The following is a 144,179-nucleotide window of genomic DNA, read 5'->3' as shown; positions in this document are numbered from 1 at the left end:
ACCTCAAAAAGGTTTCCTAAACCTTTTAACATTTTTGTTGCTCTCCCTTGGACTCTCTCTAATTTGTCCACCCCTTTCCTAAAGTGTAGCCACAAAAATTGGACACAGTACTCCAGGTGAGGCCTCACTAGTGCCTAATAGAGCAGGATAATTGCCTCCCCTGCCTTAAATATGGCATGCCTGTTAATACACTTACTTTGCACTTCACTGACTTTCATCTTGTTGATTTCAGACCAGTTCTCCAATTTGTCAAGCTGTACAAGTTAAAAAAAAAAAAAGTGTCAAAAGGGCTTAGGTGAGCATCAGTAGCCTCAGGGTCAGCAATGTGGCGTTTGGAAAATCTTCCTGGTAGGCCAGTCTGAGATGAGCAGCCATTTAGTAGATGTGCGCTGTCCTCAGCCACAGCGCAGCCGCACACCTCACCACCCTATCGTAATCCTGTATAATCATCATCATTCCACACGACCATCAGTACATTTTTAGTAAATCCAACTAATATCCTGTATTCCCCACTTAAGTATTAAATCCCTCTTCTTTCTTTCAACACATGCTAGACTCATGCTGTGTGTCCTCTCTGCGTCTCCCTGTTAAGAATCTCTCCTCTCTTCTCCTGCACAAGTCCATATAGCCTCAACAGCTGAGCATTTCAAAATTGTCACTTATGACTTCAGGGGGAGGTCTCCGGGGGCACTTGGGTTCCTCCTGCTTGTATCTGGGGCAAAGGAGGGAGCAACACTGAAAATATACATCGTGTAAGTGTTTAGAAATAACACTGGTATTGATCAAAAAGCTCAGGATGTTTCAATTATTTGTATAGTGTTTTAAAAGTATAAAAATAAATCGTACGGTGACCGCATCAAGAATAAAGCATTGTGAGGATGTGTCCGAGATCTGTATTTGGATAACTTCTAAATGATCTGTACTTATTTTCTTTATAGCGCTACAATTAAACCTAAAGTGCCACCTCCTTTACCACCAAAGGTAAGCAGGTTTTTCCACTGTATTACATAAGGGGAGAAATATGCTAAAAATATTTATATTTAATTTTTTTCCCAAAAATTCGTAAGTGTCTAAATGACTTAAGAGTCTCATTGACTTAAGCACGTTTGAAAACTTTACTCAAAACTTCTATTGGCCCCAAATTTATCAAGGTGAGATTTGACCTTTCAATTATTTGTGTACATCTCTAATTTGGGGAAATGTGTATAATAGAATCTGTGGTATTCAGCAATTTGGAAATGGTGTTTGAGTGTACCATTAATATTTAGGGAGGGATTAGTTTAGGTATTTGAAGGATTTGGGAGAGGCAGGAATTCCCACCAAAGGGCCACCACAGCAAGAGTCTTGACTACTAACTTCAGCTGCAATGATGCGACTTAAATGGTTGTGTGTACAGATCAGATCTCAAATACTAACACTGTTGATCTACACTTTCATTGTACATTCAAAGTAAATTAAAAGGTGCAAAAAAACCCCTATATCTTATTCTGAGTGTGTCCATTCACCAACGCTGGGTGGGTTAACCATGCCTGCTTTTAGCTGTGCAGACAGGCCTAGAGGAATTCTGGGTTTTGGCATCAAAATGTTGCCCTTTAAGAGTCTGTTAGATGTCGCCTTGCCCAGTCTCTTGCAACCAGTCTGTACTTGAGCTGTCAGCCTCTGCTGGTTTCTGCTTTACAGGCTTTTTTCCTTTCATGCTCTTCCAACGGATCTCATTTTTATTTCCTCAGTCTGCAGATTCTGGCCCTAGAGTAGCATGCACATCAGCCCTCTCCTTGGGTTGGATGAAGTCACAGGCCCCCAGAGCCTAGTGTTTCTCTGCCCCACTGGCCCAGCCAGTTCTTCAGCTCAGTGGGCCCATGGGGTTCCTGGCTCCAGTGGATTCTAGCCTAATGAATCTGCTGTTACGTTTGTGATTGCTCCCTTCCTCGGCAGGGAGTGCTGTAGCTTTCCATTTTACAACTGGGACCTTTGAGAGCCTTGCAACTTCCACAACCTGACCTTGCCAATTATGGCTACCTCCATGTGCTGTAGATATTCATTAACCATGAGTCTTCCACTTCTCATAATTGACCACAGAACAGCAGACACAAACTCTTGTGAAATGTCCTATGGATGGCACTGTAGGGCAAGAAAGTAAAGGCAGCACACAAGAAAGGACTTCCATCTCCAGTTGGTGCTGCGCATGCTGAGGTAATGAGCAAGAGTGATGGACAAACTTGGGTTCTTAAGGTTCCAAGAGTAGGACAGTCAATAGCAATAACCAAAATGCAGAACAGACAAATCAGTTGCTTTATAGTGCTGAAGCCATAAATGGGAACAATGTTTATTTAAAAAAAAAAAATTGCTTCAATGTCTTTTGCCTGCTGTGGAAGAGCAATATGAAAGCCAGCAAGTTCTAGGGATGTGAGGCAAGCATTGAAGAGTTCTCACTTTTTTAATCTGGGGTCTTACTCTGACTTACTCTATGTTGGGGGAAACCAACTTCCCTGTGTGTCTATTTCCCGATCTATAAAATGGAAATTATATGTGTATCTGTTTAGGCATTTGTACCATGCTTAGCCCTGTTATCCAAGCACCTGACATGGTGAGGGTTAAGTAATGTTTGGGTAGCATTTCAGAAAATACAAAACACTGCTGTGTAAGTCCATTATGTGTTTATTAGAACTCAGACTCAAATGCAGAGTGGCATTCTGTTATTTGTTATAACAAGGTATGGTAGAAAAGAGCTAGAGCGCAAGGAGAGACACATGCCTGATGCCTAAGAAAACTTGTTTGTACTTAATGCATTGGAAAAAAGGACAAAAGAAAAGGGATTAGTGGGGCAGGAGAACTGAGGTCACTGCTACTCCGATCTGCCTGTATACAGGAGGGAAACAACTACGCGAAAAGGCACAGACTGGGTTTAAGAACTGTCGATGATTGGCACCAACTCGGCTTCGGGTGGATGACTGGGAGGGAGCTAGCAACAGTTTTAGTGCCATCAGTGTGTGTCTGCTTGACCCTGCCCTCTGTAGCCATGTACTGATTTGGGGTCCTCCCAAAAGCATAGGGCTCTGTAGCCATGTTTCACAGATCCCAAAGGCCAGCCTCCATTCTGATAATTCAGCTCTATACTTTATCTTAAATGCCTCTGATTTGATTACCTGTTGGACATAAACTGTGGGCCAAACCCACAGCTAGCTTACTCACTTGCCATGCCTCACCCCTCGGGGTCCCCCCCTGGATCTCTGCTTTTGACCCTGTGACCCTCAGCCCTGTTGCTGTTTTTTCATTCTTCCCCATACTTTCTTGATGCCTGAGTCCAGTGGCTCCTCCTGTTAGGCTGGGGGGGCATGACCTTTAGATCCCCCAGAGCCTCAATAGGTGCCATGACTCACTCCTCCAACAGAGCCTGCTGCGAGTCTTATAGGTCAGGCATGTTGCAGCAACTAAGCTGCACTAATTCATCCCATAAGCAGAGCCTGCAGTGACGCAGTCCTCAAGAATGCTGCAGCAGCCTATTCCTGAACAGGGACCAGTCAGATGACCCCCCAGGCACAGATGACCCTGTCAGAGCTGCAAGTTAGTCTGTGCACCAGCACTACTTGTCCAGGAACCCGTCTGCTTCCTCGCAGTCTTAGACTCCTTAGGCTTCCGGCCTGCTCTTGATCCAGTTCCTGTTTCTGCCTTAGCCTTGCCTGAGCCTTGTTCCAGCCCGCTCGAGCCTTGTCTGTGCCCTGCCCTGTTCTGCACCCGCCTCCTGACCCTCAGACTGACTCCAGCCTGGCTTTGATTGTTGGCCTGTTTCTAACTGTGATCATGATTTTGCTTGTCCACAGACTCTGACCCCAGGTCTGACCCACGGCCTGTCCTCAGACCATGGTATCCGTGATACCCTTGGCCTGGCCTTGAACCTATGTCTGGCTATGGCCACTGCTCTAGCCACCAGGCCTGACTACCTAGAATGCAGAACCTGACATGAGTAGTGACGTTTCAGCAGGCCAATCATGATTTCAGTGCACTACTTAATTTGAGTTTTCTTGTTTTATTGCTAAGCATTTTTCTGCAGTAAACGTTGTTTTGCTTAATGAAGCATACAGTTTTCTTTATCAGTACACTCATGGGATACGTATAACGCGGAGCTCTGGTACAGTATTACCATGATGAGTGTGGTATAAATGCCTAGATAGATTACTTTGTTTGTATCGTTCATTAATATCGTTATATTTATTTTTCAGCCTAAATCCATCTGCATACCACAGGAAGGTCATTCTTCTGAAGATGATAATCAAGGAACGATCAAGAGATGCCCTGTTTCAGACAGTCCAGCAAAGTTAACATCACAAGTTCCACCTAGACCACCCCCTCCTCGGTTGCCTCCCCCGAAGCCTAATCCTATAGGTAATACAAGTGACACCAAGCAGTGTGTGGGGATTAGACAGTTGTACACATGACTCATCCTGTGGTAATGTGTACTTCTGTGGGCAAGTAGCAAAAATAGTACAGGAAAACCAGCTGCAGTAAAAATGTACACTATAACTTACCTGGGCCAAATACACCTCCCATTGTAGTCATTGACAAAATTCCTCTTGATGTCAGTGAGGACAGGATTGGATCCTTAAGCAACATACTCAAGGTGAAATATGCTGAAACTGTGTAACAGTGGGCAGCATTGTATGTTTTCATAGACTTAAGTGTCAAATTCTGTTCTGCTGCGCAAGCTCTCATTTAAGTCAATTGGAGTTGTGTGGACATACCTGAGAGTAGAACTGGGCTTCAAAGGTTCACAGATAAACAAATGAATTGATTTCAGTAATTATATAGCAGTTAATTGTGCTTCCTGCCTATTGGTTTGTAAGCATTTCTCTGGTGTTTGATATGATCTGACTCTATGCCAATATCTAAGTCGTTAATGAAGATACTGAACAGAACCGGTCCCAAAACAGACCCCTGCGGAACCCCACTTGTTATGCCTTTCCAGCAGGATTGGGAACCATTAATAACAACTCTCTGAGTACGGTTATCCAGCCAGTTATGCACCCACCGTATAGTAGCCCCATCTAAATTGTATTTGCCTAGTTTATCGATAATATAATGCGAGACCGTATCAAATGCCTTACTAAAGTCTAGGTATACCACATCCACAGCCTGTCCCTTATCCACAAGACTCGTTATCCTATCGAAGAAAGCTATCAGATTGGTTTGACACGATTTGTTCTTTACAAATCCATGCTGGCTATTCTTCTGAAAACCTTCAGAAGTTTTATTGATCCTCGTTTAGGGTCTTGAAAGGATTGAAATGATTACAACCCCTTTTCCTGTTATAATGGGCTAATTTTTTTGCTGGTGTAACTCCATTGAAGACAATGGCGTTAATGCCCACAGAGAATTTGACCCATCAGATTCATGTCTGTAAATGATTACATTATAAGTTGAATGTAGAGAAAATGTATTTGTAACTTTAAACGTTTCTTTTGAAGGTAATGGAGTGAGTTCTTTACATTTAAATGGTGACAGAGAGGGATCTCCACATCAACAGTCAAATGAAAATAGAGACACTAATTTTTCAAGGAAAGAAAAGAAGGAAATACTGGTAGGTAATGATTTCAAATCTACTTTTATACTTTTTTTTTTTTTAACTCCTTAAATTGAGTTGCACGTGTTTTTATTGAAGACCAAGGACAGGATAGGCCCATTACACAATGAGGAGGGAAAGACCATAACAGAAAATGCAGCAGTGGCAGAAGTGTTAAATACCTTTTTTGTTTCAGTTTTCACCAAAAAAGTTAGCAGTGACTGGACGACTAACAGCAAACATCAGTGTAAATGGGGTAGGATCTGAGGCTAAAGTAGGAAAAGAACAGGTTAAGAATTATTTAGACAAGTTAGATGTCTTCAAGTCAGCAGGGTCTGATGAAATACATCCTAGAGTACTTAAGGAACTGGCTGAAGAGATCTCTGAGCCATTAGCAGTTATCTTTGAGAACTTGTGGAGGATGGAAGAGATCCCAGAGGACCGAAAGGGGCTAATATAGTACCTATCTATAAAAAGGGGAATAGGGACAAACCAGGGAATTATAGAACAGTCGGCTTAACTTCGGAACCCGGAAAGATAGCGGAGCAAATAATCAAACATTCTATTTTGTTAGCACCCAGAAGAAAACAAGGTAATAACAGGCAATATGAATTTGTCAAGAAGTAATCATGTCAAACCAACCTAATATCTTTCTTTGACAGGGTAACAAGCCTTGTGGATGGGGGGGGAAGCAATAGATGTGATGTATCTCGACTTTAGTAAGGCTTTTGATACTGTCTCACATGACCACCTCATAAACAAACTAGAGAAATGTAGCCTAGACAAACCTCCAATAACGTGGGTGCGCAACTGGCTAGAAAACCATTCTCAGAGAGTGGTTATTAATGGTTCACAATCAAGCTGGAAGGGCACATCAAGTGGGTTCCCACAGGGATGTGTCCTGGGTCCGGTTCCATTCAGTATCTTCATAAATTATTTGGATAGTGCCATAGTAGAGAGTATGCTCATAAAATCTGTGGACAATACCAAGCTGGGAGGGGTTGCAAGCACTTCGGAAGACAGAATTTAGAATTCAGCAGGATCTTGACAAACTGGAGAAATGGTCTGAATGAATAGGATGAAATTCTATAAGAACAAATGCAAAATACTACACTTAGGAAGGAATAATCAATTGCACAAATACAAAATGGGAAATTACTGCCTAGGAAGGAGTACTGTAGAAAAAGATCAAAGGGTTATAGTGGATCACAAACTAAATATGGATCAATAATATAGTACTGATGCAAAAAAAGCAAACATCATTCTGCAGTGTATTAGCAGGAGTCTTGTAAGCAAAATGCGAGAAATAATTCTTCCACTCTACTCAGCACTGATAAGGTCTCAACTGAAGTACTGTGTCTAGTTCTGGGCACCACATTTCAGGAAAGATGTGGACAAATTGGAGAAAGACCAGAGGAAAGCAATAAAAATAATTAAAGGGCTAGAAAACCTGACCTATGAGAAAAGATTGGAAAAAAATGGGTTTGTTTACTCTGGAGAAGAGAAGACTGAGGGGGAACGTAACAGTCTTCAAGTATAAAAAAGGTTGTTATAAAGAGGAGGGTGATAAATTGTTCTCTTTAACCACTGAGGACAGGACAAGAAGTAATGGGCTTTAATGACACCAAGGGAGATTTAGGTGTTAGACATCAGAAAAAACTTCCTGTCAGTATAGTTAAGCACTGAAACAAATTTACCTAGGGAGGTTTTTAAGAACAGGTTAGACAAACACGTCAGGGATGGTCTAGGTAATACTTAGTCCTGCTTCAGTGTAGGTGACTGGACTAGATGACCTATCAAGGTCCCTTCCAGTCCTACATTTCTGTGATTCTATGATTATTGATTTGTTTCATATATTCAGGTTTTGATATCTGTTGAATGGATTTTGTCTTACAAGTTTAAAACATTTTGGCTAAACTGTTTAATCATGCTACAGTTTTTATCTAAATTTAAGCAGTCAACATTAATACCAATTTTATTTTTAAATGCTACTAGGAGCTGTCATTTATTACAAGTAATAAATATTGTGCATTCAAGATTTGTGTGTCTGTGTGAAACCTTAGTGATGTGTCCTGTCTATACAGTACAGTAGAACCTCAATAATTCATATTAATGATGAGAGATCAGATAGATTAATGAATTTTGCTGACTAGTGGGTATGAAAACAAAAAAATTGGGAAACCAAGGAAAATGTAACGCAAAATGTAGTTTAATTTACATTGATGATTGCAATTTGGGCTTTAATCATTTGATACTTAATAATGTGTAAAAATAATAATTTGAGGAATTTAACATTTCACTGCAACACAGTCTCGTATAAAATCTTTGCTGCGAGATGGGGAGTTTTTTGTGTGGATTATAAAATGATGTGGATTAGCAAGGTTCTGTTGTACTTTCTGAAAGACTGCCTGCTAGAAGCAGATTTCATTGCAGCGTAGCAGATATGGGTTTCTGAATACATGCAAATCCTTAATTCTGTCTTCCTATCAATGTGCCAAGGATTGCCTTGAGTAATTTCTACATGTAATGTGTATATCTAGGGCTATATATAAACTGTGTTAGAGTTAAGAAGAAATATCTGCATAAATCCTCTGCAGTTTGCGGGGGCTATTGAGGATCATATTGCGCAATTAAGGTCATATACAGTCATAGCATTTTTCTCCCCAGACTAGTTAGCTTTGGATTGAAGTTTAACTGCTGCTTGGCAATGGAGAGAATCGTTCTTAACAGGGATATAATCAAGCCACTTCTACAGTAAATTAAATGGATCTTCTGGGGAAAAGGTTAAAATCAAAGTGTCTGTTTACTGAGGCTAAACTGATAATATGTGACACTTCAGTATCAGCAGTTATTCAGCACAAGAGAAGTGGCAGCACCAGATCCAGCAGAGAAGGCAGTTTAGGGTGGGGAAGTTGACTTGGCCGTACTGGGGATGGAGTTAAAGAAGGAACTGAAAGAGGGTCCAGAAGGATTCCACAGTAGGTGGGGAGAGAATGTGGAGATATGCAGGAGTTACCAGTGAGGAATCAGGATGGGAGGGTGAGCTGGAGCTCTTGAGGTTTTTTTATTGTTGCTGACAGATTTTTAGTCCTAAATTTTAAAGGGTTTGTCTTCACTGCAGGTTATCAGTACTCCATTTACTCCTCGCAAGGTAGCCTAGCTCAAGTGAGAGTGGCCACAGTGCAAAATAACACAGTAGATCAGGGATCAGCAACCTTTCAGAAGTGCTGTGCCAAGTCTTCATTTATTCACTCTAATGTAAGGTTTGGCGTGCCAGTAATACATGTTAACGTTTTTAGAAGGTCTCTCTCTAGAAGTCTATAATATAGAACTAAACTATTGTTGTATGTAAAATAAATAAGGTATTTAAAATGTTTAAGAAGCTTCATTTAAAATGAAATTAAAATGCAGAGCCCCCTGGACCGGTGGCCAGGACCCGGGCAGTGTGAGTGTCACTGAAAATCAGCTCGCATGCTGCCTTCGACACATGTGCCAAAGGTTCCCTACCCCTACAGTAGATGCTGTGTCCATACTGGCCCTGCAATTGCTTGTTCCGGGGAAATTCGCAGGGTTCTTTGGTCAGCAGTAAGCTGAGCTGCTGTGTTAATTGTTTCCCAGCATATTGTGGAAGAACTTGTTTGTCCTTTCTGGGCCCAGGGGAGGAATTGCAGGAAGGCATTGGAGGACTAGCAGCATGCAAGTAGAGCTAATCTCTGTCCATGCTGCAGAGTGGTTCTGTTAGCAGCTGACGAGTTTTGCTAACTCCAGCTTTATTCTATACCCCTGGTGGGCCTGCCAGCTCCAGTTAAAAGCACCACCACACCTGAGTTAAGGGTGTTTGTACATGGACAGGACTCTAATTATAACTTGAGGTAACAGTAGTGAAGACAAAAATCTAGAGTGATGTTAGAAAACACGTATGTTTTTAAAAACTTGTTTAAACAATATGATTTTTAAGTTGTGTGCCTTTATGTATTTTGGCATACTTGGACCAAATTCCATTTTGAAAGCTTCTATCTATAACCGTGTGATTTTACGCCTTAGCAATTAATGAACTTCTGAGGCTCTCAGGCCTACAGAATAAAATCTTAAATTACAAACTACAAAACTGATGTCCAGCAAGAACTCAGTAACACAATGTATTTAGCTGTTTATAAATATACCATTCAAATTAAAATACTGTATATGCACAGCTTTTATATTATTGACATGTATGCCCTAGTTCTCTTAGCATCCTGTTTGCTTTCAGGAAACTGTTCATTTTGACTTAAGTCCTGTGTGGTTTGGACTCCAGCTTACTGAGACCCCTTCTCTCCCTTTGAGCCACGACAGCAGCCTAGTGTCAACTGTCACAGATATTCTGTGTTTTCCAAGGATTTTTAGACAAATGGACCCAGGATTTGTCCATGGGAACCACCTTGTATTGATTCTACTGCTCTGTCCATGCAGCTCACAGCAAGTGAGTCTGTTGTTCAACACTTTGCTTGTATTCAGAGTGTTTACCAGCACAAAATAAACACCTAGCAGTTGACACTGGTGTGTGCCTAGTGCTGTCATTGGGAGAAAAAGAACCTGAAAGCTTCCTCCGCACCCACACAGAGATGGTCACTATGGGATATGGACTCACTTAAATAAGACGGTAAAAATTTCACTCCTCAGCCGTCCATCCCTTTTTCTAGTCCCCTTATAATGGTGTTCTGAGCTTCTGCTTTTTTCCTTGCCTGCCCAGGTCCTTTTCCGGCACTGGCAGCCTTTATCACCCCAAATTGCCACTAGAGAGGGAACCAAGCTAGTGAGCAGTGTTGTAGCAGCTGCTGAGTGGCCTTGCATGGGAACTTCTTGGTCTTTTCCTAGATTTCCCCTCTTGCTGTGGGAGAAAAGGGACGAGGCATGGGGGATGTGGAAGAAGAGACATAGGAGAAGCAGAGTTACGAGGAGCAGGGCCAGGAGAAAGCAAACATCGGAGACAAGAGAAAGAGTGATGGTGGATGAGGACAGCAGAAGAGGGGAAATTTGTGGAAAGAAGTCTGGGAGGAAAAATACTTCTTTTTTAGTTTGCTGTCATTGTGCATTTTGACACCTTTTGGTGTGTAATAATCCATTTAATTATTTCTCCTATGTAGTCATTTAGATCAAAATTTTTAGAATTTTCACTGATTTTTGGGGGTGTCAGTTTCTGCATCCCAACTTGAAACCTTGGGCTTGATTTTCAGACTGGCTCAGTACCCAGTTCTGCCTCCAGTTGAAGCTAATGGGAGATGAGTGTTCAACATTTTTGAAAGTCAGGTTCAAGATGTCTCAGTTTGTGCCCTAAAATCGGGCTGCTTCTGTAAAATGTTGCCATTAGTCAGGGTTTTTTGGGGGGGAGGGGGGAGGGAGGAGAGGAGTTATCAGAACAATAAGGAGTGGGGGGAGAACATATTTTAAAGAGTTAAAATCTGATTTTAAAACCATAAATATTGGTGGGGAAACTCAGATAAGTACAGCTCCCGAAACTACTTGGAACTCATCTTTTGAAATCATCTAGACTTACAGCTGACTGTGTCCCTTTCAAGTTTTGTGGTTGAAGCAGCTTACAGTTTTAAAAAGGAGATAATTGTCTGTTGAAATATCTCTGCACTGAAAGAAATAAGTATTCTTGATGCTTATGAAATGGTTTTGGTATAAAATAAACCATGTGTGGAATGCTGAAACATAATTTAATAAAGCAGGGTTTACATTAAGCAACTGTTTGGAATGTTGAACAGCTAATTATAATACTAAGGCTCATAAGCTTTGTAATAATGGATGACGACACTCTAGTGTTTTTTCACATCTCTAATTTGAAATTTTTATTATATAAGAAATTATATAGAAGTTAAATTATGGGATATTGAGATTAAGAAATCATAATAGATGAATTTCACTAGAACAGTAATTCCTCTGTAGGAGGTGGGGGAGTTGGCAGCATCAACAGACAAGGAAGGTTAGCAAGTTCACATACCAAATTCTATAAAAACTGGCTTCAGAGTAGCAGCCGTGTTAGTCTGTATCCGCAAAAAGAACAGGAGTACTTGTGGCACCTTAGAGACTAACAAATTTATTAGAGCATACATGGGCTACTGCCCACTTCTTCGGATGCATATAGAGTGGAACATACATTGAGGAGATACATGTTCCACTCTATATGCATCCGAAGAAGTGGGCAGTAGCCCANATTATAATACTAAGGCTCATAAGCTTTGTAATAATGGATGACGACACTCTAGTGTTTTTTCACATCTCTAATTTGAAATTTTTATTATATAAGAAATTATATAGAAGTTAAATTATGGGATATTGAGATTAAGAAATCATAATAGATGAATTTCACTAGAACAGTAATTCCTCTGTAGGAGGTGGGGGAGTTGGCAGCATCAACAGACAAGGAAGGTTAGCAAGTTCACATACCAAATTCTATAAAAACTGGCTTCAGAGTAGCAGCCGTGTTAGTCTGTATCCGCAAAAAGAACAGGAGTACTTGTGGCACCTTAGAGACTAACAAATTTATTAGAGCATACATGGGCTACTGCCCACTTCTTCGGATGCATATAGAGTGGAACATACATTGAGGAGATACATGTTCCACTCTATATGCATCCGAAGAAGTGGGCAGTAGCCCATGTATGCTCTAATAAATTTGTTAGTCTCTAAGGTGCCACAAGTACTCCTGTTCTTTTTATAAAAATGGGGGTATTCCTGTAGTTATTTAGTGCATCTCATTAAATGAGTGCAGTATTAAACTTGAAAATGTACAGCATGTCTCTATTTATTGTGTTTAACAATTTGCATGGAGTTTGCCACTGGTGGGTGTCTTTTATGCAGATAAATGAATAAATATTGGCTTGTCAGTTTCATCTAATATAGTTATACTCACAATTACTAAGTTACTTATGCACTGTGTCTGACTGTTGAGAAAAGATATTTTAATGTTTAATCTGTACACTAATTTTGTTTTTAGTGAAATGTGTATAGCTATTAAAAGAATAATCTAAGCTTACAATATTTTTTCTAGAAACCAATTAGTAATGGCCTTCCACCGACACCTAAAGTCCATGTAAGTATATAATATTGGACCAGCCAAACTAATTTTGAATATAGTATAGAAATGTTTTTTTGTATTAAAAAAAAATCAAATTTGAATATTCAGTGAAGTTCTATGTCTGTTAAAAAAACGTCCAATTGAACAATTGGTTTAGATAGTTGTCACAACAGTTTTTTTTAAAGTAAAATATTTGAAAGCCAATATCATTAACCATACCTATCGTTTAAGATTTGCATTTCAGAACAGATTGAGTTTTAAGAAAGTTCTTGAAATAAAAATGTGAGTGGTGATTTATGCAACAACTGATGACATTTCAAATTTGTAAAATATTTCAGAAATAAGAGAGCACTCTTGAGACTACTTTGATTTTTATCATACTCCCATATTTCACACAGAGCCTTTTTCAGTTTCCTCTCATGCTGCAATAAATAGACATTGTTATAATCAGTTACCAGAACTGGCAGGTCTTGAAGTATGTTAATTCAGAAATATATGAGAGGCAAAGAAACTGTGACTGGCTTTATTTAAAAAAAAATAAGCTTCCCTTTCTCTGGCATGTTTTATGGGGATGAAATCACTCCGATAGAAACAATTAAATAAACTGGTCCCTAACTCTTTTACCCCTTCAATAAGGCAAAAACTGTGCCATTGGAAATACATAATTAGAATTTTTCCTAATACCTGTTGATGTAAAGTATCAAATTCACTGTTCTAAATGGCTTATATTTTACTTTCACAGATGGGTGCGTGCTTTTCAAAGGTTTTCAATGGGTGCCCATTAAAAATTCATTGTGCAACATCATGGATTAATCCAGATACAAGAGGTAGTACATTATGTATTTTCATCCTATTTATTCTCTCCTGAAGGTTTTAAGAACATGATCTATTCAGTTTAGATATCAAGAGAATTCTTTATAAAAGTGTCACTGTGTATATAGGAATTTTCTCTTTATTGGATTGCTTAAACTCAAATCAACCATTGATTAAAAAAAAAAAGGTAAATTCCCTTTTACTTTTAGGTCCGTGATGTAGATTGCAGCTTTTTAGTTCCATAAAATAAGTTTACCATACAGATGAAAGTGAGGTACATGTATTCTTCTTTTTGGTTGAGGTGTAAAACACACTCTGCTTCTGGGAATCAAAAATCCCAGGTTTGGAGATAATGCTGTTACCCCTAGTGTCCTGGTCAAACAGCCACATCCTGACTTCCTCAGTTCCCCCTGTAGTTTCATTGGCTATATTATTGTTCACTTAACTTCTCAAATCTGTTGTGGGCAGAGAGAGAGGCTGCCACCATTACCATCATAGGTAAATATATTTCAGTGTGGGATGAAGTGATCTATGCTACAGGAGTCAGACTATAGGGGAGGGGCGAATTGGTGATATGAGACTCAAGTTTTGCCTGAAATTTTAGCAAGCTGCTACTACTAAAATGACCAGCAACAAAATACTTTTCTGAAATTTAAGTGATCAAAATCAGTCTTTGAAGTTGACAGCTCATTTAGATGAGACAATTCCAACTTCTCAGCAAACAATGGTTTTAACTCTCTTGGAAACTCTTTGGAAACTCAGAAGGAGACTGCAGTGGTGGCCAATATTCAGAAGGTTACCTTTGTAACCACGAGGGATAGATGTGGAATTATCTTAAATTTTGCAGAAGCCGATGGGGCCCCCAAAGAAGAGCTGCTCTAACATGTCAGTCAGTACCATCATTGATAAACACCCTATGAAATGGTTATGAGTCCTGCAGAAAGACTTATAGAACTGTTAAGTAATGTATATTAATGTGAGTTAAACTTCATCTTTATAGCAGGAACTTAAATAAACTATATTGTTCATATAGGTTCTTCCAGCAGTAATTCTTATGGCCAGTATTTTGAACTAAAATAAGAGGAATCCCTCTGCTTCTTGTTTTGTTTTTTTGAATTTAAGCTACTGCTACTTCCTACTATTTCCTGATCTAAGGAAATTTAAACAAAGTAGATTGCCTGCTTTTGATGAATGTGAGTGCCTCTGTTAACGATGGTGAAACACTGCTTTGCTAAACCAGCTCCATGTTCATATTATTTTCACTTTCCTTAACCCCAGATTTGTTAATTTTAATTTCTCTCTCCCTTTACAGATCAATACTTGATATTTGGTGCAGAGGAAGGTATTTACACCCTGAATCTCAATGAACTTCATGAAACATCAATGGAACAGGTATGTTTGGTTTTGAATTTTGAAAATAAAGTCCTTGTCATTTTTCAGCAATTAAGGCTAGTGCTGCATAACGTAATATCTCCTTTGCTTTAATGCATCTATACATGCTGCAGCTGCACTTAAGGTTACCTGTTTCAGTGCTAAAGAGTCGCTTTCAGTTACTTATAACCTTGTCAGACTTTCACCTTTCAGGCTGATAGTTTTTCAGGTGTAAATTGTTTCATTTGGTTTCTATACTACCTACAACCCAGTGTTGGTCTAACACTTAAAGTCAAGCACAGAGTCACAACGGAGAATATACTTACACAATTATAGAAAATTAATAAAACTACTTGTGAACTGAATTAAAGTAAAGCTGATCTTTCATATGCCTTACTGACTAGAAATTTGAAGCAAAGATAAAGAGAAGCTAACCTCTCTGATTATACTTTGCCATTAACTCCAATGGACAAAACAGAGATCAGAAATATATAACTTTCCAGGAGTTAATAGAGAGCCTTATTTAAAATTAGACAAATTAGAGGATTGGGCCAAAAGAAAACTGATAAGGTTCAACAAGGACAAGTGCAGAGTCCTGCACTTAGGACGGAAGAATCCCATGCACTGTTACAGACTAGGGTTCGAATGGCTAGGAAGCAGTTCTGCAGAAAAGGACCTAGGGGTTACAGTGGACGAGAAGCTGGATATGAGTCAAAAGTGTGCCCTTGTTGCCAAGAAGGCTAACGGCATTTTGAGCTGTATAAGTAGGGGCATTGCCAGCAGATCGAGGGACGTGATCATTCCCCTCTATTCGACATTGGTGAGGCCTCATCTGGAGTACTGTGTCCAGTTTTGGGCCCCACACTACAAGAAGGATGTGGAAAAATTGGAAAGAGTCCAGCGGAGGGCAACAAAAATGATTAGGGGGCTGGAGCACATGACTTATGAGGAGAGGTTGAGGGAACTGGGATTGTTTAATCTGCAGAAGAGAAGAATGAGGGGGGATTTGATAGCTGCTTTCAACTACCTGAAAGGGGGTTCCAAAGAGGATGGATCTAGACTGTTCTTAGTGGTACCTGATGACAGAACAAGGAGTAATGGTCTCAAGTTGCAGTTGGGGAGGTTTATGTTGGATATTAGGAAAAACTTTTTCACTGGGAGGGGGTGAAGCACTGGAATGGGTTACCTAGGGAGGTGGTGGAATCTCCTTCCTTGGAGGTTTTTAAGGCCCAGCTTGACAAAGCCCTGGCTGAGATGATTTAGTTGGGAATTGGTCCTGCTTTGAGCAGGGGGTTGGACTAGATGACCTCCTAAGGTCCCTTCCAACCCTGATATTCTATGAAAATACCCTGAGAAGAATCTGTCTACTCTTCTAGGATAAAACCCGGGTCAGGGGAAAGTATGCATATACTATACATTTGTGTGTGTGTAAAATATAAAGTTTGTATGTATTATGACTTTATCCTGTGCATTAACTCTAAAATCAGTGAAAATACTATGTTTAACTTATCTAAGGCCAATTTCTACTACAGAAATCATAGCAGTGTTAATTCTGTTGTATTGCCTATCCAGATACTAACTTATAAATTGATTTATTGTACTGCACATTTTGTGTTCAGTAAATTTTTTTTCTTTATCAGCTATTTCCCCGAAGATGTACGTGGTTGTATGTAATGAACAATTGCTTATTATCAATATCTGGTAAGTCTTTCTGCTATTTTTAATGTAAATGCTTGAGAATCGTAAGTTTTGTGCATTAAGCTTTATTCTGTTTTTTAATTTCCAGGTAAAGCTTCTCAGCTTTATTCCCATAATTTACCAGGGCTCTTTGATTATGCAAGGCAAATGCAAAAGTTGCCTGTATCTATTCCAACACACAAGCTTCCTGACAGAATACTCCCCAGGTAAATATATATTAATCAAATGTATTAGCAGTATTCTGTAGATCTTGTTTCTGAGAATCCAGGACCCTCTCCTGAATGGGGACCCCTAATAATTTGGAGGTTTTGGAACGTATAGTCTCATCTCCATGAATAACTTCTGCTAGCCTTAATTAGAGTTCAGGCACTTAAATTCACATGAATCAAGATGAGAATATACACTCTGAAAGGAAAACTCCAATTGTACACATTTCACTTTCTTCTCAGGATAGACTGGGTTTGAATCTGATCTCTCACCAGGTTTATACTGATCTAATTCCATTTTACTTCACTTGAATTATTCTTCAGTTACTGAGCACAAGTCAGACTGCTTGTTCCTTGAGGGAAGTTCTGGTGGTCTCTGTTGTAAACCAAATCCCAGGATTAGGCTCACGCATATTTATCTAAGAACCAGAGGAGAGATGGAAGCCTAAAATAAACTGTTCCTATCAGCTCAAAGAATGAGGGTAGAGAAATACTTATTCAGAATGAGAACATGGGGCTCTGGAGGCTATGAACGTATTATCCAAGGTGTGTCCACAGCAAATTCTGTATGCAATCCCACCAAATATATTTATCACCAAGGATCCTACAAAATATGCGAGATCAGAAGTAATACTATATTTGTTGCTACCCAAGCCGTAGGAGACAGGTTCTTAAAAATAGTCTGGGCGTCAGACTCAGTACCAGATAACTTGCTGATTGCACCAAATCTGCTATAGCAGGGGCTATAGGACTATTTTGTCCTCCATGAGCCATAGTACCCTTGCTGCTCCAAAGCAAATACTTGAAAATAGAAGTGTTCTGGACATGTAATTAATGTTGCTAGCATCAGAGAGAAATGGTAATAGTAAGAAATCTGAGGATTCAGTGTGGAGTCAACATTTAGTGCATAGAAGGCAGAATGAATCACCAGAACACTTCACAATACATAACTTCCTAAAGAACAACCTTATCAGTGGGCCTGATTCTTAGCTACCTTGAGGTACAATCAACAGCCATAGCTTTATTCATTATATGATGCAGGAAAGGCTTCGGTGCAGTCATCTGCATGCATGGCTGTGTTACACCCACCGGACACTGTGATCGCCTTGGAATCGAAATATGGTCTTACAAGATCTAGCACAGCCATCTTTCAAACCATTACACTCTATATCCCTATGCAGTTTGTCTGTTCCTAGCCTCATTTGTAACTTTGGCCGGCACACTCTGTGAGTTGGAGACACAATCAGCAGAGGACCAATACTGTAAATTTCACAAGGTCGGGGTTGCTATGAAAATTCCAAAATACATCAAGCCTGGGATGACATCTCATATACACTCCAGAGGGCCAGGAGACTTCCTGCCAAGTCCCATCACATCCCAAGGAAAATGTTAAACAACCTGAACGTGCAAAGAAGGGCGAGCAGAACATATATCGGCAGGACAGAATCATTTACATATTCCACATTTCTCTCTGCTGCCTTCTTCTCTTTGTGTGACAGGCATCAGAAGGACACAGTAGCCAGGAGGATTACTAGATGCATATCTAAAGTATATAAATAGCAAGATAAATTCTTTCCACCAGACCTCAAATCATGTTCTTCAAGAAGTTCTTGAATACCATGATGGATGAGTGCAATATAAAAATTAATGTAAAATTAAAGCAGAATTCTCTTCAGAGAAAAGTTCATGCACCAGCAGAAAAAATGGAAAGCAAAGAAAAATTCAAAGCAGCTACAGGAGCGTCAGTACATAAATTTGCAAAACATTATGTGCTTGATTTGGGACTTAGTTGACACAGCATTCGGTAGCAGAGCCCTACAATCTATGGAAGTCATGATCTCCAGTCCGTTTCTGCCATGTGAACTCCACTGAAGCAGTCCTTGACAATGTCTCTAATAAACCTTTTCCTGGAACAACTTGGAACAAGTACTCCATTCTCCTTCTCAACTTGTCAGTCACCTTTGGAACTCTCAATCACATGCTTATTGATTATCTTATCCTCTGTTGACTTTCTTAACTCAGTCCTTTCTTGCATGTCCTCCTATCTCTAATTGCTCCTTCAGTGAGTCATTCTGAGGATCCTCCTAATTCTCCGTCCCCCCTTCTGTGGAGGTTCCTCAGGGCTCCCTCTTTGGCAGAGGCTCTGCACCCACTGGCAGCCAAGCTCCCCCCCCCCGCCCCACCTCCTCTCCCCCTGAGCGCGCTGGGTCCCCACTCCTCTGCCTACCTCCCAGCACTTCCCGCCAGGCCACTGCCAAACAGCTGTTTGCATGCTCGGGGGCGGGAGGGAGAAACAGGAACATAGCACACTCGGGAGGAGGCGGGGCCGTGGTGGGGATTTGGGGAAGGAGTTGGAATAGGGGCAGAGTTGGGCGGGGACTCTGGGGAAGGGGTTGGAATGGGGATGGGGAAGGGGTGGGAAGAGGTGGGTCAGAGGCAGGGCCTCATGGAAGGGGTGGAGTGGTGGCGGGACCGGGGGCAGAGCAGAGGGTCGACCACCCACAGAAAGAGGGGAAGTCGGCACCTATGCTCTTTGGTCTCCTTCTCTTCTCCTTCCACAGCTTCTCTGTGGGTAATCTCCTCTGCAAACACAAATTGAACTACCATTTCTATGTGAATGATTAACAGATTTCTCTCTCTACTATGGACCTGTCTCCTTCTGTCCAAACTAAAATCTCAGCTTGTCTTTGATATCTCAATGAGGATACCCAGCCATCAGCTTACGTTCAACATGGCCTGAATTTTCCCCTTACATCCTCCCTTATCCCTTCTTTCTCAAGCACTGTGGACAACACCAACATCCTGTCTGTCTCTCAGGCTCATAACCTGGGCATCATCTTTAGTTCTGCTCTCTCTCTTCAGATCCTCACATCCTGGCTGTGTCTAAATCTTGCTAATTCTTTTTAAATGTTTCCTAACATCCATACACCTTAAACTCTTGTCCAGGCTCTCATCATCTTACTTCTCTATCACTGTAACATAATTTTCTCTGGCTTTGACAAAAGCAGTCTTCCCCCCACGTAGCCATACAAAATACTGCTGAGAGAGTTCCTGTTTAGGAAAACCAGTTCTTGCTGTGCCTTTACAACTACACCTCTACCTCGATATAACATGAATTTGGATATAACGCGGTAAAGCAGCGCTCCAGGGGAGGCGGGGCTGCACACTCCGGTGGATCAAAGCACGATCGATATAACGCGGTTTCACATATAACGCAGTAAGATTTTTTGGCTCCCGAGGACAGCGTTATATCGGGGTAGAGGTGTATTTGAGTAAAATATTCTGAGGGGCAGTTGTTAGTAGGTCTGCTTGCTGTAAATCAAATTGAACTATATCTGAACCTTAATGGGGAAGACCCACCTAATGTATGTCTAGGTGCCAAACATACTGTTTTGAGGAATATAAATGTACAGTGAAGTACAATAGTTCTCTTATTTTAGTTTTTTCGGTGAATATCATTCCCTTATTAAAAGTCCTTATAAGAAGCAGATTGATTCAGTCTGTTTTATTGAATTAATAATTCTGTATTTATATTCTTTAGGAAGTTTGCAGTGTCTACAAAAATTCCAGAAACCAAATGGTGTCAGAAGTGTTGCGTTGGTAAGTAAAGTGGTACAGTGGAAATGTCAGTAAGAGGAATAAATGGCTACAGTGTTGAGATATTTGTAACGAGTCACTACCTGGGGAGGAACAAAGGAGAGAAGAATGTTTATCAGGCTGTCACGTTTCTCCTGTCATCAGAAATAAGCTGTAGACATCTACAGGTAGTAAACTCAACCAGATTAGCCCTCACATTTATAGGAAGTGAAAACTTCCTCTTTTCCCCCTCATAATTATTCACATTTCACAACAAATTCAGAACAGCAGAATGCATGTCCGGTTTCTTGAGAAACCTCAGTCTCTCCGGGGGAGTGACATACAGGAACCATCAGGCCATGGACCATGACTTCTAATACTGGCCATTGTGAGCCCACTGCAGTTCATGTTATTATTGACCGATACCGTGGGGCTTTGTTTTAAATTCTCTTGGGGTGCTAGAAAGATCTATGAGGGCGGCATTGGTTCTCTAAAAATAGTACCATACAAAAGTACATTAAGGGTCCAGTGGACCAACCACTGAGTCAACACTGCAGTATAAGAGAGATACAAACAGTGAAAAGTTACTGGTCAATAAATGTGCATAAAAGGCAGGAAAATTATTTGCTGCATGAGATCTCCACGCAAGCTGTAGTGTGTGGAGGTAGAGTGGGGTCTTCTTGAATCACTAACTGCAGCACGTAGGTCCCTGTTGTATAGAACACAGGGTGAAACATTTTCAATTTCTCTGACATAAGTAATCACTTGTTTCTCTCATCTACCTGTTACATCTTGTCGCTTAGGTTGTAAACTCTTTAGGGTAGGGACCGTCATTTACTATGTGTGTACAGTGCTTAGCATGAAGGGGCCTTGACCTGATTGAGACCTCAATATAATGTTAAAAAACAATATACTGAACCACTGAAAGGTATAGTTTCTGACCTGCTGGCAGAAGAATAGTAGGGAAAAAAATCAGAGTAGATATGAAACTCTATAGGCTCTTCATGAATATAAATGTAACTTTCAGCCTGATAGATTTTACAAGATTTCTCTTCCAGTGCTGAACAGAGAAGGTGCTAGCCTGCTGCACTGTAATCATGTGGTGGCCATGTTAACCCTCTCTAGTTTGTCAGAAGGGTGCATGCACCACACAGCAGATAGCTAGCATGGGGCTTTGCTGCTTTCTGCAGCGCTCAAAGAGCTTTATCACCACCAAATGGATTAATAAAAGTCTAAAAATTACTAGACCCTAGAGAACCTCCCATGTGGTAGGAACAGATCCTGTGATGGGACACGGGTGTTGTACCCTTTGGCCTAGCGGAAGCAGCACTGAAGTGGCAGTCCAAAAGAGACTGAATTCTAATCTCATCTTTTCCACATACTGGTGTTAGTACAGTTCGCATTACTGAGTTGAACCTTACTTTAACAGGCAAGTATCCTTGTCCTCACTTGACAAATGGGGTTAACTGAGATGTTGCACAAGGGACCAGATTTATAATGGTATTTTTAGGTGCCTAAAGATGCAAATCGGCGCCTAGTGGAATTTCAAGAGAGGAGGGTGGTCCGAGTGGATTTCATCCATTTAGCCACGTTAAAAGTCAGTGAGCGTCAGGCAGTTCTGTAAACTGCAGTGGGCACCTTTCTGTGTCTTTGGGCCCCTAAATGCCTTTGTAAATCTAGCCCTAGATCACATCAGTTAGCTTAGACCCTTAGATTGTACGTTCTTTGGGACAGAGACTGTATCATTTTATGTCTTGTACAGCTCTAATCATATGGTTGATGATTTAATAATGTGATAATGTAATTAGTCTGTAATGTAATGAATTTGCAGAGTTCAGGCAGTGCACGCAATTTATTGCATTTCCTGATTTTTCAGCGCCTAGCAGTCCACCTTCTTGTTCTCTTTTTAAATAAAGATTTTTTTAAATAATTAGTGATAAAAGCTATAAGAAGAGCAGTTTTAATGAAAACTGTGATGACTGATATCCTTCCTATTTCATTTCAGTCAAGGTGTAAGATTAAGTAATGTGTTAATTGAATTTTAGGTACTAGTGCAAAATATACTGAGTGTTACATTTTTAGGCCAACTTTGTAATTAAAATTCAGCTTCCTGGGAAACGGGATAGCTCAAAGAATCGACAGTGGATATAGGGAGCCTTTCATTTCTGATCACTTGCTGGAACCTGGTTTAGAACACTAATGACTGAAAGGCTACTGAGCGACTCTCAGTTGGTAATGACTGGTAAATTGTTAAATGATTGCTGGCCTCTGTTCAGTTCATGTTGGAGAAGTGTCACTGTCATAAGAACAGCCATTATAATGGGCACCTTTCTTCAAAGTCTTAACACTAGAGGAGGTTCCTCATGATAATTAAAAAATAGTTGGGGCACACCAACATTCTGAAATGGGAAGCTTTGACTGTCAGTGTCCGTGCTATACCTATCCTGTAGGCAGCCCTAAAGTATTAAGTCCTGTTTATCAGTCAAAAACCTTCAGTCAGTTGTATTAAAACCAGCTGGGTATATAAAATATGGTTTTATTATGATGTTTGTGATAGCCCCTACTAAATGCTGTGTTTTCCAAACTCTTAAGACATTCCTAGGAACCCAAAATCTAAGGGTTGTATGTAATTTGAAAACTTGACTTTTCAGAGTCCCTTTTCAGATCTGGCACTTTCAGAATTGCAAAGGCTGTGTTAAATTAGATGTGAAATGTTTATGCTAAGCAACTAACTTTACTTTTTCTTTCTTTGCAGTGAGGAATCCTTACACAGGCCACAAATACCTTTGCGGAGCACTACAGTCTAGCATTGTCTTGTTAGAATGGGTTGAATTGATGCAGAAGTTTATGTTAATTAAGGTAAACCTTACAATAAGATGTCCACAAGCAGATGTCCTACCTTCCCTTTAGGACTCAACCTCTTAATACAAAATGTTGATTTTTCGGATGTTTTTATCTTGGAAAAAATTAGTTGAGTAACCAAAATGTAAATAATTTCTTATGTCCCTATAAGATTTTCTGTTCATTTCTGCTTAACTCATTTTGAAAAATAAAATTTATCTTACATCATTTGAAAAATACCAGTTTAAAATGTCCCAAACATTTGCTAGATGTTAACTAAACATTATTTAGAGCCTTTTTCCCTGCACATATCCAGTCTAAAGGTTGATTTTTTTTTTTTCAATCTGTAAGTGTTGTTTTATAGTTATACAGTCAGAATGTTCTGGCTAATCAATGGGCAGAGCCTTGGGAGAATTGAGGGGAGAACATTGATAGTTCTCTCTTGATGCCAAATCTAAAGGGAGAAGATGACTCATTTGTTTTGAACTGCATGACTCTTTGGGTGCCCCAAAATCAAATAGTTGTTGTTCCCAGCTGACATCAGCTGGCCTGAGGCCACAGTGCTTCATGTTTCTTGGATAGGCAGCACCCAAAGTCTGGTGAGCTAGGGGAAACAAAAGTTTTAAACCTCCCCAACTGGTGATGTCACTCAGAGGATCTGGGCTCTCTCCTGCAAGCAGCCATAAGAAAAATGATGGTGAACGTTCAGATTCTGGATATTAATAACCAAATCCTCATGAAGAACCTAAATCTTCATAAATCAGATTTTCCCGCATCTGCCAAGTACTAGGATCCCAGGAAATGAGCTTGATGTTACATAAGCGTGCTAACGATGAATGGCAAAACGACTTTATCCAACTTACCATGCTGTTGAGATGACTAATCGTGATGTGTACTAAATTGTTTGCTTTGTAACTTGTTTGCCTTTATGTAACCGTTTTTTTGTTTCTTAATCTAGCACATAGATTTCCCTGTACCTTGTCCACTGAGATTGTTTGAAATGCTGGTAGTACCTGAACAAGAATTCCCCTTAGTTTGTGTTGGTGTCAGTAGAGGGAGAGACTTCAACCAGGTGGTGAAGTTTGAGACTGTCAACCCAAATTCTACCTCTTCATGGTTTACAGAAACAGGTTTGTGCATTATGATTGGATTCCCAAATTATTTGCTATCTTACTTTATTATAATTAGAGCACTAGTAACGGCTAGGTTCCATAGTTTCCATTATGGAAATGACACAATGTCCCATAATTAGTTACAGGGTTTTCCACGTAAAGTGGACTCCCAGTTGTCCATAACTCTCTCTGACTTTCACCTTCCAGGCTAAAATTTTTGACGGAGTGAGTTTTTTTTTTTAATGTTTGAGTGTAACGCACAGGGGACAGAATAAAAGTTGCTTGTGTTTCCATAAGTTAGGCCTTTCTTGAATTGTGCACTTCACTTTGTAACTTCATTGTTCTCTTGACATAGTGTTTTTAATGGATTTTAATAGAATTTCAGGCTGACCGCCTTCTTCTCAGCTGTTGGTATGAGATGTTGTGGGCCAAATGCAGGGAGCAGGTTTCAAGATGGCAGTTACCTTACTGTTGCTGAGAAGGAAGTACTTGCCCCTTCCTCTTCCCATGAAGATCGGGAGGAGGGAAGGCATATGTGCCCTGTAGTCTGCATCCAGAAGCCACCACTTATTTTTGATCCTCATGGCTGGCGTGAGTGCCATTTGGATGAGGAGCTAGTACACAGAGACAGCAGCAGAAACTCTTAAGATGAAAATTGGGTGGTGGAGAGAGACACCTTTCTGGATTGCTTCTCCCCCCGCCCCTCTTGAAAACCGGTCCCAGCCCCACAATGCAGAAGCAATAAGTAGCTGTCTCAGGGCTTTAGTCATTCCTGTGGCCAGAGCAGAAGGTAATATGGTGCACTCCCATTGATCTGTGGTGAGCTTGTAAGTTGCCATCCCTCAGTACTTTTGCACAAACCTCACTGATACGATCCTGTGGAGCTCACTAAAAAATACTATTTTCACTAGAAAGATTTCTGCTGATTTTCTTGCTGCTTAAATGAATATCTGAAAAACTTCTGATGTATATAGAAGTGCAACTACACAAATGACTGTTAGTGGTAGTACTGCAGTGTATGGCCAGTTAATACTGTAATACTTGTGTGTGTGAACTTTGAGGTCCGTTTTCAGATTGGTACATGGGGTTATGTAGCTCCTAATATAGTTGATGAAAGTAGAACACTGAAAAGCAGCTCTTTAAAAATGTACCCTTTGTATTCAGTCTTATTTCAATATTGTCTGCATCAATGATATGTCTCTGTAAATGTAAAATCTTTATTCCCTTCTTAGTACTCTTTGTTTTTTAACTTTAACACTTCTCTGAATTACTGCACCTATCCTTGTTAGAATTCTTTTTTAGTCATTTGTATGTCCTTCTGATGCATCTGTATTGTTGGCAGGTCGTCTTTCCTTATTATATTGGCAGTACTTTAAACCACATGGTTAAATCAGTCTCCCCTGTCCTCTGCTGACAGGACATTGAGAACACAGTCAAAAACTCTCTTTGAGAAGAGAGAAAAGTATACAGTATGTGGCAGTTAAATAGCTTACACCAAATGATTATTATTTTATATATTTGGCATTTGTTTGGAAATGTTTAAATGATATGCTACAAAATAATTGTCTTTGCTCCATTTGTGTGATGATCATGAGTCAGAAAATGCATACACTTTCTTGTGACTGACAGGCCAAATTATTGGCTCTGAAAATGCATTTTTCTCCAGAGACAATTATGCCTGATGGTGTGTGAGTGAGACTCCCACATGACATATTGCTTCACTGTGTGTGGTCTTAGGCAGAGCCAACTCAATTCCTATGAAATGGCAAAGAACACACACCCGGGGAGTGGTGGTGAAGAGGTAGCTCTTTTAATTTCTTTCCCCCATCCCTCTGGTTCTGGCAGCTCAGTCACAGGGAGAATGGTATGTATTACGTTTTCAGTAGCTCTCAGTTCTGCTCTCCGCACTCTCAAGTAAGAGTACCCAGTGCCTGACCAGCACCGAGAACACAGCAGCCTCTCAGCCTACCATGTTCCCTACATGGGTAGAAGGCAAAGAATGGAGTTCTTTGTCCAAAAAATTAGAGAGGATTATTTCCTGCCTCTGCCCCTCTCATCATCAAGGGGGCAAAGGCAGGAAATAGAAAATGAAGTTCCCAGCCTCCTCCAACACTGACATCAAAGACAGTACCACGGTGGGTTCTGGTTATCGTGTCATCCCAGGCTTGTTGCCACGAAAGGCTGTGATGCACTGTTATGTATTTTCCCCATTTTTCATTAGATGTGAGAATGCTTTAGATGAAAAAAATCTTTAGAAATATGAAAGAATAGATTTTAATATTGTTGAACTGGTACTCTTTTGCTCTCTATTCCATAACTAGAAAAATTGCCCATGAAAATACTCTCATACTTTGAACTGCACATTTCTTTCCACCATTTAATTTGATTTTACACAGATATTATTACTGTTTTAAAATCTTTTTTGGCCATTTCTACACTAAAGGGAAAAGTCGATCTAAACTATGCAATTTGAGTTACATGAACAGCGTAACTCAAATCGACATAGTTTAGATCTACTTTCCGCGGGGTCCACACTACGCAACGTTGACAGGAGACCCTCTCCCGTCGATTCCCCTTACTCTTCTCAATCAGGTGGAGTACAGGAGTTGACAGGAGAGCGATTGGCGGTCGATTTAACGAGTCTTCACTAGACCCACGAAATCGACCGCCAATGCATCAATCGCCGCAGCGTGATCCTCAGGTAAGTGTAGACAAGCCCTTGGTCTAGGCTGAATCATTAATGGTTTAACTCGGGGTAGGCAAGCGAGCTGATTTTCAGTGGCACTCACAGTGCCCAGGTCCTGGCCACCGCTCTGGGGGGCTCTGCATTTTAATTTAATTTTAAATGAAGCTTCTTAAGCATTTTAAAAACCTTATTTACTTTACATACAACAATAGTTTAGTTATATATTATAGACTTATAGAAAGAGACCTTCTAAAAATGTTAATGTGTTACTGGCACACGAAACCTTAAATCAGAGTGAATAAATGAAGACTCGGCACACCACTTCTGAAAGGTTGCCGATCCCTGGTTTAACTCATGTGCAGGGATGAATTCCAGGCCTCACAGAAGCGGATAATGGGGGGGAGGTGGATAATGTCTTGACTCGCTTTAGTGACTCCTTCAGCTGTTTAAGGGTGACTGCAGTTCACTGGAGGAGAAGTCACGGCTCACCCAGCCGAAGGGACAGTTGCTTTGATGAGACTTTTGCAGGTGGAGTGTTAATACAAAAATAGGGGAGTATCCTTTGGGATCAGAGTACAATTTGTCTGTACAAGAGTAAAAGAGGAAAGTATTTACAATAAAATTGTATTGTGCTTCTCAACTATATAGGAGCTAAATATTACCAATTATTAATAATACTGAAAATAATGGGCCCCGATCCCAGAATCCAAGAGTGAGTCAGAGAGCCAGGCTGAGGGGATAGAAATGGCAGAAATATTCTAAGACCCGTTTTTCACCACTTTGGTTCAGATGCCGATCCAGATTGCAGTGAAAGTTGTGATAAAAATCTAAATCTCAAATTTGAACTCAAAAGTAACCAGGTCAGGAGACTGCCTCAGTGAGCACATTTCTACTGCCCCATATGTGGAGTTCTTTCATTTTTTTTATCTTATGCAGGACCAAGGATTTGACTTATTTTTTTTTTAAATGGGGCTAAAATGTTCTTAATTACGAGTGATTTGTAGCTGCTTTTAGTGTTTTATGTAACATGTTTTAATTTCTCATCTTTAATAGAAACTGAATTAGTTTCTCACTTGGTTGTATGAAAGGTTCCTAGAATGCTGTGGTATAGATACCAAATTAGCAAGAGTTGCTTTTTATCATATCTTGCTAAAAGAAATTATATTTTGTCTTTTGAGTTGGCATGTCCACTGATCTGAGGTTGTGGGTCAGATCTCCCCCATTTGCTGTGATGGAGACCACTGCAGCTCTAATGTGGAAGAAAGGTTACTCTCTCACTCCTTTGTTCAAACTGTCTTCATTAACAATTTGTAAATAGCATATACAATCTGAAGATGAAGGAGAAGTTGCAAACAGTAGCAAGGACTGAGAACAGTCCAAAAGTCCTAGCAAGATTTAGAAACAATGGCAGAAAAATTAGAACAGGATTCCAGTTGGAAAAATGCAAACCAACACATTTGGAGGAAATAATCTGAAACACGTATATTTTATGGAAAGCAAAAATACTGAAAGACAAAGAGGTGACGGTGGACAGCAATTTAAACACAAGTTTCCTTTGTAATATTAATACTTTAATATTACAGCTTCATTTGCCTCCATCACAGCCAACAAGTTGGGTAAGTGGACATGCCTTTTTAAGAGAAGAGAAATTTCACTGGTAAGAAAATCTTTCTGTAGTTGAAAATACAACAGTTCCTTAAATCCTTTTGAACTTCAGAATCTCCACATTCAAATGTGATGGTAATTTGTGTTGTATATAAATTAACTGTAATTATTTTTGTTATAGACACTACGCAGGCGAGCGTTGTACATTTAACACAGCTGGAAAGAGATACCATTTTAGTGTGTCTGGATTGTAAGTTTTAGTTATGAACCAAATATACATATTCAAATTAGGTCACTTGTTTGAGAGCAATGGCTAAGTGACACCTCTTGTTTATTCTCTAGGCTGTATAAAAATAGTAAATCTACAAGGCAGATTAAAATCTAGCCGAAAACTGTCATCAGAGCTCACGTTTGATTTCCAGATTGAATCAATAGGTGAGTGTGGTTTTGGACTCAACTTGGTGTAGCTCGTTTAATTTGGCACTCAATGCTAAAGATAGTAATTTTCAAGACTTTGCTGACATGAAGTGTATCAATTCCTATGTTTTATTGTGTGGTGACGAGTTGGGCTGAGCATTCAATGGACTGATAGGCTTCCAAAAGAGGGACCAGAATGGAAGAGTAACCTCAGAATTCCCTCCGATTAGGCTAAATGTTATGACCCTCTGTCTCTACAGAAAGTCTGTACTCAGGCCACTCAAACACGTTGTGAATTATTCCTGTTGCTAATTCGTTCTTTTCATTTATGCATGGAGTTCATTTGTTTACTTCAGTCTCAACACTGCAAATGCAGGAAGTGTGAACTAAAATTCATTGCTAACTAGCCTCTATTTTCTTACGAAATTTGTAAATCCCTTGTTAAATGTATATGGCACATCACTGTCTCATGAAAATAAATTTAACTCCTTAGTTGAAGGCAGGGTGGCCTAGTGTATTGGACTGAGACTCCGGAGATTAGGGTTCTTGGTGACCTTGGGCAAGTCACTTCACCGCTTTGTGCCTCAGTTAACCCATCTTTAATGGGGATAATGATACTCTCCTATGTAAAGTGCAATGAGATCTATGGATGAAAGCCGCTATATAAGACCTAGATATTATTAGTATAGTTATGGCATAGTGGAGTAGTGCAACTTCATCACTTCTCTGCATCATCCTCTCCCTTTTCTGTTCCCAAATGGTGTTCATGAAAGCACTGTACCATTTTTTTTTCCTGTTTCTATCAAAAGCCTACAGTGGTAACACACAGATAAAATGTGTACCCCTTGGAAGATCTCTGGGGATTTTTATTGAGACCACATGTTGTGCCATGTCTGCCACAAATCATTTTGGTGACACGTAGATGATATGTTGCCTGGCAATAATGCTACCATCAGTCTCTCTTATAATTAGTTCTATCAGATTCCGGCAGAATTTAATCAAGGAGAGTCACGTAGAATTTGTTCCACAATAGCTTGACAATTTGGAATTCTTCTACTCTCATAATGGATGCACTGATTTTACACACTTCATTTCCCACCCTTGGGAACTGAAAATCCACTTCACATTATTGTGGTATTCTGTTCATGACGCTCAGAACTACAAGCCACTGTGTTACCTCTCTGCTTCAGCAAGAGTGAGCTTTGCTAGAGATTAGACCAGATGTCAGCTTCCTGCCACACCTGTCTTTCTAACTCACCGGCAAACTCCTCAAGGCTCTATGGGTATGTCTACACTGGAAGAGAAAACCCATGGCACAGAGTCCCAGAGCCTGGGCCAATTGACTCGGGATCATGGGGTTCAGGCTGCAGACTAAAAAGGTACTGGAGATGCTCAGGCTCAGACTGGAGCCCGGCTTGGAGACCCATCCCACCTGTTAGGTTAGCTGAAGACTCTCGCGTCAGTTTAATACACAGCACTGAGATGGTTTTGTAATAAAACAAGAATACATATATTAATAAAGAACAAAGATTTAAGTGATACTAAGCAAGAGGGAAAAAAAGATAGGTATGGTTACAAACAAAATAAAACACACTTTCTAGTATCTGAATCTTAATAGATTACAGTCTTGGTCTCAGTCAATTTCTATTGCTTATAGTCAGTTCCCAGAGACTTCAAACCCCCCCCCCCCTTGTTCAAGGATCCACCTTTCACAGATTCCAAGAGCTCTGGCCTGTTTTGTCCCTTAAATGATTGATAAATAAGGCCTGTTCTACACTAGAAAATTAGGTTGGTTTAAGTACATCGGTCAGGGGTCTCGGGGGGTGGATTATCTTTGCTGGTGTTGGCGTAGGTAGCGCCTATCCTTGTAGCATTTTAAGTGTAGACAGGGCCTAAGTGCCTTTTTCCTCCCCTTATATTACTTAGGGCTGGTCCCCACTTAGTCCGGACTTCGGACTAAGGTACGCAAATTCAGCTACGTTAATAACGTAGCTGAATTCGAAGTACCTTAGTCCGAACTTACCGCGGTCCAGACGCGGCCGGAAGTCTCCCCCCGTCGACGCCGCGTACTCCTCTCGGCGAGCTGGAGTACCGAAGCCGACTGTGAGCACTTCCGGGATCGATCCCAGAACATCGATGGCGTGCCGCCGGACCAGCCGGTAAGTGAAGGCTAGGCCTTAGAGTCCATTGTCTTTGCTTCCAGAACTAGGAAGACTTCCTGGATTTGCAGACTCTGTCTCTGGAGTGCTTTCTACACTGTTTCCTCCCTTGCTTGTTAGCGTCATTGCGTTGTTTACCTTGTATGTAAATGTACTTTTATTGTCCTATGCCTGTAATCAAGCCAGTTAGACAAGGGAATCCACATTTCTTTGTCTGACAGGCTTGATTTATACACTGCCTCCAAAACTCATTTTAAGAACATATTTCCAGCGCACACTCAATTCTTTATACACAACCAGTGCATACATTGCACAGTGATATTCATGACTGGCATTTTACCCGTTTACATATGATATCTTACAAGATACCTTTTGGATCCATATTATTACCACAGTGTATTGGAATTAGTGAGTGTGTCAGGCCTGATATGAGTTACATGATAGTGGCCCTCTGTCAGTGAGCATTGAGTGGCTGTTAAGGTAAAAAAGAAAGTCATTCTGTCTCTAGAAAATGAATTTTAAATCCTTAATATACTATTACCCAGTAGATTTATACAACTCTCTTTTAAAAAGCTACTTTGCTGCTTCTGTAATTAGCATTTAATGTAATTTAAAAGGCAGTTGGGACCTATGATATAACTGCCTTTTTTTAAGACAATAAAGAAAATGGGGGGAGGGGATGGGAAGAGGAGGGTAAAAATAAAAAGGTTTTAATTGTAGACTATTTTCAGCTGTTTTCTTGAATTTGGGAGGAAAAGGTAGAATGCAAGTTTTTGTAAAGTTCCAATGCCTGGAAATCTTGCACATTTTCTAAAGATTTAAACTCTTTGAGAAAATGAATTAATATTTTACAAATAACACAGGGCTCATATTAACGAACAGTGTTTGTAAAGCCCTTTTTTGACCAGCTTGAGGTGGGTTAAGTCATTCTGGTGAAACGTTTTGGGATCTTTTGTGAGGGAATTGGTGTAATTATAAAATGTCTACAGACAGAATGTAAAATTGCCATGATAGGAAGGTAATAAATATTTTTTGCCTTGAAAGAATAAATTGGGGTTGTCCCCAAAATTAACTCAAGTGTTCTTTTCCTTCTAGTTTGCCTACAAGACAGTGTTTTAGCTTTCTGGAAGCATGGAATGCAAGGAAGGAGTTTTAGGTCAAATGAGGTGAGTGCAATATCTTCCCCACAATTTTTTTTGCTCCTAATTCAGTTAGAATGCAACAAGAATAAGAGTAAATGAATATTGCTTTATTGAACTGAATAAATTTAAATAGGATTCTTTGTTGGACAGAACAGCTAGATATTTTAAGCATTGTTTCAACAATATCTAAATTTCAGGGTAAACCAGAAGAATTCAGCTTGTCATCCCAAGACTAACCTTTAAATGTTGAAACCCCTCACAGAAAACAAATGGACCTTAGTTTACTGTTTCAAAGAACAGAAATGCCAAGGCGCAGATTCATCCCTAGTGGAATATTGTGGAATCTACATTAGGTATATCGGTGGCCTTACGTTCTGGTGTGGTAGTGTTATACACTCACAAGTGTAAATGGCCATGTGGGGAGAAAAGCAGTGGAGAATCCGGTCCAAAAAGATGAATTAGCACAGACCAGGAATTCACCTCTGTTAAATGAGCTGTGCATGCTTTGAAAAGGCAGCGAAACCTATACACCTCCAGCCTTGAAAAGAAAAGCTGCATGGCCTGGGGAGAATAGTGCCTTCTCGCCTCTCTCAATCATGAAAAGAGACAGCTGAGTTCACATGCTACAGGTCCCAGGAGCTGACACCACCCGTCTTGTTCCTAACATAAGAAGAGGCAGAAAAGAATAACAAAGTTAACCATGCTGCTGCAGCAAAATATAAGGAGTACACAATGCTACTGACTTGAGTATTCCGTTTGGAATGGATACTGGGGAAACGTTTAGCCAAAATCATCTGAATATCTATTCCAAAAATCACTTCAATACCCCTAGTTATTAACACCAGCAGCTGGGATTTCCCAACAACTGGGTGCTCATGCGTTCAACTTTAGCATTAAGTGTTAGGAAATTCAGGTTCCTATTACCAAATAGTAAACATCAGTGGAGAGAGTGAGCAAGTCACCTTTAAATACAGTTAATCATCTATATACTTAAATCATATCAAACTTAGATCTTCCATTTCATTAGTCACATTATTTATGTAGAATATCCAATGAGTGACCATGCTGAAAAAATGCTGTTACTTTTTTGACTGATGTTTTGGTTTGTCTTTGTGAGCTGCCAAACATGTATTCTGTACAATTCATCAGACTCTTTTTAATTCTTTGAGTGCCTTCTGCATATTTTTACTCCTGGATTGTGCTGGCCTCTGCAGCCTATATGCTGGAACTCTCTCCAAAGAGTGTCCATAGGAGTGTTCATGCACCCCATCCTGTATCTCTCATCAGCGTTCCCTAACCTTCTGAGGGCATGGCTATAAAAGGGAGCATGGTACTATCTGCCTACCTCAGTTCCTTCCAACCACCGCATCAGATGGAAGCAACCCTTTTCGGATCTCTTTGATCTTGAGCTTTTCTCCTAAAAGTGCAATTGATAATGATTAGTGTAGTTTATTATATTGGATTATTATAATTATGTATTAATGATAATTAATTTTTTAGCTGAGTTAGTGTTAGTCATGGATCTGACGAACAGAAGATTGGGCTTTAAAAGATGTGCTTCTTTTCTGGCAGTGTTTCTTGCATTGTACTTCCATGTAAGATGTCTGGCATGTCTTGGTGAGGGACATTCTTTATCCAGATGCTCTGTCTGCAGTACGTTAATTCCTACAGCATGTAAGGACAGACCTGTTGGATATGAGGTATCCCAGAGCTCAGAACATAAGGCAAAAAACAAGTCAGCTCCAAGTTCAATGGCTGCTAAATCTAAGGTGCTTATGAAGACTCAGAATTGGCACTGAAATTCTCATGTGCCTACAGCACATTTGGTGCTCGGGACATAGGATTAATTGACAAAAACCTGCAAGGTGCCATCGGCACTGGCCTCTGAGACAAAGGCTACGCCATGAGAAAAGCCATCTGATCCATCTGTAGTGGTTTTGAAGACTATGACTAGAGAGAAGATGACCACTGTTAGCAGGCCAGATCCCATATGGGTTATTCGACATTGGGTCTGTCAGACTGGGATTTGTCTACTTTGGTTCCCAGACTAAAAATGAAAGCAGTCCAAAGAGAGGGATCTAAACGGAGATCTCAATTTGTGGATCCGTTAATTCTGCTGGATCCAAAGACAGTGTTGAAGACGCAGCCATTATCGGAACTGCAAAATATGGATACAGTAGTAGCAGAAATTCATCCCATTGGAATGGACAATGGTCTGGATCCCTGGGAAAGACCCTCTATGGAAAGGAAAAAAGATTATGTCAAATGTCTTCACTAAGGTTCCTACATCTGAAGAGAGATAGTATGGAAGGTAATACCTCATTTAGCTCAGGAATCTTCCCTTCCTTTCAGGCTCTCTGAGTAAAACTACCTTTGTTTGTGATGCTTCACTGGCTGGTTCCAGGGATATTGCTGATCATATCAGTAACATATTTGAGGTTGTATTAACAACCAGAGGGCCAGGATAGAGCTAGACAACCATAGGCCTTGTCTAGGTTTCAGCCTCCTACAGCAGGATTTACTCCTGAATATGGAACCTTTAGACCAGTGGTGGGCAACCTGCAGACCGCGGGCCGCATGCGGCCCATCAGGGTAATCTGATTGCGGGCCTGGTTGGCAGTAAATTACAGCCCTGGTATGGACGATATGTACAAAACTCACTATGTTCTTTGACTTTGTGGTCTCAGAGGACAAATGTTTTAAGAGGAATGTTATTCAGTCATCCAGCCCTGTCATTGACATTCACTTTGGGTGCATCCCATCTAAACTACGTTGTGCTTCAGGGGACATTGGAACTCCCAGGAAAGGAGACTACAGCTATACATATTGGAGCTGAATGTGATTCATCTGGTTCTCGGATCTTTTCTTCCTCATATCGAAGGGAAGGTAGTTCAGGTGGTAATGGACAATATAACTGTCATGTGTTCTGTCAACAAGCAGGGAGGGGCTTATTCATCATAATTATGCAATGAAGCAATCAGGCTCTGGGATTGGTGCCTACAGCACAATGTTTATCCAGTAGCCCTGCGACTATCCGCAAAGGACAACTGGACAGACTAACTGAGCAGAGACACACAATACAGTTACATGAGTGGTTGGTAAAAGAGGAAGTGATACACAAGGTCTTCAGCAATTGAGGATATCCTGTCACAACACAGAGTCGTCAGTTCTGGACAAGGGCAGAAAAGGATGTGCAGTCCATATTGGACTCATTTATACTGAATTGGGGAAAGGTTCCCCCCTTTCCATTGATACAGAAAGTAGTGAAGGAAATAATACAGGTTAGGGCAAAAATGGCTTTAGTTGCTCTGGTGTGGCTCAGACAGGAGTGGTACATGAACCTACTTGGGATTTTACACGATGCTCCCAGTATTACTGGCTCTAGTGTTGCAGTAGCAGACAAGATCATTCTTCCAGATCCCCTATCTCTGCCCCTGCCAGCATGGGCTGTTGGACTTTAATGGACCTTGAAAGAGCTTATCCTTTAGATGTGTCTCAAGTGCTCATTAACTCTAGAAAACAATTGACCAGAAGATGAAACCAATTTAAATTATCGTGGTTTGTGAGTTGGATACAGAACAAACCTGAAGGTTCGGAACTGGCTTTGGTGTATTTTGGAATACTTACTGCATTTAAAGACTGAAGGTATTTCAGATTCTTTGCTGAAGGTTGATTTAGCAGCTATATCAGCATATCATGTGCTGAGAGATAATAAATCAGTATTTCCACATACAGTAGTATGGTCAAAAAATCACAAAAGGATTTTCAAATCTTTAACCATCTGTAAAGGACCCACTTCTGGGATGGGACCTCAATTTAGTTTTAGCGCAACTCATAAAGCCACCCTTTGAGCCCTTGGCAGAGTGTTCTTTATTTCATGACTGTAAATATGCCTTTATAATATGTTATAACTTCAGTCAGGCGAGTTAATGAATTATGCACTCTGATGAAAACTTGCTGCCTTTGCTTCTTTCTTTCTACCCTCGGGGTAAGTTGGTCTGCAAATTTGGGGTCTGTTTGACTTTTCACTGCTGTTAGATACCCAAATAGCCACAGTCATTAAAAATTTTAATCTGCAGCTGCCCAGAACACTACACCTGATCCTATCAGACACCGACCTTGGCCATGTTGATCCATACATTCGTTACCTTCTAGTGATACTTACAGATCGTATCTAGGAATGAACCCACATACCATGACAAAGCTCTAACTGGTGCAAAACATAGCAAGCCCATCTGCTTAGCAACACAGGTCACTCTGAACACGTCATCAGCTCAAGTTCTCTGCTCTGACATTTGAATCTCAGAATGGGATTGTTTTTAGCTACTTAAAAAGTCACCATAGCCATGACCTCTCATCATTGCTGCCTTCTAGTGGAGCAGTAAAACTGTTGACTAATAGGGAGAGATGTGTGAGTTGAGGAGACAGAACTTTCACAGGAACTTGACCTACATTTTGGGTTTACTGCTACAATGGGCAAGAATGACTGTTAGAACTAAATGCAGAATTTACTACTTTGAATTAACTTTCTCCCAATAAGTCCTAAATGCAAATAAATAAATTAACCTTCAAAAACTATTCAAGCTGCTACTCCTTGAGGCCGAGAAAGAAGCTAGGGAAGAATTGTTTCTATTCCCAGAAGTAGGTAGAAATTTGTAAATGACACACACAGGCTGAACTAGAATCAGAATGGTGAATTTGGGAGTATATTTTGACTTTTTTTTTTTTCCAGTTAACCTCATAGACTGATGCACCAGCAGTTTTATGCAGTGCCCTGGTGCTCACCTAAATAAAAGCTTATTACAATAGTACGATTTCTCTGCAACACAAAAAAATCTATTTGTAAGTGTTGGCACCCTGTAAAGCAAATACATATTGGACTATTACATTTTCTGTTTACCGTGGTTATCTATTTAACAGATTTTATTGTACTCCCATCATTTGTTTTTGAAATAGCAGTATGGTTTTGTTTAATAGTGCTGTTGTCCAGTACATGTTTTCCATGCTTTCTGTTCTCTCTTTGCACTGTTTTGGTTAGCGGTATTGGTCTTGCTCTCCACGGCATAATGAGCCTTAGCGAAAGCTGCCTGAAATCATTGGAAAGATCTACATTGACTTCAGTGGGCTTTGGATCAGGCTCTGTAGGCATAGCTCTATTCCCTACAATCCATCTGAATCCCTGTGGCAAACCTCAGACTTCAAAATGACATTCTTGCCACAAGGTAGTGTCGTACCACTAGCTAGGAAGGCAGGCTTACCGTTCCCTCTGTGAATACGCGTTGTGACAGGTTGGATCACAGAAACCCCCTGGGAGCTGCCACCCGATGTGCCAAGACTATTTCTACCCCTGCCAGCTCAGGGCCCCAGCACCCTGTCCTGCTGAGCCAGACACTCCCGTCTGCTCCAACACAGGGTCTGAATTACTTGCCCCAAAGCTGCAGGTTTACCTGAAAGCAGCTAACAGAAGTGTTCCTGTCTTTAACACTCAGATGCCCAACTCCCAATGGGGTCTAAACTCACATTTATGAGTTTACCCCCCCCCCCAGCTGGCAGGGAAGGTGGGGGTAGAAGTAGTCTTGGCACATCGGGTGGCAGCTCCCAGGGGGTTTCTGTGATCCAACCTGTCACACGCGTGTACTCCAACTGGGGGTGTAATTTCCAGGGTGGATAGACATACCCATGCTAGCTTTGATTGAGTTTGTGTGCTGAAAATAGCAGTGTAGACGCAGCTACGTGAGCGGTGTTTTGGGCTAGCTGCCCAAATACCTACCCAGGGGTGGGCGAGAGTGTACTTGGGCCATTAGCCACTGCAGCTGCATTGCCATTTTTGGCATGCTAGCATGGTCAGAGCTAGCGCAAGTCCGTCTACCTGAGGAAAAAGTTACTGGCATCTGCAGTCCTCACATGCCCTTCCAGTCTGAGCACTGTTTGCCGATCACCCGTGTGTGGAATAAATACAGGGACCACCACTCATAGAAGAAATGGAGGTTACGTACTGTGACTGGACATTCTTCCAGAGGTGTGGTCCCTGTCTGTATTTCACTACCCACCCTCTATCCCCTCTCCTTTCGATCTCGTTGAATCTGTGGTAAGAAAAGGAACTGAGGGGGTGTTGACCCAAGAGGGCCTCTTATACCCTCACTCAGGAGCACGAGGAGATCTGCTGTTTGTGTGTGGTCCCATAGATACAGCTTGTTAGAATCTCTGCACATGGGCTTTCGTTCGAGCCTGTTCACATGTGTACCCTCCTGTGGAATGCAGACAGGGACCACACATCTCGAAGAACCTCCAGTTAAAGTGACTAAGGCTAGGTCTACACTACGGGAGCGGGGGGGTCGACCTAAGATACGCAACTTCAGCTACGTGAATAGCGTAGCTGAAGTTGCGTATTTTAGGTCGACTTACCTGGCTGTGAGGACGGCGGCGAGTCGACCGCTGCCGCGCCGCCGTCAACTCCGCTTCCACCTCTTGCCGCGGTGGATTTCCGGAGTCGACGGCAGAGCCATCGGAGATCGATTTTATCGCATCTTCACTAGACGCGATAAGTCGATCCCCAATAGATCGATTGCTACCCGCCGATCCAGCGGGTAGTGAAGACGTGCCCTCAGCTTCATATTTTGCATAATCTGGCAGAAAGTTCTGGAAAATGGTCCTTTCTTTTGGCCCTTGTTTAAAGAGACAGATTTAAAGAATTCTCAGATTCTGACCAACTTAGACTGGCAATTACTCTAAATTGGTTAATTCAGTGAGCATTAATTCCTTTCTCTAGCTACAATAAATTTTATGATACATTGGTCAAAAATAACTGCACTTGCTACATGAATAATTATTGTATGTTTTCATTAAATAGATCACACAGGAAATTTCTGACAGTACGAGAATATTCAGGCTTCTTGGATCTGACAGGTATGAACGGTACCAGACATGGTCTGTTAAAATAAAAGAGTAATATATATGTTTTCTTCCTCTTATTTCTTAAGGGTATTTTCTCACTAGTACTTCATCCTTCTGTGATTCTTTTTTGGCTTCTTTTAGTCTCCTTATTTTTTCCCCTTAGCCCTTTCCTTGCATATGTTCTTTGTCTCTCTTTCCTGAGGAGTAATAAAACTTTGTTTCTGAGTTTACCAGTATTTTCTCTCAGGATAAGCTTATATTTCACAGGTGCTCATATAGCTCCAAAACTTTTCTCTTTTTGGGTTCTAACATATAAGAACATAAGAATTGCCAGACTGGGTCAGACCAAAGATCCATCTAGCCCAGTGTCCTGTCTTCTGACAGTGGCCAATGCCTGGTGCCCCAGAGGGAGTGACCAGAACAGGCAGTCATCGAGTGATCCATCCCCTGTTGTCCACTCCCAGCTTCAGGCAGTCAGAGGTTTAGGGACACTCAATCGTGGGATTGCATCCCTGGTCATCTTGGTTAATAGCCATCAATGGCCATATCCTCCATGAACTTACTTTAATAGATTTCAGGTTTTGCGTTCAGTTGTGCTATGCTGTATTAGATCCTGGGATCTGCACCTCAAAACAAATTCAAAATATTAAAAACATACAAATTTCAATACATTACAAAAGCAGGGGGATCTGCCTGTTGTTCTGCCAACATCCACAGCCCAGGAGCTGTTTTCTGAGCCCCACAAGGTCCTCCGCTTCTGTTGCTTTTTGCAGCCTGCTTTGCATGGCCCCAAATCTCTCTGCGTCTCCCTGTCCTGCAGGACTAAATAGTGAAGTAGGATGCTCAGCTCCTCCAACCAGTAACTGTCCTGCAAGGTTTTGGAGCTTCACAGGGACCAACACCTTTCTACTTTCTCTGCCCTGCTTTGGAGTGCTGCAGTTTTATGAAGGCATTAATGAAGTAAATGTTGTATGTTTTAGGTAATATATACTGACAGCAGAATTTCACCCTTTGCATGATACATGTACTGTGCAAAGTTAAACCTTAGTTTTCCTTTGAGAACTGCCTATGTCTGTCTCCACTTGTGGGAATTTCACCCTGGCACTGCATCTCAGAACTATCAAAAAGAGCAATATCTACTGGGACCTTGTAAGCACCCAATCACAGGTCTGAATTTGCAAACATGTCGATCCCACAACCACCCATAGTTCTTCTAACAACAATGATTTACAGGTGAACTATTGCACTGTGCCTTCACAAGCTACATTGTAGCTGTCTTTTGGACAGAGTTCCTTTAGTTTATAATTGTCATTTTTTGGCTTACTAGTGGGTAGCTGTTTAGCAATTGCACAGCTTCCTTTTAAGAGGGTGTTTTACTCCCTCATTCCTATCGGGGTGTTTAGTGCAGTTCAGTGTTAGTTAGTCCAGTCATTTCTCACAGTTATTGAGAGTCAGCACAATCAGGTTTTAAAATAAATAAATCTGGTTTTAAGACGAGAGCATCATACTGCTCAAAGATCAGCATGCCCATTGCATCAAGAAATATCCTATCCCCAATTGCTGTTCCTTCTGAATTGGGTTTATGCCAGCACCCTAATGGATCTGAGACAACAGCGCAAAGACTTTGCATTGCAAAAAATAAAAACCTGAGCTTGTCAGATGTGGTTTTATTTCAAGTCTCTCGAGTGAGTTCTTTAGATTTAAAACCTTCCTCAATAGTGCTTGTCATTTCCAAGTCAGTTTTGATCTGAAGTTATTGTCAGTTCTGTGACCTTCCACAGACTTGAAGGCTTCTGAAAGGTAAATCATTCTAAAGCACTGTGTTATGCCTAGACTGCCTGAGTATTGACTACAGTAGAATCTTTTCTGAACACCAATCTTACAAACAACCAGTTATATGAATCATTTTTCCCATGGGGAAGGCAGAGGAATGACTGAGGGGAAGTGATGTTTATGAAGAGCAGGTCAACATTCCTTCACATTCCAATGCCTTCAGTGCATTGGAAATTGTTTGCAGTAGTCTGAAGGGTAAGAAGAAAGCCATGTAATGCAACTTCTGCACCTACTGTAATTGAGATATTCTGTTTTATGAACTCAATTCTCAGTTTAGGGGTTCTGCTGTATCTGATTCAGATAGGGCAAACATTCTCTCACACGTTTAGCAGCCTCCTTTAGCTGCTCTCAAGAGAAAAGAATTTTCTCAGCATTAGGCCTTGGAGCTGTGACTAAGAAACCAAAGAACTGGTACCAGTCCAAGGAGGATTTGATTGTGGGGGACTCCCTCTGATATGAACATTTCACAAGTGCTTGATTGCCCTTTCCTGAGGGTGCCAAGTAGACTGGGCAGACTGCCCCGTGGGTGTCAGGTCTGAAGCCTGCACCCGTTACTCTGCCCGATTGAATTCAGGATATTTGGATAAGCTTAAATGGGTCCAATTCCCCTGCAAAATCTGCCTTATTTCTCAGATGTTGGTGGGAAGTCTCTGTCCTGAAGCCTAGAAAGAACCAAGAGCTGTCTGGGTTAGCATCTGTAGCTGCAACAGATGGATCAAAGAGCTAGTTAGCTTCTTCCATAAACTGAGAAGCTTAGAGGCTCATTTGGCACAATTCTCCATTCTGTGAAATCCCTTCTACTTCTAGGGGTACAGGAACATTTTGAGATTAGTTATGAGTCATCACATGGGCTTTCCCTACATTCTGGTGTCCTTGTGGCCAGAACCCTTTTTTGTGTAGGACTTTTAATCCTTGACCTGTGTGGCCATTCTTTCAACAACTTTACATAGCTTTGTTCGTGCTGTTAGCAAGATTCACGATGCTCTCTGACAGTGATGAGAATGTTGAGGGATGAACACTCTGATCACCCTAATTCTTCCATATTTCCCAGTGAACATCATAGTCCATTGTATCTCCTCTCCAATGACAGTAACTAGGCATTGCTTTCTATGTGGAACACTAGGCCTAAATTTAAGCAGTACAGACCCCAGATTTATGCATTTAGTGTCCGTGGATTGGAAGGCAGCAGGCCAGTGAGGAGAGGGTAGTCATTTAAAATTTAAACCAATTTGGCAACCAGGAAGAATTACCATTAAAACCTATTTAACAAACTGAAAACTTTATGTACTAGACATTTTCAACTAGGAAAACACCTAGCTTTAATTGTAACTGCTCTTGGCTGCCAACCTGGTTTAAATTTTAATGTTTGCCTAGCCACCCTAAGCTCCTCCGTTCCCTGACTGGCCCTCCATGCATATACCCGCTTCTCACAGACCTTTGCTCTCCTGTCACAAGTCTCCTGTAATTTTTGCAGATACTTTGGGCTCTTAATCCACAACCCCCAACACCACAGACCCATATGCAGCCTTCTGCTTAGCAGAGTTGCTGAGCTTCATAAAAACAGATAAAAGTGACAGGTGCTGAAGCAATGACAACAAAACAGTGGAGTTGTGTGTCAGGAACAGGAAATTTTTAGCTGCATAATGGCATAGCAACCAGCACCCAGACTACCAAAGCATCTAGGAGGTAGTGGGAGAAATGTTTGACTCTTTAGATCTGGAGATAACCAAGTTACCTGAGAAGACTTGCTGTTTTTTCAGTACCATTGATTTGAAACACAGAAGCGGTATCATTTTGGGAATCGCTGAAGGGCTCCTCAGAACTTCAGAAGAGGGCTAGTTATCCACAGCTACAACTCCTGCTGTGTCCAGAGAAGCTGATCAGCTATTTCAAGTGCAAGAGCAGGGCTTTGAATTCCTCCCAACCCCCCCATATTGGGTTCATTATTTATATCCGCTGCAGTAGATAGATCAAAAGACTAGTTAGTTCATCTCCATCAGATAAACATGAGCTAAACTGACGACATGGAACATATTGTATACTTCTTAATCGGGTTGGCAGTCAGAATAGTCAGCTAACAGACAATTATGTCACCATAGCAATTCCATCTTAAGGATTGTCTGCTGCTTGTACTTGAACACCCACCTATTAAAAAGGCAATTCAAGAGGACCGAGCAGTTGGAGGTTGAAGGTCAAAGTGTGTCTCAGTGACACTGTCCAGGTTTGCACAGGAAGCCTGTGGCAGAGCTGAAATGACTCTGGTGCTGCATTAACCACACGGCCGTTCCTCCTCCTTGTGAGTGAAGAGCCAGTAGAGTTGTTTGAGGATGGGGTCAAGTGGATGTGCTGCTTGTATGTGTGGAAAAACTGAGCAGCAGCGTTTTGCACTGACTGGTGTCTGAGGAGCAGGAGGATTTGGGGAAAGTAAAGCGGAGAGGTGCAGTAGCCCAGGCAGGAGGGGAGGAAAGCGTGAGTGAGGAGTTCAGTAGTGAAGTTGACTCATTGGTGAGAGCCAAATTTACACACGAGCCATGAAGGAAAGTGAGAGTAGAGGATGACTGAGTTTACAGACAGGGAATTTGAAATTGTATTTGTTATAATTGTTCATTAGATTATTTAACTGTTTTTAATTCTAGGGTTGTGGTATTGGAGAGTAGGCCAACAGATCATCCTATGGCCAACAGCAATTTATACATCCTGGCAGGGCACGAAAACAGTTACTGAGAATCATACCTGGCAGTTAACCATGACGAGAAAACACTACTGCTGCAACATTGATGGATGATTGAAATTGCACAAAAACGGCAGTCACCTGACTTCAGTTACTTTGTAATTTATTGTGGCATGAGAGAAAAGAGGATAATTTAGTTTAAGTGGTATGGACACACTTAGCATATTATACCACGGAAGTGCTTAATAATTCACTGTTATGTAATCTTTGTACATATATGCAGTATTTTTCAGTGAAACACATTGCTGAAGACCTACACTGACTTAATGTAGATAGTGATCCTTCAGTTATGTACAAGTGTCTTACCTGTACAGATGTAAAGGTTGCTGAGGAAGCAGAAATTCAGTTGGGGTACTATTTTAAGGACTTCTCACGTGTAGTTCTTATAAAATGGGATGTTAGCAATGAACACAGTGCATTTAACATCACTATTGTATTTTATTATATGTAATTTACTAATACAAATAAATCAACTTTTAGAAATTGTAACCAAGGCTGTAATCCTATTACAATCTTGTTTTTAATTTTCATGCAACTACACTGGTGTGATTGTTTGTTTTGCACAAAGTATTTATCTGTGATGTATTTAGTCACAAAGGTAAGCTGTGACTTTGTGGATATGACTTGGGCGTCAGAGTACCTTTTTTTAGTTTATTTGGGTAGTTTTATTGTGAAACAAACCAATTAAACACCTGTATTTTTATATTTAAGTAAAATTCTGTAAAGATTACTTCTCTATGCTTGAAAACAATATCTTCTGGAATGGATATGAATCCCAGAATTTGGTACCTTAATGTAACACTGCAATAGTTGTCTGAATTACTAGTGTGTGCAATGGGAAAATTAGCATTATTATAAGTCGTCACTAAATGGTTTTATTCGTATCATGAACTACAACATTCCACACCGTGGAAATGGTTCAAAGATCTTGTCATGTTTTGACTTTTTTTGGCCTTATGACCATTTTCTTGATTTAGGGTGTTAACACATGGCCAAAATAATTTAGTTACTACCTCATACAAACAATGTAGTGGTTACTTCATATTGCAGGAACATAGTTCTGATCAAAATTATTTTTGATTGCTATTTTCCAATGGAGTATGTAAATGCCAAGTTTTAGCAAAGTGCACACATTTGGCTCTGTTTTGTATATGTTCTTTATATTTTATTATGATAATATACACTAAGAACAAACTAAATTTAAAGTGATTTATGGTCTAAGTTATTGTGATTGGTAATGCTTTTGAATATGTTCCCTTATGTATATAATGTAAAATAAACTTTTTTTAACATGTTGTTGTACAGATAGCTTACCACCTGCACTAATTTCCACATAAGACTAAAAAATTGCTGATGGAAAACATCCATTTTTGAATTGCTATTAAATGTTTATGTACCCTAATATATAAACTGGGCATTCTGAATGTATGAATGGTCAGGCTGCTAGGAATGTAATTTTGCCTACATTTGACCTAACACCTGGATTTTGTGGGATATGTATCTTCACAGAATCATTGAATCCTAGAAATGTAGGTCTGGAAGGAACTTTGAGATGTCAAGTCCAGCCCTTTGTGCTGAGGCAGGACCAAGTATACCTCCTTAGACCATCCCTGGCAGGGGTTTGCCCAGTCTTTACTTAAAATCTCCCAATGATGAGGATTCCATTGGAGGTTTTTAAGAACACGTTGGACAAACACCTGTCAGGGATAGTCTAGGTTTATCTGGTCCTGCCTCACTGCACGGGGCTGGACTTGATTTCTCAAGGTCCCTTCCTGCCCCACATTTCTCTGATTCTGTAAAGATCAATACATTATATCCTTAAATATTTATCAATAATATACTCAACTATATATCAATACATATTACTTCCATGATCTACTCAAACAAGCCTACAGGACTTTATCTCTAAGGATCAACATGTTAGTTTGAAGTCACTATTTCTTAAACTTCTGTCCACTAGATATACATCAGACAGGTATGTCCACTGGTGACAGAATTCACACTGGCCCTAACACGTCCTTATTCAACTTGTATGGGACAGGCTCTACTACAGAGGAAGATGATATTGGTAAGTGTGTCACGCTCTTTCAGGGCTGGTCTAAGACAACTGGTCACTTTACTGGCTGGCCAATAGCTTCCTGGATTCTTCAGGACTTCCCTTCATCCCCTGATTTTCCTAGGGCACATATTTTAGCTTCAGCTAAATTCCTTTGCAGCAAGGGCTGTCTCTGTATGTGGAGCTGAAGTAGGTGCCCTTTTCTGGCTGCAGTTCCTCTGTTGCCTGGGTCGACACTGAGCTTCACCACCGAACAGCGTCCTCCCATGCTCCCCTTCAGGGCTAGATGCGGAAAGAGGGAGACCCTCAGCTCCTGATTCCTCTCTGGGACTGGCAAAGAACCATCAGCTTCCTCCTGAAAGCAGCAGAGAAGACAGACAGGCACCCTCTCTGTTCCCTAGCTGTCCAGGGATTCCTGCCTGCTTTCCCACCTTGGTCTAAGGGCAGATTACTGTTAAGAACACGTCTGGAAGAATGAGTGAAGAGGTGTGTCTATGAGATTTGGAGATGGGAGGGGAATTTAAAAAAAACCTGGTGAAGGATGGAGAGAACACAAATGAGCATAGAGGAAACAGGATGTTGCCAAAATATGCAATAGACTGGGATGGAGATGGGGGATAAAATCAATATGACCATAGAGCGTCATATTATCGGGGTCATTCTGCAGCTCTTACAATTAAATATATGCAAACTGGATTTTTTTTCATAGTAATTAAGGGGGATTGAGCTCTCCCTGCTTCTGGTGGAAGTCATTCCCCTCTGTGGCTAATGCTAACAGAGCACTTCATAGCATTTAGAATGCACTAGAATAGGTGCATTAAATACATATTCAAAATTATTCTTCTGGAGGAGAGAGGGAGGATATGCCTGAACTTCTGGGAAAGGCTTCAGTTGATTTCCAGCTATTGCTCAATAATTTGTTGGAGAGACAAAAGGCTGCACCCTTTCACTTGTCACTATTCCTTATTCTCTTCGCTCTGGTGAGGATAGTGCTTGGAGGCACCTAGAAATTTCCCTGCCTTTGTAATTTGTTCTCCAGCACTGCTGCTAATCTCAGGAGGTAAGAATAGGTAAGAGTGAAGGTATGGGTTTTTTTTTAAAGGAATTGGGGAATCTTCCTTTGCTGAAAGTTCTGTCATGCTCTTTAACCAGTATTAGGTCTTGTCTTCACTAGCTCAAAGTATAATTTGAGTTTTGCCTTTAACCTCTCGTCCGCACACAGAAATCTCCAGCTTGAATTAAATGGTGCTTTAAGATTGAGCTAGCTAGACTGGGGGTGATGGGGGAGATTTGAAGCTGGAGCATCGCTGATGCTTGAGCTAGTGGGGGACACAGCAGCTGGAGTTACAATTTATCAGATGCTAATCCTACCATTGTAGCCCAAGTAGTTTGTGATGTGGACACTGCTCTCGCTCACCAGGCTAACTTGAGTGGAATAACTCAAGGGTACTAATTTGAGCTAACTGTTGCAGTGAAGATGAGCCCCTAAGTGCATGTGTGAGCCCTTCACATACAGAACATTTCATGCTAATAGGGTTGGGGAAGAGAGAGAACATCTCCCTTTCAAATGAAGCAGGTTCAGATGTATCCATTAGGTTAGGGACTTGCTCGTATTAATGGTTGCCTTTTTGTTGCCACAAAAATAGTGGATAATTAATTTGAGGTTCCAGGGATTTTGGCCTATTTATTACAAGCAGCCAAACACAAAGTTGTTTTGAATGTATTGGGCACAAGAGAAAATTACTTAAAATATCTGAAAAACAAAAATGAACATTCTAGAAAATGTCTCTAAGTTGGGCCTGTGGTTACAACTGCATTCTCATTAAAACTGCATTAGTTGGGGAACCGTTCACTTACCCAGGAGGGGGCTAGTCAATAATTTCATAGTGGAAGACAATTATTAACTAGTTTGGGGGTATATTATTGGAGTGCTTCATTAGGAGCAGCCAATGAGTGGTTGGGAGAGGCATTGGTTAACTTACACTTGCTGATTTGGTCCTGTCTGTGGTTGATGGCACTTTTCCCCAGGTGAAAGTTGTATGTGACTATTGGTGGTTGCTGGTGAAAGGTGACAGCTGCTGACAGTTGGCGGCAGGTGGTAGCAGCTGGAGAACGTGGCAGGCAGTGAGAGATCAGTCAGTTTGGTAGCAGAGGGCATTGTGAGGAGAGAGTTGATGGCAACTGAAGTAAGTTCATGGCCACTGCTGTCAGTGGTGGCAGTTGGCCCAAATCCATTACTCTTTTGTGGAGACTGGTGGCAGTTGTTGACACTAGTTCCTGCCAGGTGCTGGCAAAGGATGGCAGGGAATAAGAGTTTCAAGCTGTTAATGTCAGTTCCAGTCAGTTGGTGATGACCATGATCAATTACACTTGGTGGATGTGTCATAGAGTTTAAGGCCCGAAGGGACCATCAGATGATCTAGTCCAACATCCTGTACGGCACAGGCCTCCTATATATCTCAGCACCTGCACGCTAAACCTAACAACTGGAGTTAGACCAGGCTATTACAGACTAGACTATTGGGTACCACAAGCAGAGACTAGGAGGGACTGAGGTGCCACCAATGGCTGAGGCTTCTGCAATGGCAGGGAAACAATTAAAGAGATTTACCTGGATTGTCCTGTCAAGTGACCTGCCTGAAACCCCCCAAGGTCCCTGCCAATCTGACCTGGGGGAAATTCTTTCCCAAACTCACACATGGCAAACAGACCAGGGGTGTCTAACCTGAGCCTGAGAAGGAGCCAGAATTTGCCAATATACATTGCCAAAGAGCCACAGTAATATGTCAGCAGCCCCCTGTCAGCTTCCGTCCCTCCCCAGCACCTTCCGCCTACCGGCAGCCCCACCGATCAGCACCTCCCGATCAGCTGTTTCATGGCGTGCAGGAGGCTCTGAGGGGGAGGAGCAAGGGCATGGCAGGGGAGGGGGCAGGAAGGAGTGGATTGGGGGCTGGGCCTGTGGCAGAATCAGGGGTGGAGCAGTGAGCACCCCCCGGCCCATTGGAAAGTTGGCGCCTGTAGCTCCAGCCCCGGAGTCGGCGCCTGTACAAGGTGCCGCATATTAACTTCTGAAGAGCCGCATGTGGTTCCGGAGCCACAGGTTGGCCACCCCTGTGTTAGACCCTAGGCCAAGCACCACCCAGCCAAGCACCTAAGAGACAGAATGCTCCACCTCGGAGCCCTGGCCCTGCCCATCCAATGTCCCATCTCCAGATGTGGCCATCCCTGAAGCTTCAGAAGAAGGAGGTTACCAAAAAAAAAAATCCTCTCTGAATATCCTGGGGGCTGGGAGAAATCCCTTCCTGACCCCTGCAGGTCATCAGCTGAAGCTCTGAGACATGAGTTTTTAGGAACATAAGATATAAACCAGAAGTGAACCCTGCCCCCTACCATCACAAACAACCTCATCATAGAAGTGGGTATTCACCCACGAAAGCTCATGCTCCAAAACGTCTGTTAGTCTATAAGGTGCCATAGGACACTCTGCTGCTTTTACAGATCCAGACTACCATGGCTACCCCTTTTGATACCTCCTCATAAAATTTCATATTCTATAGTATGAGACAATATATTCATGTAAGAAAAGTTTTGTAAATGAGTTCCAGTAGTTCATGGATTAGGGACCCAATTTTATGGGTTTCCAGGGGCTTCTGTATAGATTATTTAGGTTAATCTTTCTATCTACCCAATGGGACTCAGTGCTAAGTCTAGAACAGTGGTTCTCAAACCGGGGTTCACGAAATGTTACAGGGGGTTCTCGGGGAAAAAATTCCCTAATGGTGGACAGAGCTGTCGCTAGGGACCCCAGGCAGCACAGGGCCAGCAGCCTGGAGCCCCTGGACTTCCAAGAGCTAAGCAGCTCAAAGCAAGCATCTCATCACGCTGAGGAGATTTAAACTTCAAGACTCCTTATAAGAAATGGAAAGGGAGGTGGATATTTTTTGCTGTTTTTTAAATTAAATAGGCAGCTAGTATTGTTTTTAAAATTATGAAGAACAAGTTTAAGTTTTGTTGTAACATGCATTGCTTTCCTGGACTACTCAAGACCTGTATGCTTGTGTAGGAGGAACTTTTGAGTTGGCTTCTTAAATACCTTCATGCTGTTTCACATCTGATACTCCGTGATGAAACATAGAAGCCTTGTTTTATAACAGGCTTATTCAAAGTGATACAAGCTACAAAAGTGAGATCTTGGAAGAGTGTTGCCATTTTCATAATGTAATAAAAATACTGTAATGATAAATAGTAATTAATAATAAATAGTGTGTAATAAGCATGTCATAAAAACAAATTTTATATTTCCAAGATCACTGCTTTTCTAATTTAGACTCAGGCAAAGGAGAAAATCCCTGGGAATATTCATTTTTAGGAGGGGGTTTGTGAGACTTGACATTTTAGTGAAAGGGGTTCACAGGTTGTTAAAGTTTGGGAACCACTGGTCTAGAAGATACCATCAGAAATGCTTAGTTTTGCAGCTCTCAAACTGTGGATTTGTGTCTCCAGAGGTAACATGCTTGTTAAGAGCAACAGTGTTTTTAAATAAATAATATATAGAGGTGAAAAATAACAGACCTCACTCAACCCTATTGTCCCTCTGCAAATTTGTGTATACGGTCTCTAAAAGTGCAAAGTTTCAAAAAGTTCAGTGAATAGAAGATTGGTGGGAGTGGAATAGATCTGGAAAGGAGAAGAAGTCTGGAGATAAATATGAGACGGGAGGGACAGGCAGTAGAAACAAAAGTGAAACTGTTTGAGCAGCATATTCCAGAAGTCTTGAGGTCTTTCAGAGTGTAGCTGTCATTGATTTGAGATCTACCATACCATTCCCTAACTAGAAGGGAAAACCTATAATGGCAGCAGTCCATAAAAGAGACCCAGTTTGGGTCTCATCTATCTCTTGAGTTATGACGAATATGTATTAAGGTTATAATAACCAACAAGAATGCACTTTTATGTAAAAATCCATGATTAAACTGAGTCTTCCTGACTAGTGATTTAAATCAAATCCACCCTGATTTAGATACTACACTATTTATCCTCACGATTATGCCAGGGAGGTAGGCCAGTGCTATTACTCAATTTTACAGACATGTCGCTTTTAAATATAATTAGTATTAACTAGGGTTACCATATGTCCTTATTTCCCCGGACATGTCCGGCTTTTTAGTTGTTAATTGCCCTCCGGGAGGATATTTTAAATATATAAAAACGTCCGGAAAATACGGACATATGATAACCCTACCCACTGCCCCCTCTCCTCTTGGGGTGTCAGCTCGCTCAGCCTGCGGATTGCAACCCCCCCATGCTGCTGCAACCCTGCGCCCCATGGCTAGGAGCGGTGGTGTCTCTGCAGCCAGCTGCTGGTGCGGGGGACCCGCGGCCACTTCTCCCTCCTCCGAGCATCCCCCGTGGCTCTGGCAGATCCTCAGTCTCCCCCCTCCATCCTGGCCGTGCAAGGAGCCCCCTGCCAGCGGTCCGTGCAGCCGGGGCTGCCTCCCCCCTGGCGGAGCTGCTGCCCGGGGGCGGGTCCCGGCGCAGGGGAAAGTTTCTCAGCGCGTGGCGGCGGCTCCCGGGAGCCCGAGCTCCCCCACCCGAGAAGGGCCCGCGCTGCAGCGCCTCCCGCAGCCTGAGCTGCCTCGCCAGGTCTGGCTGGGAGCGGGGTGGAGGCTCCCCTGAGGGAGGTGAAGGGTGGGGGGGATTCTGAGGCTAGGGGGCTATGGGCGGCTTTGAGGCAGGGGCTGTGGAGAGGGGGTGGGTTATGGGAGGAGGTGGGGAAATGAAGGGTAGGGGTTATGGAGGGAGGTGAAGAGGAGGACTGAGGTGGGGGGCGCTATGGAAGGTGGGGGCTATGGGAGGGGGCTGTGGAGAGTGGGGGAGCTGCGGAGGGCAGGCTCTCAGGAGAGGGGGCACTGAGGCAGGAGAAGGCTGAGGATGGCCCTGTGGAGAGCGAGTAGCTCTGGGGTGAGGCCTGGGGGGTCGGGCGGGAGGAAGCAGCTCTGGGGTGAGGGCTAGGGTTACCATACGTCCGGATTTTCCCAGACATGTCCGGCTTTTTGGTCCTCAAATCCTCGTCCGGGAGGAATTTCCAAAAAGCCCGACATGTCCGGGAAAACAGGGAGGCATGGTAAAGAGACCGCCTCCTCCCCGGGCTCCAACTTTCCCGGCTCCCGCCGCTCTCCACCGCAGCGGGGGCCGAAGCAACTTCCCCAGCACAGCAGCAGCTGGGGGGCGGGAGGGAGGAGGGGGAATGTGGGGTGCTCAGGGGAGGGGGCGGAGTTGGGACGGGGACTTTGGGGAAGGGGCGGAATTGGGGCGGGGCCAGGGCCCCGAGTGTCCTCTTTTTGCAGTATTGAAATATGGTAACCCTATGCTAACCCTGTTTATGATACTGCCTAAGGGCCACCAATAATGGGGTCCCATTGTGCTAGGTGCTGTAGAAACAGTACCAGGTAGTCCTGGCCCCAAAAACCTTACAACCTAGACAGACCCCAAACAAGGGGATGGCAGCAAGTGGCCTGTTTGTGCCCCTATTTGTTTTCTTGGGAGGGGATCACCTAAATGGAAAGCAAAAGGGTGAGGCATGGAGAAGAGGGTAAGCTGTGGTGAAGAGACTGAGGATGGGGGTTGGAGCAAAGAGCCAATCTGCACTGGGCTGAGACCATCCAGTCAAAACGGTAGGAAGTTCTCTCACTGTCCTGGTTTTGGCTGCTCCTGGTGGAGCGGGAGTCGCTGGCTGGCACCTCTCTGCAATTGCCCCCCCTTCCCCCCAAGGCCATGTGGTTTGGGGGGGTGCCCCCCTTGGGTACTAGTACCCCCAGACTGGGGGGGTCTCCCCTGCTTTGATTTTGCAAAGGTCCGTTCCATTGACCCTGCTCTATAGGTGGGGAAACTGAGGCACGGAGCAGGGGTGCAACTGGCCTGAGGGGACAGGGTGGCGTCTGCCCCTTCCCCCCCGCCCCAGCAGGGTCAGCGGGTTGTCATGGGCGGGGGCTGGGATAAAGAGCGAGGTGCTGTGCGCCCTCCCTACCTGTGAGGGGCGCTGTCTGAGGAAGCGCTCCTCCGCCAGCCCAGCGAGGCACTCGGCACTCGGCTGAGCTCCCTGACGCCTCCGGCTGACCCGCGCTTCCGCCCTGGCGCAGGGCGAGTGGGCGGGGGGGCATACGCCTCGCGCCTGCGCGTGTCGGCCGACCCTCACGGCGCACGCGCCCTCGGGAGTAACCGCCAGGGCGAGGAAAAAGCCCCGAGAATTCCACCCGCGCTCGAGCTCCCGGCGCAGACCCCGCCCCCCACCCCTCCGGGGCATGTGAGGCGGCGCGTGACCTTCCGCCCTGCAGCGCGAGCGGGCCGGCCTGTCCGCGCGGTTCCGTGGGGCCGGGCCGGGCATGCCCGTGCGGCTGGCGGGGCAGGGTGGCCGCTCGCCCGCCTCCCCGCCGAGCGCTCTCCGGCCGCGGGGCCCGGCCTGAGGAGAGACCCGGGGGGTGCTGGGATGCCGCCGCCCCCCGGCGCTGAGTCCTGCCGCTGGCGGGTGCTGCCGCTGCCCTCCGGCTGTCCGCGGCCGCCGCGCCGGGCCGCCCACTGATCCCGCGCCGGGCCCTGCCGGGAGCCCGCCGGTGGCAGGATGCAGGCGCCGCCGCTGCTCTACGAGTTCTTCAGCGAGGAGAACGCGCCCAAGTGGCGGGGGCTGCTGGTGCCGGCCCTCAAGAAGGTGAGGGGGGCGGGGCGGGTCCGGTCCGGTCCGACGAGCCGAGGGACTGACGGGGTCGGGGGGGCACGTGGACGCTCCTCACAGCTCTGCGTGGGGCAGGGGCTGTGGCCAGAGCGGGAGGGCTGGGGCTGGGGCGCTCCACCTTTCCCGAGCCTGAGTGGCTTGGTGTCAGCCCGGGTAGTAAGAAGAACAGGCGTCCTTGGGGCACCCTAGAGGCTGACACATGGATTGGAGCATCAGCTTTCGTGCGCGACAGCCCACTTCATCGGATGCATCGACTGGAGCACGGAGAAGGAAGCTCTGTCTACACCTACAGAACGTGGAAAGGTGGAAGTAGCCCTGCCACGGCTAAGAGGCTAATTAATTAAGCTGAGGTGTTAGCAGGAGGGAAAAAAAACGTTTGTCATGGTAATCGAGATGGCCCATTTTAGACAGTTGACAAGAAGGTGTGAGGATATTTAAGGTGGGGAAATAGATTCAATTGGTGTAATGACCCAGCCACTCCCAGTCTCTATTCCAACCCAAGTGAATGGTATCGAGTTTGCATCTTAATTCAAGCTCAACAGTTCCTGGTTGGAGTCTGTTTCTGAAGCTTTTCTGCTGCAAAATTGCCTCCTTGAAGTCTGTTCCTGAGTGACCAGAGAGGTCACTTGCTTGAGTACCCCCCAGTTTCATCTCACTTAAAAACTACTTGCTTACAAAATCGGACCTAGAAATACAAAAGTGTCAGTCATACAATTACTGTAAAGGGCTTATTTTTTAATGTTTACCCTAGAATTATAAAATAAATCAGTTGGAATATAAATACTGTACTTACATTTCAATGGATAGTATATAGAGCAGTATAATCAAGTCATTGGCTGTGTGAAATTTTAGTTTGTCTAGTGCTTTTTCTGTAGCCTGTTGTAAAACTAGGCAAATAGTTAGATGAGTTGATGTAACCCCTGGAAGACCTCTGCGTACCCAGAGGGGTATGTGTACCCCTGGATGAGAACCACTGGTCTAGTTGCTGTTTGAAAGAAATAAGCCCTGTGTAAAGGATTCTCTAGGCTTTGTCAGTAGAGTCAGAGCAAGAGTGGAGGAAATATATCACACTGGTTCCTATCAAACTGGAGAGCATTTTGCTAACTTCTGGTTAGTGTGTTGGTGCTTCTCTTGTGTTGAACTGGTGGTATGACAGCCTAATTTATAGCCAGAGTGTGAGCAATTTGGGGCATGTCTATGACTGTAGCAGTGGTGACTTCTTTTTTTTTTCTTTTTTCTTTTCAACAGTATGGCTTCATTTATCTGCACTAATGACTGATCTATCACATGGTATCAAATATTGCAAACACACTTCAAAAATTAACCCTTTGATATCTCTAGTTTTATTTTATTTATGATACTTCATATCCTAGTGAATGTACTTCAATAAATGTTATGATCTCAGTAATGTGAGACGTCACTGTGCAACACTGTGCTATTAAACCTTTGCTGAGGCCTGGGGGGAGATCCTGACAGATTTTTCTTTGGTTGCTATGTTTGCAGATGATAAAGTGAATTTGGTTAAGTTTTCGTGTGTTATTGTGGATCATTGTTTCTATTATGTTTATCCTTTTTCAGTCTCACTTGGTCTTACATTACCAAGGAGATCAGGCTCATAATTTGCTAGTGAAACCTTATTCTTGGACATATTTCCTTTGTGTTCCAGTTTGGCTCAGAAATTCATTGTTTTTGTTTATAACTTTTTATGGGACTCTTTCTTCTCCCAGTTCATTAGTTCCAGAAGTGATCTTTTCAGCCTAGTCAAGGTAGCTTGTTGTCAATCTCCTTTTTTAATGATGTATAATGGTTTACTTGGACAAGTATATGTGCAGTTTAAAACATAAGTGTAACCGCTGTTTTAAACAATATCCGTTTAAAGGAACTTGAGCTCTAACTTTTTAAATTATAATGAAAAATTTGTTTATCCCCCTCCATTTTTGTGCATATGAAATAGTATGGCTGAAATTGAAATTTCTCAGCTGTGAGTCACACAAGTTAACCTGTCTTTTAAAAATAACATTCAGCTCTTTATGAAAGGGGAAAAAATATAGTATTGACTTAGGTTAGAACTTAGATTTTTTACTTGTACGTTCTACAAGAGCTTATGTGGCGGGGTGGGGGGAGACTTTAGTGAAAGTATTTTACTTAATTGGAACTGTGATTTAGTGACTTTACTTTAGTTTTAGTATTTTGTAAGAATGCTTTTTGCTAAGGATTCATTAGGAATGAGGGAACAGTAAGACTCACTCTTATGTGTTCATTAGAATTTGTGTGTGTTGGAAAAATGGAATATGGGGAAAATGGTCAGGCTGTCTTATGATCCACTTCTGAACTTTGTCCATAGAAAGCAAGACAAAAGGGGTTCAAGAAACCATTGCTTGGAATGGATTCAGACTGCGAAACTTACTCAACACCTTATTTCACATACAGCAGACATTCTCGGCATTTTACAGGTGTATTGGTTTTAACAGTTAACTGGAACTTCTGAGTGAAACACTCGCTCTCAGTTCTGGCTGAACTGATGCACTTCCCACTGTGGACTAGAAGTCACAAGTGTTTCAGCTGTATCGATTCAGCCTGTCTTTCTGACTTCATCTCACAATGCATTTGCCTCATGTTCCAGAGTGAGCATGTTTTCCCAAGGTCTCTGGCACTCTGTGCTGTTCTGCTTGTGGTAACAGAGTCTTATCTGTCTATTCTCCAAAGCATTTGCTGCTGCAATACACACACGATCACTAAACTTCTGGGCTAGCTACCCATATCTTTGCGTCTTGCCATACGTCTAAACATTTGAGTAGCAAGCTGAACTAAGGTTTCCTGGGATCTGGAGTAGCAAGGTGCAGGATGTCTCAGGCTTGGTCTACACTACCCCCCTAATTCGAACTTACCTTGGTCCACACGCGGCAGGCAGGCTCCCCCGTCGACTCCGCGGTACTCCTCTCGGCGAGCTGGAGTACCGCAGTCGACGGCGAGCACTTCCGGGTTCGACTTATCACGTCCAGACTAGACGCGATAAGTCGAACCCAGAAGTTCGATTTCCAGCCGTCGAACTACCGGGTAAGTGTAGCCAAGGCCTCAGTTGTTCACAAAATGGGGCACTAAGCACAGTGCCAAGCAATCCTGGGCAAGATCAAGGAGACTAGTAGGAGCTCCAACAATAACCATTCTTTTGGGACCACTCAGGTCACTTGCTGCTTCTGTGAAGTGTTTGTTTATATCTTGGTGAGCAAGCCAGCCAATGAGTTGGCCTTGATTATCAGTGTTTGCTGGAGAAACTCTCATGAGGGTGTACTTGCTGAGGACCAGCAAGAAAGGAGTCCTGGAGTTTGAGGCCAACTGTCAGAAGAAGTTGATGAAAGTAAACTGCCAGGGATGATGAGAAACCTGCCATACTAGGTAGCATTCCTTTTGGTTTCTATGTATTGCATTTATTCTGGTTCACTGTGTATATCTGGGGAGTGAGAGGCAGACTTACTTGGAATTGGGAAATATTGGGGGTGAGTGAGTTCTGAAGCTTCCCCCTCCCTGCATTAATTTGCAGTGATGTAACAAATCTTAACTGCTCCATTGTTCTTGAGACCACTGTCTGCTTCATATCTTCATTCTAGATACTGCCTACCATGCTCTAGAATCCTAGGTTACAGCTGCTACCATTATTTGTTATAAAGGTAGAAATGGAAACTTTTGCCCTTAACCAGCATCCATTTTAGTAAAATCCCATTGGGAATGGGCCAGAGATAAGCAGCTGAATACAACGGAGAACATTTAAACATTCAAGCTCCTGGAAAAGTTAAACTTGTATATATTGCTAAATTCTACAGGCACAAATGCGGTGGGGGAGAATCCCCCAGAAGAAAGCCATGGGTCTATCAGAACTGGTGGACAAAATTGATACTATGAAAATAAGTTCACCGTGGAACTAATTTTTATCAATGCATCAAATATTTCAGCAATGCAATCGTTCGGCTTCGCAACTAGTATGCATCTGGTAAAAGTTTCACACTCTACTGGCCGGAGGGCTAAACCTATAGCCAGAGGCCAGTATGTAGGATTGGTGGAGCTGGAGATGGTGGCAGCTGGGGAGATCTAGAGAGAGCACCCTGGAGACAGTGTCCAGTGCTCTGAATCCAAGCAGTTCATGAATCTTCCCATAATGTCCCTGGGCATATCTACAGTGTTTTGGAGCCCATGGGAGTGAGCCGTCCAGCCCATGTCGACAGACTCAAGCTCAAGGACGCTGGCACTAGTGCTCTAAAGAAAGCACTGTCTACGTTGCAATATGGGCTGGAGTTTGGGCTCTGAAGCTATGCTGCAATTTCAGTTCTGTCTACATATCTCTTTTTAGAGCCCCTCTAGCCGGAGTCTGTTGACCTGAGCTGAGAGGCTCATTCCCGTGGGCTCCAAAACTCTATATAGATGTACCCTGTCTGTCAATAGGTGCCATATACATCTGAAGCTTGCACACACCAACTGATTGCTAGAAGGAAGAGAGAGCTTTCTCTTTCCTACTCCTTTCCCAGTCACCTTGCCAGATTTTAATACCCTTACTCATATTGATGGGCGCATCCCGAAGGACATCCTCTATGGCGAATTGCGATCTGGAAAAAGACCCAAAGGACACCCAAAATTGCATTTCAAGGATGCGTGCAAGTGAGACCTCAAAGAAATGGACATGGATGTGGACAAATGGGAAGATCACACTCAAGACCGCAGCCTTTGGAAATAAGAGCTTAACAAAGGTCTCCAGAGTTATGAGAGGAAGCAGTCCAGCTTAGCAGAGAAAAGAGCTCGCAGAAGGCAGAGCCCAAAACATTGAAACATCACCTTTAAATTTGACATACGGCAGAGATTCTCTCTCTCTCGCTCTCTCTAGTGGGTTTCTTCAGCCATGTTCGCAGCTGTCTTAAAACCAACTGAGTATATGCTTTACCTCTCGGGCGCATACCTGTGGTCTTTCGAGACTGAAGGATGCCTACATACCCAGGTTGGTTAGCACGTCTGACTTTAATGGGACTGTGTATGAGGTCCGGACTCACCCCTGCGGCGCCTCCTGCTGGTTGTCCAGGGAATTAGCTCACCAGCCTCTGGAGCGCCCTCTGCAGGGCGGTGATCCGACTTGTCCTCTGCACTGGCCCCGTGTCCCTCCCAGGACCCCAGTGCCCCTTGCTCTGGGTGCTGCCCCCTGGCAATACCCACACACGCTGGGTCTCCCCTCCCTGGGGAACCCCCACCCACTAACCCCACCTCACCTCAGGATAAGGCCACTGCCAGTCACCAACTAGCCCCCACTCTTTGGGGCAGACTGCAGTATAGGCCACTCATCATCGGCAAGGTTGGGTTTGGACCTGCTGCCTTGGCCTAGCCTTGGGCTGCCCTCTGCAACCCCCACTACCCTTTGGCCTATTACCAGGCCACAGCCTGGGGCTATCCAGGCTGGAGCTCCCCACCTCCTCAGCCTTTCCCCAGCCCTGCTCCACTACAGGTACCCTGTCTAGCTCCCTGCAGCCAGGCCCTTCTCTCTCTGAAGGCAGAGAGAGAGACTTGAGCTCCTGGCTCCCAGCCTCTTATATAGAGCCAGCTGAGGCCTGATTGGGGCGTGGCCCAGCTGCAGCTGCTTCCCCAATCAGCCCAGCTTAGCAGCTCCCAGCCACCAGCCTTCTGCAGGGCTTTTCCAACCCCTCTGGGCAGGAGCGGGTTTCCACCCAGCTATAGACTGTTTGGAGAGTAACATACTATATAATGTACAAGAAAGCATCCTTTTTCTGTGTCCAATTAAAATTTTTCATGCCATGATATGATGGGGAAAGCATCATCATCAAACACATGTAGTTTTTTGAGGATTGTTGTACTAGCTAGACTGACCATGGTTGATTGGCGTCACACCAAACATCACATAGTGAAGTTCCCCAATCTGGCTCAATCCTGTGAATCTACAAATCTGTGGGGCAGTCCTGTGGGTGGTGCCAGGTAGGTTCAGGACATGCACCCTTTTCTGCGTTGATGGAGAGTTTAAGAGTATGATGTGCTGAGGTGTTCTTTCACCATCCTGGTGACATGGCAGAAGAGCATGCAAATGTCGCTATTGAATATAATGAGCAATTGGAGGAATGCCAGATCTCTGAGAGCTGGATGTTTTGCACAAAGTCAGAGCACTTTATTCTCAGGATTTGGAGCTGACAGCACATATGGAATGTATCTAGCTGCTTCAAGTCTGCCTGTAAGAGGGTCCAGGTTTCTGACCTGTTTAGTGATACAGGTTTAGGGGAAGGGCATGGTGTGTATTCTTGGGTGCAATATTCCCAGCCAGTGAGGAAAGCAACATACAGTAGTGGAATATTCATCATTATGATGTCTATGAATGGCCTGTCGTTACCCTCTTGCTACATTTGGTTGGCATCTAACAAGGAATATTTAAAGGCCCCAAATGACACATTCTTATCCTTGCCTGAGACACTTGAAATAATAAGGAATAAAATAATTCCTTAAGGTAAATATACTTCAAGAATTCCTCAATTCCTAGTTTTTAGGGTATTTTGTCAAACTTAAGATATATTGTTCTAAATCTCCCCCATCTTTGCTGCACAGCTGCATTCCAAACTTCCAGTGCTTACACAGTTCAAATGATAATGTGACCTTAACTTGTTTCTTCTGATCCTCCACTAGAACAGATATAGAGTCCAATAAGACAGATATAAACTGCAATGCACTGAATAAGGAAGATGTTGATGTGCACTCTGAGATGCTTCCTTACCTGATCAGTGGTATTTTGAAGGAGAAAAAGCAGAGGAACACAAAGCCCTCCAATAACTCAAGGAAGATATTGACAAAGGACAAAATATTCCTAGCACTCCACCAAGATAAGAAAGCAAGGAATAGGAGCCAGCATGGGGTTTGAGAAGCTACAGCTGCAGAGGCAGCAAGATGATAGGACTACAGACAGAAGCTGAGTCTGAGGTTGAAGAGAAACTGGAACATGAGATCTCTTAGGTGACTGGGGATGATCGAAATCTGTTATTTTATTGCTGCTTGGAAACAGACACTAAGGATGTAGCTAGACATCATCAATCAGTGCCTTCCAGCAACTTCAGTCAAGATTCTTCCAATCTAGTGAATTTACACTGTCTTCAAGAGACTGTGCCTGGTTATGAACCTTCCCCCCGGCCTACACCACCTTTCCATACATTATACTACTCTGGTTCAGACAGTAGAGATCTTTCATGCATACCTAGAACCTGCTTCTCTCCTGAACCTTAGTTTTTGTGATAAAAAGGGTGGCAGTTGAGGAATATCTTAAATGTTTTATATCAGAGGGGTAGCCGTGTTAGTCTGAATCTGTAAAAGCAGCAAAGAGGCCTGTGGCACCTTATAGACTAACAGACGTATTGGAGCATGAGCTTTCGTGGGTGAATACCCACTTCGTTGGATGCTCCAATACATCTGTTAGTCTAGAAGGTGCCACAGGACTCTTTGCTGCTTAAATGTTTTAGTGATCCTCAAAAGAAGTAAATCAAAAGAACTGATTATCTTTCCATAAAAATGTTCCACAGTTTCACATTCACATCAGTACAGAATATAATGAAATAATTGAGCTTTATTCATAACAAGGCAGCTGGTACTGGCACTCAGTTTAAGAGACACTATGAAAAGTCACACTTGTTTGAAATTATTTTACCAAAGTTGACAGAGCTCAGGGAAAAATATTTTTCTTTATTTACAATTTACTATAATGAAAATAACCACACACAGAATGCTTCCGGAGGTACAGTAACTCCTCTATTGTCAGCTTCCTATGTCTAGGTCTTTTAAAGAGTAATGGTGGGGAAAAACAACTTTTGAAAAAGTGATTGTAAAACTATGCAAATTGGCTGGGGCACGCATGCTATGCCTGCTTATGAAACTGTTTTAACACCTCTTTTTAACTGACTTCATTTCAAATGGTTTCACTACAATCCATTGCTCGACTTGTTGCTCACAGTAACACTGGATGTCATTAGTTTCTCGTCTCTACTGCATTACCTATATAGGACATTCCTTATATTAACTTACGTGACACAGTTGTTCTGAACTCCTGTTACCCCTGCAGATTGTGGAAGATAAAATTGAGTAGCTGCCCCACCTCCTTCCAATTCTTGCTGTAAACCTCTCACTTAGTAACAACTTGTTACCAGATGTGTAAAACCACCCCCTGGGTATACTGAAGATGTGGTTAACTAAATCTGCATCTCTGTTAGTCTTTCATAGCCACACAGAGTTGCTGAAGTTGGTGACTGGAAAAAATACAGGTACTTGGTGTAATTTGAAGATAGCAAAACTTGGGCTGGATCACAAAGTATCAAGAGGAATAGATAACGATTCAACATGTATGGGTTTGTGTACAGAGTCCAGGTATTCTTTTTTTTATTTTAACCAGGAGGGATAACTGTTCATTTTATTCAACTAGCTGTGCAATTCACCATGGCCTGTTTCACTATGTTGCTTTTAGACCTGCAGGTAATAAGCAAGTGAGAGCTATCAGTAGTTCTATAGCCTCTGGGGGAAGTCTCGCTCACAGACAATCTCTTGTTATCTCAGGGAAATTTCTTATAAAAATTCTAATGTAATTACAGTACAGAAAATTCCAATTCTGTGGTCTCCCCTGCCCATAACATTTCCACAAATAAACCATCATACAAACTGCATTTGCAAAGTGTCATTATTTTCCAGTTCTGCATCTTTAGCATTTTCAATCTTCAATGTATAGTCCAATCTTTCTATTTCAGGTAGGCTAACATCAACTTCTGTGGTTTGACAAAGATCCAAAAGCCACTCCTTCCAGTCATTATTGAAAATTAAATTGATATTCAGAAATGTGGATTCTTTACTTTGGCAGCAGGAGATTGTTCTGTATCCAAGTAAATGATGAAAGGAAACCAAATTTCTAAATATTTTTCATTTGCTTCTTCAGTGGAGATGTCAATCTTTCCATTACAACTATTTCCCCAATTTTATAATTCAGTGCTGTGGGGGGCAGTGAAGGTGTGTTCTTCCAGAGCTCTGCTACAAGCATTCTGGCTGTGTCATGAGTCATCTCTGAGTTACTGCTGAGCCTGCTTAAGCCATCCCTGAGCCTGAGGTGAGTCATCAGAGGCAATTACCTGCAGGTCTTGTGATAGGCCCCACTCCATCCAACCAGGGTTCAGCCAATGCACAGGCAAGGACCCATATGATCCCTTAGAACCCTATATACCTGCCTTGGGAAATAGTTTCTCTAGTCTGCTGAGCAGTGTCCAGTCATTACTTGGCCAGGAGCACTCCCATTGCTTAGTAGTTGTGACAAACTGCCCGTGCCCCTGCACTTCTGCTCCAGCCTCTGCCTGTTCTTGGTCCAGCTGGGCCTTGCTTCTGCTCCACACTCTCTGCCTGTTTCCATGTGAGCCAGTATCTGCTCCTGCCTCATCTATCCGCCCTGCAATTCAGATAGTTTGAGCAGATTCCCCTCTTTGTGCTCAGTCCGGCAGCTGAGATGGAAACCTCCTGAACATCTATTACTGAGATGTTGGAGTTAGTTCAGTGCCTTCAGAGCCAAGTTGCCCAGCTGCAATTGAAGAATTCCTCTGTCCATTTACAGATCCTGGCAGCCTGAGTACTTCCAGTGAATCTAGCTGCAGTATCCATAAAACGAGCCCCGAAGGTCCTGCTGCCAGAGAGGCTTATCAGATTACTAAGGCTATGTCTACGCTACAGACCTTACAGCGGCGCAACTACAGCAATACAGCTGTGCTGCTGTCAGGTTTGTAGCTGCGCCGCTGTAAGGTCTCCCGTGTAGCTGCTCTGTGCCGACGGGAGAAAGCTCTCCTGTCGGCATAATTAAACCACCCCCAACGAACGGTGGTAGATATGTCAGTGGGAGAGTGTCTCCAGCCAATATAGTGCTGTCCACACCAGTGCTTTTGTCGATGAAACTTTTGTTGGTCAGGGGTGTGAAAAAAACCAGCCCTAACTGACATAAGTTTTACTGACAATAGTACTTGTGTAGATATAGCCTTACTGGTGACTCCTTAGACTGGGTATCACTTCTAGAACAGGCAAGTCCGAACCTTGGCCATTTTGACCTGTTCATTTGTCCCTTTTCACTCCTTAGATTACCTGAACCGTACTTGTATTGCTGAAGCCACCTGCAGTTTTTTAAACAAGGCTATTGGTCCATCTCAGCATATGCTGCCTGCTTTCAACATCTGCTCACTGATGTAGAGTAGAACAAGGCACCACAGGTCTATCACTTCCACGAGGGACTAGACGATAACATAAATGATGAGTTGAGCTAAGTTGACCCATACACACGCTGTGCTGAGCTCAGACATTGAATTATACATATGGCTTGACCATTGATTGTCTGGTACATGTCCAGTCCCAGTCTAGCCCAGTCCCATTCCCATCTGCCTCCAAAGGCAGTCCCAGGGCCAGAACCTGGGCAGATTGGCACAATGCGAAGACACCTCACTGAGCGGCAGATGGTGTACTGGCAGTTGAACAGTCTTTGCCTGTACTGTGGTGGGTGAGGCCACTTTGCCACTAAATACTCCATCAAATTCAGACCTGTGCAGATCCAGGAAATGACCATGTCCTTCCCCAAACAGACCCCTCTTCTGCGAACATGCATTTTTAACAGTTGTGAACTGTTGCCATCCCCAGCTGCAAGTCTTTCTCTGTGTCTGCATCCCGTCTATACCTGAGGTGAGCTTCACACAGCTTGTGCTTGTGGATTAGGGGGTCTTCAGCAATTTTGGTTAGCCTTAATGAATTCTGCATCCACAAGTTTTGGTACAAAGAAAGCTTGCTCCAGACTTAGTGGAGTTGATTGATGGTACCATGCTGTACTTAGGTCCTGTCACCCACAAAATTGCACACTTTCTCATCAAAATCCAAGACCACAAAGAAACTCTCCAATTTAACTTATTTAAATCCCCCCTCTTCCCAGTCTTGCTCTGCATCCCCTTGTTCTCAGTCCATGATCCAAATATCTCCTGGAAGATGCAGGAGATATGGCGTGAGTCTGGCTACTGCCAGCAATGGTGACTAGGCACCAAGAAAATGAAGAACGCCATGGAGAAGACCACTGTCTTCTGTAATTCAAGGAGATAATGGCTCACCAATCCCTGCATAATATTGAGATTTTGCTAATGTTTGATTTAAAAAAAAAAATAAAAAAAAGCTGATGTCCTGTCCCTGTGTAAGTGTTATGGCTGTCCCATCAACCTCCAGCCGTGGGCTTAAATTCCATTTGAATTAATTTATCCCTTGTTGGAACCAGAATTCAGGGCCCTACAGCAGTGGCTTTCAATCTGTGGTTTGCAGATCCCTGAGGGTCCAAAGACTATGTCTAAGGTTTCCAAAGGGGTCTGCACCTCCATTTGAAATTTTTTAGGGGCCCACAAATGAAAAAAAGGTTGAAAACCACTGCCCTACAGGAATACTTCAATGAGAATCTGGCAAAAAACATTATCTGTCAGTTTACATCCACTGCTGGGGCTCCAATTCCGATTGCCCCAAAAGAACAGCTCTTTGTATCTTCCATTTGGCTTTCTAGGCTATATCACTTCGTCCAGTGGGATAAATATGGATCCCAGAGAGGTGTGGACTGGGCAGAGCTGAGACAGGTCCGCAATGTCCAGTGCTTCCTGTAGTTTGCCGACTTCTACCAGTGGTTCATCCGTGAGGTTTTCAAAGGTAATGACCCCAATTACCCAGCTGCTGCCAAAGGACACTGCTTTTGGGCTTCCTGTGTCCAAACAATCTGCTTTTGATCAACTGAAAGAAACATTTACATCAGCACCCATCTTAATTCACCTGGAGCTGACTAAACTCTTTATTGTCAAAGCAGATACTCCTATTATGTGATCAGAGCAGTGCTATCATAGCAAATAGGTCCCTGAGTGTTCTCCATCTCTGTGCTTTCCACTCCTGAAAGCTGATGCCTGTGAAACAAAATTACAAGGTCTGTGACAAACTGATGGTCATCAAAGCTGTCTTTAGGACTGGTGTCATCACTTGGAAGGCGCACGTTTTCTTGTTTAGGTATATTCACGGATCAAAACATTGAATATTTGCAAACTGCAAATGCTCTCAATCAACACCAGATCTGTTGGTCCCTTTTCTCCCCCTCCTGATTTGATTTTTACCCTGACCTATTGCCCTGGTACCCGAAATGCGAAGTCTGGCATATTATCTTACAAGAGCGAGTATCTAGACAAGGGGAATAGACCCCCCCCCCATAGCTTGCCACAGTCTTGAAGTCCTGTCATCTTATCAGTGTACTAGCAAACAACGATTTGCTGTCTTTTCAGGTCTTCCTTGCCTCATGGTCCATTTGCGGTAAAATTGAGGCCAGCCATCACAGATCTGGCCCCCTGACTCAAACTTCTCGGTCAAGAATGAGATTTTCTTGTTCAAAGATCAGATCTGTGTCACCTATAGTCTACCACATCTAACCATGCTCCAGCTATATCATGACTCATCCCGACAGGCCATTTCAGTCACTAGAAAATTTATTGAAACTGATTTCTCGATTTCCGGTGGCCAAACCTATGCTGATGTATAATGTTGAACATTGCAAGTGTTTATGTATGTGCTTGGACAGCCTCTTGCTTTCTCCTCCACCTCTTTTCTCCCTCCATCCCCCCAACACACACACACACACATACATCCTGCCAAACCACTGGGTGCTTTGGTTCCCTTGCCAACTCCATCTCAGTCCTGGTTATCTATTTCTATGGACTTTCTCATTGACCTCCTGAATTTCCAGGGCCACCCAGCCATACTAATTATCGTCCGCCTTCTCACAAAGATGTCTCATTTCATATGTTGCTGGAAAATTCCTACTACAGAGGTGACAGATATGATTAAACGATCTTAAAGCTTCATGATTTACCATCTGACATTGTTTGACTGAGGATTTCAGTTCATTTTTTTTTTTTTTTTTAGGAATTATTTAAGATCTGAAATGTTAATCTGTGAGTTTCCTCTGCCTATCATCTGCAGACTGATGGGCAGATGGCGCAAGTGAACCAAATTTTGTAGCAGTATGTTAGTTGCTTTATCAACTACCTCAGAATGGCGGGTGCAGCTTTGCTGAGTTCATGTATGACACTTCCGATCCGACCACAGATCAGTCTGCCAAAGTCCTTTTTATGCCAACTATGGCTTCCACCCTTGTTTTCACCTGTCCGTATTGCCAGCTTCCCACATTCCCACATAGCCTCTAACCTGTGTAAGCACCTGCACCATGTCCATTAAGAATTGAAAACCCACCTAGAATCAGCCAAAAGGGATTACAAAAGATACACTGACCTCCTTTGGCAGGACACCCCTTACATCACAGTCGGTGGTAAGGTATGGCTCGATGCAGTGCATGGACACACAGCCTGGCCCTCAAGGAAACCTGACTACCGATATCTCGGCCCATTCCAGGTAATCCAGCTGATTAACCTGGTGGCCTTCAAACTTTGGCTACCGAATAGATCAAGGTGCATCCGGTGTTCCATTATTTCCCTGCTGGAAAAAGTACATCAACTTCTTTCCTGGACAGATACAGCCACCTCCCCCCTCTGTTACGGTTCAGGGGTCAGAAGAATACCTGGTGAGGCAGATCTTGGACTTCAAAGTTCTCCAAGGGAAGTTCTTGTATCTCATCAATTGGGAGAGCTTGGTGCAAATCATCCTACCAGGTTTCAGTAAGACCAACTAGATCAAATTTATATTGAGAAATGAGCAATTACAATTCCTTGTTTGCTACTCAGGCTCCTAACATTGCTGTCTGTATGGTGCTTTTTGTTTAATCCCATCGGTCAGCTCAGCAGCAATGATGGGGCCGAATGAAGTCTTTCTACCACTTTCTATCTTGTATCTGCTTCATGGTGTCGTTCATCTTTAAACCTTCTTGTTTGATGTCATTCTTTACCATGTCTATCCAATGCCTTCTCTTCTTGCCTTCCAATTGCCATCTTTTTTGTCTTCTCCATACTGATCTTCAGTCTGAATTTTCTGCCTTTCCAGTCTACCTTGTCAAGTAATCTCTGTAGATCCAACTTGGTCAGTGCCATAGAGATCAATATCACCTGTGACTCTAAAGTTATGCACTGTCCGCTCACATACCATGACTTGTCTTGTTTCATTTGTCTGTGCTACAGCCATTACCATTCATTTGTCTGTGCTACAGCTTCCAAATCTGGCAATAGTGTGTATCCTTGTCTCACTTCTATGGTCATCCCCAAACCATTTCGTCAGCTTCATGTCACTCTCACCACGCTCATCGACTTTCTTTAGATGTTTTCTGTCTGCTTGATTAATTTCCAAAGGATGCCATTACATTCTTAAAATTCGCCATAACCCTTTCTGCCAAATGCTATAAAAAGGCAGTTTGAAGTCTATAAAGTTGTTGTAACAGGTTTGGTTATGTTCTTTTCACAAATAGCTAACCTATTGTACTTCCTCATGGTTTAAATTCCGCCTGTCCCTCTGCAAGTGCCTCTTCCACGTACCTCTTCATTTTCCTCTTCGATATCTTGGTGAATGCTTTTCCTGGCACACTCAGTAAGCTGATTTCTCTGTAGTTCTTGTACTTGCTCTTATCTCCTTTTTATGGGTAGATACTGTTATCTCTCTTGTCTGTAAAGCTTGAGTAGCTTGTGCATCACGTTTACCAGATGTTCCTCACTGGCTTGCAGCAACTCTGTGGTTATGTTGTCATTTATGAGCACCATTTTCTTTTTCAAAATAGCACTGGTGGATAGATAATTAAGTAACTTCTTCTCTTCATGTCCTTTGCCTCCTTGATTATTCTTAGCATCTCGATTTTGTGCTAAATAAGTGGTCATCTCTGTTGTTAAAAGCCCTCCTGAGTACTCTGACCAGGAGTCCATGGCACCTTAAAGACTAACAGATTTATTTGGGCATAAACTTTCATGGGTAAAAAACCTCACTTCTTCAGATGCATGCTTCAGAGTTCCCTGAAGTAATCTATTATCTGTAAAATATTCTGCAAGGCAATGTCATTAGTGCGGATATGAACTATCACCAATCAATCCTTGTCTGTTGACTACAGAAGCCTATCCAATCTTAGTGACACCTCACATCTTGGCTTTGGGAAGGTAGCACACCATCCTGTTGTCCACCTGTCCCTAGCAGCTAAGTACTGAATCCCCAACATAGTTCAGTTCAGTCTTTATTTGAACTATTTTGTGACTGGCCTATAAATATTTAAAGTTGGCATGTCTAGGAATAAGCTTTTAGGTATGGTAAAGCCAAACAATCCTTGTTCTTTTGTATGTTGCCATGTTTGCTCTGTCTTACGTTTTATGAATGTATTATGTATGTATTGTAACTTATGATTTAAAGTTATAAAAAGATATGAAAGAATACTAATTTTGACAAATTATCTGCCTAGTTGAGAATGTGTCCATTCAACTTTCTCTTATCTGTGTAGAAATAGTCTCTTATGATATAATTCCATAATTTGAAGCTCAGACACCTTATAACAGCAATCACATGCCTCTGCACTACCTCACTGCTATATATATCTATAACCTGACAGCCATAACCATAAACTTGTCCACCTCAAATGTATGCACCAAGTTGTACTCCCAGATTTGTAGCCAGACAGCACAAAATACCTGTTCGCTTTTCTGCTGCATACAACACTCTTGTGAGTAGATTTATTCTAAAACAAAGTATGAACAATTTTTCAGCTCACCCCAATCTTTATCTTGCATTAGAAATCCAGGGCTTATCTGCCTTGAAGACTATGATTAAAGAACTAGTAAAGTGGTAACTTCACAAGATGGGAGTGAAAGGTGAGCAACTGAGAGGGAGAGGGATTTGTAGTTGGTTTAAAACTTCTAAAATGTCATGGAAGTTTCACATGCTAGTTTAGCACTCTCTGAAGCCTTTGTAAAAGATTTAAGCAGTTGTTTTAAGTCTCCCTTATCTCATCCAGATAAGCATTTCAGAACAAACAAGTTTGCGTCATTTCAGGGTGTGGTCAAGTGTTCAGATAAATAGTGATCTTTGGTACTGGAGTGTGATGTTTGGCTATTTATATGAACTCAGTAAACAGACCATTAACTTCATCTTCTGAGTTCATGTATTTATTAGCATGTGTGGGGGTCAGCTTTCTGATTCAGAAAATTGAGGAAACAAGTAGGGGGTCATCCATTTTGGATCGGGTTTTGATCAACAGGGATGAATTACTTGTGAATGTGAAGGTGATTGGGAATTTGGGAGGAAGTGATCATGAGCTGATAAAATTCAAGCTCCCATGGAAATAGGGTAACCAGACAGCAAGTGTGAAAAATCGGGACAGGGGGTGGGGTGTAATAGGAGCCTATATAAGAAAAAGACCCAAAAATCGGGACTGTCCCTATGAAATCAGGACATCTGGTCACCCTGCATGGAAAGGATGGTGTGAGAACAGCAAAAACAAGGACACTTGACTTCAGAAAGGCAGATTTCAACTCAGAGAAATAGTATGCAAGTTCCCATGGAAAGACCAATTAGAAAGAAAAGGAGTCGAAGGGGTCTGGCATTTCTTAAGATAGAATTCTAGAGGCCCAACATCAAGCTATTCCGATGCAGAGGAAAGATAAGAAGAGCCACAGGAAGCCAATGTGGGTGCACAAGGAGCTTTTTAGCTCTCTAAAAACCAAAAGGGATACAAAATAGGAGGGGCATGTCACCAAGGAAGTCTACATGGGAATAGTGCAAGCATGTAGGGACAAAATCAGGAAAGCTAAGGCAACAAGTGAGTTACTGCTGGCAAGAAATGTTCAAGACAACAGGATGAGGTTCTTCAAATATGTCAGACAAAAAAAGAAAGATCAATGATGGTGTGGGTCCGCTGCTCAATGGAGAAGGTCAATTGGCAATGGAAGATGATAGGAAGGCAGAGCTCCTCTATACCAACTTTTGCTTCAGTCTTCTCATAAAAAATATGTGACCGGGCAACTAATGAAGTAGCCATAGACAATAAAGGGGAAGGGATAGAAATTGGGATAAATAAAGAACATGTCAGAGATCTTCTGACTAATCTGAATGAATTCAAATCAATGGGCCCCGGATGCTTTTCATCCGATTAAAAACTTAATTAACTTTTTTTGTTCTACAAATAAAAGTACACAACTCATTTTAATATTAGTAGTCTTGCCTTTCTAATGCGATGGATGTGCCCTCTCTCCCCTGCTACGACAGCCCCCGAGCTGGAGCTGTGAAGGAGGGGGTCTCTCCCCTACCACAGCAGCCACAAAGCTGAGGCTGGAAAGGGGGGCTGTCTCTCCCCGACAGCCACAGCTCTGGAGCTGGGGAAAGTCACTTCTTTCTCTGGCCGCCGCAGCCCTGCACATCCCAAATTCCCCCCATCCCCTCTTCTCACCCCACTGTCCCCTCCCATCTACTCCCTATTCCCCCCCCAAGGCCACCACCTCACCTTACATGTGCGTCTTTTCCAGGGTCCAGGCCCCTAATTAGTGGAGCCACACCTGTGCGGCTCCACTAGTTAGGTGGATGGCCCTTCATTCTCTTGTGTGAGGCCGCCCAGACGCACACCTTAGAGGGAACTATCGGCGGACCACCTGAATGTCCGGGGACCACCGTTTGAGAACCTCTGATTTAGACCATCCATGAGGGGTGTTTGTCTAATCAGCTCTTAAAAATCTCCAATGATGGAGATTTCACAGCCTCCCTAGGCAATTTATTCCAGTGCTTAACCACCCTGGCAGTTAGGAAGTTTTTCCTAATGTCCAACCTGAACCTCCCATTGCTTTTTGTCCTGTCCTCAGAGGTTAAGAACAACAATTTTTCTCCCTCCTCCTTGTAACACCCTTTTACATACTTGAAAACTGTTATCATGTCCCCCCTCAGTCTTCTCTTTTCCAGACTAAACAAACCCAGTTTTTTCAATCTTCTCTCATAGGTCATGTTTTCTAGACCTTTAATCATTTTTGTTGCTCTTCTCTGGATTCTCTCCAATTTGTCCACATCCTTCCTGAAATGTGGTGCCCAGAACTGGACACAGTACTCCAGTTGAGGCCTAATCAACGCGGTGTAAAGCGGAAGGATTACTTCTTGTGTCTTGCTTACAACACTCCTGCTAATACATCCCAGAATGATGTTTGCTTTTTTTGCAACAGCGTTACACTGTTGACTCATTTAGCTTGTGGTCCACTGTGACCCTCAGATCCCTTTCTGCAGCACTTCTTCCTAGGCAGTTATTTCCCATTTTGTATGTGTGTAACTGATTGTTCCTTTCTAAGTGGAGTACTTTGCATTTATCCTTATTGAATTTCATCCTATTGACTTCAGACCATTTCTCCAGGATGTCCAGACCATTTTGAATTTTAATTTTATCCTCCAAAGCACTTGCAACCCCTCCCAGCTTGGTATCATCTGCAAATTTTTTAAGTGTACTCTCTAGCCCATTATCTAAATCATTGATGAAGATATTGAACAGAACTGGACCCAGAACTGATCCCTGCGGGATTCCACTCATGTCCTTCCAGCATGACTGTGAACCACTGATAACTATTCTCTGGGAACGGTTTTCCAACCAGTTTTGCACCCACCTTATAGTAGCTCCATCTAGGTTGCATTTTCCTAATTTGTTTATGAGAAGGTCATGTGAGACAGTATCAAAAGCTTTACTATTTAACAAGTCTTGAAATCATGTGCCAGCCTGCGTTAATGCATATTCTCATTGCTGCTTTCCTTATCTTCCCTCGCTAAACCTATATTTTTGCTTTATCCACTGTTGCATCCTAAATTAGATTGTGAGCTCTTTAGGACAGGGACTGTCCTACTCAATTTGTACAGCAGCTACTACGGTGGTGCTCTAATCCCAGTTGGAAGGTTTAGGTTCTAGGTAATGCAAATACTAACAACATATGATACTATAATCACAGAGTGCAGTAAACTGAGCTGTCCCCGATTTTTTGCCTGATAGGCTAGTAGCTTTCCTGCTGTTTCACAAGCGCCACCAAAACCATATCATACAAGCTGTTCAGAATGAGGTGCTGGGCAAAAATCAAATTTGCTTCAGATCCAGAATAAAGGCTCTGGTCAGTCAGTTGGCACAGAGATTTGTTTTTCAAGAGTTGCCAGGGATTTTAAGGTAAAAAGCAATGACTCCTAGAGGTGCTTTAAGACCCACTAAGTGTGGACATAATTTGTCAAACTAAACCAACTCTCATTAAAGTTTTAGCAAACTAAACAAATTCAAAGGCAGGATCTATAACAAAGAACAGTACCCAAACATGAAGCCTCCTGGGGTGCTTCAGTAGGCTTCTGCTTCTGAGGCAGAATGATGAATGCACGTTTTATGCTTTTTTTTCCTCATAAGATTTAATTCTGCTGTAAGTGCAAATATAAATGCAGCCTTAACTATGGAGCTACTAATGATGCCTCCATAATTTAATCATTTACTGAATGTTGGCATGTTGGGTTGATATTCGGATTAGATAGATTGATGGTTTATGATTTTAGGGAAGGTAGCTTAGGGGTTTGTGGTGATTGGGGTGACTGACAGTGGGTTTTGGAGTTTGGGTTGTGGCGGGATAGTAAATTTGATGGTTTTGCTACTTAGGTAACAACCTTCATAGTCCTACCATCAGCTTCCTTTTGGCACAAATACTTTAACAGTTGTGGTGAATACCCCTAAGAACAATGTTCTTAGGTGTTTTTAAATATATTACTTCTAAGGGTATGTCTGCACTGGCAAACTTACAGCACAGCCGCGGCAGCACTGTGACATGGCAGCGTAGACGCGCTTTATCGCTGGGGAAGAGCTCTCCCAGCAATATATTAAAAAACAAAAACGAGCAGTGGTAGCTTTATCACCAGCAGCGCGTCTCCCAGCGATAAAGTACTGTCTATAATGGCGCTTTTCAGCGCTAAAACTTTTGTCATTCAGGGAGGTGTTTTTTCATACCCCTGAAGGACCAGAGTTTTAGCGCTGAAAGTGGTAATGTAGACACAGCCTAAGACTTTGTACTTTGTGTGCACCTAAACTGTTAAAACCAAGCTATTTGTTAGCTACAGGGGTAGGAAGCAAACATTACATTGCAGTCATGTTTCAGGTAGTACTTTTTAATTACTAAACAGGTATTCCAGAAAATGAAATCTGTAATTTAGCAGGTGGGAGGGGAGTGCAACTTCACTATATTTAGCCACTGGGAATTTATTCCCAGCTATAACTGCAAATCTAAATTTTACCTTTACTGTGTAACATTCACATTTGTAAAATTTGAAGCATTACCAAGTGCAGAGCCGATGAAGTAAAATATTGTAAATATTTTTATTTGGAGATTGGTTCAGAATAATTAAGTATTCAAAACAGTGCAACTGGCATTTAAGGTAGTTTAACTTCAGACAACACTAAAGGAAACTTACTTTCGGTGAAAGCCAAACTCTTTAGGCAAATTGATTAAATTAAGCTTCAAGATTGCTAAATTTTCCTAAAAAGGTGAAACTATTTAAATATAGTGCCTGTACCTTAAAAATTATTTTAATATTTGCATTATGGTAGCTTGCATTGTGTACACACACACACACACACACACACACACACACACACACACACTTCCAGCCTAAAGAGTTTAATCTGCAAGCAATAGATGAAGGGAGGGGGAGAAAAAAATATGCAATGTTTATTTTAAAAAAATATGTATATGCATAGCTGTGTCACAGCCCACTCACTATCAGACAATATCTTGTAGACATTGCAGTAGAACTAAGTCAGCATCAAATGTTGCGTATTGCAAAATGTGTTCACTTAAGTACTGTGGGTTAGATTTGGCACAAATTGGTATAGTTTCTTTGACTTCAATCTGTGAGCTATGCTGATTTATGCCGCATAAAATTCTGGCTCTCTTAGTTTTTAGGTCTGTGGTGTCATGCTCCTGAAATTCTTTTAACTGTAAGTTAACTTCTGTGGAAATAAAAGCATGGAGTCCTCGGGGAAAGTGTGTGAGGTTTAAATCAATTTTCTGTTCAATGTAGGTTCAGGTGCAAGTCCATCCTAAACTTTCCTCAGCTGAAGATGCTTTACAATATGTTGAGGAGTTAATTCTGCAGTTGTTGAATATGCTGTGCCAAGCCCAGCCGAGAAGCTTTCTGGATGTAGAGGTACAGAGAATGTTTATCTGTTCTGTATTTTGGAGCTTTAATTTGGGATGCTGTGGATGAATAGTTTGTTTAATTAGCACTTTAAAATGTCATGAGAAATACATGTATGCAGTGTTGTTGTAGATCTGTTAGTCCCAGGATATTAGAGAGACATGGTGGGTGAAGCAGTATCTTTTATTGGACCAACTTCTGTTAATATGAGAGAGAAGTTTTCATGCTTACAAGTGTCTCTCTAATGAGGGATACAGTAGAACCTCAGAGTTACAAACACCTCAAGAATGAAGATTGTTCATAACTCTGAAATGTTCCATAACATTTTGTTCAGAGTTATGATCTTTCAAAATTTTACAACTGAACATTGACTTAATACAGTTTTGAAACTTTACTATGCAGAAAAAAATGCAGCCTTTAACTATCTTAATTGAAATGAAACAAGCACAGAAACAGTTTCCTTATCTTGTCAAATCTTTTTTATTAAACTTGCCCTTTGTTTTTAGTAGTTTAACACAGTTCTGTACGGTATTTACTTTTGTTGTTGTTGTTGTTGTTGTTGTTGTCTCTGCTGCCTGATTGTGTACATCTGTTTCCAAATGAGATGTGTGATAGGCTGGTCAGGTTGTAACTCTGGTGTTCATAACTCTGAGATTCTACTGTGCATGGCATTATGGAAGTGAAGTGCATGGGAGAAATATGGTACTTATGTGTCTGTCAGTGGCAGACCAAAAGCTGGTTTTATGTCCCAGGTCCTTCCTAACATATCTAGTATTTTAATATCTAGTGTCAGTTTTGTGTGCCAGAGTAATACTGTATGTTGTATAGTGTGTATATCTGAATAAAATGTGTACACACCGTACACTGACTTTATTTCCCTGTTGGAATCATTATTGAGCTCACCCATTGAGCCATGAAATACCATCACTAGCCCTTGCAGGAAGATATCACATGACATTTATAAAGCTGATACAGTAGCCTTTGACAGGTTTCAGAGTGGTAGCCGTGTTAGTCTGTATCAACAAAAACAACAAGGGAGTCCTTGTGGCGCTTTATAGACTAACAAATTTATTTGGGCATATGCTTTTGTGGGCTAAAACCCACTTCATTAGATGCATGGAGTGGAAAATACAGAGGCAGGTATAATAAATACATAGCACATGAAAAAATGAGAGTTGCCTCAGTGGGGGATCAGTGCTGACAAGCCAATTCAATTTAGGTGGAAGTGGGCTCTTCTCAACAGTTGTCAAGAAGTTGTGAATAGTCCCTATGTGCAACCATTAAAGGGCACTCACCTAAGGAATCCTGAGTTCTATTCCAGGTTCTGATTCTGAACATTCCTCTGTTGTCACCAAACAGCTGAGAGCCCCACTGGCAAAAATGTGTCTCATCTCTCCCTTGAGTGGCTGGCCTACATAGAGATTGACTTCTGCTGCTTGCAGTCTCTTCGCTCAAGTGGCAAAAGTCTGTGGTGTAGATCTAACCTTATTGAACCCTGTTGGAGTTGATAAAGTTTGACATGAAGAAATTTCTGATTTTTAGTTTGCTTTTTTAAAAACCTAGAAAATTATACATAAAAAACCTATGTTAATAGGACATTAAGGTTGCAAAGTCAACCACTCAACAATTTGGAAACACCAGACTTAAGCTTGCCCATGAATCTTAATTTGGCTCCCTAGTTGTGTGTGTATAATTATGGTCTTTAATTAAATGATGACAAACTATTTTTTTCCACAGGACCACTGCCTTACTCAGTGCACAGGATGGACTGTGCTCACAGAAAGAACAGCTACTCAGTATTTTATTTTAACCTTTTATTATGCAACGTGTGGCTCCGTGTCTTAGTCACTGCACACTATTCAAACCCTGCTTTGAAGACAGAATTATTAATTTCCTTGAGATCTTTTCTATGGCACTCATCACTGTAGCATCTGAGGGCTTCACATACATTAATAAACTTAACTTCACAACACACCTGTGAGTGTTTCCTAATTGAGTGCTTAAGTTTGCAACCTTAATGTTCTTTGAGTTTAGTTTTTTGTATGCAACATATATTTAGTGTACAACATTTAGGGTATGTATCGCTGTACAGTTTTTAGTATAACTTTAGTTTCTATCTGTACATTAAAACATGGTTGCATCAAAATAAATTATTCCTTTTTAAGGAATTGCTTTTAATCTGCAACAGTGAAGTCTCTATCTAAACAAGAATAATACTTGCTGAATACATTCAGATTATTCACTGAGCCCTTAGTGCTTGTTTTCTGTCTCCTAAGGATCGTGTTCAAAAAAGTTTTCCCCATCCTATTGATAAGTGGGCAATAGCTGATGCCCAGTCTGCTATTGAAAAGAGGAAACGAAGAAATCCATTATCTCTCCCAGTAGAAAAAATCCATCCTTTGTTAAAAGTAAGTATTGAAATCATAATTGATTACCTTGCTACTTAAAATTAGGCAAACCTATCTTTTACAGAACTATATAATGTTAAGGTTGACATTTTCATTCATTGTCTGTATATTGCCTGAAACGTAACCTAAAAGGAATAAAACAAATCTTATAAAGTATCTGGATTTTAGTGTATGTCATGTATCATCATCATTGTAATATTTCTATTTCAGTTAATTGTATGCTTGTTGAATACATTTGGGACTATGATTATACTTCCCAGAAGTTTAAGTTCTTCGAGTGATTCTATATGTGTATTCCACCGGAAATTTCCCCCCCAATGATACCCATCTGGGCAGCTCAAACCGCTGGCACCAGTATAAAGGGCCTAGCCAACCCCGATTTCCCTTAGTTCCTCCTTATCTTACCTTCTGTGACAGTCGCTGGAATGGCTCTTCTTGCTTTTGCAAATACTCACAAGAGAACACAGACTACTAAATTTTATTGTAAATAGTTTAGTGTTTGTTCACTTAGGATTTTACCCCATCTGAGGGTTTCAGTTAATTCCCGATGCCAAGGGATGCCTCAGTCACCAGGCTTCAAGCCCTGTGCTTCCTGAAATAAGGCTATTCCTGTGAGCGACCCACACTCAAGTTGCTTTGAGTGCCTTGGGGAAGCTCTTATTGGGGAGCGTTGCCAAATTTGCAGGGACTTTAAGCCTCGCACGAAGAAAGTGTGAAGCCAGGCTAAATTTTTTTACCATGGTTTTCCTAATTGTATTTATACCCCATCCAAGTTTTCTGTTCATGGCTGTAGTGGCCAGAATTAAAGCTCTTTCAGTCTCTTCACAAAGAATTTCATCTTGGATAACTGTGAGCATCTGTGTTTGTTATCCTCTGACGGGTGTTTCACCACCGGGCAAGCTTCACAAGAACTCAGGCATCCTCAGTGGCATTCCTAGCACAGATCCCCATGCTGGACATTTGTAAAGCAGCAACCTAGTTATCGGTGCACACTTTCTCCTCCCATTACACCATCACCCAGTAGTTTAGAAATTATGCCAAATTTGGGTGAGATGTACTGCAGTCTATGGGTACATAAACTCTGATCCCTCCACCTATTTAACTGCTTGACACTCACCAAGAATGAAATGCACATGGGCAGTCACTCAAAAGAAAAAAGACAGTTATTAACTTTTTTGTAACTCTTGTTCTATGAGATGTGTTGCACATGTCCGTTCTACAACTTGCCCTCCTACCCCTCTACATCGGATTTTCTGGATAGAAGGAACTGAGGGGGCTGAGGGTCAGCTGGGGCCCTTTACTGGCGCCAGCAGAGGGTGCTCATGCCCCACCAAATGAGTACCACTGAGGGGAAAAGTATCAGGGGGTAGCCGTGTTAGTCTGTATCTACAAAAACAACAAAGAGTCTGGTGGCACCTTAAAGACTAACAGATTTATTTGGGCATAAGCTTTCGTGAGTAAAAACCTCACTTCTTCGGATGGTTTTTACTCACGAAAGCTTATGCCCAAATAAATCTGTTAGTCTTTAAGGTGCCACCAGACTCTTTGTTGTTTTTACTGAGGGGAAAATGTCTGGTGTTCTGCCTGGGGTGCACACACATCAAGAGAGGAATGTACATGTGCAACACATCTTGAAAGGTTAGTAACAGTTTTTGAAAAAAAGAAACCCCTAAATACTTGTCTGCCAAAAATTGCAATAGTTTTATTCCAGCTGAGTAATAAAGAGAATTCAGTGCTTTTAGATTGTGTCAATTAGAACTGTACTGCATGTTATGACAACTCTACCAAGCATTTAACATTTCAAAGTCAGTATGAACCATGCAGTGTTACCTGTGATATCACTGGTTTCAGAGTAGCAGCCGTGTTAGTCTGTATCCGCAAAAAGAACAGGAGTACTTGTGGCACCTTAGAGACTAACAAATTTATTAGAGCATAAGCTTTCGTGGGCTACAGCATCCGAAGAAGTGGGCTGTAGCCCACAAAAGCTTATGCTCTAATAAATTTGCTAGTCTCTAAGATGCCACAAGTACTCCTGTTCTTTTTGTGATATCACTGTTATTCCTGTTATACACATAGAGAGAGAGATGTATTTTAGTATTGCTAGTACTAATGGTGGATAGATGTTGACTGTCTAATGACTGTTGCACTAAACATATGATTTCATAGGTTTATTCTAAAATACATAAATTAGTTATTTGACTGGTTGTATAACACATTTAATGATGCACTTTTTTTTTTTTTTTTTTTTTAGGAAGTTTTAGGTTATAAAATTGACCACCAAGTATCTGTTTACATAGTAGCAGTATTAGAATACATTTCTGCAGATATCTTAAAGCTGGTTGGGAATTACGTACGAAATATAAGACATTATGAAATTACAAAACAAGACATTAAAGTGGCAATGTGTGCTGATAAGGTAGGTGGCATAGTTCATAAGTGTCAAAGGAATGGATTTGGGGGGGGGGGGGCAGTATTAATTTTTTAACCAGATCTTGAATAGTGTCTCAAAATCTCCATGTTGAATATTATTCTTAGTTCTTAAATGTATAGTAATGTAGTATTTTGATATGCATCTTCCTATAGAAACCCCCCAGCAGTACATGAACTTCTAAAATTATTGCTATTTTGAGGCTAACAGTGATTTCAATGTAAAGCATTCCTAGGGATGGATTGGTGCAGAGTTTTATTTGGGACACTTCATGCAACCTCAGCATTCCCCAGTGCTCCAGAACACTGTCTTTCTGACTGTGGTCGATGAGCCAAATTCCTTTGGCTTGTTCTCAAGCATTGCTGCATTCTAGCTGCCTTGGACACCTAGTCTCAATCTTTTGACACATTAGAGGGCAAACAATCTGTATTTTTTCCCTTTCAAAAAAGCAAAACAAAAAAGCCCACACAACTTGGAATCAGTCCCTCAAGAGAGGTCAGAGCCTCTAGTTTCATTGAAGTCCACGGAACCTTTTCTTGTGTCCCCTTCTCATTGTTTGCCCTGTCTGTTATTGGCATTACTTGTGTTAATCAGCTCATTGGGGGGTTTTGTTTCTTGTTGCTCCAGTGAATAGTCCCCTGTCTTGCTTCAGCCTTGTATTGACTGCGCCCTCTTCGCTTTCCTTTTAAGGCTAAGGAAGAAACAGATGGGGGAAGTACCTTGTGAGACCTTACTGACCGTTAAGACGCTTAGGGCATGTCATACTACAAGCTTAAGTTGACCTATGTTAGGTTGACTTACAACCACTGCAGTAAGTCCCCGGGGGGACAGCCAGGCTCTAGCTGGAGCCCCCCATCCTACCTGGAGTGACAGCCCAAGCTATGAACGCTTTCTTGTCAATTTCACAGCTCCAGCATGGAGCCCTGACATTGATAAGAATGACAGCCAGTGTAAGTAACCTGCAGTGTTTACACAGACATTGCTTCGCCCTAACTACACCAACATAAGCCCTGTGCCTCTCATGGGGGTGGAGTTATTATCTCGGGGTAGTAGAGCACTTACGTCGGGACAAGGCTGTAGTGTGTACGCTGACATAATTAGGTCAACATACGCTGTCTTATGTTGACCTTATTCTGGAGTGTAGACCAGAGCTTGGTAGTATAGGGCAGCTGTCTCCATCACCGCTGCTTGTAGATACACGTCTGTATGTGGATATTCAGCAGAAGTTTGGGTACCTGCCATATGATTGTGGTAATGATGCTGATTCCTTCGGTTCTTTCTCCTAATCTTCTGCCTCCTTCAGCTGTTGGTGGGACTAGCAAAATGCATTGGCCAAGAAACCGGCCTTAACAGGGTTTGGATTTAAGGGTGCCTCGTACACTACAGTCACACTTCTGAAGAGTTGCAACAACCCCATGCATAAACAGCAGAAACCTCCCAGGTTTCTTAAAGGCTCTGAAGCAAACATCCAACCTCCTGGTATTTGCTCTGAAGGAACAACCTACTAGAGGGGGACTTCTGTGGCTTTGCCTTACTCACCACATCAAACGCAGACATGGCCCATACAGTGTTTCCAGACTTAGCCCAGCCTTATCAGTTAACTCTGAGACATTATAAAGCTGTCAACACTTGCCTATGCTCTGTCATAGGTATGCATTAGTCCAGTATTCCCTCAAGTACCTTCACATTCCTTGTAGGCTGTCCCTTTATGTAATGTAATCCTTACCTTCTGTCCATAAGCATCTTAAGTATGATCAGTCTCAAATAATATAAGCTATATTTCCTTCTTTCTGCTTCCTCCGAACCCCATATGGAGGACAGACAAATTAACCAAATTGCATATTTCCAAGCATTTGTCCACGTGGATCCCACTTGTAGGTGTGTGCACCTCATGTGCATGAACCTGGCCCCCTTCTTCCGTATGGGATACCAAGTGTAAAACAACCAAAACTGCCAGTCAGTTCTTTCTTGTAGCTCTGAGTTAGAATTAGGATGATACATAATTAGTTTTTTGAATTGCTGCTTCTTAATTCAATTTTCTTTTTACCAAATATATTTAACCAATCTTAAGACAACATACAAAGCCTCCCATTAATAGTATTCAACTAGATCTTTTATAACAACTTATTTCCCCTCCCGTCAGTAACTTTTGTATCTAATTTTTGTGTATATTTAAGGAAACCGCTAACTTTCTCCGATTTCATTTACACAGGTGTTGATGGATATGTTCCATCAAGATGTAGAAGATATAAGTGCACTAACTTTATCTGATGAGGAACCCTCCACCTCAGGGGAACAAACCTATTATGATCTAGTCAAGTCATTTATGGCAGAGGTTCGACAGTACATAAGGGAACTAAATCTCATTATAAAAGTTTTTAGAGAGCCTTTTGTCTCCAACTCCAAATTGTTTTCAGCTCATGTAAGTATTATATAGATGTTACAACTGATGCATATCAAACTTATGTTTGCATTAATATAGGTGAGAATTTCTGGGGCCTAACTTTTGTCTAGTGTAACATTCCTATAGTATAGGAAGAACTATCAGAAAGCCATCTGTTTCTCAACACTTGTTGCTCCAGCCCAGAACTGTTGGTGAACAAACAAAATACAGTAGCAGATGTTCTTATTTTGATGCTGCCTCTCACCTACAAAGGCAGCTCTGAAAGAACAGGCTGAGAAAAGGGGTGTGTGCATGCACACATGGTGTAAGGATTGAAATGTAGATAAGAAAGGAGAGGCAGCATAGGAACGTATTATAGCTCATCCTGTAATAAATGATAAGGCATTAGGAGGATGTTTTCCTCCCTCCCAGCCCAGAAGTCTAGAACCCAGAATATAGAATTGTAGAGCAGGGTGGGCTGAGTGTCCTATACCATGCCTCATTATATTCCCCTTGCACTTCTCTGGCATCCTAGAAAGCCAATTTAGTGCATTGGGAACTATTGTACTGACATGGGGGTTGAAGGAAGTTTCTCCTGTACCATTTCTCAACCCACTTGTACTGCTATAGACTGCATTTTAAAAAGCAAAAACAACAACATTGAAATGCATATTAAGACCTATCACTATGTAGGTGCTGAAGTGCCTTGAAAATATAAACAGGGGCAGTATTGTGGAGATATTCAAGGACTTAAAATTGGGACCCCGGGTCACTTACTCTGCCACTGGGTTGTGTGACGTTCTGCAAGTAACTTAACCTTTGTTCCTCAGGTTCCTTTTATATTTATATATATTTTTTAAGTGTGTGGGAAAGAATAAAAATATTTATTGATCTTTGTAAGTAGAAGGGGAAAGTGTTTGTTTGTAAAACACTTAAGAGCCTCTTATGAAAGATTCTACATAAATGCAAAGATTTAAGACCGTTGAGGATGATCAAAACTTATGCTTCAGGTCATAAACTGACCATGTTTGAGGAACCAGAAGAATATTCTTCCTCTTTGTTTGGCATTGCATAATTAAATAAAATTGCATCATTGGCTAAATGCATTACTGGGTAGAAGTTTGAGGTGTGCAGAGTTTGCAATTTTTTTGGACAGCAAGTGCTGCCTGTTTTTGCAATTTTGTATTACATAGGCCAGTAGTCTGTCCTGGTATGGGAATTGGAATTTCTGTTTTCCTGTCAGTGCCATGCACTTTCTTAGCTACATGAGATCTCTCTCTGCATGCTAGAGCTTTATGTAGTTGAACTGTATTTCTGCTTCCACTAAATCTTTCCTCCACCCATTCTTTCTATAAGGGTACTGAGCTGTAGGGTGAAATTCTGACTCCACTGAAGTCAGTGGCAGTTCTGCCATTGACTTCATTGGGGCCAGGATTTTACTCATAGTGTACAAAGTTGGGTATGTGCAGTAGATCCTGAGCTGCTGAAAACTGGATTACTTAAGAGTAAAAAAGCTGAAAAGTTTGGGTCACCTCTCCCCAGGTTCATCTTTATTCTCTGCTAGACTTTGGGTTTCACCAGTGGGTTCAGAACACAAATTGGGCAATTGCATGGTATTATGATTTGTGTGTAATACTGTGTATGCTGCATAGCGCAGGTTAACATGTGGGTCATTACTATTCTTAATTCAAATTTTGAAATGGAAACCAAAAGGCAACACTTGTGGGGAAACACTGAAGAGTTTGATTCTATGAAAGAAATAGCCCTATTTGCTAACTTCAGGTTAAGATGAGTAACTTAAGTTCTCTGTTTCATGTTTGGAAGAAAAATAATGGGAGAAGAGTCAGTAATTAATCACCTGTCCGTTACCTACAATATTTATAACCTTGCTTTAGCTGAGAAACTAATCAGTGTTTGTTCAATATTATAACTGATTAAGTAGCTTGCTTTGTGTGCCATATATTTTGTCTTACGGATTTAATTTCTCTTTCTTATTCACCATTGATATTTATTGTCTGATGGTTCCATTTCTTCCTTCAGGATGTGGAAAATATATTTAGTCGTATATCAGATATTCACGAACTTAGTGTGAAGCTATTGGGCCACATTGAAGACACCGTAGAAATGACGGATGAAGGCAGTCCCCACCCTTTAGTAGGCAGTTGTTTTGAAGACCTAGCAGAGGTAAGTAAGAACAGTAAAGTTTGTTTTTATAATATATATTTTATTTTTGTTATACACCTTGTATGTCCTAAATAACTGGAATAATTGGGGAAAAAATGTTTTTTGGTAGTTCAGTATGTCTTTGTTTCAACTGTCTTGGCTGCCTACATTGACATCTACTTTCTTCAAAGAAACAGTCATCACAGGGCAGATTTTCCCAGGCGCTCAAGATTTAACCTGCTGACCTACCCTTGATTCTGAGACTGCAGACTAGTTTGTGTCACAGAAAGGCTGTGGGACCAGTTTCTTCCACTCATAATTCCAAAGTGTGTGTTGGCAGTTTTTGGAGGGGGGGGTTCCCTGCTAAGGGATTTGCCCCTTGGTTGCACAGGTCTTTGGGACATTTTTGAAGGGCTTTGACCATTTGAGCTGCATGAGCATCCCCTCATGCCACCATATTTTCAGGCCCAGAGACTATATAAGGGAAGAGTGGCACCCAACTATCCGAATTCCTCCTTATTGCCAGTGCATGCAGGTGGAGGGACAAGGTGCTGGCAGAAATGAAATGAACAAGAGCTTTAAGGTTTAGAAGTATCAAACTTGGCCTTTAGAGACTGAAATCAAAATGGGTTTGTCTGAGACCCTGTTTCTGCAAAGACTTGAGCATGAGTTTAACTTTACACACTGATAACTAAATGCATGAGGTTAAGCATGTGCCTAAATCTTCTCAGGATTTGGGCCTAAATTTTTATAAATTGCTTACTGATAAAATTATAGGTAAAGTTTTCTCCTGTGTAATATACTTCATATTTTTACCAATAACATGAAGCTTTGATACTAACCTATTTTAAAAATTTACTTTGTATTTCTTCTTAGGAACTGGCATTTGATCCATATGAATCATACGCTCAAGATATTTTGCGACCTGCTTTTCATGATCACTTTCTTAGTCAGTTATCAAAGCCTGGAGCAGCATTCTATTTACAGGTACAATATCTTTTTTAATGTTTTTAAGAATATACCATTGTGTTACAACAACACATCTATTGTTTTAAGATTAAGACCATTTTTGTTTCCAGTCAATAGGAGAAGGTTTTAAAGAAGCTGTTCAATATGTTCTACCGAGGCTGCTGCTTGCTCCCGTTTATCACTGTCTTCACTATTTTGAACTTTTAAAGGTAAGTAAAAAATGATATTGCTCATCTAAAATGTTTGGTTTCATATTAATATTTCTCAATTTTAGTTATATCAGAACTATCTATGTTCTCAGTAAGGCATCTTAGTAGACTAACAGAATTTTTTAATAATAGAAATGGAATGATGAATCTGGTGTAATGAAATGTAAATTCTGTGCCATTGTAGATTTGTGTATGTAACGAATACGAGTCCATATTTTTATCTATATTGTGTAGCAACGAACATCTGGGGGGGTTTTTTGTATTGAGTAATATTGTAATGATATTCTTTTGGTGTATTGAAAATGGATCCCTCAAATAGAAAAAGGAATTTTACTTCCTAGTTTATTTTGTTTTTATATTTTAGGAATAAAGCTAAGCCTGGGTGAACAGTGTAAGACAGGGTAATGATCAGTGAAAATGTGGCTGCATTTCTTAACTGGAAAACCTGAAAAAAAATACATGTATATCTGGAGTTTTCTAAAGTTGATGAGAGTTTTTTTTTTGTTTGTTTGTTTTTTTTTTTTTGTTTTTTTTTTAAGTAATTGTAACACTGGTTTCTGGGTGAGAACAGAACTCCAGTGAAATTCTCTTTCAACGTTAACTTTTTTTGCTCCTTTGAGTAGCCTCTGCACATTCTCACTCATGGTATGTACTGATGATGCAGCTTGGATCCTGAGGTGTATTGTCAGTGCATCCAGACTGCATTGTTGGTGTATCCCATAAGTGGGAATGTGCAGCATTCATCTTGTAGAATTTAGTTTACAGGTGAGTCATCTTCATTAATCAGGTTTTTTCCTGGGTGTTTTGTGTGATGTGATGGACTATCAGTGGTTGAATTGTAAAGATCTTATAATTTTAAAGTACTGTAACTGAACAGTCCAAAGTAAAGGGGCCAAGTCTTTTGATTTAACAAATCAGACATCTTTATTAAACAATAATCTTTAACAAATAGAATACTTTGCTTAAGTTGTTTCTCCCAAAATTAAATTTTACTTTAGAGGGAATTTTTAGAGCTGGGGGGGGGGGGGGGGGAATTGCTCTCTCAGAAAAAAAAATATGACATCCTGGAGAAATTCAAATGAGAATGGAAAAAATCCTCTGTCTCTTGGTTGGCAACAACATATTGTGTTCTGGAAGCTCAGTGTCAAAAGATTTGAGTTGCTTATAATTTTGGTTATACATGACAATATTTTAACTCAAATTTTTATGGGGGGTTGGGGGAGGTCACATCAAATAGTTTCTTTATTAAAACATGAAACCGAATGAAGACCCAGCATTTTTATATACACTTAACTGTAAAGAACACTGAATTATCTGAAATATAAAAGATTATATTACACGAATTAGAGTCCAGGATTGCAATGGTTGCAGACAAATTAGTCTCAGTAACGAAAAGTCTGATTGCCACAAATAGTGTTTCATGTTCATATCTTCTTTTAGCCACAGATGTCAACTAGTACAAGTGATACTTTACATAATGAACAACATTTATTTTTCATAATTCTCATAGAGCATTTAAGCAAATTGCACTAGCAATGTCTTGAGGCTATATTGCATCTTTTATGGAATACCTGTGCTTTGGTTTTAAACATCCATCTGCGAGTTTGACTTCTGTGTGATTTGAAGATAGCTGTTGAAAAGAATCTCTTGCAATTTCTTGTTGAATATATAGATGAGCAAAAAAAAAAACATAACTTGTACACAGTGACAGTTATAGTTCAAAGCACAGGTGCATTACAGTTATCACATTTAAAAAAAACTGAAGAGAATTGAAATCTGATGGACAGTACATCAGGAATATACAAATATTATCCATTCTTCTTCAAGTGATTGCTCATGTCATTCAACTTAGGCGTGTGTGCTCGTCACATGCACTGGTGCTGGAAGTTTTCCCCTCAGCAGTATCTATAGGGGACCGACTGCGGCGCCCTCTGGAGTGGTGCGTACATGCCGCAATATATAGGACACTGCCGGTTCTCTCTCCTCTCTCTCTCCCCCTCCACCACACACACACACACACACACACACACACACACACACACACACACACACACACCCCTACCTACCTCTCGGTCCTTCTTGCCGCCAGTGATGGTGCTGGAACTGATGCTGCTTCAGTTAGAGCTGTAGCTGCTCGTTCATACAAACTAGTTATTTCCTGTTTATACTGTATATAGTTTTTTTTAATGTTTATAAATCCCTTAGCTATAGTTAGAGACTTTGTAGGTTCCGAACGGGACTTTGTCTCAGGACGGGGCATGCCCCGATCCCCGGGCTTTAAGCTCTGTGATCGCTGCAAGAGGCCCATGCCCATTAGTGATCTACATAGCAGTTATCTGTGTTGCTTGGGCAAAGGATGTATTAGTGAGAAGTGCAAAATTTGCAAGTCCTTCAAGCCAAGAACTAAGAAGGAGCGTGATATCCATTTAAGAGCGCTTCTTATGGAGTCGACCAGCACCCCGGCACTGGAGCAATGCTCTGACTTGGCACCGAGTATCGTGACCTTGCTGCGTAGCACCCCACCGGGACCGTCCACTAGCCAGTACCAGTCCCCATCCATGGCTCCCACCACGAAGCCCAAGAAGTCGGGACGAGGCTGGTCTCCATCCTCCCGCAAGGGAAAGGATAAGACTGGGTGTGAGCAGTCTTCACCCACATTGGGATCTTGGGTCCAAGCTCTGGGGGAGCGATGTAGCAGGCTCACAAGCCCGCCCTTTGAGCCTTTGCTCTCGTATTCCCTGTCTCACCATCATGGAAGGTAGCTTTTCTAGTGGCAGTGACATCGGCAAGGCAAGCCGCCAAGCTGCAAGGGGAGTTGTGGGTGTGTGGGAAAGGTACAAGAATCAATTGTTTGTGAAGAATTCCTGTTTGCTGTAAGTAGTTAATATAAAATTAAAGGAGACCGAGTTGGCTTGTATTCATGTGAATGGTGCTATAAAAGGTGGAGCTGCATAATACTGTCCATAAACAGTTCTGTCATGTTGTCAAAAGAAACGGTTTATAAGATTTATAGATGTAGGGTACCATATCGCTGTCTTGGTTAGGGTAGATGCATAATACTTTTGTACTGCTAGTTGTCTTTTTGTAAAATAACTTTTAGGAAAACTCACCTGAAAATTTCCTTTTGCTTAGAGCAATTTGCAAATCTTCCCTGCACAGAAGACCACAATATGTGAAAGAGTAGTATGTATAGTCTCTGAGATAAGTATCTTCTCTATCATGCATTCTAAAGCTTCAGTAACTTCAATTGGTTTAAGTTCCAATGTATATAATACTGCAAGTGTTCTGATACAGGGAGTGCAATATTGGACATTCCTTGCCTGAAAAAAAATCTTGCTAATCTCTATTAGTAATGTGTGTAAACTTAAGTTTTGTGACTTGATGGGAATTGCTGTGTTTTCGCAAATATCTGTAGTTGTTGGAATTTTACATGTACCTGTGTAATTGGTTGATTGTCCGGTATACTCTCAATTCACAATCACTTCAGTTGATCTCTTCTAGTATCACTAGAAATGAAGGACAGATCCCAAAGATCCATTCCCAAAGCCTTGTTTAATATCTGAATTTCATCTTAAAATGATTCTCCAGTCTTTGCAGAGTTGTAACTTAGTTTTTAGTCAATGTGGAAACATCATCTTAATTTCAAATAATTTTTCCTGAATCTCTTGCACTGTCTTAAGTCGTGTTTAAATCCTTGTGATGCAACAAGGGCATCAAAGGTAGGAATGTTACTTTTTTCCTTTTCCAGAATGAAAGTATTAAATTTATTACATGCTGCTGGAGCTCTGCTGGCATACAACTATGGAATTGTATCAGTTACACTATTTGTATATTTATGCTGCGCCCATACAACTATCTGTTATATAGGGAAGGGAATGATTCTGGTTTTAATTTGGAAATGGCTGAGGAATCAATGCTGACAATCGGTGCTGAAAAATTTTACAGAATTCTGTCTCTCTAGATCATCATTTTAATGGTCGTGACATTGTGATGAAAGTTTGTCCATAAGCTCTTGCATTCAATATAACACTGTCATTGTTAGGTCATTAGTTTGTAAGGAGGTAGAAGCTACGATAGTGTTTGTTGCCTCTTTTAAATAAATATGTCAAGGCTTCATGCCTAATTCTCATGATTTATGTACAACATATTTCTTGAAACTTGTTGCTGGGGTTTTCTTTACATCAGGTAATTTATATCGTCTATCTTGCTGCTTTCTGTATGTTTATAGGCTCTTACGCATATTATTATATTTCAAAATAAAAATACTTAGATGACATTTTTATATACACACACGTAATATAAAAATACTTAAATACTAATTGGAGGGGAGAATGGATTTCCACTTACTACCTATTAATAAGAGAATGGAGTAAAGAAGTAAAATAACTAACTATACAACAGACACAGGATAGTCTGTCAGGAAATAAAGAGCGGATATATCAGGAAATAAAGTATATGCAGTGGATGTACTTCGGTATTGGCTTTGAATGTTATTAGATCAGTGTAAATTTGTTGTTGTGAATTGAAGTAATATGCCTTCAATGATTATTGCAATAATCCAATAATTCTCTTGATTAAAATGTAATCTATTTAATATTTAATCTGAAACTGACAGTTCACGTTAACTTTCTATATTGAAATTCAACTTTCTATCTCTGTAGAGCAGGGGTGGCCAACCTCCGAAGGCACATGCGGCTCTTCAGAAGTTAATATGTGGCTCCTTGTATAGGCACCAACTCTGGGGCTGGAGCTACAGGTGCCAATTTTCCAATGGGCCATGGGGTTTTCACTGCTCAACCCCTGGCTCTGCCCCAGGCCCTGCCCCCCCCCCCCCCCCCCCCCCCCCCCAAAGCCTGCTGTGCCCTCCCTCTCCCTCCCAGAGTCTCCTGTATGCCACAAAACAGCTGGAGGTGCGGGGATGAAGGGGGAGGTGCTGATCGGCGGCTCTTTGGCAATGCACATTGGTAAATTCTGGCTCCTTCTCAGGCTCAGGTTGGCCACCCTGATATAGAGTCTACTATACTCACTGGTAAGAGTACAGGGGAGTCGCATCTTACGCTGGGGTTAGGTTCTGAAGTCAGTGTGTAAGGTGAAAATCGCGTATAATCAAATGCTCATCGAGTGGAATGGCAGGCGGAATCGCCCGCACTACAGGTACAGTATTAAAATTGTTAATTTTCTCTCTTTTGTTTTGTTTTGTTTTGCTGAGTGTGTATAGTTAAAACGGCGCAAGTTAAATGCACCTATGATGCGACTCCACTGTACAAAGGACATTGTTTCAGAGAGCATTTGTAACATGTCCTTTTGTCTAGTCACATTGTGGAAAGCAAAATGCTGGTAGTGGTAAATGTGGCAGGTGCTGAAAAGGATAGTTTTGTTTGTTTTTGTGTTGTTTTTTTTTTTTTTTTTTTTTTTTTTTTCAGGTTCTTAGCAAACTAAAATGGGCCAGAATTGGCTGCTTGTCAGAACTTGAATTTCTTTCCCATGGTGTCTTATTCTGGAAGATCACCTCAATTGTTGTATAATTCTAGTAAGATTTCTTAATATGTTTAAGTAAACAGTACAAAAAAGATTGAGTGAATTATGTTTGCAGTATTGTGAAGAATACAAAATTTAGTACTGTGATAAGCCTGAAAAATCACCGAAGGAATGTGTACACTACAAACACTGCAGTGGCATAGCTAGATACTTACTACATTGATGGAAGGATGTGGGTGTGTTTTTTGTTTTTTTTTTTTTGTTTTGGTTTTTTTGCGATATTAAATGCACCCCTTTGAGAGGCAGTGGCTAAGTCAATAGAAGAATTCTTCTGTCAACCTAGATGTATCTACAGTGGGGCTTAGCTTGACCTAACTGTATTGCCCAGGGCACAAAATTTTTCACAGCCCCAGGCAATGTCAATCTAGGTTGATCTAATTTTTAGGTGTAGACCAGACCGAAGTTATTACAGGGGGAATTGGTAATGAACCTTATGCTTACATTGCCTAACATTTTCCTCTATAAAGAACTCTCAAGACCTTTCTATTGTTTGAGGTGAACTTTTGATGTTTGACATGAGGGCATGCCATTAGGCTAGGGAAGTGCCTTTTCTTTGTCCCATGAAATTGTGTTCAGCTTTTGCTGGGTTACAGGCTGTGTAGAAAATGCCTTCTTTTGCTTGCGTTCCTCAGGAAAATGTTGGCAGCGTGCTCGTAGCTCAAGCCAGGCTCATGCTGTTGCTGCTATTACAACAGCAGACGTACTGGGAACTCCTAGGAGCTGTTAAAGCAGCTGGAGAGGGGAAGGTGAAGAGCTGAGGTCCCCATACCTGGACATGGCTCATGGTCCCAGTGTCCCATGAGGTGGGAACCAGGCTGGGCTCTGCCTTCCCCCTCACCCACCCACAGATTCAGCAAACATCCCCAGTGACCCACTTCCTGGGTCCTTTTCTAGGGGCACCGTGAGCAGCAGGAGCTCCCTCAATTTCAGGGGGATGGGAAAGCCAGACCAGCTGGGCTAGCCCTTCAACCACTCCCCAAGCAGGTAGATCCACCCTGAATAACCACCTTTTGCTGCTGCATGTTAATGAAGTTAATTCTGCAGCTCAAGGGGTTGCAGTCTGTGCTTCACTGCTGAAAGGCTCAGGGTTAAACACTGCATGATAGGGGCTTGTTACAGTTGCACACAAAAACAAATTATATTACCTTTTTCCTTCTTAACTAAAAACTTAGGAAATTATGTAGGAAAAAAACCTAAATTAAAGATCATTATTTAGGTTGCAAAGTCAAGCACTTGAAAGTTCGGAAATGTCAGCTTTGGTTGCCTGTGCAACCTTAATTTGACCCCTTGTGCATATGCATTATGGTAGTCTTTATCTGCATGATCATATGCTATCTTTTCCACAGTACTCTGCCTCGTTCAGTGCACAGGAAAGATGCACAAGAGAGGCAGAACTTAGCTTGCACAGACAACCCTAAATCTAGTATTTCCTAATTTACGGATGCTTGACTGGAAACCTAAGTGTTCTTTTAACGTAGCTTGTTTGTTTTTATGTATGTATATAATAAAAATGTACATTTAGCTTCTAATAGGTGGAATGTCCTGTTATCAGAATGGTTTCTCCCATCACCCCAACTACAGCAGCATGACAGGGCTGTATAACACTGTTTTGAATTTACAGAAAATGTGGCTCTGCTAACATTTTAAACGGTCTCCCCAATGAAGACATCTGGAAAGATATAATCAACTTAGAAATAGGAGTAATCTAGCAGGTCATACACGTTGCTTCTATTGGCTGAGCTCATTGCACAACCCAGGTGTCATAAACATACAGCTAAGGGTAGCATAAAATCCCTCCTTTACCTGTAAAGGGTTAAAATGCTCAAATAATCTGGTTGGCACCTGACCAAAAGGACCAATAAGGGAAGAAGATACTTTCAAATCTGTGGGGGAAGGTTTTGTTTGTGCTGTCTTTGTCGTTCTCTCTTGGACAGAGAGATACCAGGGCAGGAAAAAAAAACCTCCTAAAACCCTACCTGAAGTAAGCATCTAAGATTACAAAAATTGTAAGTAATAGCAAGGAAATGCGTCAGATTATCTTTTGTTTTAGCTTGTGAATTTTCCCTATGCTAAGAGATCATTTTATTCCTGTTTTTTAACTGGGAAGCAGAATCAGAGGGGAATCCTCTGGGTTTTAAATCTTTTTATTTACTCTGTAAAGTTATCTTCCATCCTGATTTTGCAGATGTGATTTTTACCCCCCCTTTTTTTTTTTTTTTTTTTTTTTTTTTTAATAAAATTCTTCTTTTAAGAACCTGATTGATTTTCAGTGTCCTAAAAACCAGGGATTTGGTCTGTGCTCACTTTAACCTAGCGGTTGGTATATTATTCTCAAACCACCACCACCACCCCCCAGAAAGGGGGTGAAGGGGAAGATAGGGCTCCAAGTGGCCCCTCCCTGAATGTTTGTTTATATCACCTGGTGGTGGCAGCAATACCGTCCAAGGAAAGGAATTTGTGCCTTGGGGAAGTTTTAACCTAAGCTGGTGGAATATAAGCTTAGGGGGTCTTTCATGTGGGTCCCCACATCTGTACCCTAGAGTTCAGAGTGGGGAGGGAACCCTGACACCAGGGGCTCCTTGAATCCCTCCACATCCTCCTTCCCCCAACAAGGTTTCCACAGCCCGCATCTCCTCTATGCCAAGGGGTCTGTGGTCCCCTTTCCCCTCATGCCAGTTCCACCATTCTCTTCCTGCCTCCCCATGCCAAGGGTTCTGTGTGCTCCCATTCCCCCCCACCATTCTTATTCATTCTTATTCTCTTTTATCTGTTTCTTTTCTTTCTCTTTCAGGGTTGTCAACATTTTTAAACTGTATTGGGAGGATGGGCAGAGCTAAGGTGAGGGTTATTGTAAAACTGGAAGGTGATAATGGCTGCCATCAACTGGTTCTTTGCTCCTATAGACAGTTATAGAGGTGGCTGAAGCTGGTAGTTCTGCAAACCCATTCTGTGTCTCCCATTTCCCCCTTTGGCTTTTCCAGTTGTCACCAAAATTAATAGGGTTTTGCCTGTTAATGTTTGGTACACTCCCTGAAAATGTTGGAATTGATTGGACGCGGCATTCAGAAGTTACCATGTAACACATCCAAATGCAGAAATACCATCAAGTTGAGTGCAAGGCCTCACAACTCTGCCAATAAAATTCAGACTCCATGCTGAATTATGTTGAAACTGTTAAGGTGAATTTTATTACAAATTGGAATTATATAAGAAAAAGGAAAGACTGTTTTAAATCAACATTACTTTACTGTGATGGAGAATTCTTGGGAAGAAAATGGATGTCCTCAATCCCAAATGTGAAAGCAAATAGGTAAATATTTTTTGTAATATTTCAAATATAGATGAAACAATGCATGTTACCAGTCTAGTTAATGAAAAATTGTAAAATAAAATGTTCACCTATATTCTGCAGTGCTGCTCCATCTGAGGAGGAAAAAACTGGATGACTCCGAGGAGGAGGAGAGGACTCACAAGAGCATGGAGGGCCAAGGAAGAGAACTGGTGCAGGCTTCTACATTTGTTCCAGAAAGATAATGCAGCTGCTGTGGAAGAGAAAGCAGCAAGTGTGGAAGGAAATTATGAATCCGAAGTTAGGCAGGAAGGTGTAAAGAAGATGGATTTTATTATTTACAGGAGCTTCTCCAAATGTGCAAGTGGCAACATATGCAGCTCCTCAGTGGTGGACTCTTGCACATACAAAATCTGTACGAAGACTCTGCTCGTAGCCTTTTGAATCTACTGCAGACTAACAGTTTTTGTAGATGGTTCAAGAGTCACTTTTACTGCCAAAGTTGACTGATATATTTGCAAACAATGCTATTTTCATCTGTTTCTTGTAGGGTTAGATTACATCTGTATGTGTTGAAATAGTAATGTTTTTAAAGTACATATTTTGGCACCTGTTTGGATATTTAAACAGTAATATTTGAATATACCTTTTAGTTTAAGAAATTATAAATGTTTAATAAAATTGAATTATGCATCTAATTGAGTTTTTTTCAATTTCTAACGTGGGGAAAATCCTTCATTCTGAAGTAGCAGCAGTTTAAAAAAATACAAGAGTTCCTGGAATATGGGTTCTTCCAACAGTGGGGGTCACAACCATTTTTTAAATTTTTTTTTTATAGCTAGATGAGAGAGGGGTGTCTGGAAATGTTGTTACATTGGACAATGGTATGGAAAAAATTTTGAGAATTGCTCACCTAGCCAACGTCATCCTCAGGTTTGACATACTTTAAATCTGCGTGAAAGTTGTGTAGCGCTTAGAGTATCAAGTCATAAACTGCTAATGAACTGGCAAATGTTAGAGTAAAACTTACTGGATATATGAATTTTTTTAATTTCATTTTTGTCGTGTTGCCACTTTAGTTTTATCAAATGTGAATTTTGAAGGACCCAAAAATGTCATGCCATATCTGAATTCTGTGATTTACTAGGGAAAGCAAACTTCAGTGGATCTTTTTCTCCTGCTTATATTGGAGCAGCATGTATTATCTTTACTAGGCATCAGGTTTGGTTTTTTTCCCCCCTAATTTAATTATCCTGGGTTTTGGTATATAATGCCATGTTCACACAAGGAAAGACTATGTAACACAATGAATGTAATTTAATTTAAAGGTCTAGAATTAAGTGAGTCAGTGTAGCCCATGAAAAATAATCTGTAATAATCTCTTAAAGTGTAGTTCTTTTTATTTGTATAAGTATTATGTTAACATCTATTACGAAATTGAGAACCTTGCTGTAACGTAAATCTAAACTGACCTATTAAACTCAGATGTGTATTTGTGTTGTAGTGAATTTATAATTAGTTCAGAGTATTGGGGAAAAAAATGAAGTTCAAAGGTCTTGCTAAATGCTGTTATCAAAGCTCTGAATGTGACATACTTCCTGTGATAGCCATGCATCCTGATTTATGCAGCACTTGGCTGCCTCCTAAGTCCAACAGCGGCTTCACAACTGGATGGGGGTGTCAGCTATTTCCGGATGTGTTATGCTCCCAGACCTACTTATTAGCTGCTTCAGGCAGCTTGTGTTGATGGGGCCTAGGAACTGGAGAGTCTTTTGGGTCTTGGAGACAGACTTACTCCTAGCCTATTACTTTCTTGGTGCACAGAGAGGCTGTGCAGATTGCAGAATCCACAACAGGGGCAGGGGTGGACTCCATGAGATATTGGTCCTTCAAGGTCTTTAGGTATTCTGTGGCATAGATGTCTTCAGTGTGGTCCACTAAACCAGGGATTCAGTGGCCCACCACCTCTTCTGGCTCCTCATAACGCCCAAGGCACCATTGTTTCTGACTAGCACCCAGTGCATTTGAGCACCTGATCCGTCAATATGTCTCCCTCTGGCACAATGTGCTGTAGATGCTCCAACTGCATGGTGGGGTGCTAGCTTAGTATCCAGACCCATGGAACTTCTTTTGGATATTGTTTAGTGTATTGATCGGGCATGTGGAAGCACTGGTGTCTGAGCTGAGTGTTTTTGAAAAGGGCTGTGAATAACTGCCACATCTGTGGGACCCTTTATACACTGTATGTCTCTTGCTTCTAGCACCAGTCCTTTGGCTGGTCTTGAAATCATTGCCTCCTGTTAGGGCTCAAGGCATCCGTGCACTCCAGAAGAACTTCAAGTAGCTGACCAACGAAACATGATCTGCATCACAGAGGTTAATAGAGATGGCCTTATGTGGAGGAAGACATTTAAGGTATAGCACAAGAATGAAGGGTGCTTGAGAGATTTGCTGACACCAGTGCTGGTTGCTCTGACTCCCCCTTCTCGTTTCCATGCCAAGGTGGGGCTCAGACTGCAGCTCACCTGCTGAGGAAAGTGGAATTGAATTGGACGGTGATCCTAATTCAAATGAAGAATTAAGCCATCATATTATAACAGTTTGGCTGATCTTGCAAAAGCCTTACACTCAACTCATTGACATTTCTGTTTGTATGTAACATAACTACCCCAGGAATTCAGAAATGTGCTAGGCATCAAAGGCCAGAACCCTACTGATTTGGAGAAGATTGGGGACACGTGGGAGTCCCTACCAGCTTTCTATCACTGTCTCAGTTTTGGGCACTTCTGCAATAGCCTATAGATCAAAGAGCTGGTTGATGGTATCCATTAATATTTACTAATAACAATATTCCATCTCTATTGGGAGGATGAGCAGAGATGAGTTTTAACAGGTCAGTGTCCTGAATGCTTTGTCTGGAAGAGAAGTCAGAATAATGGTGGGGGAAAATGGGGGTATGCACATAACTTCTGACCTGGGGAAGAGGATGTGGAACCCATGCAGGGGGCACTGGGCACACAGAGCCCCTGCCATGGGGGTTCACACAGCCCCTGACATGGGGAGAGGTGTCAGTGGGGGGGAAGGGAAATTGGGCACTCGGTGTCCTTTGCAGGGGAGATTGGGTACCATGGTACAGGGGAAAGGAGTGGGAGTGTATACAGTCCCTGCTATGGAGTGAGAACGGGGAGAATGCAGAACCCCTCATGGGTGAATATTGGGGTAACCTGGTAGAGGCAAGGAGGGTACAGAGTACCTCTGGCATCAGGATAAGGTCATATAGGAGGCACACAGCCCTGACATGGAGGGCATGGGGGGGGGGAGTAGTAACACACAGCCCCTGGTATAGGAGGGATGAGGAGTCTCTCAAACACCTAGCAATGTGGAAATGGAGGCAGATGGAGCCTCTGGAAGGGTGGATTGGGGGGCACCCTGGTTCGGGGGTAGTAGGATGAAAGAAGAGAATGGGGTTGTGTAAAACCCTTGCCATGGCTGGACAAGAGGATGTGGGCCACACAAAACCCCTGATGGGGGAGATTGTGGGAATCTGGTATGGAAGAAGGGGAGACAGAGACTCTGCCACTGAGGGTATGGGGGGAAGTAAGAATAGAGCTGAACATAAAGCCGCTGGTGTAGGGGAAGAACAGAGGGAGCAGGGGAGAATGAGACTCCCTAGCAGGTGGAGAGATTGGGAGGAGTTGTAGGAGGTCCCTGAAATTGGGGGAAGGAGGGGCACAGACCTTATGGGAGAATGAAGAGATGCAAGGAGCCTGTGGTGCCTGCAGTGAGCTTGGCCGCCACAAGTGATGAATCCTGTATCCCACTAATTATGTGCCGTGTTAGAACCATCAAGCCAGGAGAGGCACAAGATGTTATCAGTGACAGAAAACACTGGCGATGCTAATGTGCCACAGGAGATTCCTGGTGGTCTCTTTCCCACCAGTAAAATAAAACAACTTTATATAGGCTAAGCTGATTGATGGTTGGACCTCTGTAGGAATGGTCCCTGGGTTGGTGAATAGGATGTAAGGTTTTCCTCTAATAAGGTCACTGGATGTGTATCTTTGTGTTTAACATGAAGTCCATAGCATATAAGAGCACACAGGAAAGCTTTTTCTTCTGCACCTCTTACATACTCACTGTCTCCTGGTATTTTTATTATATAAAATACTTTGCATGGAGAGGATGGCCATTTCAAGTAGATGCTCCCAAATAACCTTTTAATAAACAGAATGCAACCTCTTGATTAAGGAGGGTACCTCCAGGTGCCCACTTTCTTCAGATTTCCTATCCTTTGTGCCTGTGTGATGCCCTGTCTGATTTCTCAGGGTCTTATCTAAAGTAGGTTATGGGGTTATTCGCCTGATCCAAAGACTCTTAAATCAGTTGAAAGGCTTGTTGACTTTAATGGGCTTTGGATCAGGTCACAAATGGGCTTGGAATATTTTTGCTCCTGTCTCCTCTTGGAGGAGGTGCAGTTTAGGCCTTCGATAATCTTTGTGCTTCTCATATATCACAAGTTGCTTAGTATTGGCATGTGTTAAATCTAATGATCCTGTCTCAGGTTTTTCTATTGTGCCTGTAATGGGTCATAATCCAGGCTGAATTTTTTTATATATATATATATATCTGAATTTCTGGTGTATTCAGCCACCTATAACTTTTTGGTATTGGTCAACTGAACTAACCTTTGTAGTTGAATGGGCCCCCTTTACAATGGCATTTCCTGTGGTCCTTCCTGGATCAGATCCATAGATCATCTAGTCTAGTGTCCTGTCTCCTACAGTGGCCAATACTTCAGGCTTCAGAGGGAGGTATAAGAAACCCCACAACTGGCAGATTTAGAATAATCTGCCCCCATGAAGGTCTGATCCTAATCCATAATAGTTAGAGATTGATTTAAGCCGTGGAAGCGTGCAATTTTTATATCCTTCACAATATTTGTTGTTACCATCAACCGTTGTTCTGGATACTCTTGTTCGCCATATAAACGTCTAATCCTTCTTTGAAGGTGGATAATCTCTTCTTATTGCTGCTGCTGCTACTACTTAGGTTTGATTAATACCCCAAAGAGTGGAGCAGGTCTCATGCTGACATTCATGAGGACCGTAGATGATTCTATATCCTATTTGCCCTCAAATCTGGTCTGCTTTGCAGTATTTATTTTTGAACTTGGAAGAAATTCTCCAACTGCTAACATCCTCCAACTGCTGGAATGTCTGTATACATATTTCCTCTTGCGTATCTTAATTGTTGAGCTTTGGTCAGGGTCTCTGGGCAGTGTACCTGTGGGTATGGGTTCCTGTACTATATCATGTAGATGGGCTGAGCCTAACAGGAACTGAGGGTTTTAGTCTTGATGTGTATGCAACGAAACCTATTGTATGGAAACTAATTATAGCTTCTGAGTTCTTGCCCACTGGTTATTCTCTCAGACCAGAGCATGTTTGACTGGCAGATAGAGGTGCTCCATGACTTTAACAGCGTGGGGAAGAAGGTATGAACTCTTGGACCTGGTAAAAATAGAGACAGTTTTCCAAACAGACCATGATCCCTTCAGTATCCCAGTCATGCGTAGCTAGACCTTCCCCCATGCTCTGTTTCTTTATAAAAGGAGACTTTAAACACCCATACTTTGCAGTTATTGCACTGATTCGTTAGGTGGCACTATACAGCTACAATAAATCAGTGGGCCTTTTAATGGCCGTTTGAATTTTTTGTGGTATATGTCCATTGACATCCTGTTTGTTTCTCATGACCCAATATGTTCCAAGAAAGTAGGTTTTAAATTTGACAGTGGATTACAAAAATCCTCCTGTACTCTCCCTCCTACCATGTTTCCCTGCACAACCCATTTCTTTAAAAAGAAAAATGATTTTGGAAAAGAAACAGATGAAGGCAGAAGCCTTTTTCTTTTTTTGAGGGGAGGAGGGGGGTATTTTTGTATGGTTAGCATAAAACCTTGCAAATAGCTATTCTGTTTTTGACTGTAAGAAATAATTCAGTAATGGTAACACTTGTAATAAACCATATTCATAATGCATGTTTAGTACACACAATGTTTTTAAAACTTCGAAATTCTAAATATAAGTTAACTTTAAAAAAAGACTTTGGTATGATTAAATTCATTAGTCACTTTGAACACTTGATTTTTATTTGAATATGGAGTTGGAAGTACAGGTAACTTTTAAAAATTGGGCTTCATCAGAGTCCAAGAAAAGTTATTTCTTTGAGTCATGTATTAGAGCTTATCAGGATAAAATAACCTGCAAACTTGTTTTATCTAGTAACATGAACATGAAAGGTCGGTGATGAATTTTTTTAAAACCTTTTAATCTCTTCACTGCCTTAAGGAAATTGTTCTCCCTACTGCTCTTTCTTGTTGCACAATATTAGGAAGGAGAGCTACAAAGCATTGCATACATTTATGTAGGATCAGATTTTTGTACAAGTATTTCATTAAGAAAATGACTTGAAGAGCTAAGTATTTTCTTACTCCTGCTTTTCTTACACCAAAACGCACAGGTTCAAGGACCTGTTTTTATTTTCCATCTTCATCAAATAGCATTATGCTAAATCAAAGTCCCAGATAACATTACGTATCTCTCATAAGTATGTGATAGAATTACTTCTATCTCATTTACTTTGAAGTCTGACCTTTAAGCAAGTCAGTCTGCATTTTTCCATATGCTCAAAAGCTGCCTCTAGCTTTCTGCATTGGAAAGAGAAGGCTGCAACCTCAGAGGCAGACACATGGTAAGTAATAGCTTTGTCTGCTGCTGAAAGATGATCATCCACACATAACAGGGAATCCAACCAGAAACCCAGGTTGCAAACAGTAGAAAAGACTGTCAGTGGGTACTGTGGTGGAGGCAAAGAACCTCTATTTAGTCTCGTGCACAGCTATAATATAAGAGTTCAAAGATCTTTATGCCACAATCCATTTCATCCCAAGACTCCTGCCAGCAGTGCTTGAGCTGTCCTCCCTCACATTGGAGTTGTTACAGGTCAGATATAAACTAAGCAACCTGCAAGATCAAAGCCAGGTTAAGAGGTTGTTAGTGGTCCCCCTCACCAGGATAAGATGCAAATATCCCACTAACCATTGATTGAGTGTTCTGTCAGGAGATCAGTGTTCTCCTTGAGAGCCCTCTGGAAACGCTCAGGTTGCGTTAGTATGATAGTGCACAGTCTAAATGGATCCTTCATTGTGATGGGTTGTGTGGCCTAACCTCTAGTTTAATGGGCATTGTGGTTGCTCTATGAGGGGTTTAGTTTCCAAATTTCACATCTCCAGTCCCAGTCCAAACAGTATGTCAAGAGTGTGGTCAGCCATGAGAGTTGAACCAGAAACCACCAGGGATAGTCTCATTGGCCTCATGGTGACCAGGAAAAACTAAATTGATTCAGAAAGTTGGCCATCCATGGGAATGCTGAGGTTGTTGCTGTCAGCACCTGTGTCTACAACATGAGATAATTAACTTTGAACAGGTCATGGAAAGAAGTAATGTTCCCCCAGGACTTTCAAACAAAGTTGGACATACTATATTTGATCCAGTTTGGGAATGGGACACCTTTTACATTTACATTTAAAGTTGGATGCAAACCACAGTCACACCACCTCCACTCTGATTCACCCGGGCGTTCATGTGGCACTGATACCTGCCTGAGACCAAATATGCCAAATAAACCCCACAATTTTGTTGAGCTAATACTTGGTGGTATGTATAAGAGCTTCATCTCTTATAGAATCCGAGAATTGTTAATTATTGACAGCCGACCGATGTATTCATAAGCATATCCATAGGCTAGGAATTGCTTCCATTGATACCCTAAGCCCTGAGAAAACTGCAGCCTAAACCAGAGGAGCTGAAATGAAAATCTAAATTCAGATTTGTCTAGCACCATTTTTTTTTAACCTGTCTTGTGTCATCCTTGCCTCCCCATCTGGTATAGGAATAGAAGGACCCAGACCTTCACCGTTAACATGCTCCCATCCCCTCCAACTCTCAGGCTCCATTCCTGAAGCTGTTGGCAGTGCTGCCTCACTCTCTGAGTCACTTTAAGGTGGCCAGCAAAAGGACCTACCTGTCACAGCTAGGTACCCAAATAGGGACCTCCTGGGTAGACTGCGAAAGACATCTCAATGATGTAACTACTAACGCTTATTCAACCAAACCCAAATGAGCTTACAGTAACAAACCCTACAGTTCCATCCCAGACTAACCAAATTGGCAAACTAAAATTAGGAACCCCTTTATAAAAGAGGGCTTTAAAAACACACACTGGTACCTCTTCTTCATTTTTCCTCCCAAACACAGAGAGCCTTATCCCTCCATGTGCCTCTCCCACAAAGAAGTGTAACCTCTTCCAGCCTCATTTCCCAGCCCTTTTCCCACAGGGCCATGAAACAATCTACCCTACTCCCAGGAAAATCCTCGTGTGTAATATGGAGGAGGCTGCCCATCATACAAACACATTCACATCCCTCAGAAAGACACACAAGCTTCCCCTTTATGTCTCCAACCCACAAGAATGTAAAACACCCAACCAGCTCCTCCCACATGAGTTGTAAACCTATTAATTTAGAGATAAACACACATGTCCAGTTATGTCCTCGCCCAGTGAGGGAGGCTTCTCTCTTAAAGGGGACTCTCTCCCATACTGCTGGTGGCATGAGGTGGACTGGACAGACCTGGAGTAGAATGGTAGCTTCTTCTCTAGCACAGGTGAGTCCTGGGGTAGACCAGGAACTCTTCTCTTAAAGGGGACTCCCCTGCCCCCCCCCCTTTGCTGTTGATAATGCATCTAATTAATGTAGATTATTCTGTGATTTATATAATAAAAAAAACACAAACCCAGGGAATGGAGAGATTTCTTCTCAATATGTTAAACAGATTATTTGTAATGCTTTCACAAATGCATATACCATCATTCTTTAACACTTTTAATATTTAGCTTTCAATATTCACAGCAACTGGAAGAGAAGAGTGAGGATGAAGAGGATAAAGAATGTTTAAAGCAAGCGATAACAGCCCTGCTTAACCTTCAGAGTAGTATGGAAAGGATATGCTCCAAAAGTCTTGCAAAGCGAAGACTTAGGTAAACATGTTTCCATTTTTTCTGCTTTCAGCCCTCAATGCTTTGCTATAAATCCAGGGTTCCCAGTTTCCTCTTTCAGTAAACAATGAACAAAATAGTTTGTGACAAGCCTACTTTTTCAGAGGAAGTGACATACAAAGCTAAGATAATTTGTTATTGTTTTAAAACCTTTCGTATTTGTATGTGTCCTTGCACACAACTGGTCAAGACATCCTGAGAATCTAGTGGTAAGCAGAAGGAAAGATAAATTGTAGATTTTTTTTTCCAGATAGTGGATTTGTAAAATTATAATTGCTAATGTGCATTTTTTATGGTTGAAAGTAGATATTTCTTATGTCATGGAACCATTTAAATTATCTGAACAGATTTTTGTGTGCATACCCAGTTGAAAACCAAGCTCAAATGTGAATCAGTAATTACTTGCAGTGTTGTGTACTTCAGATATATTTGGTTATGATTAAAATAAATGACAATATTAATGCAGTGCCAGTTTATACGTAATATAGAAACAGGTGTTTTTAAAAATTCTGTTCAATACATTAATTTAGGACTATTTTAATATTTTTTTTATAACTAATCCAATTTTGTACTCTAAAATGGAATCTTTAGGCTTAGACATAAATGCATCGTACGGCTTAGCTGCTAATTGAGGAAGGTAGAATTAAGTGCATTCCTAATAATGGAAATAAATTAAGAATACATGTTAAAACATGTAAAAATGTACTGTAACAATTTGCCTTTTGCTGATTAGGCACTTCATTTAAAAACATTTTACATAGCATCCTTGATAACACATAGAATGCTTGTATCCAAATGAGGCACTTTAGGAATTAGCAAGCACTTTTTCCATACTGGTAGTTCCATTAAAATTATTCTCTTGTTAGCATGTGTTTCTTTGAGGGTGTATTTGCCTTCTCATTTGGAAGGAATAGATTATTTTATCCTTTCTGAACTAATGTGGTATTTCCTTTTTTTTTTTTTTTTTTTTTTTTTATTACTACTCTCGTTCACTGAAGTGAATCTGCATGTCGGTTCTATAGTCAGCAGATGAAGGGGAAACAACTAGCAATCAAGAAAATGAATGAGATCCAGAAAAACATTGATGGTTGGGAGGGTAAGGACATTGGACAGTGCTGTAATGAGTTTATAATGGAAGGAACTCTCACACGAGTAGGCGCAAAACATGAGAGACACATATTCCTTTTTGATGGACTAATGATTTGCTGTAAGTCGAATCATGGCCAGCCAAGACTTCCAGGTGCTAGCAATGCAGAGTATCGTCTGAAAGAAAAATTTTTTATGCGAAAGGTACAAATCAATGATAAAGACGACACTAATGAATATAAACATGCCTTTGAAATTATTTTAAAAGATGAGAACAGTGTTATTTTTGCTGCTAAATCAGCAGAAGAGAAAAACAATTGGATGGCAGCATTGATATCTTTACAGTACAGAAGCACTCTGGAAAGAATGTTAGATGTAACAATGCTACAGGAAGAGAAGGAGGAGCAGATGAGATTTCCAAGTCCTGAGCTTTATAGGTTTGCAGAACCAGACTCTGAAGAGAATATTGTATTTGAAGAAAACATGCAGCCAAAATCTGGAATCCCTATCCTCAAGGCAGGAACTGTTGTGAAACTCATTGAGAGACTGACCTACCACATGTATGCAGGTGAGGCAGCCTTTAAGCTGTTTTAGAATATTTGAAGCTGTTGATTATTTTACTAAAACCCTAATTTCTTTGCATCAGTACTTATTAATACAGAATGAGAAGAAAGACACTGTCATCTTTCGTGGTTTTGCAACGCTGTATGTGCAGCGTCTTGATGCAGTAGCTTGGCTAAGAATATAAGATGTCTAACATAGTGGCTGCAGAGCTTCTGTGTGGAAGCCACTTCAGCTTAGTATCTGAAGAAGCTCTCTGCAGTCCCTAATGTACCACTGTCACAGGGCAAGAACTGGATGATAGCAGTATTATCTCTTGTGGCTCTGCCTCCAGCCTGCCTTTGCTTTGCCCTTACCCACCCCAGTGCAAGTACAGAGCTGTTGTGGAACAGGACCATACACATTTGGCCCATTCAAATCCAGCCCATTCTTGTTCAGCAGAACCACAGCTGTTCTGTTGTCAGGTGTTTCCTGTGGCCTAATAACACTGATCTAAAAAGCATACTAAACATTGGTACCGTAAAAATAGATTAAAAGACTTACCCTTTTTAAAAAAAAACCATAGACAATTTGAATAAAACCTCAACTAATCAACAGGCTTTACAGTGCAAAAGGCATTCTGAAATAAAATTGTTTTTGAGTTAAGGGTCTGGATTCCAGAGAGGAGATCTTTATGTAGCCTCAATACTATAGACATAAAAATATAGGCCCCAGTCCATTGAACTCACTGGCACTATGCATGTGCATAAAGTTATTCTCATACATGGGTACTTGCAGGACCAGGGCCATTCACAATACTACTTCCTGTATGTTCCAGGCTTCAAGAGTTGCTATCTGTTTGGTCCTCATAAGCTGTGGTGATATTTGTAGGGCCACAGGCTCAGAAAGAGTTTCTATATTCTCTATTTTAAAACTACAACCTTGAATTCAGTCTGTGCCTGCACAGGCAGCTAGTGAAACGAACACGCAGCAAAGAGGCAAGATATAATATCAGTTTAGTAGTTACAGAGGAACAATTCGTTGCATGTTTCTTGCTTTAAATTTAACTGAATTTCAGTATAAAGGCTTATTAAAGGGACAAAGCTACTGTACTCGACTTTAGGGCTTTTTAATACAAATGTCTGTACTTGGTAGAGATAGATACATAATAGCACTCATCCCTAGTTACCTTGCTTCTTAATATTTTATGTGCTGCATTTGCAGAAATGTTAACCAGGTTCTCTTGTTTACTGCTTTAAATGTGCAAATTTCCTAAAGAAGGTGCCTCTTCCCAAGACAGAGTTAAAAATTGGTTTGTTCATTTTTGAACCTAAAGTCTTACATTTATTAGTCAAAACAGTATGAAGTACAATAACTCAGTGCTGTATTTTTTTTTTCTTTTAATGTAAAATTAATCTGATTTAGGATAACTGAGTGCTTAACACTCCACTTTTTTTTTTTTTTTTTTTTTTTAAACTATTCAGTAATTTGCCAATTTAGACAAAGGATCAGGATGCTTCCCCCCACCCCCATGTCAGAAAGTTATATGTTTTGATTTTTATAACATTGTTATATTGAATAATTCTGACTTTTTAAAATATGTAATTATTTACTTTTCTTTAAAAAAAAAAACAATGCTTTCCTGAAGAGTCGAGGGTAGGATTTTTGTGGAATTTTCTGTTCTGTTTCCTGATTATTTTTTTTCAATTATTGCTAGATTCTGTATTATAGATTTTTGTAATCCCAAGACTGACTTTGGAGCCTATTGGAAAAACAGGTTACAGTAGTAGAATTTTCCAACACATTTGGAGAGGCTGGGTTTCACCAGGGAGAGGCTATGGCAGTTCTTTGGCTTGGATAGGTTTAGGCTAGGAATCAGTATCAAGGCTGTATCAGAGATTGGGGTTGGATTCTTTGACAGATGGAGAAGATCTATTAGGTCAGTGGTGCCCAACATTATTAAACAGGAGGGCCACATAAGCCCTAGCACAATCTTGTGTGGGCCAAACAGATTCTACATATTTTAATCAGATTTAAAATCACCTGTATTGATTTATATTTTACGTTCAGCTTGTTTTATGTATTTAGATAGATTGTTTCCAGGGGCGGATTTACCATGAAACACACAGTGCCCTGGCGCAGCGCCCCCCAACAAGAAAAAGGGGCCCCAGGGTCGGGCACTCAGGCAGCTCAGCACCGGCGCAGCCCTTGCAGGGGGGCTGTGGGGAGCAGGAGAGCAGGGACGGAGGCTCACCTGCACCCTCAGGGGAGCAGGCGGGAGGTGCGGGTGGCGGGAGCACTGTGAACATGGGCCAGAGGATTCTGGAGGAGCACAGTGCAGCCACGCAGCTGGCCGGTGAGAAGCGGCGCTTTGAAGGGGAAACCGCTGCTTCTCTCCACCTGCGTGGCTGTCCCTGCTCCTCCTGAGTTCTCCAGCCCCTGCTCGCAGGGCTGGATTCAGAAAGGGGCGGGGCTTTAGGGGCCCTTGCGTTCCAGCCCTGCCTGGCCGGGGGAGGAGGTGGGAGGCGGCTCTGAGAATTGTGGCCAATGGGACCCGCGGGGGGCGGTGCCTGCAGGGCAACCACAGGACAAGCAGAGCCACCTGAACTCACCGCACCTGCAACCCCTGCCCCAAACGGGAGCTGCCCCGGGTAAATGCTCCACACCCCTGCCCCAGCCCTGAATCCCCTCCCTCACCCGAACTCCTGGCCAGACCCTGCACCCCAACCTGTTCCTGCACCCTAACTCCCACCCAGACCCTGCACCCTGAGTCCCAGGAGGAAAATGCAGGGGAAAAAATTAAAAAGGGGGGGAAGAGATAAGAGAGAGTGCTCCCCCCCATGGCTGGGGGGGGGCAAAAATGAAGCTTGGCACAGGGCCCCACTAACTCTAAATCTGCCACTGATTGTTTCTATGTACTGTATTGTCTGTTTACACAGTTGTATAAACATGACGACAAAACATTAATGAATTGAGTTTTAGTATATTGTGTTGAAGCAGGCCGTGGGTCTTATGAAGAGCTCTGGTAGGCTGTAGGTTGGTCCCCCCTTTATTAGGTCATTTAGTCCAACCTCTGTCAGCATGGAATTTTTCTTTAGAATACATTTTCCAGTGTTTTTGCCAGTCTAATTTGAAAATCCCAAGTAATTGTGCTTCCAACACTTCCCTACAGAGACTATTCCATACCCTAAAATACATATCGTGATGAGGGCTTTTCCTCATACTCAGTTGTAATTTTTTCCTTTCTCAATTTCATTCCATTACAACTGTTGTAAATTGCTCTCCATCCTTGGTGCCCAGTTCTTCAGTAACCGATACACTACACATTGCAAGATTAGAACCTTGAATATTTGTAGGTGGCTTTCAGTCTCCCCCCTCGCCCCCCTTTGCTACCATTTAACCAAGTTGTCTATATTTCATTTGTTAATCTCTATTGTAAATGAATCTCTCCATACCCTCAATCACTTTTATTGCTCTTCTCTGAATGCACTTGCATTTATTAATATCTTTCTAAAATGTGGTCTGAATAAATAAACCTAGTGCTCCAGATGCAGTTACAGCAAAGCTATTTTAAGTCTCTGTTCTCATTTGCTCATAACTTTTCAAACCTTTTAGCCTTTGGGGATGAAATGTTATTTGTTTGGTTTCTGTCCCGTGAATTTTTTGGAAGTTGGAGCAATGGCAGTTCAGCAGTGTTTGAGAGCAAAAGCCAAGACATTTTAAGTAGAATTGGTTTTGTGACATTGTTTTGAAAAGTTTGAGCACTAAAATAAGTGGGGAAATGAAGGTAGTATTTAGAAGGGCAATAGCCCCAAAGGAGGAGTACCTTTTTTGAGTTTTCTGGTGAATGCTTGTTTTGATTTGGCTGGAGACTCACCTTTTGCACATACACAACGATTTGATACAAGTTATTAATAAGTTTGGCATTGTTCCTAGTCTTGGTAGGACTCCCTGTTTGTATGCTTGTGCTCAGTGAGATATGAGCTTCTCTCCAGAGTTCTATCTGCCCAAAATGGAACTATTTTATTATTATAACTATTATTTATTATAATAACTAAATTATTTTAGGAACACAGGATCTAGTAAGAGATGTTTCTTTTGCTGTATTCCCCACCAAAATGCCCCCTTAACCTACGTATAGTACTAAGCATACGGTGGTAGCCAAGGAGAGTCCTGATTTTTAGGTCCACTTCTTCCACCAAATGCACTTAATAATTCTCTGTGCTTTACAACCCCTATTTAACAAAGCTTAGAGTTGGCCTAACTGAGGCACAGGGAGGTTATTTGGCTTGTTCAGGGTCACACAATTGAGACAGAAAAATTAACTGATTTGCCTACGTTGCCCTGGGGAGGTACTATGATAGGCATGGAGTTAGAGTTAAAGACCTGAGTTCAGCCACAGAATTACGCATGCACTCCCACCTTTGAAAAGGGCTTTGAAATCCAAGAATGAGAGAAACACTGTGTATGCTAAGCATTGTTAGCCATGCTTTTCAGATGAACAAAGGAACACAGAGGTTCAGTGACTTAACCAGGAAGTACTACGACATAGGAAACTAGATCCAGTCTCAGTGAACATATTTGATGCCTATGCATGAGTCACCTAGCTTTTTAGTGAATTTACATACTTTGCAAAGAGTGCAGTGATTTACTGCATTTTTAGGAGATGCAGAGTGAGTGAGGCAATCCTCTGCAGTATCTCTGCCCCCATTGTCTTTACATAATGTGTGTGATATGTGAGCTGAGAGTCTGGCTCCATATGCTCACCTTACAAGACCTACTCAGGTGCCTAAGAAAGCACATTCTGATGACATCTAGCCAAATTATTCCAGATTGTATATTTTTTTTCCCCACCATACATAAAATTCTGTTAAGAGAAGTTTAAAAATTGTGTGTTCAACCTTAACTCTGCACCTTTGTGCATATGCATTATGTTAGTCTCTTATTGCACGATCACACCTTTTCTCAAACAGTGCAACTGCTGCACACACATCTCTTAGCGCTTCAACTTAAAGGTGTAACTTCTCTAGCTGTGAGCATTATTATTTATTATTTGTAGTGCATAGGAGCCCTGGGCATGGACCAGGATCCCATTGAGCTAGGAACTTTACAAACACAAAACAAAAATTTGGTTCCTGCCCCGAAGGTCTTACATCCTATAAAGCAGGCTTTTATTGTGTAGCTGGGCCTGGCACTCCAACGTGACATAAATGCAGTGTACTCTAAGTAACAGCAGTGTAGCTAAATTAGTTGCAAGACCTGAATGATCTGAGGCAAAATCAAATATCAGATCTTTTTTTTTTTTTTTTGCAATCAGAGGTCCATAATGATTGATTATGCAGGATTTCATGTACTGGGGTGGACCTGCCTGTCCCCCAGGCTACATTGACTTATCTGCAAAAAATGTTTCCACTGGCACCAAGGTGAAATCTCTGGTAGAGCAGCTGCAATGGCGTAGTACTGCCAGGGAGTCAGGCACCCACCAGTGGCCAGAGCCAGTGTAATGACACAGGCCTCCAGGGATTCACCAGTTTTGGAGGCAGGCCCCACAGCCTTTTCCATGAGGCATGGATGGCAAACCACTGCATCCTCCCTGTAATGGGACGGTTCGATACATCTCTGCATGGAGACGTTTCCCCTACATCAAGCCCCTTTCCACAGAGTTAAAACACTAAAGGAGACCATTTGACCCTGTTTGCATAAACCTGTTTGTGTGTGTCTCTCTCCCCCCCTCCTTTTCCTGATGTTTGTGTAAGAGCATTAAGGTTAGGGGCTCCTCGTTTTGAAAGTCCTGGCAAGTTTTTTATCTATAGGGCAGTGCTGTTCTATTTTTAAAGCTTTGATATGTTAAGAGTATTTGTGCGTCAGCATAGTGTCCGTTTCCTTTCTTAAGGAATTCAAGGGTGATTATTTATAAATCCTTGTAGAATAAGTTATTGTTCTTTTTTAGTTTTTAAATTGGCTGTATTGAAGGGAGAATTATCACATGAGCGGACATCCTGACTAAGTGGAGTTGTCTGTAGGTTAAAAAAAAAAAAAAAATTGGTTAGCTATATAATATACATCATTTTTAAGCCACTGATTTTGTTAGTAAGATAACACCTGTAATCAGAAACTGAAAGAAAAAAAAAGTTAGATTTGTTTTGCTATGTTTACCTCAAATGGAACTACGCTGCTGTGGATTCTGTGGCTCTAAACACAAATTCTAATGTAAATAACAATAGCTATGACACAGATGGAGAATAGCCAAGACATTTCTAAATGATGTGGAGGCATTCTACTCTTTGGTTTAAACAAAACATGTTTAGGGGACATATTGTGTGTTTTAATAATATATAATGAAAATCATTCTGTGGAAACACTACTACTTATAGACAAATACACCTCTACCCCGATATAACGCTGTCCTTGGGAGCCAAAAAATCTAAACACGTTATATCGAACTTGCTTTGATCCACCGGAGTGCGCAGCCCTGCCCCCCTGGAGCACTGCTTTACCGCATTATATCCGAATTCGTGTTATATCGGGTCACATTATATCGGGGTAGAGGTGTAGTTAAATAGTTTTGTTCATGGTTTCTGAGTTTGGAGCCAAGTCAGGCAGCTAAATAGGGGGCCTGATTTTCACATGTGCTGATTGCCTGAAACTCCCATTGTTTGGCATCTAAAAATTCAAGTGCTCCCCTAATTCTGGATGTAAACACCTACCGTTTGGCATTCAAGTTTGAAAGGTTTTGTCTTTAAATGTAAAAGTGCAGTTCAGCTCTGTAAAAATGACATTCTCATCCCATACTGAGTAAAGGGAAATCCCCTATTTTCATTATTTGCATGACTATCTTATTAAGGAGACAGGTGGGTGAATTAACATCTTTTATTGGATCAGCTTCTATGGATGAAAGAGACAAGCTTTTGAAATTACACACAGCTCTTCTTCAGGTCTGGGAAAGGTATTCAGAGTGTCACAGCTAAATACAAGGTGGAACAGATAAGGAGTTAACACATGTTAGGAGAGATCATTTGGGGTGAAGTGGGCAGGTAACACCTCTACCATTCTACAACAAAGCAGGGTTAGTGGCATGGGGGTGTTCTAGAGAGAGCTTGATGGAGGGGTGGTGATTATTCCATAATAGCCCATTATAGGGTTTCTGACCGCTTCTTTTGAAACATCTAGCACTGGTCACTGTCATAAATAGGGTGTTGGACTAGATGATTCACTCATAAAATGGCATATATTTATGTGCATTTATAAAAATGCACTAAGTGCAACATTGCAAGAATTTTTCCAGTTCTTTTAATAATTGAGAGAGGAGAAACAAGTGTTTTTTGTGAATAATTTTAAAATGCAGTTAAAATTGATTTTATTCATTCTGCCTTCTATTGCCATGCCCAAAAGTTCTAAATTGTCACTAAAATAACCAGGAAATGTTGAGTGTATTGTATAACAGGTATCCATTAATAGTCTGAGTGTTTTCAAGTACACTTAGGTTTAAAGAAAACCATTCACTTTGAATCCTTGTGAAGTATTATAAATAGCAAATTCGTTGACATGAAAGCAATGCTTTTTTTGTGTATCCCCTAGACCCAAATTTTGTTCGGACGTTTCTCACGACATATAGATCCTTTTGCAAACCTCAAGAACTATTGAGTCTTCTGATAGAAAGGTATGTTACTTTTTTGTATCTTCACTGGAGTGCTTGCTGCACTGGTCCATATGAGGAGGGATCTCTCTCCTTTTTTTCTTTCTTTTTTTTAATGTGGGTTAGGATTTTAAAAAATGTTTTTATTTTAAAATTTAACATTTTAAAAAGATGGTTTCAATTTTTGTCACTGGTCTCTCTTAAAAGTTTTCAAATCCAAGGATTATGAAGTCCAAAAGATTGATTGAAGTCAGTGGAGTTACGCTGAGTTACACCAGATGAGGCTCTTGTCCCAAAGGTTTTGTCATTTTGCAGTCTGTATTGGCACATACTGTGACTGTGTTGATATCCTCTATTTTATTTTGTTTATGTAGTGACATAAGATACATTTATTATTATTTCCAATTTAGTAAGTGGTTGCTCTACACTTACTAACTGGTAAGGGCCTGATTTAATGGAAACCCTCTAAACTTTTTGACTAGCAGGGGAGAAAGCAGAGGTATCTTCAATTGAATCAAACTCTTAATAGTTTTGTTAGTGCATGTTCTGAGAAAGGTTAACACAACAAATTACTGGTTCCCAGATACATCATTTAAATGAACGTAAAGGTTTAGACTTCTTTGTTTGTCCCATGCTAGGTTTGAAATTCCAGAGCCTGAGCCAACAGAAGCTGATCGTATAGCTATGGAGAATGGAGATCAGCCTCTTAGTGCAGAGTTGAAACGATTTAGGAAAGAATATATACAACCTGTGCAGCTGCGGTGAGTATTAGAGAAATGCAGATAAAACTGCTCCTTCGTAGAGTGCCTCTGCAGATTCCCACGAGGAGTTTCTTGTCATTCTTCATGAGCCACAGAGGAGCTGACAAAGTGGTAAAGCTATGAGGGGGGCACTTATGCCTAGTTTGCATCACAGCAATCGGGAACCTGATTCCCACCTAGTAACGCATCCTCCGTTTCATTGATTCGGCTTATAAAACATTTATAGAACCACAAAGCTCCTTTCTTTACAGTACATAACTCATTGGATAATAAAAAAAAAATTATTTTCTTATAAATGGAGTTTTCTGAATGTATAGTCTCTGCAGATGCACACTGATCCCTCCCACCTTCGGTATACTTCGGAATCCTTCTGAAGACTCTCTGAAATAGAGAAGTGAGGACAGGTTAAGGGGTCAGCTTTTATAAAGTTTTAGGTTCTAGAATGCTACAATGCAAATTAGGCACTAATGCTTCCTAATGGGTTTTCTGAAATCTGTGCTTCTAGTGGCCTGAGGGATGGAACAGTAAGGCTACTGTAGACGCAGTTATACTGGCAAACCTGCACTTTTGCCTGTGTAGCTTGTTTCACTCAGGGAGCTATAATAAGCTATGCTGGCAAAATCTCAGGCCTGGTCAACACTACAGCTGCGGGTCGATCTAAGCTACGTAATGTGCGCTACGTTAGTAGCGTAACTCAAGTCAATGTAGCTTAGATCTACTTATCACAGGGTCCACACTCCGCGATGTCAATGGGAGATGCTCTCCCACCGACATTGCTTCCACCTCTCGTTGAGGTGGAGTACAGAAATCGATGGGAGAGCTCTCTTCCATCAATTGAGCGTGGCTTCACTAGACCCGCTAAATCGATGCCGCTGCATCAATTGCAGCAGCACCGATTTTAGCTCCATTGTGAAGACAAGCCCTCAGTTTTGCCCGTATAAGCTGCATCCACTCTAGAGGTGCTTTCCCAGTGTAGTATATTGCTACATCTGTACCAGCAAAGCATTCCTAATGTAGATGTGACCTAAGTAAGTAACATTGTTTTCTAACTGACAGCATTATTCAGAGCTTTCAGGTGAAATTAATATATACCGTATATACTCGTTCATTACCCGTTTGTTTATAAGCTGACCCCCCCCCCCCAAGATGGTTTGCTAAAAATAGCAAAAACTGTATGACCCTTTCATAAGCCGACCCTATATTTCAGGGGTTGGCAAAGTTTGGCTCCTGGCCGTCAGGGTAAGCTGCTGGTGGGTCGGGAGATCCCATCTAAGCCATGGTGCTAGGCATTGTCAGACAGACTAACAGACAGTCTCTTCCCACAAGACTTTATAATCTCTCCTTTAATGTTGTAGAGTGTTAAATGTATGCCGACACTGGGTAGAGCACCACTTCTATGACTTTGAGAGAGATGTAGATCTTTTGCACCGATTGGAAGAATTCATTGGGACAGTAAGAGGTATTTATGATTACAATAGATATCAGCATTTTAGAATATGTCCAGTGTTAGACATCTTTATTATGTGGTGATGCTTCCTTGCGGTCAGTGGATGAAGGAAAATGAAATGTTGGGTGCTTACGATGATTTATGTTACTCAGTGAATAACCTGAATTAACCTTTATTTAAAAATCAACTGCTATTTTCATTCCCAAAAATATGGTGCCTATTCAGAAAAATATGATCCATGTTACTTAACTCTGATGGCAAAAATATTATTCTAGTTATATTGAAAATGAATTGATATAATTGAAAATTGCCAGCAACTGAGTGGTTAGTTTTGAAAGCAGGTCAAAATAGTCTTTGGTCATCCTGCTTATTGGGGGAAATCCCTTAAGCTATAGTTGGGAGTAACTTTCATAAAAGCTTAATGGAGGAAACAGTGTACTCTAGAGCAGGAATTCTCAGGCTGTTTCACAATGTGGACCACATCTTGAGAGGTTATTACATAGGCCGCCCCCCCTCCCGTTCATAATTGTGTAGCAAACCTTCCCCATTCATTTTTAATAATGAAACATCCCTGTGGCAGCTACAGCTGTTGCATACAGGAAAAGGTTATATTAGGAAAGTGTTTAATGTATATTTAGCAGATTGAAACAGGAAGAGAACATGCTATCAGTTCACTGTGGACTGTCAGCAAATTCTGTAGACTGGCCAGTTTGGAAATCTTTGGTCTTGTGGACAGAGCATAAGACTGGGATGCGGGAGTTCTTTGAGTGATTGCATGTGTCCATTCAACTTGAGGTGTGTGCGCACCCAGTGCACTAGTGTCGTAGATTTTTCCCTTAGTGATACCTGTCAGCGCAGGATGTATGCCTTTGCTACCTCATACTACTGCTCAATGTTATGAAGGGTAGAGCTGCCCCCAGCCTCCCCTCCATTCCTTCTTACCACTCATGAAAGTAGTCAGAGCATGATAGCTTGCTCTTACAAGTGTTTTTTTTTCCCCTTGCTGGGAATTTGTTTTTCTAGTATATGTAGTTGGTACTCGTCTAGAAGTTTTATAGTTCGTTTAGATATGTTTAATTTATTTAGTATTGTTCTTGGTGTATATTTTGGTTTCCACTTGTCTGGGGGCTGACGCCCAGTACCAAGGCATCACTCAGTCTCTGGCCTGGTGGTTCCTCCAGTGGAGTTGTAAAGGGAGGCTCCACCTCTGTTGAAGAGGGTTGCTTCCTCCCTGGAATTACAGGTAGAAGTAGTTCAGATAAGCATGCACAGATTGGTGGACATTTTGGGGTCAGCAGGGCCTCCTGAGGGGCTTGCTCCATAAATGAGAATATTCTGGAACCCACAAAGGTGTTGTGGCAAACACCTTCATCGCCTCTCAGTCCTACTCACTGTAGATGGCAGTCTTACACTCTGTGAACTGGTGAGTGTACCCAGCCAATGTACATATGAGAGTTCCTTTTGTTCCTCTACAATCAACATTGACTCCGGTTACAGACGCTTCTTCCCTAGGTTGAGGAACCCACCTAGGGAGTCTCTGGTCTGGCCAAGAGATAGATAGCTCTCCGCATAAATGTGAGGTTGTTGAGAGCTCTCTACTTAGCTTGTCACACTTTCCTTCCCCACAGAAAAGAAGAAATTTCCTAGTTCTTATGGACAATACAGCAGCAATGTTCTATGTGAACAGACAAGGAGGGGCCGGATGGAATCTCCTGTGCTAAGAGGGAATACAGCTTTGGGAGTTTTGTATCACCAATATAGTTCACCCCAAACCCCGTCTGGGTATTCAGAACACTTTAGCAGATGGCTTGAGCAGGTCTTTCACCAGTCGCCATGAGTAGTATCTCCAGCCAGATATAGTAAGAGTCATTTTTCAAGCATAGAGGTTCCCCATGTAGACCTGTTTACAACTCGTCACATCTGAAAGTATCAGCAGGGTGGGTTTTTTCTTTTTTTCTTTTTTTTTTTTCTCAAGAGTGGGTCACAATCCAGCATCCCTGACAGATGCTTTCCTGTTACCCTGTAGGACAAACTCATCTATGCTTACCCTCCAGTTCCTCTCCTCCCCAGAATATTATTAAAAATCAAGCAGGATCATGCTTGTACAATCCTCATAACACCAGTGGGGCCTTCCCAATATTGATTCTCCACTCTGCTGAGTCTCTCAACTTGGGCTCCGCTGACATAACCTCCAGAATCAGTCCTGATCTCTCAGAACTACAGTCACCTCCTGCATCCTAACCAGTGACTCTTCATCTTACATCCTGGATATTCTGTGGGAAGTTCCTCAGGAGGTCTGTCCAAAGAATGTACAAAACATTCTTTTGAATAGCAAGAAACCACCTACTAGGTACACTTACCTATTGAAGTGAAAGCAGTTCTTGTGGTCTCAGCAGAAAGGTGTTTCTCCACTCTGGATTCCTATACAGCATATCCTGGACTATTTGTTACAGCTGACACATAAAGGTCTTTCCATCAGAGTTCACCTAGCAGCTATCTCCACTTTCCACCCTCCAGTTGCAGATTGCTCTGTATTCTTCAAACCAGTGTCACTCAGGTTCTTAAAGGGTCTGAACCCTTTTTCTCCAAGTGGAGTATCCTATCCCTCCTTAGGACTTAAATCTGGTGTTATTAAGGCTGATGGGTCCTACCTTTGATCTGTTGTCTACCTGCTCGTTACTTCATCTTTTAATGAAAGTGAACTTTGTGGTGACGATTGTCTCTCCACAGAGAGTAGGAAAATTGCAAGCCCTGGTGTCTGACCCACCTTATACAGTCTTTTACAAAGACAAAGTGTACTTAAGCCCACATCCAAAATTTCTGACCAAAGTAATGTCACACTTCCATATCAATCAGCCAATATACTTACCGACCTTCTTTCATAAGTTTCATTCTCATAAGGACAAGGAGAGATTCCATGCATTGGCTGTCAGGAGAGCATTAACTTTCTCCTTGGAAGAAACTGTTTAGATTGTCCTCACAGCTGTTTGTGGCAGTCGCAGACAGCTTGAAGGGTCTCATTTCAAAGAATAATCATTATGGATTTCCTACGGCATACTTTTGTGCTATGACACATTGTGACTCTGCCAAGCACAGTGCTGGCACATTCAACAAGATAACAAGCAGCTTCTGAGCTTTTCTAGTTCATGTGCCTGTACAGGACATTTGGTGAGCTGCAACTTGGTCATTAGTTCATACTGTTGCATCTCATTATGCCATCTTTCAGCAGTCTAGAGATGATGGCAGATTTGGACGTGTGTTCCTTTAATCATTATTTAGGTAGATTCTGATCCCATCTCCAGTTTGTAATGCTTGTGAGTCACCTGACTTGAAATGGACATGTGCAATCACTCAAAGAAAAAATGCTTACTAACCTGTTCTGTAACTGCTGTTCTTCAAGATGTGTTGCACATGTCCATTCCACAACGCACCTTCCTTCCCCTCTTTATTGGTGTCTGTCTGATAAGAAGGAAGTGAGAGAGGCTGAGGGCGGCTCTGCCCAACAGGTAACACTAATGGAGGGATCTTCAACACTAGCATGCTGGCCATGCACACACCTGAAGGGAATGGACATGGTCAACACATCTCAAAGAACAAGAGTTACAGAAAAGGTTAGTAACTGTTTTTTCCTGGGGTCCAGTTTTCCCTTCGGTTCCCTATGTGAAACTCCCATTAATTCAGCAGGAATTACGTACATGCTATTACCAGGATCACTGGGCTCCTATTACTATTTCTAGCTTTGCCGCTGCTTGGCTTTGTGTGAGTGAAACCCTGCTGTGCTTGTTTGCCCTTCTGTGAATTGGGGAGAATACTTACTTACCTCAGAGTATTGAGGCATAATGTTTGTAACATGGAGATTTTAAAAAATGACATTGACCTCTTTGGAGAAACATAGAATTAAAAGGGTTAAAGAAATATTAATGATGTCTCTTTATTCCAGGTAAAGCTATGAAGAAATGGGTTGAATCCATCACAAAGATAATCTACCGGAAAAAGCAGGCACAAGCCATTGGGCCAAGCCACAATATTACTTTTGAAAGTTCACCTCCTGCAATTGAGTGGCATATAAGCAAGCCAGGACAGCCAGAAACTTTTGACTTGCTCACTTTGCACCCAATAGAAATTGCTCGACAGCTCACTTTACTCGAGTCAGATCTTTACAGGTATTTTTCCTCCATTGAAAAACTGAATTTACTATACCACATTATTACACAAACCCAAAATATTCCCAAAATTACTTCTGCAGGCCCTTTGTACAGATCCCTCACTATTGGCATACCCCCTTGACACATGTTGTGTGCTAGGTTGTTAATTAAGACTTTTTTTGGAATACTGGTAGTCTTTTTTAGAAGTTTTATATTATTGTGCTTTATTTTATTTTTTTATTATTATTATTATTTTAGAGCTGTGCAGCCATCAGAACTAGTTGGAAGTGTGTGGACCAAGGAAGATAAAGAAATTAATTCTCCCAACCTTCTCAAAATGATACGGCACACCACTAATCTCACTTTGTGGTTTGAAAAGTAAGGGTTTTTTTTGTTTGTTTTTTAAATCTCTACTTCTGGAATGTTAGTGTATCTATATAGTTCATTCAGATACTTCCTGAGAGGTAACCTGAGGAGAAATTTTGCCTTGGGGAAGCCTCTACGCGGGCAATGGCTAAATGTTTAAGGTTTGCCTTTGAGAACAACTACTTGTAAGTAGGCTTGGCAGAATTTGATTTTAATTTTTTTTTTAATTTCGACAGAAAATATGTGTTTATTTTTAAGCACTGGTTTTGATTTAAAAAAAATGAAAAAAATGTTCACAGTCGCACAAAATTATGGGTTTTAAGCTTTTTTTTTTTTTTTTTTTTTTTTTAATTTTTATCTATTTAAACTTTCACAATTGTGGAAAATTTTGCAAGGGTCAGACAAAGGGGGTGTCAGACAATAATTATTTAACGATAGTAGATGTTGGGATTCAGATAGTTAAAGCTTTTTAACTGTTAAAACAAAATTGTCAACATCACATGTCAAAATACACAAAGTAAATGTCCTTAAATCAAACTCTTAAGTTCTCAAGCAGCATTTTTCTTGCTTTGCCTGTCTATAAACTTTTATCATCATCAATGGAAATATTTTTGTGTTGGTTTATGTGTATATGTTGAAATCAGTGTTTATCAACTTATTGATAAAAATCTAATCCTTTGAAGCCTACTTCTAATATTCCCAGCTTTTTAACCTGAGAAACGGGACCGAACTTGTTCTAAATGTTTCTAAATCTCCCTCCAGTTATTTGGTGGGCCTTGTTGGATTTGTTGAAACATTTCAAAATGGTACGCTTTGTCCTATAGATGAATCTTTGTTGCTTGGCAGAGTTCTGGCTCTGTTTTATTTCTACAAAATTAGTGTTCTGCTTGTGTACTTAGATGCATCGTAGAAACAGAAAACCTAGAGGAAAGAGTAATTGTAGTGAGTCGGATAATTGAGATCCTGCAAGTTTTTCAAGAGCTAAATAATTTCAATGGTGTTCTTGAAGTTGTGAGTGCTATGAACTCTTCACCTGTGTATAGACTGGATCACACATTTGAGGTAAGTTACAATGTTTTCAGTTTTCAATCTAGAAACTGTAACAGTTAAGTTACATTCTGTTACTATAAATGCTTCTCCTTTCAGTAGCACATTAAGGGTGGTAAAGGGCTCTTGGGCTTTGAAGGAGCCTTTGCTTTTGTACTCAGCATTCACACTGTCTGGGCACAGGCACTGCCAATCACAAGACAGAGAGGAGAGACTAGATGGGGCTGAGGAGAATAAAGCAGAAAACTAGAGTGAAATAAAGCAGAGAGATGGATGAGGGTTAAAAACCTGAAATAAACAGAGAAAGAACAGTGTCTTAAAAGGAAGATGAAGAAAAACTTTTCAACTGAAATTTAAAAAAAATATATTCAATACAGAAATATTACAAATAAGGGGAAACAGTTAATGAAAAATATGGAAGAATAGCTGCACCAACACTCAAAACTGAAGGAAATTTGTCATAGCTCATTGTTAGACTTTCTCAAAAATGCTGGTTTATTACAGGGTCAGTGACAGCAAATACTATAGTTAAAGGTTGCAAAACGATCACTATTATAACTCCTTATTTTTCAGATGCTTACAGTTTTCTACAACTTTTGCCTTTTGGGCTGAATCTCTGACCAAAGATGAATGTTTCTGAAAAGTTTTACTAAAATTCCTTCAATCACTTTTGAGTTGTTTGGGAGGGAAAAAAACAATGATGGTGAATCCCCAGATGTGTACTGCACATGTGTGCATAGTTCTATTTGTAGTGCTGTACCTAGTCCTCTGAACTCCGCCAATTATGACTTCCGTTATTTGCATCATCTGAGGATTTAGTCCTCAGTGTAGGATCATTTGATGTAGCAGATCAACTGAACCATTGGCAAGGACTAGTGTGTACAAAGCAGGAAAAGTGAATACTTCAACAATATGCAGGCTGCACCACAAATATAAGTGTACGGTGTCTCTGGCTTTCCCAAGGGAAGTAAAATCACCTGTGGAAGATTGAATGAGAGTGTAAAATATAGCTAGAAATCTCTATGTAATGTCAGAGGTGGTTACCTCTAATTTCAGGGGTCCCCAAAGTGAATTCAGTGGTGAGCAAGGCAGAAAGACATGGCAAATCACCAGAGCCCACTCCCTGAAACCAGAAACAGGCAAGATTGAAAATAAAAGATGATGATCAGAAAGGCATAGGCAGATTGATCAGAGCAGTGAGTGTCTGGGAAGAAGGTGGAACACGCCAGCTGCAGGAAACAGGAAAATAATCTGCATCTCCTAGCAGGTTCCCTCCATATACTTTAGCATAGGATCCATACCCAGTTAATTGGGCTGCTTGACCCTCACTGACATGTGGGTGCATAACTGAATTTTCCATAGGCATTTGCAGGATTTAAAGATTTTAGAGGTATGCTATGAATATTATGATTGAGAGGAAATCAAGGCTGCACACATCAATAATTTACTTAGCTACTATAATAGCAAGATTATGATCAGGGGCTGAGGGATATGTATGAAAGTCAGGCTTTTGTAAGAGCCCTAGCTGACCCGGTTGGAGGTTCAGTGTCCTGATTCTTGTATACCCATATAGCTCTTTTCATCTCTAGATCTCAAAGTGTTAGTATCCCATTTTTTAGATGGGGAAACCGAGTCCCAAAGAGGTTAAGGGCCAGAATTTTAAGGGTATTGAGATGTTGCTGTGCTGAGCATTACAACACCAAACTGATTTATGCTGTTACAGCAACATGTAAATGCCTTTAAAAATCTGGCCCTGTGACTTACCCAAGGTCACACAACAATGCAGTGTCAGCTGTCAGTCCTAGTCTTGTGGATGGGGCACTGGACCACAATCCCCTCCTCACTAACCGATCTGTATATCTTTTCAGCAAATTCCAAGTCGACAGAAAAAGATTTTAGAAGAAGCTCATGAATTGAGTGAGGATCACTATAAGAAATATTTGGCAAAACTCAGGTCCATTAATCCTCCATGTGTGCCTTTCTTTGGTAAGTAGGTTTGATTCGGGATGAACAGTATAAAAGAAATGTCAGTGTTTTACAAAGACTGAGTTAAAGCACTCTACAGAAATACAAGCAGAAGTGAGAAGTGTATTTAAGGAACACAGTGAGCTTGAAGTCTAGTAAGTTTTTTTTTAAAAGGAGTTAAACTTAGTTTCAGCTGTCTGATTGTAAAACATTTCATCTCCCCTACTACTGTGTGAAAGATCCACACAAACGGGCAATATGACTGAATATGCAGAGGAAAGAATTAACTGACCACAAAGTAAACAACTGGGGAAAAATAGAGAAGTATTTTTTTCTAATCTGTTCTACTGACTTTAGGTATTGCTTGCAGGGAAAAAAGTGTTTTTTAAAGGACCATTTAGACAGAAATATGATTTTTCTGAAGTTGATGGTATCCTTGTAATGTGCACATTACTTGGAATAACGATGGTTATTCTTCGAGTGATGGTTGCTATGTGTATTCCACACACAGGCCTGGGCACCATGTGCCCGAGTCTGGAAATTTTTAGTAAGCGGTGTCCATTGGTCTACGCGTGCAAAGTAGTTTGTCTCGTGCTCCAAACCAAGTGTATAAAGGGCAGCATGGACTGATGCCTCTCTAGTTCCTTCTTACCTCCACGTGGCCCGAGTCTGAATCCTCTGTGTTTGCTACATAAGAACGGCCATACTGGGTCAGACCAATGGTCCCGCTAGTCCAGTATCCTGTCTTCCGACAGTGGCCAGTGCCAGATGCTTCAGAGGGAATCAGTAGAACAGGGCAATTATCAAATTATCCATCCTCTGTTGTCCAATCTCAGCTTCTGGCAGTCAGAGGTTTAGGGATACCCAGAGCATGGAGTTGCATTTCTGACCATCTTGGCTAATAGACATTGATGGACCTTTTTCTCCAGGAACTTATCTAATTCTTCTTGAACCCAGTTATACTTGTGAAGGCCAAAACATCCCTTGGCAGTGAGTTCCACAGGTTGACTATGCATTGTGTGAAGAAGTACTTCCTTCTGTTTGTTTTATCCCTGATGCTTATCAGTTTAATTGTTTGACACTTGGTTTGTGTGTTATGTGAAGGGGTCAATAACATTTCCTTATTCACTTTCTCCACACAGTATATGATTTCATAGACCTGTATCACATTCCCCCCTTAGTTGTCTCTTTTCTAAGATGAACAGCCCCAGTCTTTTTGATCTCTCCTTACGTGGAAGCTGTTCCATACCCCTGATCACTATTGTTGCCCTTCTCTGTACTTTTTCCTATTCTAATATATATTTTTTGAGCTGGAACAACCAGAACATCAAGCAGGGGCCTACCATGTATTTATATAGCGGCATTATCATATTTTTGGTCTCATTATGTATCTCTTGCCTAATGGTTCCTAACAGTGTTAGTTTTTTGATTGCTGCTGCACGTTGAGCAGATGTTTTCAGAGAACTATCCACAATGACTCAAAGATCTTTCTTGAGAGGTGACAGCTAATTTAGACCCCATCATTTTGGATGTATAGTTGGGATTATATTTTCCAATGTGCATTACTTTGCATTCATCAACATTGAATTTCATCTGCCATTTTGTTGCCCAGTCACTCACTTTTGTGAGATCCCTTTGTAACTCTTCGCAGTCTGCTTTGTACTTAACTATCTTGAGTAATTTTATATTGTTTGCAAACTTTTCCACCTCACTGTTTACCCCTTTTTTCAGATCATTTATGGATATGTTGAACAGCACCGGTCCCACTACAGATCTTGGAGGGGACCCTGCTATTTGCCCCTCTCCCCTAGGAACACTTGCCTATTTATTCTTACCTTTTCTTACTCATCTTGTAACCAGTTACTGATGCATGAGAGGAACGTCTCTCTTATCCCATGATTGTGTACTTTGCTTAAGAGCCTTTAATGATGGACTGTGTCAAAGGCTTTCTGAAAGTCCAAGTCCACTGTATCAGCTGGATCATCCTTGTCCGCATGTTTGTTGACCCCCTCAAAGAATGTGAATAGGTTGGTGAAGCATGGTTTCCATTTACAAAAGCCGTGCACCCGAGGACTCAATGATGGACCCCCCTCACAGGTCCAGTGCCCTCGTCTGTGGAGTTCCTGTGAGTTCCATTGTCTCTCGTTAGTCCTCTTGTTGTTCAAAATCTCTGTGAAACCATTAAGGGAGATTGACACAACATGGACTAAACTGCCAGCAATACGCAGACAGTGGCTAGCACCACATCAGGCATAAAAAGCATCATCTCCGTTATCCAGGGCTTGGCTCAGATCAGTAACTGGCTAGAGCTGAACCGAGAATGAATAAGGCAATGCTGGTGAGAGGAAGGAAACACTTAGAGCTCTCCACTTCTGTCAGCTCAATGAAATTACATTGCCTCACAACATTCAAACATCTTATTCTCTTCGCTGTTTTAGGAATTTATTTGACTAACATCTTGAAAACAGAAGAAGGCAACCCTGAATTTCTAAAGCGACATGGAAAAGAACTTATAAACTTCAGCAAGAGAAGGAAAGTAGCTGAAATAACAGGGGAGATCCAGCAGTACCAAAACCAGCCATACTGCTTACGAATCGAACCTGATATCCGGGTAAGTTGCATTTTCTTATGCTGAAATATTGAGAGCTGCTTTGTGATTAGTTCAGAAATAATTTTAATAGAGAAAATCAAAGGAATCCGTAGAGCAGGCTGTTTGCTCCTGGGTCTCCAGCTTTATGTGACACAGTGCAGGATGTCCCTTCACGCTATAGGACACCAGCAGTACCAGGCAGTACACGAGGCTCCTCATCTGCTGACCAGCATAATCCACTGACTCCCAGTACCTTAGCCTACTGGCCCGTTCGTTCTTGGCAGAGGTCAGCAAAGCTCTCTGCAGGAGCTATGTCATTTTCCATGATCCATGAGTGGAAATCCTGCATGTTGCTATCTTGACAGAAGCAGAATTTAGGTAGTTTTCTCTTCTGCTGTATTAAAATATGACTTCTCCTTTCTACATTGAAGTTACTACAAATCCTAAAGAGGAAAAAAAAGTCTCCCGGCTCTTTGAGCTGTGGTCAAGTGAAAAATTCTCTAAATTGGCCCTTTCAACCCTGTTTGTAAGTCATTTCTTACATACATGCCTTAAAACACCGTGTTTTCCTTCTTGTAGTGAAGTCCTAAGGAGAGGTGAGGTAACGCACATGGGTTTTACTGATGTCCTCCCAAGTCAGTGGATTTCTGGGTGCTGGCAATTCGCAAGCTCTTGCCCCTAGTTTGTCAGAGTAACGGAAATTGTGAAATGATTCAGTTACGTTTGATATTTTTACTGATTTTTTTTTTTTAAGTTAAATTTCATGTAATTCACGTTTGCTGAATAGTACTTATATAGTGCTTTTGAAACCGTTGGGACTACTTGTATCATAAAGTATGTAGAATCTGCCCCATGAAAGTAACTTATACGATGTAATCTTCCTAAACTTCCTGTGTTTCAGAGGTTTTTTGAAAATTTGAATCCAATGGGAAATAGCATGGAGAAAGAATTCACAGATTATCTGTTCAACAAGTCATTAGAAATAGAGCCGCGAAATTCCAAGCCTCCACCAAGATTTGTTAGTATTCAGATTTTATTTTTTTCTTAATAACTTCAAAAATGTTTCCCACAATGCAGCAGAGATTGTTTTAGAATTTATATGCATAATGATGAAGCTGCATTTAACTGATTTTGTGATGGAGATGAAGGTAATTTGATTTTTAAAATGTATACTTTCAATTCACTGCAAGGTTTCTAACTGCACAATATTGATATTTGGTATCACTGCAGCCAAAAAAATACAGCTATTCCCTCAAATCTCCGGGTGTTCGTCCATCGAACCCAAGGCCAGGTACCATGAGACACCCTACACCGCTGCAACAGGAGCCAAGAAAAATTAGTTACAGTCGCATCCCTGAGAGTGAGTCAGAAAGTACAGCATCTGCACCAAATTCTCCACGAACACCATTGACACCACCCCCTGCCTCTGCTACTTCCAGTACTACAGATGTCTGCAGCGTCTTTGATTCAGATCCTTCAAGTCCTTTTCATTCAAGTAGGTGCTAAAGCTAGGAATGCTAGGAATGCATTTAAATAATGAGGACAGTCACAAATGTGTTTGTCCTATTTTATGATGTAAATTGATATAGCAAATTTGAAGGACCAAAATGATCTATCTGCAGATGTTTTTGCCTCCTTGCATAATGGCAGACAGTTTCAATGCATTTTTACTTAGATTACTATTATCTTTAAGTTTATTTTCAAGTGAGAGACGGGATAGGTTAGGAATCTTGCTTGTACATCATTCCATGTTCTCTTCCAGTTTCTGCGAGAGCAGAATGTGGAAAGGGACACATCCAGGGCCCCACGTATTCCATGATGCTGCAGCAATGGAATTTGCTGCCAAACCACTCCTTGATGCAGAATCGTGCTCCAGAATCTAAACTTCCATTTAAAAAAATTATGGCCAAGATGGAAAGTTTGTGGTGAATTATGCACCAGGGTTTTGTAGTTGGTACACAGGCTGACTGGTAGTCTGTTACTGAACAATGAGGATAAAAATTTACCTCTTCTCCCTAATTCATAGGGAGGCAGTGTGGTGTAGTCGATAGAGCACTGGACTGGGAATTGGAAGACCTGATTTCTATTCCCAGCTTGGCCACAGATTTGCTGGGGTGACCTTGGGCAAGTCACTTCACCTTCCTGTGCCTCAGTTTCCCTATACACAAAATAGGTATAATGATACTGACCTTCATTGTAGAGCACTTTGAGATCTGATGATGAAAAGCACTAGACCAGTGGTTCTCAACCAGGGGTACGTGTACCACTGAGGGTACACGGGGTCTTCCAGGGAGTACATCAACTCAGTTAGATATTTGCCTAGTTTTATAACAGGCTACATAAAAAGCACTAGCAAAGTCAGTACAAACTAACATTTTAAACAGACAGGATGAAAAAGTAAACAATTTTTCAGTAATAGTTTGCTGTGACATACTGTATTTTTATGTCTGATTTTGTAAGCAAGTAGTTTTTAATTGGAGGTGAAGTTTGGGATATGCAAGACAAATCAGACTCCTGAAAAGGGTACAGTAGTCTGGAAAGGTTGAGAACCACTGCACTAGATAAGAGCTTAGAAGTATTATGCCGCCAGACCTCCCTAAATGTTCTCAAGAAAAATGTAGAGTTAAAAAACATAAAGTTTGCATGAAATTGAAGAATAATTGCACACAATTCCCCCCTCCACCAAATCCATCAGTTATTCCTAGACCTACAAATACATCAGTTCCCTCTCTCCCTTCATTCACTACCAGACAAAGAGGGCTACTCATTCTGTAGTTCACTTACAATAATAATAATTCATAAAAAATAGTACCTAGTTTTAGAGCAGTTTTCATCAGTATGCCGCAGAATGCTTTACAAAGGAGATAAATATCACCAGCCCCATTTTCTGATTAATATAACAGGAGCACAGGGAGGTGAAGTGACTTGCCCACAGCAAAAGCCATTCAGCGGGCCAATGTCAGAACAGGGAATAGAACCCAGATCTCCTGAGTTCCATTCCAGTGCCCTATCTGCTGGGCCGTCCTGTCCACTGGGTCACGCTGCCTCCCATAAAATATATATTTCATGGGTAGCTTACTTTAGCTTCACACAAGGATCTCCATACTTTACAGCTGTTCTTTTATGAGCAAGAAAAGACATGATGATGGTGTGCTGAATTATCTCCTTTGCATTCTTATTTCAGTAAAAGCAAATTGTTGGTAATTAAGTGGTCGTTAAAAGCAATCAGAACGCGTAAAGGGCAGATAAAGTGCATCATGTTGAAGGTTTTTGTTTTTTAAATATCCATCAGGATCTGCATCTGTGTCATCCATAAGCTTTACCAAAATCTCTGATGAAACTTCTGGTCCTCCTCCTGTTCCTCCACGGAGACGACCAGAGTCTGCCCCAGCAGAATCATCGCCATCGAAGGTGAGAAAGGTGTGGGCACAATACCTATTGCATTCAGGTGAAATGCCCAAATCAGACTTCACACATAAGCCAGTGCCTGAAAAGTGAGGGTTAGGGTAAAGGGAAAAATAACTTTTAAAGAGTCATACCTTGTTAGTTCAATTAGATGGGTAAGAATAAGGAGCGCTATGCCTCACACCTGCACAGCGACAGCTCTGTGCAACATCTTCTCATCTGCCCCAGGCTTAAAACTAATTAAAATAATAGCAAAAGGGTCTAAACTTAGGGGGAGAAATGTTTCTTATTCTCCTGCCCTGAGCTTCTTTGCTCCTATCCTGGCATTGGCTGGGAGCACTTGAGGTTTCATGTAAACCTCCTTGTCCAGGAAGATAGTCCAAAAGGAGGCTATGGGAAGTAAAGTGCTAAAAAAATAGCAGTAATGTGAGGAGTCTTAAACCCTACAATCTTCCCTAAAAGATGAAATAAAATATACTAACCTAATGACATCTTGTTTAGTGTTTCCTCTGCCGGTTGCCATTTCTTGCCTGCCTGCCTTCATACTCGATCTCTCCCCTTTCCTCTTACTGTATGTGCTTGTCTGGCCATTGGTCTTCATTTGGGACCTGATCCTGCACTTGTTGGAGGCATTGACAAAGCTCTTTTGACTTAAGTGTGAGATTGTTCAGGGCCTTAGAAAATTAGGGTGAAGTGATATAGGAGCCCAAGTCCCATTGGCTTTCGGTGGTGTACGGTATTGTACTGTCCTCTTGGCTGTCGGCAGCATACAATATTCTGTAGTCCTGTTGGCTGTCAGTGGCATAGGATCATAGTATCATAAAAATATAGGGCTGGAATGGACCTCGAGAAATCATCCAGTCCAGCCCCTTGTGCTGAGGCAGGACCAGGTAAACCTAGATCATCCCTGAGAGGTCCAATCTGTTCTTTAAAATCTCCAGTGATGAATATTACACATCTTCCCTTGGAAGCCTATTCCAGGTCTTAACTACCCTTATAGTTAGAAAGTTTTTCCTAATGTCTAACCTAACCAGGAAGAAGAGGTAGATGAGACTTTTTTTAAAAAACTAACAAAATCATCCAAAACCCAGGACTTGGTGGTGATAGGGAGCTTGAACTACCCAGACATCTGTTGGGAAGATAATACTGTAGGGCACAGATTATCAAAAAAGTTCTTGGATGCATTAGACACAACTTTTTATTACAGAAGGTGGAGAACACGACTAGGGGAGAGGCTGTTCTAGATTTGGTTCTGACAAACAGAGAGGAACTAGTTGAGAATCTGACGATGAAAGGCAGCTTGGGTGAAAGTGATCATGAAATGATATCATTTATGATTCTAAGGAATGGTGGGAGGGACAAGAGCAGAATAAACACATTGGACTTCAAGAAGGCAGACTTTAGCAAACTCAGGCAATTAGTAGGTAAGAGCCTGTGGGAAGCAAGTCTAAGGGAAAAAAGAGATCAGGGATGTTGGCAGGTTTTTAAAGAGACATCATTAAGGGCACAAGAGCGAATTATCCCAATGCACAGGAAAGATAGGAAGTATGGTAAGAAATCATCCTGGCTAACCAAGAGATCTTCAACGATCTGAAAGTCTAAAGAGTCCTACAAAAAGTGGAAACTAGGTCAAATTACAAAGGATGAATGTGAAAAAACAACACAAGTGTGTAAGGACAAAATTACAAAGGCCAAGGCACAAAATCAGATTAAACTATCTAGGGATATAAATGGTAACAAGAAACATTTACAAATACATGGGAAGCAAAGGGAAGACCAAAGACCGTGTAGGCCCATTACTAAATGAGAAGTGAAAGGCAATAACAAAAAATTTAGCAATGGCCTAAGGGTTAAATGCCTTTTTTGTTTCAGTTTTCACCAAAAAGTTGACTAACATAGTGAACACTAGTGTAAATGGGGTGGGATCTGAGGTTAAAATAGGAAAAGAACAAATTAAGAATTACTTAGACAAGTTAGATGTCTTCAAGTCACCGGGGCCTGATGAAATACATCCTAGAATACTTAAGGAACTGGCTGAAGAGAGCTCTGTGCCATTAGTGATTAACTTTGAGAACTCATGGAGGATGGGAGAGATACCTGAGGACTGAAAAAGGGAAAAATATAGTACCTATCTATAAAAAGGGAAATAAGGACAACCCAGGGAATTAAGACCTGTCTGTTTAACTTCAGTACTCAGAAAGATAATGGAGCAAATAATCAAAGATTCTATTTGTAAGCACTAGAAGAAAATGAGGTAATAAGTAACAGTCAACCTGAATTTTTCAAAAACAACCTAATATCCTTCTTTGATAAGGTAACAAGCCTTGTGGATGGGGGGAAGCAGTAGATGGGATATATCTCGACTTTAGTAAGGCGTTTAATGCTGTCTCGTATGACCTTCTCATGAACAAACTAGAGAAACATAGCCTAGGCGAACCTACGAGAAGGTGGGTGCTCAACTGGCTGGAAAACTACTCAGAGTGATTATTAATGGTTCATAATTGTGCTGAAAGGGCATATCAAGCGAGGTCCGACAGGGATCTGTCCTGGGTCCAGTCCTATTCAGTATCTTCATAAATGATTCATTATTTGGATGGTAGCATAGAGAGGACACTTATAAAGTTTGTGGACGATACCAAGCTGGGATGAGTTGCAAGTGCTTTGGAGGATAGGATTAGAATTCAAAAGGATCTTGACAAACTGGACAAATGGTCTGAATTAAATAGGATGCAATTCAATACGGATGAATGCAAAATACTCCACTTAAGAAGGAATAATCAGTTGGACAAATACAAAATGGGAAATGACTGCCTAGGAGTACTTCAGAAAAGGATCTGGGTGTTATAGTGGATCACAGTAGGTCAACTGTGTAATACTGTTGCAAAAAAAGGCTAGCATTCTGGGATGTGTTAACAGGACTATTGTAAGCAAAACATGAGAAGTAATTCTTCCTCTTTATTCGGCACTGACAAGGCCTCAGCTAGAATATTGTGTCCAGTTCTGGGCACCACACTTCCGGAAAGATGTGGACAAAATGGAGAAAGTCCAGAGAAGAGCAACAAAATTGATTAAAGGTCTAGAAAACATGACCTACTAGGAAAGATTGAAAAAATTGGGCTTGTTTTGTCTGGAGAGGAGAAAGGGGAGGGAAATGATAGTCTTCAAGTACCTACAAGACTGTGACAACGAGAAGGGTGATAAATTGTTCTCCTTAACCACTAAGGACAGGACAAGAAGCAATGGATTTAAATCGCAGCAAAGGGGGTTTAGGTTGGACATTAGGAAAAACTTCCTAACTGCCAGGAAACAGATTCCCTAGGGAGATTACCTAATCTGTTCTTTCCCTCTTTTGACTTGCATTCCTTCCCTCTTGCTGTCAATATTAATTGTGTTGAGTATCTGGTCACCATTCACCCTTTTAGTGACGACTGAAGCAAAATAAGCATAAAACACTTCAACTTTCTTGATACCATCGGTTATTAGTTCTCCTCTCCTGCTAAGTAGAGGACCTATGCTTTCCTTCCTTTCTTTTGCTCCTGATGTATTTAAAGAACCTCTTCTCATTGCCTTTTATGTCCCTTGCTAGATGTAACTTATTTTGTGCCTTCGCCTGTCTGATATTTGTCATACAGCATTCTATACTGCCCTTAGTTGGCAACGTGCTGTAGTTCCGTTGGCTGTCAGTGGGACGCGTGCAACTGAGTCACTTAGGTCATTTTGAAGATCCCTCCCTTTATTCTTTCTTCAGGACAGAACATCATTCATTCCCTTTCCTATTAAACAGTGTCTGCCTCTCATTCTCTAGAGGGTACATGTCTTTGGATTTTACTCATTCCTGGCCTCTTGCTACAAGAGGTGTCCCAGCTGAGCTGGTATTAGCTTAGAAACTGTGCAGCACAGACCACTATGCCTCCTGCAGGCTCCAGTACTTCCTCCCCTGTGCCCCACTGCCCTGTATCTTCATTCTCACTCAGCCTGGGTCCTCTCTCCCTTGCCTCCTTCAACTGTTTAACACTTGTTGGCTGTGTCTTGTCTTTAATTGGACATTAAGTGTTTTGAGGCAGGGACTGAGTCTTTGAACATATTCATATAACGTAGCACAACCAGGGCCCTGATCCTGATTGAGGCATTGGGGCTGTCATAATACAAATGATAACCCTTGAATTAAATGTTTGTATACTTCAGATTACTTCTGTGCATCTGGACAGTCCACCAGCAATTCCTCCTCGACAACCAACATCAAAAGCCTATTCACCAAGATATTCCGTGCCAGAGCGGACCTCCGTATCTGATCCTCCTGAAAGCCCTCCTGTATTACCACCGCGAGAACCTGTGCGAACTCCTGATGTTTTCTCTAGTTCACCACTACATCTCCAGCCACCGCCCTTAGGTAGAAAAAGCGAACTTGGCAATACTTTTTTTCCAAACAGTCCCTCTCCATTTACTCCTCCACCCCCTCAGACACCTTCTCCACATGTAGCACGGAGGCATCTGCCATCCCCTCCTTTGATACACCAGGACGTGGACCTCCATTCTGTTGAGGGGCCACCTGTCCCTCCACGACAAAGCACTTCTCAACATATCCCAAAGCTTCCTCCAAAAACTTACAAACGGGAGCACACCCATCCATCGATGCACCGAGACGGACCACCCTTGTTGGAGAACGCCCACTCCTCCTGAATTGTACCTTGTGCTGGGAGTTGCATTTTCTTGGCACTACGTCTGTTGCTGGCAATGGATGCACTGAACCTGCTAGCGCCAAGGAGTTTGGATGCATACTCCATGCATTAAAAACTATGCTAGGTTGGGAATGCAGTGTACAGAAACTGAATTGCTGAAGCAGACGTGATCAACTGATAAACTCGCTGTTCCTATTGTAGTATGCAGGATGCTGTTCTAAAGTAATTGGACAACTGATTGTACCAGAAAACTGACTCAAGGGACTTTTCTGGCCAATAAGCGGAGACCGTGTTTTGTGTAATGATCTCTCATGTCCAGTACGGGAATGGAAAATATAGTCTTGTATCCATCAGTTCTATACAGTAACACAGTTATTAGAATGAAAACATTATGCACTTTTTTAAAAATCTCAAACAGGGAACTTTATATCCTTCTTAATTTCCTTTTTACTTTACTCCCTGCTTTAAAATACTCTCCTAAAATCATGAAAAGGACTGTGAGGAAGATCTGTGGTACCTAACCATGTTAGAACTAAGGCATAGCACTGTATTGCGGTCCTGTTTACAAATTGTTACAGTGAATAGTATGGGTACCTAGGCTTCACCAAAGAGGTACTTTATTATTATTTTATTAAATACTATGGTGTCAGTTGAAAAAGAAATTATCGCCAGGAAGCATAATGGGTAATTATTGCTTTCTTTAAACAGAGCAGATTAAAGTCTTATGTCATTAAAATGACAGCAAATTTAAAAAAACAGCACTATTGTCTAAAATATTCTACTACGTTTAGAAGACTGTTAATCTATGCTAGGTTATATCACATTCTTTTTAAGGTTTACTGATAATCCATTTCATGGCTTGTAACTATTCTTCTTTAATCACGCCATGAAAACACAGTCCCTTGTGAAAAGGAGCACTCGCTGGCCATCTTCCATAGTTATTGTCATGTTTTACTAACCATAGATTAATCAGCATACGTAGAATTGCCTTGCATTTGCATAAATCATGTGTATATAGAGAATGTTGCATAAATATGCTTGCAGATTGTTTTTAATTTAATTGAAATAAAGATACACATTTGTTTGGCTGACATACGTTAAATTATTACATGGTCAAATGTACAATTCAGTTTTTCAGTTAAAAACACTGATAAGGGGATAAAAGCACATATTGTGGTACACGTTTTTTCGTAGTTCAGTATATGTATTTTAGTAATAAAGAACAGTCTAAAGAGAAATCAGGTTTTGGCATGTGAAAGAAAGTTTAGTTAGAATGACAAAGCTGGGTTACTTTCAAAGTGAATTACTGTACATGTTTTTAAATTTCCCAGACATATATGTAGTTTGTTATAGAATTTCAAACTTTGTCTTAAAAACTATTAATCTTTACAGTAGCTCTTTACTATGTCAGAAATGTACATGACAAAACATTTACCTGCATAAATATCATGACATGGATTATCCATAAACCTGTGTACTACTCTTCTGATTCTAACCAATACTGTGACAGTAATGCATGCCAGTTATTGAAGAAAAGAAGCTTTATTAATCTCCTCTACCATAATGTTTGTGAAGTGTGCAGTATCTCATCTTTATTTAATAAGAGACATGGGTCGTAGTAAAATTATATCATGTTTCCTGTTGGATAAAAACAAAATACATTTCAGCAACCCAGAACGCCATGTCATTAGAGACAGTTCTAGTAGAGCGAATCATGATGGAAATCTACTGTTTTAATAACTTTCTACAATGCCATTAGAGTAGTGGAATATGCACCATGATACTACAGTTTGGTCTTTACATTTCAAAAAGCGTTTTGATTACAGCATTAAGCAGCATATTTTGTCATAGCCAAACGTTGAGAATTTGTCAGTTGTATATTTGTGTATATCTTTAACATTTCTATTTTGAAACATGTTTTCCTGCTCCTTCCCCCACCAAAAAATGTACCTTTTTCCTTGATAAGTAAGATTTATAAACTCTGCTTCAGAGGAGGACATTCTTACCTATGTACTTTATTTAATCCTATCCTACAAGAAATGTAAGTGAAGTTCCCAGTTCTTCAAATCTAACCAAGAGTAATGAATACCCTTGGTGCAATGTCTTAGAAGTTGCTGACTTTGCAGGGAAAGCCAGGGAGCTCTCCAATGTTAGTCAGATGTTCAGAACCCACACTGCCTGTTCTCTACACTCAAAACCATGGCCCCTGTCATTACCAAGGCAGGTTATATAGGTAGAATGGCCTAGTGGATAGGGTACTACAGAGATATGGCACAGACCTACCTGGCCCAGCCCCAGCCTTCCTGTGTGCACTAAGACAAGTCATTTAATATTTTCAGTGCCTCAGTTCCCCATTTGCAAAATACTGCTAATACTTCCCTACTTTACGGTGGGGTTGAGGATAAAAATCCATAGAAGTTGATTAGACACTCTGGTGATGAAAATCATACAAAAACCTAGATTAAACTCCTTCAGAGCTCAGCAACGCTGCTCAATCATCCGCTAGTTACCAGCGTACGGCACACCTACAACGTGCTGCCTGAACCACAAATCAAATCCATGTGTCTAGGAGGAGAATGTCGAACACAACTGCTGAGCCACTCTTTCAGAACTCGTCAATTTTATTTGTATTTTCAATAAATAACCTCTTTTTTTATATAACATGGAAGAATTTCACATTTGGACAAGTTTGCATTGGTTACTGATTATGGGGGTTAAAGCAAATATCTCTGAACAATGGCAGGGAAAATGCCATCATTTTAATTGCTCATATTGCCAGATTATTGATAAAATGATCTTGAATAATAACAAGGAGTAATGAAGCATCTTAAGCCAACAACTGGCTAAATGGATTTCTGTATTACGGCCAAGCCCAGATGAAAAGTCTGACACTGCTCACAAGTCAGAACTGTCCTGGTGCAGAGTATTGGTTTTCAGTTATTGGATGCTTGCGTGGAGGGTGGGGAGAGGGCATCGGAGAAACAAAGTCCATTAATGAGACATGAAAGTGCAATATTTGAGCAATGTTTAAAGTCTCCCTAAAGTCTCTCTGATTTAGAGTGTAGTGCAGCAGTGTAGGAGAAAGAGAAATCCAATCTTTTTTTTTTTTCCCCCAGAAGTGAAAACTGGGTGTTAAAAAGAAAAGTTCTCCATTAGTAGTTTGTAAATGTTAGCTTTTCAGATGCTGAAAACTTTATTTCAAATTAAACTTATAATAAAGTGCAAGGAAAAGTTATTGAACACATGGTTGTCAGGCAAGGAATTACTGTTGTCATGGCACTCAACAACCCAAGCATGATTTTGCAGTGTCTCTTTGGAGAGAATTTTCTTTGCTTCAGAATCAATACCATGAAATCATTGAGAATGCTCCCATAAACTAGAAACCACTTTGTGTGTTCTCTCTTGCAATTGTTTCTAAATTCTTGCTTAACCATTGTTTTTTTTTTTTTTTTTTTTTTTTTTCATTAAAAAGAAACGAGAGAGGTCTGTGCCCCCAACACAAATCCGGTTATGCCTTTACTCTCTGGAGCTTTTGTTTATCATAATTGTCTATTGTATAGTTTGTAGCTTTTATGCAGACAGAATCTTAAATCAGGCTTTTCTTACCAGTAAACTCCAGTATCCCTTTTACTCAGTTGGGACCCTATCCAAAACTTCCTGAAATCAATGGGAGTCTTTCCATTGACTTTAGCAGGCTGTGGATCAAGCCCTTTGTGTTCTTTTGAAAGATGGTTCTATTTTCCTGTATTCAGGGAAGTGTTTCTTTTGTATCACTAGGGCTGTTTAAATGAACCGGCTTTGCCGCAGTCCCTGTAGCAGAGCTAATGCCTGGCAATAGAAATGCCAGTTCTTTCTGCTCTTGGTATTGTCTTATCCTAGCATAGCAAATCTCGTAAGCAGCTTTCCATGTTCGTAGCAGTCGTGCATTGAGACTGCACCAGGAAAACTCCCCCTCGTTAATCAATGTCTGTCTTCGTAACAATGTTCCTTAATACTTAGTTGCTGTGATCTAAGTGCACTGGCCTGTGGTATGTAAAAATCACGCGTTGGTTTCCCTCTCAAAATTCATACCTTTTGCAGCTAACAGGGAGGGTCTTGCTGAAAAATGCATTTTTAAAGCAGAAAAAAAACTGGGCAGCTTCTTAGATTTTTATCTTTAAACACCCAATTTCAACAATGTTTGATACGTGGGCTGCAGTCCTTTTAGCTGTATTAGCTAAGGAAAGAAACATGTGGCCCCATACACTTAGAAAAGCCAAAAGCACTTGTAACTTGGTTTGTAAATTACATGCCTTATTTTCCATATTTTTTTTAAATACCTTAAAGTGCATTTTTCTGTCAACTGTGAGCAAATTTCTCTTTTGCCTTTAATGAAAAATAGTGCATTAAGTAGCCAATTGCTGCAAAATCAAGTGAACAAAGAATAAGGTTGCATTTGACTCTGTAACAAACAAACATGATGTCGTGCACCAGGTGACTGAAAGGTTGAGGGGGTGGGGGGGGAAGTCCTGTGCCAGATGCATGCCAGTTTTAGTAGCTGCCAAATGTGCCTTTTTATTAAGAACATCTGTCATTTTTTTCAGAACAAGGTAAATTATGTGGACAGAGAGGTTCTTTTGGACAAATTTGTTTGGTTTGCTTACTAGAGAACAAGTCTGTTTCTGTTTGTCAAAGTAAATTGTACAAATTTTAAGTTTTGATAAGTTTGTGTGTTGTGGTATATATGTGCGTTTGCCTTTGTTTAATGGCATGGTTATTTGCTAAAATGATTAAATGTCAAAAAGCGATGTCAGTCCGACCCAAATGTAAGAATAAAGCAGTAATCTTTAACTGGCATGTCTTATGACCTGTGTACCTAACCATGTCTGTAGGTGATCTTTGTATGCTTTGTCTGCAATGATATTCAGATTGCATTTAAAGTGAAAATTAATAGTGGCTGTTATTTTTCGGCATTAAAAAGATATGTTCTAAAAATAAAAATGCCTTACATATCCCATAAGTGTACACTTTTGCATATGTAAGATAGGATGAACATCTCACTAGTCTGACGCAGTGTTTGTGAAAGATTAATGCTTTGCGTCACATTAAGGACATTTGTCAGTCTTCTGCAGAGTTGTATGTAATCATTTCAGTAATTTGAGAACTGGGCACATGATAGCCCTGTGATGGAAGCTTTGCAGAGGAGTGGAGAAGCATGCAAAATACACTTAGTGGGAGAAACAAAATGAACGCATTTATAATATTTTACAACTGCAGCAATTGCAGGACTGATATTATATTTCGTTTCTCTCATTCTGCAGCTTTCCATTTTAACTTCCGATTTTAAAGTACTGATAAGTCAGGGATAAAAATTCACTCTGTTGAAATTTAATGCACGGATTCCTATATAATTTTATAGAGAGAGGGCCTACATCTGTCTCGATGTTGAACTAGATCAGAGTGGATCACTGGTCAATTCTGTATAATATCCTTTGTCTAATTACCAGAACTATATGCTTGGAAGGAAGTGTACACCCCCCCCCACACACACACCCATTAGAACTTGCTGAATAACAACAATTCATGAAAAACATTCAGGGGGTTGGGGGGGGAGGGAGAGACCAAAACTCAACAATATTCAAAACCAAGCAAACAAAAAAAAAAACAAACCTCGTCCATAATGGGCAATTCTGTAATCACTTGCCCATGGGAGAAGATTCTAGTCACTTCCAGTTAGTGGTGGGACACTAACTTCCTCTGAACCGTGTGTGTGTGAGAGAGAGAGAGACATTTAAAAAAAGATTTCTACAACGTGTACAGAACAGTCACTGAAGTCTGAAAGAAGAGGGAGAAAGTAAAGCAGAATCTCTTTAAGCTTCTTTCAAATAATTAAAAATCCACTGTCCACCAAACATATAGAATAGTCAGTGGCAGTGCACTAAGTGAAATCTGACCTGTAGCTCGAACTACTCCATGTTCATTCAGTCTTTTGTGTCTTCAGTGAAACCTCCAGCATGGGTGCCAGTTGGGATGTGAACTCCTGTCCGCTGAAGAGCTGGCCTGACTCCTTTAGACGTACAGGATGCAGAACAGCTGTCATATGCTTTGTCAGACTGACTTGGTTTGGATTTTAAGTGGTAAGTGGCTTATAGCAAATCCACTCAGCCGTCCCAATCTTGAATATCTATATGTTTCAATCGTTTGGGACATGTCAGTCGGCTGAGTGCTTGGCTACCCCTTAGTAATGAGGGTCACGGGCCCTGGGTGTGTTGGGGATTTGGGAAGGAGTTTGCAGTTCAGGTTTTGGTGATGTGGAACCCATCCATCTACTAATGCATTGATGTCGCATCGCTAGGCTAATTCCTGGCTTTTTAGTTGCTCTAATGCTAGGGGGCCATGAGCTGCCACGTGACCTCTCCACCATGTTCCCAGACCGTTGTCGCTTTTCCCAGGTCTCCATGGGAGGAGATGCCATTACTGGGCAAGGAGCTGAGTTTGGGATCACTCTGGTCTCCTCTGGTAAAGTGAGCCAGGCATCTGCTGCTGAGAACTCTTTGATTCTGCACCTGACTTGTCTGAAACCGGTGCTCATAAGTCTGAAGTATCCCTGAGAAGCAAAGTGGCCTTGGTCAATCCATGGATGAATCAGTGTCTGAGACAGCCAGGACCTCGCCTGTTATTGGCCCTGTAGATTAGGACAAGGATTTTGAAGTCAGTCTGGCAGCCACTGAAAGCTGGAGAGCGCTGATGTGATGCACCTTCATGCTGGCCTTATTGCTCTTTAAGTGGCCGGCTTTGTAATAATTTAGTGGTAGCTTCCAGGAAGTGGGTACATTCAACCTTAGCTAGCATGTGCTGCGGTGTTCTAACCTGGGGGGTGACGAATGCATGGATCAGAGTGGCTCGGTCCTCCCGGCACAGCCACCGCTGGCCCTGTTGATCGGAATGGGTTACAAAGCACAGCTCGGAGGTTCCGCTGATGTGTCCAGCACAAAACGAGACACATTCGTGTGTGCTCATTCCAAGCCTCAAGCAGATGACGGCAGCCTGGACTAAGCAGCGGCGACTCCCATGGAAGTCTGTGGGCCAAATGAGGTGGTGATGTAAATGGTGCGATCAGTTACACCTCAAAATGGGTGCAAATGGCAAAGTCACGTCACTGGCGTACCCTCAGCAATCAGTGGGTGCGTTAAACGCGTGCAGCCTACACACTGAACGGACAGAGGACCAGAACAGGCGGTGTTCGACTAGGAAGTGGGTGTGTTGCCTTATGCTAATTCCTTTTCCTGCTACTCCTTCAGCTTGTAAATTACACTCCTTTTCCATAGCAGCTGGGACTATACTACTTAATGACTCACACCCCCCCACCCCCTATAGCCACTCTCACCAAAGCCAGCCGCCAAAAGAGACGCTATGTGCTGGGTTCCCCAAGGCCAGATGATGGGGCTCTCTTAAAGCCAGCCAGCTCTCATCCTCTAAGTGCCAGTGTGCTGATGCCCCAAATTAAATGACCCCCCCCCCCCGCCCATGAAGCTACAGGTTTCTGGTGCCCCCTACAGGTGAACAGGTGGTGTTGAATCACTAGTGCTATGGGAACTGTGAAAGGGAAACCCCGTAGGGTGAATGTTTGAGACACTCTTTGCTGGAGGGGAATCATTGGATGCAACCATCGCTCCGCCCCTGTGGGTGCTGGGCTCTCCTGTGCCCAGACTGCATCAGGGCAGCTTCTTTCCACGAAAGAAGAGACAGCAACTCCATCCCCTCTGACTAGGGGTGCAGGCTTATTCTTCCCTTTTGCTCCTGACTTCCTTAATGTCAGTTTGCTTCTGGCTGGGGCAGTGTGCCCCATAGCCAGCGGTCAGTGCAAAAAACCAGCAGTGCTTTCCAGTCATTAGGGTTATTTCGAAGCAAAGTTTATTTGTCACAGAAAGGAAACTAGGCTAGAGGGTACGTGTTTCAAAGCAAAAGTTAGCCTGTGAGACGCAGGTGAGCAAGCCAAGGGCTGAGCACCCTTCACGCCTGTTGTTTACATTTTGCAGACATGGAGGCGATACCAGGCGGAATCTGTGACCTTTCCAAGGACACTGCAAAACGGGACAAGGAGTGATCCAGGAGCAGAACCGTACCAGCCACCAGTTCTATTAATTTCCAAGTTCACTAAAACAGCAGCTAAAAACAGTGAGTATTTTACAGGGAAACAAGTGTCCCCATTTCCCAGGTTGCTCTCAGTTGCTCCCATCTGCCAGCTTTGTCAGTCTGAGAATACCTCCCGCTCTCTTGCCCCAGGAGATATTACCAGGGGCTCCCTCCTTTCCCAGGTTTCTGCCAGTGCCTGCTTCTTGGTGCTCTCAGGGGATGTAAGAGCAGCTTAGTACTATGGAGGGGAAAGGCCTGTGCATGCAGGAGACCTAAAGGCACAAGCAGCAGATCCCTTGGTAACGGCACCATGTTACATCCCTGATGCAGTTTAAAATCCTAGGTCAGTATTCCTCCGCTGTGCGATGTTCTCCCCCCCCCACCCACTCACCCAGCTAAAGGGGCCTCCCCATCCAGGCACTCCCTGCACAGCTGGGCACATAGTCTCTAAACAAAAGGGTGTCGGGTACCAGTGACATTGCCATTGGGGTGTTACACACGGTGGCCATCACAGGGAACTGAAAAAGGAGGCCAAGTTCTTCTTACTGCAGCTAAAAATGAGGACAAACCCTCAATTAAAAAATATTTAATAGAAAGCATTGCATGAACCTTAAATTGTCTACTACTTCTATTTTTTTCCCTGCTTGGCCGACTCTAATAGCATCTTATTGTTGAGGAATACTGGAAACTTGTTTTTGAAGTCAGCATTTTCAAAACTGCAGTAACTCTGTCGCTTGGTTTTCACTGGGTCCACGTCCAGTCAATTACTCTCATCTTGCCAGGTGAAATTCATTAACAAAACTACCCTTTCAGTGTATGCATTGCTACATGAAATGGAAAGTATGTAAGAACCAATTTTATTCAAATTCTTTAAGTTTCCACATCTATTTGGCTTTGTCATTTTGAAAAGCTTGAGGTATTTCTCATCAGCACTTGTCCAGTCTTGAAATTTAGGAGATGACATGACTACTTTGATTGTACACAATTTTTCATATAACTCATCCATGTCGATAACTATCAGTTTTGCAGACTTCAATGGCTCTGTAAATTCTTCAAAAGAAAACTTTTGCCAATGATAAGACAGACAGTTTCTTGTGCACATTATTTTCAGTGAGGTCATAACTGTTTTGAGCTCAGTGATGAAAAAAGCAGAAAATCTGTTTCACACAATTTCATCATTGAGATTCTTCAGTTTGGAGTTCAGAAAGTAACCATACAATTTGTCATTTATACTGCATTCTAGTTTCTTGTGGACATCAGTTCGAACAATGAAGTTAGTGTGAATGAGTTTGACTCCAGAGCTTCACTATTGTCCAAATTATTGTAGAGCTTGACTCAAGAGGAAACAGTACAATTCAGCAATTTCATTCTTGCTTCCTTCATTTCCAAAACTATCCCAGATTACTTTAGGGTTTTCATCTTCCCCCAAAGATAGAAAGTAACTTGCAAGCCCATTCTAACACACTGCAAGTCAGTCAATAGCAGGTACAAGGACAGCCAAGGTGTGACTACATAACATAACATAGACTTTTACTGTGTTCTACCCCAGCTAATTCACAAAGCTCTGCCAGTCACTGAACTCTTGGTGAGCAAATGCTAAAATGGCTGTAAACGTTTAAACTAGGTTTTCTACAGCAATGTTTCATTTGGTCGTTGCAAATCTTGTGTTGTCATGAACTAAACACATGGCAGCAAGGAGGTCACTGTTACTCTTTCAGTTTTGGAAAACACATTTAGAATAATTAACACACATTGTCTCCTCGTGTGCTGACCTGCTCGATCATTTTAGTTCAAAGTTGTCAATCCTATTGCTCAGGAAGTTCCATGACAATCTTTGTAAAAATCTAAGAAACAATATTTAATACCAGTAATACAATGGAAATACCTTTAAAACAAGCGGGGAGCATTTCATGGAACCTTTGCTGGAGGCATCAGTGGCCACCAGATAACAAATGTAGTTCTTTTAGCAATTTTGAACTCATTGAAAATAGTTCTAGTCACTTTTGCTGTGCAATCCACACTTAGATAAGCGTGGTGGTGCTTGACCACATGAAATGTTTGAGTTCTGCTGAAGTAACTCTGTTGTCAAGAGTGGGCCATAAACTTTTGAAAAAACTTGGAATGTTTGGACTTTTTGTAACAGCTTTTGTGTTTTTGATTTCTGTTTGGCAGTTTCAACATTTTGTATTACAGGATCTTTTCCACAAACTGAAACATCAGTGTCACACTTACAATAGTTGCAAGATGCAGAGTTCTCTCCTTTCCTATTTCTTTCAATTAATTTAAATTCTTTCTCTCAGGTAGCTGAGAAACTACTTTTTCTTTTCAACATGGTGATTCCTGTGATGATCAGAAATTTGACATTCAGCAATCCTTCCTGTTACTTGCAAGAGTAAGATTCATGGAGTGATGGGATCAGAAGGAACTCTGTCAGCTGGGTGGGGATTGTGAGCAGTAGGACCCCCTCCCAACATATGAAGTATAATGCACCAATGCAGTGTAAAATTAGTGTTATCCGAGGCATTGGTTGAGGTATTGTAAATCCACAGGAGCACTATTCTGTTTCATGTGCAAACTCTTTTAATTGTCCGACAACCCCAGGCATTTCCAAATGGAAAGAAGCAAGAGGAGAGGTTTTGTTCTCAAGAAAACAGTGTGGAACATCACACTGGAGCATCGGCTTGACAGGAAGCATCGGCTTGACAGGGAATGGTACAGTTGCTTCTAACACAAACGCTTACTGGAAAGAAGTTTTAAGGGGTATTGTGATAGTTAAGCTTCTCGCAGAACATGATTCATATTTAGAGAAAGGGAGGAAGTTACCAACTCTCCTCAGAACAGAAATGATCTAGGTATTCTTGAAGCGTCGCCAAAACTGACCCATTTCTAAGTGAGCACATGAAACACTATGGAAACAAAGGGAAAGGTCACCCATCCTAGCTGTCAAAACCAATCTGTGTTGAGTTCATTGAGCTAATGAAACATAAGGTTTTAGAATTCATTGTCCCTGAAGTCAAACAGGTGAAATACTTCTCTTTGGCAATACATTGAAGTCCGGACATCACTCATGTTAATCAGTTATCTGTCCTTTTACAATACTGCTCACGTGGTGCTGCATATGAGCATTTCATTGGGTTTCTACCAATTAAAAACCACACCGTCAAGTCGCTCATCCAGACAGTGATGTTTTTATTGGACATAAACAATATTGCTATTGAAAACTGCAGAGGTCAGTCATCCGATAACACAAGTAACATCTGGTGTTGGCT

General features: G+C 41.5%; 2 protein-coding genes across 3 annotated transcripts in view; both read left to right on the top strand.

Moving 5' to 3' along the window:
- The window catches only part of MAP4K3 (mitogen-activated protein kinase kinase kinase kinase 3), a gene marked incomplete in the record, with an annotated part of 123,200 nt that extends 78,201 nt beyond the window's left edge, over window positions 1-44,999 (top strand). The window contains 16 exon segments of the mRNA XM_034764013.1: window positions 939-981; window positions 4,221-4,383; window positions 5,463-5,575; window positions 12,591-12,632; window positions 13,360-13,444; window positions 14,743-14,822; window positions 16,442-16,502; window positions 16,588-16,705; window positions 20,247-20,305; window positions 23,037-23,140; window positions 24,081-24,252; window positions 28,707-28,775; window positions 28,868-28,960; window positions 32,197-32,267; window positions 39,094-39,149; window positions 43,607-44,999. Of these exon segments, the coding sequence (XP_034619904.1) occupies window positions 939-981; window positions 4,221-4,383; window positions 5,463-5,575; window positions 12,591-12,632; window positions 13,360-13,444; window positions 14,743-14,822; window positions 16,442-16,502; window positions 16,588-16,705; window positions 20,247-20,305; window positions 23,037-23,140; window positions 24,081-24,252; window positions 28,707-28,775; window positions 28,868-28,960; window positions 32,197-32,267; window positions 39,094-39,149; window positions 43,607-43,694 (1,417 nt within the window).
- An 8,359-nt stretch (window positions 45,000-53,358) lies between these two features.
- SOS1 (SOS Ras/Rac guanine nucleotide exchange factor 1) lies at window positions 53,359-137,789 on the top strand. 2 transcript variants are annotated; one of them, XM_034764011.1, is made up of 22 exons: window positions 53,359-53,462; window positions 74,508-74,633; window positions 76,901-77,032; window positions 79,284-79,448; window positions 81,673-81,882; window positions 83,884-84,027; window positions 84,883-84,993; window positions 85,086-85,184; window positions 102,983-103,110; window positions 104,127-104,782; window positions 112,333-112,414; window positions 113,029-113,151; window positions 114,507-114,610; window positions 118,539-118,761; window positions 119,002-119,121; window positions 120,009-120,171; window positions 122,025-122,142; window positions 124,560-124,732; window positions 125,613-125,729; window positions 125,942-126,206; window positions 128,004-128,122; window positions 132,302-137,789. In XM_034764011.1, exons 1-22 carry the CDS (start codon window positions 53,376-53,378, stop codon window positions 132,794-132,796), a joined length of 3,960 nt encoding a protein of 1,319 aa, XP_034619902.1. In that variant the 5' UTR covers window positions 53,359-53,375; the 3' UTR covers window positions 132,797-137,789. The 2 variants fall into 2 exon arrangements, with proteins under 2 accessions (XP_034619902.1, XP_034619903.1); XM_034764012.1 differs by lacking the exon at window positions 53,359-53,462 and adding an exon at window positions 76,362-76,420 and having other exon boundaries at window positions 74,522-74,633.
- Window positions 137,790-144,179: the final 6,390 nt, after the last annotated feature.

The sequence above is a fragment of the Trachemys scripta genome, chromosome 3, assembly GCF_013100865.1.
Source record: "Trachemys scripta elegans isolate TJP31775 chromosome 3, CAS_Tse_1.0, whole genome shotgun sequence".
Classification (NCBI taxonomy): Eukaryota; Metazoa; Chordata; order Testudines; family Emydidae; genus Trachemys; species Trachemys scripta.
This window is presented reverse-complemented; position numbering and strand designations above follow the sequence as displayed.

Bases quoted from the DNA above. Each gene is read 5' to 3' on its own strand.
- SOS1 (XM_034764011.1), top strand. From the start codon at position 53,376: ATGCAGGCGCCGCCGCTGCTCTACGAGTTCTTCAGCGAGGAGAACGCG. The intron at 81,883-83,883 runs GTAAGTATTATA...TTCTTCCTTCAG, and splicing joins CCAAATTGTTTTCAGCTCAT to GATGTGGAAAATATATTTAG. The intron at 122,143-124,559 runs GTAAGTAGGTTT...TCGCTGTTTTAG, and splicing joins TCCATGTGTGCCTTTCTTTG to GAATTTATTTGACTAACATC.